Source organism: Aotus nancymaae, unplaced genomic scaffold (genome assembly GCF_030222135.1).
Source record: "Aotus nancymaae isolate 86718 unplaced genomic scaffold, 86718_ANA_hifiasm-v0.15.2.pri h1tg000039l, whole genome shotgun sequence".
Lineage (NCBI taxonomy): Eukaryota > Metazoa > Chordata > Mammalia > Primates > Aotidae > Aotus > Aotus nancymaae.
The window spans coordinates 9,970,736-10,079,842 of NW_026988453.1; the positions used below are offsets into that span (position 1 = coordinate 9,970,736).

Below are 109,107 nucleotides of genomic sequence, written 5' to 3' on the forward strand. Positions count from 1 at the left end.
TGACTTCTTTGGCCCAGCACCCTATAGTGAGGAACCTGATCATTGCTGAATACTTTCATATCCTAATTGAGAATTAGAACTCAAATAAAAGATGACTAGTATGTGTTGAAAAAAAAATCAGTCTGGGTGTGGTGGCTCATACCTGTAATCCCAACACTTTGGGAGGCTGAGGTGGGTGGATCACCTGAGGTCAGGAGTTCGAGATCAGCCCGACCAACATGGGGAAACCTCATCTCTACGAAAAATACAAAAAAGTTAGCTGGATGTGGTGGTACGTGCCTGTAATCCCAGCTACTCGAGAAGCCGAGGCAGGAGAATTGTTTGAACCCAGGAGGCGGAGGTTGCAGTGAGCCAAGATTCCACCATTGCACTCCCACCTGGGGAACAAGAGCAAAATTCTGTCTCAAAAAAAAAAAAAAAAAAATTAGACAGACATTTATCATATGATCCAGCAATTTCACTCAAAGGTATTTACTCAAGAGAAAAGAAGACATATGTCTATTAAAAAACCTTCTTCACAAATGTTTGTAGCAGCTTTATTTGCAATAGCTCAAAACTGGGAATAGCTCAAATGTCCATTAGAAGGAGAATGGGCAAACAAATTGTGGCATAGCCATATAATGGATACTACTAAACATTAGAACGATGTGAACCAGTCATACATGCAACACCATAGATGAATCTCAAAATAATTATGTTCAGTTGAAACCAGACAAAAAAGATCACATACCGTATGATTCTATTTAAATAATATACTAGAAAACCCAAGTTAGCCTATACTTTAACAAAGCAGATTAGTGCTTGCCTGAGCAGGGTTGGAGTGGGGATGTGGGTGAGAGGTGGGAGAGAAGGATTAAAATGGAGTAGGAGACACTGCTGGGGCTACTGAGTATGTTCACAGTTTGACTGAGGTGATAGTTTTATGGGTGTATGGATATGCCAAAGCTTATCAAATTGTACCCTTTTGTTATAATAAAAGCCCATTTAGAAGTTTATTAAAAAAAAGAAGTGAAAATTGTTCCTCTGCTCCAGACCTTACTTTAGGTTTAGAGTTTAGCATTTCTATCTTTTTTTTCTTTTAAGAGATGAGTCTTGCAGTTGCTTGGGCTGGCCTCAAGCTCCTGGGCTCAAGCAATCCTCTTGTCTCAGAGTTGAGCATTTCTTAACATCATCTTAACCCACACTGTTCAATATGATCACCTACCAGCCACAAGTGGCCATCCAAATTTAAATGAATTACAATTAAAATGTAAAACTCAGTCCTTACTTGCAGTAGGCACATTCCAAGAACTCAATAGCCATTTGTGGCTAGTGGCCACCATATTGGACAGTTCAGATTAGAGGTCATTTCTGCCAGCAGAGAAAGTTCTTTTGGATAGCTTTTTCCCGGGCTGTGTAGAGACACAGCACCGTTACAAGCAACTTCAATCTTTCACTGGCCACTTATTGAGCACTTACTTTGGCTGGAAGCTGCCAGGTCCTTTATATGAATTATCTCTAATTCTTACCAGCAAAGACTAAGAGAAGCTTGAATAATATTCCAAGGCTCAGTTACTAACTTTTGCACCTAACATGTAAACCTATGTTTATCTAACCCCAACACCTGAATTCTTAGGTGGGTCTCATATCTCCTTGTGATAGGCCACACGTCTTTCCTTCTATGCTTGTGAAGGATCCTTTCCGTATTCAACCACAAAGTCTTGTATTTATCCCCCCTGAATTTTATCTTGTTGTATTAAGCTTATTGCTCCAGATCCAAAATCCTTTAGGATCCTCATCCTGTCATTGCATATGCTCACTCGCCTTCCCAGCTTCATGTATTTAGTGACTTTGAAAAATACGGCCCCATAAACTTCATCTGAGTGATCGATAAAAATCATTTCTAAGACGAGGAAAGGGATGGAAGCCTGTGGTGGGCTATTAGAAACCCTCCCACTTGAAGTTGACATCAGTTTACCAGTCTGTAACCTTCAAGATACCAGCATGCCAACCCATTCTGTTCTTATCTACAGATTCTGGGGGATATGTGTATTTGGAGCCTAAAGACCTATTAGCACCATCTAGAATCATATATTGATTATAAGTGGCTTCCAGATGCTAGCCAAACAATGTTTGTCTCTAACCAACCTAAGGACCAGAAGGACCAAGCTGTCGGCGCCAGTGTTGATGCCTGTCATTTCTACTCAGCCCCCCTTCTTGCTGTCCTCACCTCTAATGTGGTCGTTTGATTATTTGTTGCTAAAAAACAAACCATCCCGCAATGGTGGCTTCAAACAATAGCAATCATTTATTTGCTCATGAATCTGAAATGTGAGCATGGCTGGGTAAGAACAGCTGGCCTCTACTTTCCTGTGGCATCGGCTGGGCTTACAGAACAGCTGGGGACTGGCACGGCCAGGCTCCTCCAGCACAACTCTGAGAGTCTCACCAGCTTTTCTCATGGCTTCCTGTCGCCCCCTCCCCACCCCGCTTTCAAACTCTGCCCACATTGACCAACATGTGTTTCCCACAATGTGCCATCATTGACCATCTCTAGGCCTCCATCCAGTGTGCCTGTCCTTTTCCATGTATCCTCAAAGACTCAGCCAAGGTGTCACCTGTACCTAGAAGCCTTCCCACACACCTTGGTTTGCATTACTGTCTCTCTGCTGTGTTCCACAGTACGCTTTATTTCCCCTTGTCAAAGCACTTATCCCACTGTAATGGATTATCCTCGTTATTTGTCTGTCTCTCCCATGAGATTATCTGCTCTTCTGGGGATGAAACTGTTGTCATTTTGTATTCCCAGACCATAGCATAGTGTGTAAGATATAGTAAGTGCTCAGTCTGTTGAATCAGTGAGTAATGTGATGATGACAGGTTCTGTAAGCTAAAGTGATGCTATCAAAATACCAGATTAGCAACAGGACCTGGCACCCGTAAAGGGCCTCCGTGAAGCAGGTTCTACTCGACAGAAGATTAAATGAGCTCAAGTCCATAAAGCATTTGGAGCAGTGTCTCACACATAGTAAGCCCCATATAAGCATTAGTTGTTGCTGTTATCATTGTTACTATGCCTGCAGCTTTTAGGTGTAGGGCTGTCTTTGCCAAAGGTTCTTTTTGCTCTCCTATTAGGGTTTTTCTTTCACAGGAACCTTGGATGACCTTGGCACCCTCCCAGAGGCCATTTCCTCCTCCTCTGGGAGTTCCCTGGGAGGAATCCTCTGAAAGAGAAAGTGTGTTCCAGACCAGCAGTGTGTGCCTTTCTCTTCCCAAAAGCTCAGTCCCTGCTCTAGCCTCATCAGCTTCACTCCTGTTGGCTTCCATTGCAGCAGGTGGATGCAGGGACCACCATCTGCCAGGTGCTTCTAAGCTTCTCCAGGCACAGCAGGGTTAATGAAAGGGAGAAGTTCAGGGACAGAGTGCTCTGGTATGTCGCCACGCTGGCATCCACAGCTACCGTCCCCCAGGATGTCCTTTGTGGGAAGGCTGGAAGGAAAGTCACCCACTAAAATGAAAGCTCCTTACACTATGGGAGAGGGTTTGGTCTGCACCTTAATTTGGAGAAGGTGTCCTAGTTCTTCAAGTTCCCACAGGCCCTGTTCTTGCCCTCCCTTTCTGGGGTAGCCGGAAGCTGAAAAGTCCCAGAGTTCTCTCATCACGTTCATGCCTCACCTTGCCTGGAATTTGGAGGAACTTGAGCACGGCAGTTTTATCCTGAACCATGATTAATATTTGCTGCTGGGAAAACTGGAGGTTCTGGGCTAAGCCTGAAATTATTCTAAGTTGGGGGAAAGGGGAGTTTCCAAGATGCCCCTGACAGAATGAGCGGGGCAGGGGCCTGGGTAAGAGGTTTGCACGAAGTGGGGAAGTGGAGAGGGGCGATAGGGAAACACCCCTGGGTAGAAGGGCTGAGAAGCAAGAGAAGTGGGAAGGGCAGCTGTGGGGCCCACGAAGAGCCACAGCTACGGGCAAAGTTGGTGCGAGAATCCTGGAGGAGAATGCTGGAGGCCGGTGGATGATATGGAGGAAAGAATGGAGTTGAGATGTCCTACTTGGGCTTCTCCGCCATGTCTCAGGTTAAACCTCACTTCCTTAAAGAGGCCTCTCCTGATCCTCCTAACCCTCATTCCATTCCGGAGTCAGTCTCTGTGGGTCTGGATCTCAGCTCCTCACTTACAAGCTCGACAACCTTGTCCAGGTGTTTTAACTCTTTTAGCTTGTTTTATCAATTTGTGTTGTGTGGCTAAAGATAGTACCTTCTCACAAGGTTGTAAGGATTAAATAAATGAATATATTGAAAATGCTTAGCACAGAGCCCAGCTCTTGACTGGTGACAGTGATCATGACAACTGTTGAATGGCCTGTCTCTCCTACTACTGTGAGGTCTGTGGTCCGGGACTCTGCTGTCCAGTTTGGTGTCCCCTAAACCTAGTGCAGGGCCTGGCTTGTTGTAGGGGCCCAGTTGAATGAATGTGTAAGTGACCAGGGTGGTCTCAGGTCTTGTTGGGGTTAGGGCCTAGGGTTCTATTTCATAGCATGGATCCTTTTTTTTTTTTCTTTTTCTTTCTTTTTTTTTTTTTTTGTTTGAGATGAAGTCTAGCTCTGTCACCTGGGCTGGAGTGCATGGTGTGATCTTGGCTTACTGCAACCTCCACCTCCCAGGTTCCAGTGATTTTCCTGTCTCAGCCTCCTAAGTAGCTGGGATTACAGGCATGCGCCACCACACATGGCTAATTTTTGTATATTTAGTAGAAATGGGGTTTTGCCATGTTGGCCAGGCTGGTCTTAAACCCCTGACCTCAAGTGATCCACCAGCTTCAGCCTCCCAAAGTGCTGGGATTATATGCGTGAGCCACTGCACCTGGCCTAAACATTTTTTTTCTAGGTGCTCCAACTTATAAAAGACACCAAGATGGCTGGGTGAGGTGACTCATGTCTGTATTCCCAGCACTTTGGGAGACTGAGGTAGGTAGATCACGAAGTCAGGAGATCGAGACCATCCTGGCCAACATGGTAAAACCCTGTCTCTACAAAAAATTAAAAAAAAAAAAAAGCTGGACATGGTGGCATGTGTCTGTAGTCCCAGCTTCTTGGGAGGCTGAGGCAGAATTGCCTGAACCCAGGAGGTGGAGGTTGCAGTGAGCCGAGATAGTGCCACTGCACTCCAGCCTGGGGCTACAGAGTGAGACTCCATCACAAAAAAAAAAAAAAGACACCAAGATTATTCTTGAATAGAATGACTGTGGATGACCATTTTTTCTTTCCTTCTATTTTTTATTCCATTATCTATTTATTTTTGTATTCTCTATAATTTTTTCATACCAGAGCAAGGATTACTTTTCTAACGGCTAAGAAAAGAAAATGTTATTAAACAAACATATCACTTTCCATTGTCTGGAGAGGAGGAGCTGCCACGAAGGAGAAGAACGGGTAAGAAATGCAGGGAATAAATGGTGTGTGATGGGAGGGCTTCTCGGCCTTCCAAGGCCTCCTGGAGGTTTCACAGGCTGTTCCTGCCCAGAGAATCCTCAAAGCTCAAAGCCATCGGGGTGGAGGCCCTGCTTCCCTCCATCTTAAGAAGGATGTGACTGGAGCAAGTTTCAGTTCTAACAGGATCGCCGGGTCTTCAGAGGGAAAGAACGTTCTCAGCCATGAATCTTGTGCCAAGAAATGGTCCTGAGTGTTCCGAGGGGCAGTACTGCTTCCCCTGCTGCTCACCCCAGCACCGTCACTTGATATCAGCAGAGTATTTCTCTCCAGAGGTTCGGGGCCCCCGAGCAGAGGGCAACACTAGCTGCTGCCCCATGGGGAAGGCAGGGAGGAGGCCAGGACTGAGTTAAGAGGCCTAGGTGTGCTGAGTTCTAGCTCTAGCTGAACTTCAGTCATGGAGCCTTAGCCGTCTCATTTGAGGAGAGGAGGATATCTTCCCTATTGATATGGAACATCTTCCATGTTGACATGGAATTCTGAGTGCGCCATAGTATTGTATGTGAAAATGCCCTGGAGAGCATGAAGTGATGGACAGATGCTATTTCTGAATGAGAAGAGTATTGATGAAATAGAGGAAAACATAGACTCTCCTCAGTGAGTTAAGTTTATGTTTCATGCATCTGCAGATTAAAAAACATGTATGGAGCTTCCTCCTTCTTCTAGGAGCTTTCTGTATGTTATACTCTCTGGTCCTCATTTGCCACATGTTATAGATGAGAAAACTGAGGCTAATGGAAGATAGACTTATCTGTTTTGCCCAAGATCACACAGCTATTAAGAGTAGGGCAGAAATTACCACTCCCATTTCTCTGGATGAGGAAACTGAGGCACAGAGAGATTAATTGATTTGTCTGAAGTTATACAGCCAGCAGGTATCAAAGTGAGACCGGAATCCAAGTCTTTTTTTTTTCTTTCGAGATGGAGTTTCGCTCTCATTGCCCAGGCAGGAGTACAGTGGCATGATCTCGGCTCACTGCAACCTCCGCCTCCTGCATTCAGGTGATTATCCTGCCTCAGTCTCCTGGGATTGCAGGCACCCATTCCCACACCCAGCTAAACTTTTGTATTTTTAGTAGAGCCAGGGTTTCACCATGTTGGCCAGGCTGTTCTCGAACTCCTGACCTCAGGTAATCTGCCCACCTCGGCCTCCCAAAGTGCTGGGATTACAGACATGAGCTACCGTGCTTGGACCCTTGAATTCAGGTCTTTTAATGTGACTAATTTAGAGTTCATGGATTCCTGAGAGGTTCTTAGAAAGACATCAGAAGGAAAGTTTGCATATGTGTACATTTTTGGGGGGAGAGGGATTCCATATATTGAACTTCTCAAATATATGAACCAGAAATCTTGGACCTGTAACTCTTTCTGTATTTAAACATTGATCATGCTACAAGGAAAGTTTTAGTGATGGCAAGTTACTCTGGTATTTAAAATGTGCTTAATTGTTACTGTGCTTCAAGGCTGCTAGCCAAAATAATGAATTTGCCTTTGATGCAGCTGACCAACTTGAAGTTTTCTTTCTCCTGGCTTGGTAACCCTTCAATATCTATGAGATATCAAGATCAAAACTTTTTCTTCTGATATCACATTTTGTTTAATCTTCAACCTAGGTGCATACCCTGGAAGGAAAAAGACTATAATTTAACTCTTCAACAATCAGGATTGCCTGTCTCCAACCCCCTCTGAATCTAGTTATGTTGAATATTGGGAGAAAAGCATGTAGACTCTTGGGGGCCTGACCTTTCTAAGTTTTCTCTGGAAAGGCTTCACCGCAGGGGCACAGAAGAATAATGTCTCTACAGTGTGGACCCAGGGTCTCCTTCCCATCAGGAACCCAGCTTAGCAGGCAGGCTGTTCATGTGGAACTTGCCAAAACCCCGTGCAGGTAGATGTGAGAAGACACCAAAGAACCACACGATTGTTCCTGCCTTTGTAAGGTCTCATTCACTCAACAAACATTTATGGAGCACCCAGTAAGCACTACATTTTGAGGATAAAGTGATGAAAAACACAGACAAGATCCCTGCCCTTGTGGAGTCTATATTCAAACCTGAGCTTGACCTTAGTTTCCCAAACTGAGAGGCTGACTTAACAGAGGGGCCATCTGGTCATTAACTGTTACACACCCTCTGCTTGGGTGACATGGTCTCAGCCTCTCTCCACCTTCAAGTCTGACAGGAGAGAGACTTCCTCTAAAGTGAAAGTGAACAAAGCTCAAAATGAGTCCACAAGAGCTGAAGGGAGACCAAGGAGAAGATAATGCAGTGAGGGCAGTGAGATGGGATTCCTAGAGGAATTGCACCTTGCTTTGAGTTTGGGCCCTAAACTACAAATCCTAGCTCACTTCTAAGTAGATGCTGATGGTTGGCTTCTATTTGGCCTGCCATATTGATTGACTTTCACTACTTAGCATGGTGGAGATTTAGTTAACCCACGGCAGAAAACCCTCTGGGAAAGAAAGTCTGAGCTACAACACTAGCTTTCTGAATGGACAAGGTCTGAGGAGCTGGAATGGTAGCAAGGGAGAAGGCAGCTGAGTGGGGTTTCTTCTGGGAAACAATGTGGATGCAAGATGTGGTCCTTGTCCCTGGCCTGCCCTCAGCCCTTTAGTGTTTCAGATGGGTCAGCTCTTGCTCTGGCACCTGCTTTCTGTAACTCTGCAGCAAGCCAGCAGCCTCGAGTCCACCCCCTCCTCTTCCCAGGGCTCTGGGGTGAAGCCCTTCCCAGGAACTCGCTGGCTCCCTGTACCCATGGGAGAAGCTCTTTTCAACTGACATGATTTATTTTAACAGTAAGGGAAAAACCACATCCGATTTCCACAGAATCAGAGTTCCTCCGACACGCCTGGACTTGTCAGCTGGGAAGGATGCTCTCAAGCCAGTATGCCATTTGCCATTCTGCTGTTCTTTTGCTTGGAGGGAAGAGATGCCTGTTTCTGTAGGGAGGAAGTTTGAAGTGAGAGGAGGAGACAAAGATGCTGTGAATGGAAAGAGCTCTGGACTGAGAGTTCAGGGATGTGGCCTCCAGTCCCAACTCCACTGCTACTCAGTTGTCTGGTTTTGGGAAAAACTCTTCTCTCTGGGCCTCAGCTGTTTCCGCATCTGTAAATGACAAGGCTGGGCCAGATGCTCCTTCATGTCTGGTGTAGTGAAGAGCTGAAGTGGGCTGCCGATGACTGCACCCAGCCCTGCCACACCCCACCTGGGTGTCTTTGGGTGCGATACTTGGTAGCTCCAACTCTCATCTTCTTCATCCGAAATCATGGGCACAAAAATAGCACTGACCTCATGGAACAGGCGTGAAGATGAAAAGAGATAGTGCATATAGTGCTTAACATGGACCCTGGGCAGGCAATGTGCTCAGGACTCAGTAGAATCAGTGTGAGTCTACTCTTTAAGTCTATGAATTTTATTAGAGGAACTACTGCTTACCAGGCCTCTGCTTTAATAAAACATGACTGGAGTGACTCCATCCTGAAGTGAGTAGCTAGGCACTCACAAGGCACCATAGGGCTAATGCTTTATGATCTGAAAATAGCCACATTCTAAGCTGACCACCACTTATGGTTACAGAAGATTGATGGCCATACAGGACATCTCCCACCAAGCCTGCAGAATGTCCAGATGTCCCAAGCACAGCCCACTTTACTCAGAGACAGCGTCAATGAGCAGACTTATATGAGCAGATGGCAACAATGAGAAGGTTGGAGGATTAATGGTCACTAGAGCACCAACAGCCCCTACCTTTACTGAGCACATCTGCACATTCCAAGTGTAATCATAGCTCCGTAATTCTCAGAAGCAGAGACACTGCTAAACGACAGGCGTTCTTCCTCCCGCTCTCTGCGCATGCCCTACTCTCTAATGGAGTAGTTTCCTATAAACTCTGTGTGAGATTTAAGAACCCATTCTTAAGGTCTAGATTGGGATCCTCTTTTCTGGCAATATCTTGAGTATGTGACCATGAGAAATGTTAGAAGTTGGAGTGAAAGGTATATAAACATTTGGACCCAATACCATTCTCTGGTTCTTCCAGAGACACAAGGCTACAGGAGAGTAGGAGTCTGCCTTCTCCCAAAGCTGATATCTCCCTGGGCCAATGTGGGTGACGCGTTGCCTAGAAAGAGGTGCTATTATGATATGTTTATGTTGGTGGGATCAGGGAAAGAAATAACAGGTTTGTATGGAGTGTTATGAAATAATTAAATCTTAACCTTCCATTGAGGTAAGATGAAGGAAACAACCATAGCAAAGGAAAGACCGAATATCTTTTTATTCTCTTTATAGAAAATAACATTAAAAAAAGTATTATCATAGAAGAAGGAAAGTTTTCTTCTTCTTAAATTAACTCCTGACAAAAAGTTGTTAGAAATTGGAGTGAAAGGTACATAAACATTTGGACCCAATACTGTTCTCTCGTTCTCCCTGACAAAAAGCTGTCAGGAGTTAATAAATAAAATGTTGTTTGTTTTTTTTTCCTGGATTTTATGATGTTTGTGGTATTTGTTAGCTTTCATGAATTTGTAATTTGTTGTAATTTCTCTTTCTAAATAAACGTTTAGTTTTGTCTCTAATTTTGTACTTCTATTTTTGAATCCAATTTTTTTCCCAGATGGGGTGTCACTATGTTGCCCAGGCTGGAGTGCATTGGTGCAATTATAGCAAACTGCAGTCTTCAACTCCTGACCTCATGCAATCATCCTGCCTCAGCTTCCTGACTACACGTGCACACAGGGACTACAGGTGTGTACTAACACACCCAGCTTTTTTTTTTTTTCGGCTTGAGATGTGATCTCGCTTTGTTGCCCACACTGGTCTCCAACACTTGGCCTCAAGGGATCCTCCCACCTTGGCTTCCCAAAGTGCGGAGATTACAGGTGTGAACCACTGCGCCCACCCTGAATTCAATTTCTTAAAAGGACCCTCCCCACTCAATTGTATGCGCTACAGCAGTTTCCAGATTTAGCAAATACAAATACAAGGCATCCAGTTAACTTGGAATTTCAGGTAGATAAACACTGATACGTTTTCATGTGAAATTCCAAGTTAAATGTGCATCTTGTATCCAGTGGGAATATAAAAAAAGAAAGCAGTGGTCAACTCAACCAGGGTTGAAGTGGGGAGAAGGAGGAGAGTGGGGAGAGGAAAAGAAGAGGAGAGAAGCTTCACAAAGGAAGTCACACCAGAGCCAGGTCTTGAAAGTTAGGTTGGTGTTTGCAAGGTAGAAGAGCCCGGGGAGCTTTCTAGGTAAGATGAGCCTGTGAAGTGTGGGAGCTCTGCAAGAGAGATGAGGCGGAAAACGTAGGCAAGGTCCAGGCTGTGATGGGTCTGGAGGCTGTGGGGAGCAGATTTTTCAAAGGAGAGGCCCCAGGGCTTCATGCTAGGAGTTTTAGACTGGAAAGTTCCAAGACTGGGTTTGTATTTTAGAAAGTACACCTGCCTAGGGAAGAATGGATTGTTCAGGAGAGGAATGGGGAGGCATCAGTTGGGCTCTTTCCATTACCTATCCCTCTATCCCATCTCCACTGAAGCTCTTTCATGACATTTGAGTCCCAGAGCCCATTGACATAAGATGTGTCACCCAGGATCTGAGGCTCTAGATGAACAGGATTGTACTGAGAGCCCTGTGGGCAAAAAAGGAGGAAGAGAAGAAAGTCCAGGCTGAAGTGGCGTAGGTGCTCGCGGTGGATTTGCGTTTCCTTCCCCAGGAGCACAGGAGTGGCCAGTTTGGATTTCCTTAGGTCATCAGCTTCCTGGGTAATGACAAGTCAGAACAGCTTGGGTTGGGAGAGTTACATCACCTCCCCTGCTGAACGGGCTTGAGGTCCCTCGCAAGCTCCTTTCCACTTTACCTGATCCCAGAGTGAAAGGGCGGCATGTGGTTAGAAAGGGCGCTGAGCCAGAGGTGAGGAGATGGAGGTTTGAAAGCAGTCGTGCCGCTTCCTTGCTGTACCAGGGAGGGCTGGTTCACTTCTCTATCTCTTCATTGCTGTAATTGGAACGTTGGACAGGGTTCTTTCCATTACATCTTCTGACCCTCATTTCCAAATATCACAACAAAGGAGAACCAAACCCAATGAAGAATAAAAGAGAGAGAAAAGAAAATAAAAAAAGAAAAATGAGAAACTTTTTTAGGTTTACATTTCCCAATTCTTTTTCTCATCTTTTTTTTTTTGTTTTATTTTCAAAGCTATACACAATTTCACACATATCATTATGCTCGAGATATATTTACCAAGACATTTAAACATCTATATATTCTGTTTTAGAAATTCCTATTAGCTTCCCAAATAAAATATCCATCCATTGTTATCAGTAATATTTCTTTCTTTTACAAATTTGTTCTCTGTCATACTTCTTAGTGTTTTATAGTCCTCATAATGATAGGTTCTTTCTCAAATCTAACCAAAATTACTCATATAGATCTAACGCATTTCATCCAAATCCTGCAATAGGGCCACACATTGCTCAACTCCATGGAGCCTCATTCCCATAAAAGGCAATAGGCATGGTACCCTCTGGAATTATGCAATTTTTACATGCGCTCCAGGACACAGTACTTAGGAATGGCCAGGATCCATTCTTTTATGGGAAGGAAATTGCCCTGGCATCACTATGAAAAATTTATGAAGTTGGAGTGCATGTTGGGTAGGGATAAGGAATTGTAAGGCATGCGAGAGCTGTGTCCAGTACATGTCAAACCAGAGCATTCCACTCTGGCTTGCCAATCTTCCTTCACATTTTCCTGCTTCCCTATTTAACAAGTGGAAAATTGAGCTCTGATATCTCAATGGTGGGTCCATTGGTCCCAAAAGTCCCAATTCTAAGACTAGATGCAACTTTATGTCTGGAGACCAGACTCATAATTTAATTGCAATCCTGGGAAAGATGCCATTCTATCTCAATCTATATTCTTATCTTTGATATTAGGGGTCAGGCAGCAAGGCTTAAGATGAAGAGAATTTATTTCTCATTGTTCCCCCTTTTTCCTGATTTAGGAGCTCTAAAGGGGACTGAACATTGATAACAAATGTCATCATTTTCAAATTGCTTATTATGTGCCAGGCACTGTGCTGAGGACTTACGCATAATCACTTCATCTTCATGCTGTGCCTACATGGTGCATGTGCAGTAGACAGGATCTGTACCATTTTATAGATGAGTAAACAGGCACTGAGATTCAGTGGCTTTCAGAAGGCATTCAGTCTGACAGCCATAGAAAGCAGAGCTGGTCAACCCAACTTCCAGTACCAGCGATTATGATATACTGCATGCTGGAAGCGGAGCTACAAACACATCACTATTTCCCTCTCCCTGCAAGCTTCCTGATATGACATGTTTGCCCTGAAATGAAAGCTGGGTCAGAATATACAGTCTGAGCACAGGGGTGAATGTGGGGCGGGACTGAGCATGGATAGTGTTGCAATCCTCTCACATAGGCAGAGGGGCTCTGGGCCAGGCAGCTCAGGCCCTGCTGGGAAAACAGCACCCACCTCCCTCCATCCGACCCCTCTGGGGAAAACAGGGGTGAGGGTTAGGGGAGATTCCTGAGATCAAGAGCAGCTCTTTGCTCCCTCTCCAAAGGAGCAGAGAGATGTCCATTAGCTCCTAACACAGGCGTCTTCTCCTTTTCCAGGTGCCTGGCATAGAAATACATGATATTTATTAAGGAGTACTTACTATGATAGAGGTCCATTAGCTCATCCAAATCCTCACAGTTTATTTTACCTATTTTATGGTGCTTTAGAAAGACTTTAAGTAGCTTGTCCAGTGTCTATAGACCTAATGCATTTCATCCAGACTCTGTGATAAGGCCACATATTGCTCAACTCCGTGGAATTTTATTCCCATAGAAGGCAATAGGCATGGTACCCTCTCTGAGCCTGGCTGGCCACACCCTCATCTTATTTCCTTAATTGTTTTATTTCTTCTTTAATATATAGATGATTAATCAGTATTATGAAATGCCTCCTTCTTCTGGGTCTTGACATGCAGCTTCTGGAAAAAAAAAAAACCCCATCTCCATGCAAATGAGAATTTTTGCAATTCCATGTCCATACAGAGAAATCCAAGTTAGATCACCTTCCTGAGAGCTGTGGCATGCTACTAAGAAGAGGAGGGGACAAGAGGAGAGGAGAGAGAGGGAGCCAGGATTTAAATCTAGAACTAGATTGTGAAGCACTATAGTGTACCACTTCCCTCAACACTTACCATTTTATTATGTCCAAATGCTGGACCACAAGACATCAAGTCCCTGGGGTTTCTTTCCCTTGCACCTGTCCCATAAAAGGCCCCCCTCCTTCCTGTCCCTTTTCCTTCTCTGCCGTTACCCTGTTGCCCTCTCTGTCTCCCCAGTCTGGCTGCAGGGTTTGTACCAGCCCGATGGGGTCTCATAATTGCACCTCATCCCCAGGTCACTTCATTCGGTTAAAAATAAGCTCCATTTATTCTGGGAGTCTGTGTTTGGGGATGTCAAAAGGGAACTTCCTTCAGCATGAGCGACTCCACTTCGGTTTGGCTTGTTGGCCTAGTGCAGTAACTCAGTCCAAACTAATCACCTCCTAGAAATTTTATTTAATGGGAAGAAACTGTTTATACCCTATCTTTTCATTGCCCCAAACCCTGATCCCTAGAGAGCTTCATGGTAAAGAGTTTATGTAAAAAGATAATTTAGATAGAGAGTCTTCTAGCTCAAGAGTAAGGATTTCAGGTCCTGGCTCTGCCACTGGCTGCTCTTAAACCTCTCTTCTTTCCGGTGTCATTTTCTTTCTCTCTCTGCATTAATCAAGAACGAGAGAAGCCTCCAGGGGACAAGATGAAGGGGAAAGAGATGATGTGCAAAGAAATCCTTGCTTTATGAGGGGGAAAAATGTTCCCCATGAAGTTCAACAAAACAATGCAGGTAAAACAGTTTGCTAGTGCTTGGCACATGGCAGACACTCATAGCCGCCTGAGGCATTGGAGAGCTGGATCATGTTGGAGCCATGAGGTACCTGCACAACCTCATGGGCTGGCTGCTGCAGGGTGTGGCTGCCTGAGAGTGCTTTCCTGAGTTGGCCTAAGTTAAGTCACTTTCCTGAGAGCTATGGCACAGTTGGTAACATGCCATAGAATTGCCAAAAAATTCTCATTTGCATGGAGATAGGGAGTTTATTTTCCTAGAAGCTACATGTCAAGACCCAGAAGAAAGAGGCATTTCATAATAATGATTAATCAGCTATATCTTAAAGAAGAAAGAAAACAATTAAGGAAATAAGATACTAAGAAAACAAGGGGAAAAGCAATCTCCCCAAGGTGGATCCGCCCAGCAAACCTTGACAGCATTTCCTCTTATCCACCTGAATAAAAATGACCAGCCCTTTCCAAATGGCAGAGAGCACTGAGAGGAGAACTGAGGAGCAGCCGGCAAACACCAAGTGAGAGGTGAGGCTCGCGCTGCCCGTCATCAGCGGCTCATATGCACCGCCATCCTAGCCCTCCTCCTTCACGGCCGCAGGGAGGTGACCTGTTACCATTGTGTGTGGCCATGATGCTCCAGATGCTGGGCATTTGGTAGAATGTGACAGGGTACTCTACAGAGGAGGCGAATTTTCTAGGATCTTATTTTCAATGTGAAGAGGTAGAGCGTGGGAAGGAAGGAGGGAAGGAAAGAAAGGGAAGGAATCTAATGTCTTTATCTTTGCTCTTGTGTTCCAAGAACTGTGTTGGGCACTTTATGTGTTATCATTTTTTAATCTTTTGCAGTATGAAATATCTTTTTAAATGTAGTGAGCATCACTGGTTCAGAAATGGGTTCCTGTCTGTCTGGTGTCAGGGAAGCTACCGGGATTGCAGGCTGTGATGCCAGAGGGAAGCAGTGTTGTAAGCGGAGTAGCAGTAGAGAGAGCCGGCTCAGGGACTGGTCCGCCTTCCCTCAAACCCTGGCTTGGGCAGGTTACTTCGCTTTCCTGGTAAAACGAGAATAGAAACAGAGCCCACCTCAAAGGGTGGTTGTGAGCATTAAATGAGAAAATTATGTAGAATACTTGGCACAGTGCCCAGTGCACACGGCACATAGGATAAATGTTACCTGCTACTAATATCTGAATCAGCCAAAATGTCTGGAATTACCTCACCAAGCTAAGGGAGGCATCTTTCTTCTCTACAAAATGCGTGAGGCTCCTGGCCTGGGATGAGCAGGCAATATCCCACTGCTTCTCAGAGTTATCTTGTCAGAAGAAAACCCACACTCTCTTACTTGGCTTTCTAGAAGCACCCCAGTAGCCTTTAGAGGGGACAGAACTCTGGGAGACTCTCCACAAACTTCCCTGGCAATGGGGCCCATCCTTGTTTAGCCAGAAAGAAAGGTTGAAAAAAGAGAAAAGGAGCTCTTTGCCCTAATGCCTGCCATGTGGTGAGGTCTCGACATACACCTGTCTGTTCCCTGGGAGTGATGCCGACTTAAGGAGAGACAAGGCAAAAATGGTTTCCAAACAAGATTTGCTGTTTCCTGGCTTTCCAGAGAAGGAGATGGGAATCCTGAGGAAGGCGTGGGGAGTTGGGGCAGCTGGGGTTCACACTCACACGCATGAGTTACAGCAATCTGAAGATAGCTCTGCAGGCCCCGCAGCTGCCTCCTGTGTCTGATGCCCTCCTCTCCACAGCCACACATGACACACTTACCTTGGCACACACAGCTGGAAATGGGACATCTCAGTGGGCACCACGCAGGGTGCATGGCAGAGGGCTGCTCTAGTCACATGTGTTGTCATAAGACGTGCATTAAGACTAAGCTCTATTTGTAAGCTGGTGCAAATGTGAGGGAAAGCAGAGATAACTCCATAAGCTGTACCATTATACTTTATGCACTTTTCTCTGTGTGCATTCTATGGCACAATATAAAGTGGTTACATGAAGAGGCAGCAAGAAAGACAGAGGCAAGAAGGGTAAGAGAAAGGGAAGAGGTGGGAAACAGCTAGGGTCTGGCCCTGCCTGGGAAGCAGCTAGCTGCAAACACGCTCCCCATACCCTTTGGCTCAGTGGGTGACGGATGGGAAGTTGCCAAGGTGCCCTCTACCATTGGCATCTTCCTCCAGATCCTCACTGTGGCTAATTAGTTATAGAAGATGGCTTGTGCCTCGCTTTCCCATCCTCTCTAGCCTAGCTGGCGTCAAACAAATGATTTTAAGCAGATACACTCTTGAGGTTTATAGTAAAAGCGTGTCACTTATTTCAGGGGCAAACATCAAAAACCAAGTGTGCTTTTATGGTTTTTCACATCTGTTGCCCAATTCCCAGGACATCTTACCAACCCTGCTTTTCCTATTTAATTTATTAAAAACAATGCTTTTCACCCCTGTTGACAAAGTAGGCTGCGTTGAGTCATAGGAGAATTATATGCACACAAGTATGCTCCCTGGGACTTAAGAGAGTGTTGTATCATGCTTTCTGGGGTGGAGGTGGGGGCATGGGGGCGGTGTGGAAGAACCCATATCCAGTTGATTCAAGAAGACCAGAGAAGGAGATGCATGCCTCTGAAACTCCTTAAGGCTGAAGTATTTAGTCTTGTTCTCTTGTATGCCGCCTGGCCTGCCTTCGAGATTGGAGCGGGGTATCAATCAAGGATCTTCTCTTTCATTGCCCTCCACTCTTGGCCGGACAGCAGATTTCCTCCCCTTTCTGCAGGCATGAAGTTACAGTGCGTTTCCCTCTGGCTCCTGGGTATAATGCTGATCTCGTGCTCCGTGGACAGCCGTAGTCTCAGGAGATGTCTGATTTCCACAGACATGCACCATCTAGAAGAGAGTTTCCAAGAAATCAAAAGAGCCATCGTGAGTATGAGCTGGGGTAGAGGTGCGGGTGGTGGGGCATGCCTCCTCTCGCATCTTAGCTTGAAAATGAGTTCCTACTTATTACATTTTGCATCTCAGGAGAACATGGGATACCGATTGCTTATGTCTGTTCTTATGTTTCCCTCCACAGCAAGCTAAGGACACCTTCCCAAATGTCACTATCCTGTCCACTTTGGAGACTCTGCAGAGCATTAAGGTATTGGCCTGTGTCTGCTTTTTCTAGTATTTTTATCTCAGGTCTAAATGGCTCTGGGCTGAGAGAGAAATTCCTATCTTGTTCCCTTCTCTTTTCTACTCTCCAATGTACTCTAAATGCACCAGGCTTCTTCTTTGTCAGCTGATGTGTTAGGGCACGCTAGTGTCCCAGGGACTTGTGACTCCTGGGAGGAATTAAAGAAGTGCCACTTCCTAGAGAGTGATTGAGGGTGTCAAGTGCTCAGAGGGGACAGGATTTCTGTGGGTTAGGAGTAATTTTGGAAGATCCCATGAAGGTAGCTAAGAAAACAAACAGTGAGTTAAAAGCCAAGGAGGTTGTAGGCTAGTGGATAAGAGGGAGGAAGGCATTTGGGCAGCATAAGAGAATAAGACAATGGGTTTAAGATCAGTGAAGGTCGGACAGAGAGGTGAACCGGAGGACATACGAGTGAGTGGTGGGAGATGAGGTGAAAAAATACCTTGGAGTCATTTTATAAAGGTCCCTGGAGCCAGGCTGAGCCTCAGGCTTATAATACAGGCAATAGGCTGGGTTCAGTGGCTCATGTCTGTAATTTCAGCATTTTGGCAGGTTGAGGCGGGCAGGATTGCTTGAGCTCAGGAGCTTGAGACCAGCCTGGGCAACATAGCAAGACCTCATCACTACAAAACAAAACAAAATAAAAAAAATCAGCTGGGCATAGTGGCATGCAACTGTAGTCCCAGATACTTGGGGCACTGAGACGGAAGAACTGCTTGAGCCTGGGAGGTCAAGGCTGCAGTGAGCCATGATCATGCCACTGCACGCCAACCTGGGCGCCAGACTGAGACACCCAAAACGAATAAAAGAATATATGTTAGGGCACACTAGTGTCCCAGGGGCTTGGAACCCCTGGGAGGAATTAAAGAAGTGCCACTTCCTGGAGAGTGATTGGAGGTGCCAAGTGCTCAGAGGGGACAGGATTTCTGTGGCTTTGGGGTAATTTTGGAAGGTTCCATGGAGGTAGAAAAGAATAAAAGAAAATAATAATAGCAATAGAGAGTCACTGAGGTTTTTAAGCCCAAAGTTACATGATCATAAGTTGTTTTAGAAAGACAATCTGATGCTGTTCTTACAATGGACAACATGAGGCAGTCCAACCATCTAGACAGGAGGTGAGGAGAGTATGTTACAGAACAGCTGGCTTACCAGGTGATCATTCCTTTTACAGAAAGGGCCATGAGAGGTACCTTTAAAAGTGAGTTCCTCCAGTCCTGGGAAGCATTCTAGAAAGATCTAGTTTTGGGGGGGTATTTTATATGACAGAGTGTAAGGTATATTTGTATTGAGTTACTTTTTTTCTCAGGTTTCTCTGCATACGTGAGAGAGACACACACACACCCCTTCATAATTCTTCTAAGCAGTGATTTATTTGTGGTGAACATTAAATAAATCACTGCTTAGAAGAATTAGCCACTTAATAAATAACATTCTAGCCACTGTAGACACAGAAGATATGACAGCTGGAAGGGAACCAAAAGACCATTTATTCCAAAACTATTCAACTGAGGACATTGAGACCTCAGGAGGGAGCATGATTAGTTAATAGCAGAGCTAGGAATAGACCCCAAGTAAATGCCCCCACCTTCAGATTCTTTCTCCTCTCAAGGTTGGGAAGTAGCCTATGTGGAATAAGAAAAGGAGTCAATAAGGATTCAGGTCTTTATCATATCCTCCCTTCCCCTCCCCTCCCCTCCCCTTTCCTCCCTCCCCTCCCCTTTCCTCCCTCCCCTCCCTTTCCCTCCCCTCCCCTCCCCTTCCCTCCCTCCCTTCCCTTCCCCTCCCCTCCCCTTCCCTCCCCTTTCCTCCCTCCCCTCCCCTCCCTTTCCCTCCCCTTTCCTCCCTCACCCACCTCCCCTCCCCTCCCCTCCCCTCCCCTGTCCTTCCTCCCCTTCTCTCCCCTCTCCTCCTTCCCCTCCTCTCCCCTCTTCTCTCTTCCTTTCCCCTTCCTTTCTCCTTCATTTCCCTTCCTCTCTCCTTCCCTCCCTTTCTCAGCCCCACCTTCTTGTTTTCAGCAGTGTTCCTTTTTTCTAGTACCACAGTCTTTGATCGTGCAGAGGGGTGTAACATTTTGCCCTTTTGGTTAAAGGAATCAGCAAGAGTGAAGGAGGAGAAGGGTTTTTGTTTTGCCATCTAGGAAAAGCTGCCACTGGGGCCAAGAAGGCTTTGTTTCTTGAATACTAATGAAGATGAATGTGCCGTCCTAAACCACTCCCTGCTTAGACTGAACAGTTAATCTTCTGCAGAGTAATTTACTGGCTCTCAGGGCGAGTGGCTTCTAGTTGGCTAGAAGGAAACTGTCTAGCCAACTTCTCTGGGCTGTGCCTGGGAATTTAGAGACCATTTCTTTGGGACCACTGCACTCTGCAGGCTGCAGACCTACCCAGATATGCCCATTTCTGCAGCTGTCGATCTCCCTTGCAAATCTTAGCCTCTGCAAATCTTAGCCTCATTCCAATGATCCTTCTGGTTTTAAAAGGACAAACTGGCGGAGAGGCCAGCAGTGTGGCCCAGAGTGAGGTGGCCAGAATGAATGCAATGTGATTACCATTGCAGGAATGTGTGCCTAGCGTATGACCGGCATGCAGTAGCCCTTGCGTGTTACCAGACGGTAGACAAAACAGAGAGGCCAACTTCAGCACCTGTAATGTAAGGAAGTCCTTTCCAAGAAAGCCGCTCAGCTATCAGTCCCCTTAAAAAGGAGGCGACTGGTTCCTGCAAAGATTTAAGTGGAAGCTAGTGATGACACGCTAGGGATTCTGTAGAGAGAATGTCTGTGACTGATTCTGGGCCCCATCCTTGGTAAATGTATTTCTTGGCCATACAAAAAAAGGGGCAAACCGGAGTCTCTTCTCGCCATCTTTGTCATAGTAGCTTTCATGGGAATAAGAGAGCATGAACACTCTGAGACCATTACGCATTTTTCCAAAACGACTTTTGATTCTCTCATGTGTTGCTGCCCCTACTCAAATGGACTGCCCTAGTCTCCACCATAATGAGAGAAGAGGCCTCTAGGAGTTTCTCTGATTTGTGTTTGTAGCCCTTAGATGTGTGCTGCGTGACCAAGAATCTCCTGGCATTCTATGTGGACAGGGTGTTCAAGGATCATCAAGAGCCACACCCCAAAATCTTGAGAAAAATCAGCAGCATTGCCAACTCTTTCCTCTACATGCAGAAAACCTTGCGGCAATGTGTGAGTCACTGGATCAGGATTCCAGCATCTGCTCCCCGTCTGCCTCAGGAGAGGCCAGGAAATGCTGGCCCCCATTGACCTCCAGATACGGTGCCTGGAGTCAAAGGAAATTCTCTGCCCACGTCCACAGGGAGAACCGTTGAGAACCTCTCCCAGTGCCCACTGCTTCCCCAGGGCTCCCTGCCCGCTGACAACTCCACAGAGGGTCTCCTCCTACATGGGGTGACCAACTGAGGTCAGCGTATTCCTTAGTAAGAGGCATGCCAAGGACTGCCGTTCTACCATAAGCATACCCCTGGTTTCTCTATTTCTGGCCCTTTGGGGTCTCTATATCAATAAACCTCTGGGTAGTTCCTTGGTATGGCCCATCCCTAAAGGTCACCAGGAAATTCATTGCTATCTATTCAAATCCAACATCGAAACAAAACCAAAGGAAACCAACAAAAACTTAGACCAGGAGAGAACCTGGGTTCTAGCCCCATTCCCGCTCATGATTTCCTGTGAGACTTTGTGCCAAAGGACTTCACCTCTCTGTGCCTCAGATTCTAAAATTGTTAGAAGGCATGATGACTCCTGTCCTACTTGCATTAATATGATAATGAACTCAAATGAATTCACCTAACCAGTTACTTAATTAATAATTGGTTAGAATGTTTATTGAGTGCCTGCCCTGTGGGATGCTGCGCTCAGAGCAGTGATGAGACAGATATGGTACCTGGCTCCCATGTGTGTTCCATATGTGGCTTCCACATGCCAGACTGTGCTGACAGTCTGATGGGCTCTAAATGCAGAAAATCAAAAGCTGTGGGCAAATGCAGGTGACTCTACAGATGAGCTCTACTCTCCTGTGGCTGCTCCCACCTGAGTTTACTCACCTGACTTCACTGTGAGAGGGAAGAGCAATGTCACTCCTCAGGCTGGGAGGTAGGAGTAAGAGAGGGTCAGGGTTGAAATGTCCTCTGATAGGAGCTTCCTCCACTTTATCACAGCAGGAACAGAGGCAGTGTCACTGCAGGCAGGAAGCCACCAATGTCACCAGAGTCATCCATGACAACTATGATCAGGTAAGATCTGGGAATCGAGGTGGGGAAGATGGAAGATGAGAGGCAGATCAGGAGGGTACCAACCCTTCAGCCTCCTCTCCACTCAAATTCATGCGTTCACTCTATAAGCAGTCACGTGGGCAGGCCTCAATTCTCTGTGTCTGTAAAGAGAGTTTTGATCTTACCTCATTTGTGAATGCCCTGGGCTCCCCATCTCCATCATTCTTCCGTCATTTTCTCCTACTCTCATATATCAAGCCTGACCTGTATGATTCTGGGGAAAGCACCCACTGCTTAGGATGGGATGACACAGAAAGAACAAGGATCCCCCATGAATTGTGAGCTGTTACTCATGGAACGTGTTACCTGCATGCTGTCACTGCAAACACTATTTGCCCTCCCGTATTCTGTGTAGTGATCAAGACATGGTCTTCTCATGTTAATGTTAGTGTAAAATGCACATCTTATGTGGATGTAGAGGGAGAAGCAGTGCTTCTCATGAGCATCAGTAGAAGATGTTGTTAAAATGCAGATTCTGGCCAGGTGTTGTGGCTCACGCCTGTAACCCTAGCACTTTGGGAGGCCGAGGTGGGCGGATTGCGAGGTCAAGAGATCGAGACCATCCTGACCAACACGGTGAAACCCTGTCTCTACTGAACATACAAAAAATAGCTGAGTGTGGTGGCGCGTGCCTGTAGTCCCAGTTACTTGGGAGGCTGAGGTGGGAGAATCGCTTGAACCCCGGGGACGGGGGTGGAGCTTGCAGTGAGCCAAGATTGGGCCACTGCACTCCAGCCTGGTGACAGAGCAAGATTCTGTCTCAAAAAAAAAAAAAAAAAAAAAAAAAAATGCAGATTCTGGTTCAGCAGGGCAGGGGTGAGCCTGAGTTTCTGCATTTAGATCACACTGTCAAATGCCAATGCTTTGAACAGCAAAGAGGTAGGGAATCATGGGCTCTGCTTCTTTGTGGAGCTCTGTAGGATAATGTTACAGAAATAGCTAAGAGTTACATGGTTCTTACTATAAGTCAGGTATTCTTCTAGGCACACAAGTATTCACACACATTTGTCCTTCGCAACAGTGCTATGAGTCATTATCTGCATTGGATACATTAAGAAACTGAGGCTCAAGCGGGCAAAGTAACTAAACTAAGTTCACACTGCAACTGCATGGCAGAGGCGGGATTCAATCCCACGCTGGCTGGCTCTACAGGACACGTGAAAAGCATGAACTCAGTCTGCTGAGGAAGGAGAGGGAATAAGGCAGGAGACTTGGGTTCCAGTTTCAGCTCTGTTACTAACTGGCTGTGTGACACGGGGTAGGACACTAGTCCATAGGGGATTTAGTGCTCTGACATGTCACGTGGGGACCCCATGCTCTCCTGACCCACTGTCCAGCACCACAGGGAGGAAGATGTTCTGGGATACAGAAACACTAAAGCAAGCTGATGTGGAGAAGAAAATCAGCAGAAGACCTGGCCAGTAAGGCAGACTTTTTGTTTCCCGTGATAAACAGAGGGGGGAAAATAAGGGGAAAGAATGAAGAATTTTAAAGTTCTATTTATAAGGAGCTGACATGATTTAACTGCTCGTTTGTGGGAAAAAAAAATTGGTTGCCGGTGAGGAAAATAATTTTGAGTCTGTATGTTAAGCAAATATATTTTGTGACTTAAAAAATAATAATAATAAAAAAACCTTGTAGGGACCAGCATATGAAGAAAGTGACTTGAAAACCATTACACAGTCCAGAAAGGTGGATTCTTACACTGATCTCTGATTTCAGCTGGAGGTCCGCTCTGCTGCCATTAAGTCCCTGGGAGAGCTCGATGTCTTTCTAGCCTGGATTGATAAGAATCATGAAGTAACATCCTCAGCTTGATGACAAGGAGCCTGTGTAGTGATCCAGGGATGAACACCCCCTGTGCGGTTTGCTGTGGGAGGCAGCCCAACTTGAAGGGGAAGGAGATGGGGAAGGCACCTATGTTTATCCAAATGAGAAACCTCCCTGCGAATTTGGACTTCTCTTCTCTGGGGCTGGGGAGAACCTGGGTTTGGGCCGATCTTGCCTTGCAGCTGAAAGCCCCATTGGCTGGCTTCAGGCTGTCTGATCCCACTTGAAAATAGCCAAAAAGTCTACTGTGGTATTTATAATAAACTCTATCCGCTGAAAGGGCTTGCAGGCCATGCCGGGAGAAAGGACCGCCCCCTCTCTAATTTATTGTGAAGTCATATAGTCCATGTCTGTGATGTGAGCCGAGTGATATCTTGTAGTGACTGGTTGTACTGACTGGTTTTTCTGAATAAAGTCCATATTTTACCTATGAGTGGAAGTGTCTTTTCATTCAGGGATAGTCAGTCAAGGAATCAGAAATGGAGACGATTAGAAATGAAAAGGGCCTTTAAGAACATAGCAGGGAAGGTGAGACCTAGAGCGGGATAAGAATGTACCCAGGGTCTCAAAGCAAGTTGGTGCAGAAAAGGGTTCCAATCAGTGCTTCTAAATTCTCCGGCCAGCACCCTTTCCTGCACATAAAGATCTGGAAGACAGGGTGGATGCCTATGCCACTGACTTCTCCACATCCCTCCATTTCTGATCTCTCTTTCTCTGTGTCTCTGAGTCTCTCTCCATTTCTCTGATTTTTCTCTCTGTACTTGTCTTTTTCTGTTATTTCTTTTTTTTCTTTTTCTTTCCTTTTTTTTTTTTTTTTTTTTGAGACAGAGTCTAGCTGTGTCATCCAGGCTGGAGTGCAGTGGCATGATCTTGGCTCACTGCAGCCTCCACCTCATGGGTTCAAGTGATTCTCCTGCCTCCACTTCCCAAGTAGCTGGGATTACAGGCTTGCACCACCCTGTCTCGGTGGTTGTTTGTATTTTTAGTAGCAACGGGGTTTCACCATGTTGGCCAGGCTAGTCTTGAACTCCTGACCTCAAATGATCTGCCTGCCTCAGCCTCCCAAAGTGCTGGGATTACAGGCATGAGCCACCATAGCCGGCCTCTGTTATTTCTTTCTTACTACTCTCAGCCTAGCTCTATCTTCCCTGACCCCAACCCACCCTCCAGGGGTGAATGCATTGGGCTGAGGAGAGGATGTTTCTGACAGAGGGATGGTTGTCAGGTGACAAAGCTGAACAAGAAGGACAAGTAAGTAGAGGGGCTATAGGCAGAGGCCGAAAAGGGCAGCAACATCTAGATGGACACTGCATAGATGATTCAGAGCACAAATGCGCATCTTTAATAACAACAGTAACAAGTGACATTTACGGGGCATCCGCCATGTGCCAGGTGCTGAGATAATTACTTTACATGCACTATCCGGGTCAGTATTCATACTGTCACTGGATGGCTGAAGCAAGCTTTTGTTTTTTATTATTTCTGAGAAACAGATTTCATATCACATGCTTTAACAGAAAGAACAGGCCTCTGAAGTCCAACCGACCTGGTTCCAATCCTATGTGACTTTGAACAAAGTACTTAACTTTTCTAAGTCACAGTGTCCTCTACTGTAAAGTGGAGATATTAACATCAGTCTTGACGTGTTACTGTGAGCATCGAGTGAGGTAAAAGGTCTCTCATGACCACAGCAGGGTGGGAAACAGCACGGTGCGGTGTAAAGACTGCCGATTCAGGGGCCACGTTCTGGCTCTAAGGCTTATCCTGCCAGGAGCTGCCCAGGACAGGTCAGTACGTTTCTTTGGTCCTTAGTTGTTGGTAGTGTGGACACTGACCCTTCTCTACTACCCGCTCTATATATGAGTATTTATTTATTTTTGGAGATTTGGTCTCACTCTGTCACCCAGGCTGGAGCATGGTGGCATGATCATAGCTCACTTCAGTCTAAAACTCCTGGGCTCAATCAGTCTTCCCTTCTTGGCCTCCCAAAGTGCTAGGATTACAGGCATGAGCCACCACACTTGGCCTCTATATGATCATTTAAAAGCTGGAGTCATTACGAGAGTTTTGATAGCCCTAATATCTGACACACAACCCTCCTGGCTCTGTTTCCCTCCTGCTCCTTCCCCAGACTCACTCTGACCCAGCCACACTGGTGTGCTCCACGTTTCTCAAACATACCAGGCATGTTCTCACCATACAGCCCTTGCACTTTGCATACATGCACACTCATAAACTGAGGTAGGGTTAAAAAAATAAAACAAGCCCTCCACACATTATGCATTAATGGGGTTCATAGGCTGTTAGGGAGCAGGGTTGTTTGCTGAGGGCCCAACCTTTCCAAAGTGACTTTGGATAGGCATCCACCCTGAGCAGGCTGGGTGATGGCAGGATGATGGCAGTTATAGCATTTCTGATCTTTCATCGCTGCCCTGGGATGTGCTTCCCCCAGACACCTGCATGACTTGCACCTCCACGTCTTTCAGACCTTTACTTCAAAGGTCTCCTATTGGAGGATAGACCCCCCATTTCCACCTTCAGCACACCCTGTACCCCTTTCCTGTTTATCTAGCATCCTCTTTTGTTTATTAGCTGTTTCTCCACTCGAATGTAAGCCTCATGAGTGTAGGGATGGTTTGATTTGTTCACTGCCTGGCACTTAGTAGGTGCTAAATTCACAATTCACTCAGATTATTTATTCAAGAAATGTGAATAACCATAAACATATGCATAGTGCTTCCTATACACCAGCTGATAGTCTAAGAAATATAATTCATGTAATGTAATATAAATATATATACATTTTCATTTAATTCTCACCATGATCCTATTTTAGGGTTTTTAGAATGAAATAAAATGAAAAAGGCCACCTCATTGGTTGTTAGCAGTATAGATAATTAAACCCTAAGAAGGAAACCAGGCACAGAGAGGTTAAGTAACTTACCCTAGGCCACACATTGCATAAATAGAAGAGTTGAACTTCCAGTCCAGGCAGAACATTCCAGAATGAACTATAATGTCCACAACAATGTCCACATGTTGAGTTCATCATGTGCCAGGGACCGAGGTGTGGCTCCTCCTTCACACCTCATGATAGTTCTCTAAGGTAAGATTATAATTATAAAGTGAAGAAGTCTGGAGATTAGTGAGGTTCGACAATACACCTAAGGCCATGCCTCTAGTTGGGGAACTGAGATTCACACTCAGGGTGTCCTACTCCAAAGCCTGAGCTCTCCATGATGGTGGTTTGTGGCTTGTGTGTCTTGCTTATGTGACAAGAAGCCCACAAAAGCCCACCAGTAAAGAAAGTGCTTTACTGGAATAATGATCCGCACCTGCAGGAAATATTGTTATTATCAATGATGGTAGAAGTACTAGTAGGAGAAAAGGAGGAAGAGAATTGAAGAGCTTGCCCTCTCTGAAATGGCTGGCATCTTGCCTGAAACTCTCCTAGGTCTCCTGCCTGCTTCCTTTCCTCGTCTACCTGTCCTTTCTCTTTTATCGGACTTGAAGAATGTGTCCCAATGCTTTCTGAGTTCACAGTAGGTCTGGCATAGTGTTGTGTGTGTGTGTGTGTGTGTGTGTGTGTGTATGTGTGTGTTTTCTTCACAGAGCTGGTGTTTAAGAAATACATGCTAAGAAACCAAGAGTAACGTTGTCTCCCAAACCATACTGAGCCCTCTGTCAGCCCCTAGTAGATAGCCTTACAAAATCTAGAGCTCACTTCCACTGCTAAGGGGTAAGGGGAGGGAACCCATGTCACACTCCAGGGCCATGACAGGCACTTTACTCATAGGACCTCTTTCAAGCCACAGAGGAAGCCAAGGAGGCTGGAGTTCTTATCCCCACAGGGTCAGTGAAGGCATCTTAGGCTCAGGGAGGTGGGGGAGCTTGCCCAAGTCCACATAGCTATGGGATGGCAGATCCAGAAAATGAATCCAGCCCTATCTCCTGGCTTTGGTGCCCTCTCCTCTTGCTGCTGTGGGAGTTCATTTTATCCTGGACAAGACTCTGTAACCTGGGACCTAGGTTACTATGTTGAATGCCATCAATGGAGATAATTAAGCCCAGATGCACAAAAAGGGGCTTGAACTAGCTACCCACGGTCCACTGAAGTTACATAGAAATTTACGGACCAACACAGAGCAAAGGAGCAGAGGCCAACTTTTGAGTGTGTCACGCAATGTTCCTGGACCAGCTGAGGCCTGGGCTCCTCCTGGGGATGCTCTTATCCTCCTTCCATCTTCCAGAGCAAGTTGTTGACAGTCACACATGCTCATACTGCTGAAACTTCATACTGCTTATATTGCTCATACAGATCATACTGCCGAAACCTCATACTGCTGAAAGAGGCACTGAAGAGGTAGGAAACACCATCTTGAGTCACTGATATCACCCCTCCCCCACCCCCAGCAGTGTGGTGCAGAGAGCACTTTTGTGTGCTGGGGAGAGGGAGAGTGCAGCAATTGTGAGACATTGAAATCAGTGCTGTCCTTGTTATAGGAGAAAGCGAAACTGGAACACATTCAGCTGATGCCCATCCACAGAGGGAGATTTAAACCTGCCCTACCAAGAGGGGAATCATTGATCCCATCGGTCAGAACTTGAGTCTCTGCAAGCCTTACCACTGTGGGCTAAAGTGCTCTGGGGTTCTAAATAAACTTGAAATTTAGTCTAGGTCACAAGGACTGCAACTTCTAGTCAAGTTCTAGTGCTGAACTAGGCCCAGAGCCAGCAGACTAGGATGTGAGGGCCCACACTATACTGAAACACCAACCAGAGCAGCTAAAGTAGTGCCAGCATCACCCCTCCATTAACCTCAGGCTGCACAGCTCATGGTTCAAAATAATGAGACTCCTTCTTTACACTTGAGGATTGGAGACAAAGGAGTAGGGAGGACTTTGTCTTATATATTGGATACCAGCTCAGCCACAGCAGAATAGAGACTGGTCAGTCATGAGGCCCCCTTTCCAGGCCTTAGCTCCCACTTGACACTTCTGGGCATCCCCTGGGCCAGAAGGGAACAAGTTGTCTTGAAGGGAAGAACCCAGTTTTGGCAGGATTCATCACCAACTAACCGAAGAACCCTAGGGCCCTGAATAACCAGCAATGATATCCAGGTACTATGTCAAAGGCCTTGGGTGAGACTCTGAGATTGCTGGCTTCAGATGAGACTCAGCACACTCCCAGCTATGGTGGCTATGGGGTGAGACTCCTTCTGCTTGAGAAAGTGGAGGGAAAAGTAAAGGAGACTTTGTTTTGCACCTTAGGTACCAGCTTGACACAATGGGGTACAGGCTCCTGGGGTCCCTGATTCTAGGACTTGGCTCTTAGATGGCATTTCTGGACCTGCTCTGGGGTACAGTGGAGCCCACTGCCCTGAAGGGTGAGTCTCAGGCCTAGCAGCATTCACCACAAGCTGACTAAAAAGCCCTTGGGCCTTAAGGGAACATTGGCAGTACTGTGGCAGTACTCTTTGTGAGCCTGTAGTGGCAGAGGCCATCAGGTGAGGCTCCTCTGCCTTTGGAAAGGGGAGAAAAGAGTGGGAAGGTCTACATCTTGTGATTTGAGTGCCAGCTCAGGTGCAGTACAGTAGAACACCAGGTAGATTCCTGAGGTTTTTGACCCTAGTCCCTGACTCCCAGATAGCACCTCTGGACCTGCCCGGGTCCTGGGGGAACTTGCCACCCTCATGACACAGGCCTGGCTGGCTTTGCTATCTGCTGATTGTAGAGCCCCAGGGCCTTGAGCTAACACAGGAGATAGCTAGGGAATGGTTACAGGAGGCCTTGGGTGAGACCCAGTACTGTGCTGGCTTCAGTACAGTCCTTGGGTTAGTGTCTACAGGGGTGCTTGTGTCACTCCACCCTGAGCTCCACGTGGCTCAAAACAGAGAGAGAGACTCTGGGAGAAAGTAAGGGAAGAAAACAAGAATCTTTGCCTGGTAATCCAGAGAATTCTTCTGGATCTTGTCCAAGACTGTGAAGGTGGCACCTCTACAAGACTGCCAGAACCACAGCATTACTGGCCTCGGGATGACCCCTGAATCAGATAGAGCTTAGATCTTGACACCCACGTCTTTTTGAACATCTGGAAAACCTCTCTAAGAAAGACAGGTACAAATAAGCTCAGACTGTGAGGATTAAATTCTCTGCCAAAAAGATCACATATCTGTTTCTCCAGGATTGTTTGGTCCCTGATGCTTTATTTATTTCACTAGGTGAGTTAATATGGCATGATATATTTAAAATGCTGGAGGAAAACAATTTTACTTTAGAATATCAAATCTGGTGAAAACAGCCTTCAAACATGAAAAAGAAATAAAGACTTTCCAAGATAAACAAAAGTTAAGGGATTTCATTGACACCAGACCTGTCCTGCAAGGAAAATTATCTTGATATTTGTAGGTGTTTATCTGTGTTTAGGCATTTAGGTATTAATTTTAATTGTAAAGTTAATTAATGAATTATAAAATATTATTTGCAAGCCTCCTGGTAACCTCAAACCAAAAAACATACAATGGATACACAAAAAAATAAAAAGCAAGAAACTAAATTATATCACCAGAGAAAATCACTTTCACTAAAAGGAAGACAGGAAGAAAAGAAAGAAGAAAGGGAAGGTCACAAACCAGACAGAACATAAATCACAAAATGGCAGGAGTAAGTTCTTACTTATCAATAATAACATTGAATGTAAATGGACTAAATACTCCAATCTAAAGACATGGAGTGGCTGAATGGATTTTTTTTTAAAAAAGAAAAGACTCAATAATCTACTGCCTACAAGAAACACACTTCACCTATTAAGATGCACTACACATAGAGTGAAAATAAAGGGATGGAGAAAGGTACCCCACGCAAATGAAAACCAAAAAAAGAGCAGGAGGGGCTGTACTTACATCAGACAAAATAGATTTCAAGACAAAAACTACAAGAAGAGACAAAGAAGGTCACTGCATAATGAAAATGGGTCAATTAAGAGGTTATAACAATTTTAAATATATATGCACTCAATACCGGAGCACCCAGATATGTAAAGCAAATAGTAGAGCAAAAGAGAGATAGACCCTAATACAATAAAAACTGGAGATTTCAACACTCCACTTTTAGCACTGAAAAGATCTTCCAGACAGAAAATCCACAAACAAACTTAATCTGCACTAGAGACCAAAATAACCTAATAGATACTTACAGAACATTTTTCCCAACCGCTGCAGAACACACATTCTTTTCCTCAGCACATGGCTCATTCTCAAGGATAGACCATATGTTAGGTCACAAAACAAGTCAAAACACTAAAAAAAATTGAAATATCAAGCATTACCTCTGACCACAATGGAATAAAACTAGAAACTAATAGCAAGAGGAATTTTGGAAATTATACAAATACATGGAAATTAAACAATATGCTCCTGAATAACCAATGGGCAAATAAAGAAGGAAACTGAAAAATTTCTTGAGGCAAATGATAATGGAAACACAAGATGCCAAAACCTATGGGATACAGCAAATGCAGTACTAAGAGGTAGGTTTATAGCTATGAATGCCTACGTGAAAAAAGAAGAGAAATGTCAACTAAACAACCTAACAATGCATCTTAAAGAACTTGAGAAGTAAGAGCAAACCTAATCCAAAATTAGAAGAAGAAAAGAAATAACAAAATCAGAGCAGAAATAAATGAAATGGAAATGAAGAAAACAATACAAGAGATCAATTAAAAAAAAAAGTTGGTTGTTTTGAAAAGCTAAACAAAATGGACAAACCTTTAGCTAGACTAGCTAGGAAAAAGGATTCACATAAATAAAATCAGAGATGAAAAAGGGAGACATTACAACTGATACCACAGAAATTCAAAGGATCATTGGTGGTTATTATGAGCAACTATATGCCAACAAATTCAAAAATCTAGAAGAAATGAAAAAATTTCTGGATACATACAATCTACCAATCCAAAACCTGAACAGACCAATAACAAGTAACAAGATTAAAGCTGGAATAAAGTCTCCCAGGGGGGAAAAAAAAAAAAAAAAAAAAAAAAGCCCAGGACCTGATGGCTTCACTGCTGAATTCTACAGTATTTAAAGAAGAACTAGTACCATTCCTACTCAAACTATTCTGAAAAATAGAGGAGGAAGGGAATATTTCCAAACTCATTCTATGAGGCCAGTATTGCCCTGATACCAAAACCAGACAAAGACCTCAAAAAAAGAAAACTAGAGACCAATATCTCTGATGACTTTTGATGCAAAAATTCTCAACAAAATACTAGAAAACTGAATTTCACAATACATTAAAAAAGTCATTCATCACAACCTAATGGGATTTATCCCTGGCATGCAACGATGTTTCAACATATGCAAATCAATCCATATGATACATCGTATCAACAGAGTGAAGGATAAAAACCATACAATTATTTCAATTGATACTGAAAAAGCATTTGGTAAAATTTAACATCCCTTCATAAAAGTCCCTAAAAAACTGGGTATAGGAGGAACACACTTCAACGTAATAAGAGCCATGTAGGACATAATCACAGTGAGTAACATACTGAATGGGAAAAAACTGAAAGTCTTTCCCCTAAGATCTGGAACACAACAAAGATGTCCACTTTCAACACTGTTATTAAGTGTAGTACTGGAAGTCCTAGCCAGAGCAATCAGACATGAGAAAGAGACAAAGGCATCCAAATTGGAAAAGAAAAAGTCAAATTATTATTGTTTGCAGATGATATAATCTTATATTTGGAAAAACCTAAAGACTCAACTAAAAAAACTATTAGGTCTGATAAACATATTCAGTAAAGTTGCAGGATAGAAAATCAACATACAGAAATCAGTAGCATTTATCTATGCCAACAGTGAACAATCTGAAAAAGGTGTCAAGAAAGTAATCTCATTTACAAATAAAATTAAATAGCTAGGAATTAGCAAAAGAGGTGAAAGGTCTCTATAATGATGACAGTAAAACACTGATAAAAGAAATAGTTGAGGACACCAAAAAATGGAAAGATATTCCATGTTCATGGATTGGAAGAACCAATATTGTTAAAATGTCCATACTATCAAAAGCAATCTACAGATTCAATGCAATCGCTATCAAAATACCAGACATCCTTCATAGAAATAGAAAAACTATCCTAAAATTTATATGGAGTCAGAAAAGACCCTGAATAGTCAAAGCTATACTAAGCAAAAAGAACAAAACTGGAGGAATAATATTATCTGACTTTAAATTATACTTCAGAGCTACAGTAACCAAAACGGCATGGTACTGGCATAAAAACAGACATATAAACCAATTGGACAGAATAGAGAACCCAGAAACAAATCCACACACTTACAGTAAACTCACTTTTGACAAAGGTGCCACAGACATACACTGGGGAAAAGACAGTCTCTTCAATAAATGGTGCTTAGAAAACTGGATATCCATACGCAGAAGAATGAAATGGGACCCCCTATTTCTCACCATATACAAAAATCAAATCAAAATGGATTAAAGACTTAAATCTAAGACCCCAAACCATGAAGCTACTACAAGAAAACACTGGGGAAACTCTCTCAGACATTGACCTGGACAAAAATTTCTTGAGCAATATTTCACAAGCACAGGTAACCAAAGCAAACATAGACAAATGGGATCACAGCAGGTTTTTCTGCACAGTAAAGAACACAATCAACAAAGTGAAAAGACAACCCACAGAATGGGAGGAAATATTTTAAAACTACCCATATGACAAGGAATTAATAACCAGAATAGATAAAGAACTCAAATAACTCTCTAGGAAAAAAATCTAATAACCGATCAAAACATGGGCAAAAGAGTTGAATAGACATTTCATGAAAGAAGGCGTACAAATGACAAACAAGTATATGAAAACGTGCTCAGTATCATCGATCATCAGAGAAATGCAAACCAAAACTACAATGAGGTATCATGTCACCTCAGTTAAAATGCCTTATATCCAAAAGACAGGCAATAATAAGTGCTGGCGAGGATGTGGAGAAAAGGGAACTCTTGTACACTGTTGGTGCCAGTGTAAATTAGTACAACCCTATGGAAAACAGTTTGGAGGTTCCTCACAAAACTAAAAATAGAACTACCATGCAATCCAGCAATTCCATTGCTGGGTATGTACTCAAAAGAATGGAAACATTATATTAAAGAGATAGCTACACTCTCACGTGTGTTGTAGCTCTGTTCACAATAGCCAAGATTTGGAAAATAACCTAAGTGTCTGTGAACAGATGAATGGATAAAAAAAATGTGGCACATATACACAGTGGAGTACTATTCAGCCATAAAAAGAATGAAGTTCAGTCGTTTGCAACAACATGAATGGAACTGGAGATCATTATGTTAAGTGAAATAAGCCAGGCACAGAAAGACAAATATCACATGTTCTCACTTATTTGTGTGATCTAAAAATCCAAACGACTGAACCCATGGAGATAAAGAGTAAAAGGATGGTTACCAGAGGCTGAGGAGAATAGTAGGGGCTTGCGGGGAGAGGGGTGGTTGATGGGTTAAAAAAAGAATGAATGGGACCTGGTGTAGTAATTTGTACATTTTAGAATAACTAGAAGAGTATAACTGGACTGTTTGTAACGTGGGAGATAAATCCTTGAGGGGATGGATGCCCAGTTTTTGATGATGCGATTGTCACACATTGCATGCTTGTATCAAGTCATCGCATGTGCCCCATAAATATATACACCTACTGTGTACTCACGAAAATTAAAAAATTTAAAAAATGATTGTTTTCCTATTTAATGATTCTCAACTTTTTTGATTTTATTTCTCATGTAACGTTGTTTTAGGAGAGTTTTACTTGCACAGTTATTTATTTATTTATTTTTAACTAGCAAGTATGAAGGCAAGAGACTGACCCAGAGCAACTGTACCTTCCACTAAGTCTGCATCTCCAGATGGCTCTCTTACGTGTCCCTGCAACGGCTCTCGCAGTTTCTGCATGGCCAGCCAGGCTCCAGGTAGCCTTCCTGGGTCTCTCTGCTGCTCAGGTACCCCTCCTGCAGGCTGGCCCAGTACTCTGTTCTTCCTCTGTCACAGTACTCATCAGTGTAGGACTCTTCCCTTGACTCTATGCGGACCCCTGCTTTGTTTAGCACTGATTGTCATGCCAAGAACAACCACCCCTGGCACATAAGATGCCCTCAATACCCCCTCTCCCCCCATAAGCAATGCCTGACTAAGGGTGATAGGGCAAAGCAATTATTCCTGGAGGTAGGTCCACAGCAGGGGTCAGAAGATCACATTTGGCCAAGGACTTTGGGAGAGGATAAATTCTTAAAAATTGCTATAGGCTCAAGTCACATGTTTTTTTTTTTTTTTTTTTTTTGAGACGGAGTTTTGCTCTTGTTATCCAGGCTGGAGCGCAATGGTGCGATCTCGGCTCACCACAACCTCCGCCTCCTGGGTTCAGGCAATTCTCCTGCCTCAGCCTCCTGAGTAGCTGGGATTACAGGCACGTGCCACCGTGCCCAGCTAATTTTTTGTATTTTTAGTAGAGACGGAGTTTCACCATTTTGACCAGGATGGTCTTGATCTCTTGACCTCGTGATCCACCCGCCTCGGCCTCCCAAAGTGCTGGGATTACAGGCGTGAGCCACCGCGCCCGGCCCTGTTTGTTTTGTTTCTTAAGTATTAAGCGAGACAAGGCATTTTAGAGTGTTCTCTCTCTTTCTCTTTCTCTCTCTCTCTCTCTCGACGGAGTCTCACTCTGTCACCCAGGCTGGGGTGCAGTGGTATGATCTTGGCTCACTGCAACCTCCACCTCCGAGTTCAAGTGATTCTCCTGCCTCAGCCTCCCGTGTAGTTGGAACTACAGGTGTGCACCACCACACTCGGCTAATTCTTGAATTTTTTTAGTAGAGATGGGGTTTCGTCATGTTGACCAGGTTGGTCTCGAACTCCTGACCTCAGGTGATCTGCCCACCTCGGCCTCCCAAAGTGCTGAGATTACACATGTGAGCCACAACAGCTGGCCTGAGATAGAGCCATTCTCCAGAGCAGCAGCCTCCAACCTTTTTGGCACCAGTGACTGGTTTTGTGGAAGACAATTTTTCCACCAGGTCAGGGTGGGGAGAGCAGCTGGTTTTGAGATGAAACTGTTCCACCTCGGAACATCAGGCATTAGTTAGAGTCTCATAATGAGTGCAACCTAGATCCCTCACATGTGCAGTTCACTGGGGTTCACACCCCTACGAGAATCTAATGCTACCGCCAATCTGACAGGTGGCAGAGTTCAGGCAGTAATGCTTGCTGGCCTGCAACTCACCTCCTACTGTGGCCTGGTTCTTAATAGCCACCAATTGGTACTGGTCCACGGCCTGGGGGTTGGTAACCCCTGCACTAGAGCATTCTAGAGATGTCTATATACTTCGCATTCTGTTACTGAAAGACATTAAATTACTTCAGTTTCAGAGCTCTGCCACAGAACCACCTTCAGTGAAGATTCAAGTGCTGTAAATGAGGCAGGATCCGGGCACCAGGTCCTGTGAAGGAACCATCATGGGAGTGGAAGTGGGTTCAGAATCCAGCTTTCATATCAGGAGATAAGTATGAGTCAGCACACTCCAGTCTGGAGGCCTCTGCTGATCACTTCCCTAGACACTGTAAGGGCACTCTGGGCCTCAATTTCCTTATTTGGAAAATGAAGAGAATAAGCACACATACTTCACGGGGTTGCATGAGAATTAAAGGAACTAGTATTTCATGAAGTACATAGTGCTACCAACAAACAACAAAAGAGCCTGTGGACACTTCTAGTGCATCTCGGCTCACCGCCAGCACGGGCTTAACTTCTCAAGACCTGTAACTACTCTCCCAGGGCAGAAAGCAGTCTTCCTCTTGCTCCTTCCTCTCAGCCTCCGCTCCTGGTTGTGTTCCTTGGGACTCAGAATGGTTTTCCAGTTCTTGACCAGTCAGAGATATCTCAGTATCCATTTCCTATCTCCAGTTTCTGAGTTCTGAGGGCACAGCTACTTTGTAAATGGCTGAACTCAGTATATAAATGTTCGTTGAATGAATGAACGAATGAATGAATACATTCATGAAGCAGAGGCAGAGCCCACTTGGAGGAAGCCTGTGGCTTTGTCGTTGGTTTCAGAACCTCTCAGCCTTCCTCTTATCCTCCACTTGGATCATCTGCCTCTGTTTCATGTCCTTGATTTTTAGCTCCATGGCAAAGGAGTCAGTTTCTGTCTGGCCTTCTTGCCTTTCCTTTCTCTTTCCCCCCTGATTATTGTCCTGTGGTTCATTAACTTCACATCATGAAGCTTGAAGATGAGTGTCTCCCACTCAACTCCTCGGCTGGCCAGAGCTCTGGGTATTAGCAAGATAGCTAATCGGGGTCCTTCCCACCTAGAAGTGGTGCAGTCCCAAGCCTGCAGGCTAGAGGGCATCGCCTGCTCCGATGAGGCCAGTAGCAGCAGAAGCAGCACCTTCTCACTTGGGCCGGAGGTTCCCAGCTTGTTCAAGCCACTGCCCTATGAGTTGGGAGAAAGAACTCAAGGCTTTATCTCTTCTTCCTCACCTCCTCAATGCCTCCAAAATGCTCCTTACACTTAGCTCAAGAAGAGCAATTTGTAAGTCTAGATGAGATGCTCCTGAGGCAGAGTGCAGGTGGGGTCCTTCCGGTACCACTAGGTGGCTAGAAACGGTGTCTAATGTCAAAGTTGTTGGATAAGTAGAGAGCTCAGTCTCTCTGCAGGAAAGCAGTGAACAAAAATGTACTTTGAAAACCAGAAGTTTGAGAACAGCCTGGGAAACATAGAGAGACACCTCGCTATAAAAATAAAAAATTAGCCAGGCATGGTGGTGAATACCTGTAGTCCTAGCTACTAAGGAGGCTAAGATGGGAGGGTTACTTAAACCCAGGGGTTTGAGGTTACAGTGGGCTACGACCACACCATTGCATTCCAGCCTGGATGACAAAGCAAGACCCTGTCTCTGTATGTCTCTCTAAGGAAAAAAAAAAAAGGCTGCTTTGAATTTGAGGTTAGGGAAACACATCAGTAAGCAAGTCAGTTGACCTATTGTGATGTATGACGTTGGCTTAGATTCTCAGATTCTATTGCCAAAGGAAAATAGTCACCGATTCTTAGAATGTCTCAGAGTGTAGTTTCTCAAGTTCATGCTCACAGTTCATTGCAATTCGGCCATTTTTTTCAACTTCCTTTAACACCTACTCTTGAACCCCCAACATCTGTGGGTCACCATCCCTCAGGTACAGGAGGTAGAAGTGCTTTATGGTCTCAGGAATTTTGTTCCAGCTCTTCTTGCCGGAAGGAGTAAGGGTTCTTCTGACCCTGCTACATTCTCCATCCCCAAAGCTCACAAACCCGTTAGTCTATCAAGGCCTTGCTCAAACCAGACTTTCTCCAAGAGATCTTCTCAGATTTCTCCTTGTCCCTCAGAAGGAATCTCAGTGCCTTTCTCCTCCCCTCACCAAAATGCTTATTATGAACATGGAATCTGAATTTTTTTAGGAATGTCCTGATAACAAAAATCCTTCCCATCACCCCGCTTATATCGCCTCATTTTTCTCAGACTCTGTGTCACAACTGGGGAGTTGTGGTCACCATGCCCACAGGTATTACAGCAAGGCTTCTTAACCTTTTGTGTGCCATGGATTCTTTTGGCATGCCAGTGAAGCTTATGAACTCTACTCAGAATAATATTTCTAAAAGCACAAAATAAGACAAATAGGATTATAAAGGAAACTGGTAATAGTAAAATACAGCCATCAAAATGTGGAAATGACAAATAGGTAATACATATATACTTTTTAATTAATGCATTAATGCATGATCTAGAAGTAGGCCTAAAAACTACTGACATTTCTAAGTGGTAATGACTATAAGTGATATTTTGAGATACCTGAAACCACTGTAATGTGACACAAAAATATTTGCGATTTCCATCAGTGACAAAGCCATCGGTACTGCTAATACTATAGTGGTTCGTGTTTGCTGCCTGTCCTTATAACTGAAGAAAATGCTGAATTTCAATTAGGGGTTAGCAAAAAGAAGAGATGCAGTTCTTCCCATCCCTCTTCTCCCAGGTTAAGAAGTCCTGCATTCGAGGGTCTGCTCCCTTCATGACGCTATGAAATCCATGAAGGGAAATCCCCAGAGACAACGTTTTTTCCACTTTGGTGGTCCTTGGGTCAATCCAGCTCAGTGCTCACACATAGGAGACTTTCTGTGCTTGTTTGTGAAATTAAAAGGAAAAGAACTGGCCAGGCATGGTGGCTCACACCTGTAATCCCAGGACTTTGGGAGGCTGAGGCAGGCAAATTGTTTGAGCCTACGAGTTCGAGACCAGTCTGGGCAACATGATCAAACCTTCCTTGTCTCTAATAAAAACAAAAATTGCTTGGCATGGTGGCATGCACCTGTAATCCCAGCTACTTGGGAGGCTGAGGCATGAGAATTGCTTAAACACAGGAGGTGGAGGTTGCATGAGCCGAGATCGTGCCACTACACTCCAGCCTGGATGACAGAGTGAGACTCAGTCTCGAAACATAAATTAATAAAATAAAATAAAAGGAAAGGAAAAAATACCAGTGCATCCCTATTTTCTCAGGTGAAGAAACTGTTAAGTCTTTGTCTGGATTTTTGTTACCAATTCCAGTTCCAGAGGAGGAAATAAATGCCCAGTGTCTCTTGCTCTGCAGGCAGGGGGCAAGAGGAGTTAACCAACTTTGGGGATCCAGCTATCAGAGGAAGTCTCAGGAGAAAGCCTAGAAACAAGTTGAGCTGGTTAAACAGAGCGTGATGAAAAAACGCAGGAACGGGAAGTGACGTCACTCATGCTGGCAGCTTTGAGGACAGGGAACCGAAAATGTCCGCTTTTGATAATCAGCTGCCCCGCCCATCCCACCCTGCTGTCTCCCAGGAAGGTAGCTGGAACTGCTCCCAGCACTACCAGCCCGGGAGTGGCAAGGGCCTTCACCTGGCCACCTTGTGAACTGAGGGTTTTCCTCCAGCAGAACGGAAGGCCCATGTGCTTCCCTGCAAAGTGATGCAACTGGGCAGGAAGCTCAGATGTCAGCCACTGTGACGTCCTAGACAGGGAAATCCCTGAGCTGCAAACTCAGGTCTTGCTTTGGATAAAAAAGGAGTGGCTGGATTTTCTTCTTGGTGTCTAGAAAATTGTTTCCTGCCCAAAAATGGCTTGGTTAGGAAGCTGAGTTTGTTTCCTAAGAAGGGATTCTCCTTCTTTTCCTTCTGCCTGGCTTGCCTTTACAATGCTACTGGCACTGATTATAGTCTGACTTCCAGGTTTGAAACCCCACTTTCTCAGGCTGGCTTGATGTGTCCATGAAATGTACCCCTGGCTTCTCTAACACAGTTGCATCCCCCATCTGTTCCATTTGAGCACTAGCAAGGTGCCAAGCACCTGCTGCCCCTGAAGATCCCATCGTTTATGCACAGTTTTCCCACATCTCTCCCCTACTGTAAGAGTCTTCAGTGGCCCTATGGCCTTAAGGGGGAAAAGTCAAGAATTACAGAATTAAGAAAGCCAAATTGAAAGGGGCTTAATAAATCATTTAATTTATTTTCCCATAATTTACAGATAAGGAACGGAAGTGATTTTTCCCAAGACCACACAATAGGGTGAGGGAAAGCTGGAGCTAGAACTTAAGTTTCTAGGCTCTCAGGTCAAATTCATATTCCTTGGCATGGTATCCTTGGTCATTGATATTACAACCATATTTCCAACTTAATTTTCCATGGCTCCTTCCCATGAAACTGAGCTTTAGCCCAGCCAATCTATTTGCCAGTCCTCAAGTATCTTGTGGGTTTTTCTGTCCTCTCATTTCTATCCTGAATGTCCTTTGTCCAACTTCACCTTCCTCTCTACCCCTCCCCAGCACCTTTGCTCATTTAAATCCTGCCCACCCCTCAAGGCTCACCTCAAGCTCTCCTAAGTGATAGCACCCTCCTTTGTGCTCCTTGGCACTTAACTTTCTGTGTACTCAGTAGTATTGATCTTGGTTCTACAAGCACCCCTCTTATCCCCCAACAAGGCTGTAGGCAGGTAGTGGTTAGAGACCTGCTTGGGCATCTCTGTAATCCTCATAGCATTCAGCACAGTGTCTTGCACAGAGTAGGCATTTAATAAATATTTATTGAAAGAATGGCTTTTAAGATCTATCAGGCACAAGAATGATAAAAATGATCTTATGTATTTATAGGTTTATATAAATATGCACATATACATATATATATATATATACACACACATAACTCCTGCCAACAGTGAGAAATCAATATATTCATTCCATAGTCATCCAGCGTTCACTGAGCACCTACCAGAGCCATTGGGTGTTGAGACCAAGAAGATGAACAAGGAGCTCTCAGGTTCATCAGGTAGAGACATGCAACTAAAAAATTGTAATTGACTGGGATAAATACAAAAAGCTATATACAAGGTAAAGTTAAGGTGAAAAGGTGGGAGGAATCTGTTTCATCTTGGGAAACGGAGGTGGAAAGAGAGATTAGGGTGAAGCAGGAGAAGTTTTGCAGAGGAGATGAGGTAAGTTGGTATCTGTACAGAATGTGATATGAAATGTGGTCAGTGAATTTTAAAAGAATAAAGTCTTCTGAACTGGGCGTGGGATCATAGCTGTAATCCCAACAATTTGGGAAGCTGAGGAGGGTGAATTGTTTGAGCCCAAGAGTTCGGGGCCAGCCTGGGCAACAGGGTGAAACCTCCATCTCTACAAAATATATAAAAAAAATTAGCCAAGCATGGTGGCACTATTGTAGTCTCAACTACTTGGGAGGCTGAGATGGGAGGACCCCTTGAGCCCAGGAGGTGGAAATTGCAGAAATTGCAGTGAGCTGTGATTGCACCACTGCACTCCAGCCTGGGTGACAGACAGGGACCCTGAATTAAAAACAACTAAAAAAAAAAGAATAAAGTATTTTGAGATAGGAAAAGGGGAGACTTGATTATTAAAATAGAATTGGGATTCTGTGTGAATACTAAATTTAATTAATCATTACGGGTAACTTAAAACAATGCAACTGAGTTCTTCTTGGTTAATGAAAAGGAATTGACTGACATGACTGGTTTATACAAACCTAGATTTCCTAAAAATCTTGATTTCGACTATTCTCATCAGACCACATCTTCCAATTTTACTTTAAGCACACTTATGGATGATCATGAGAAATGGTTGACTTGGCACCAATGATGGAAAAATAGGCATGAGCTTAAATATTTTAAGAGCTATCAAGATGAGATGTTTGTACATATGTTCAACATTTACCAAGCATTATAATAACCGGTCATGGTCCTCATTTTCAGGAAACTTTAGGAAGATATCAAAAGATGTTGAAAAGAACATTCTGATCCAAAAGGTAGAAGCAGAAAGAGTCACTGAATATCAGAACAGGAAAAGACCTTATACACTCTTTAATTTGTTTCTCTCATTTTTACAGATTTGTAAACTGAGATCCAGATAGACACAATCATATGCCGAAGTCATTCTGCACACTGTGGCATATTTGGACTCAAATATAAGACTTCAGAATTTTAGATATTACATTTTTAAAGAGTTGGAAAAGAACATGTGATAGTCTACCACCTTGATAATTTCCAAAGCTTTGTCTGTAATTCATCCCAGGTTCTTTGAATTTAATTTTGTCTGGAAGCATGGTCCTACACGATGGACTACACCCAGCCTAAAAAAATTTTCCAGTGTCATTAGGGAGAAAAGACCAAGCTCCATGAAACAGGGCAACAGTAGATGCTTTCATGCCAAAGAAAAATCTGCTATTGGAAGTCAAAGAAGGGAGGGATTGGTGTAGCCCAGAGTAGTTCAGGAATAAAGGATTTAGGTCTCCTCTTTAATGATAACTAGAGGGAAGGAAAGACGGCTATGTTGGAGAGCAATGGTGGGGATAGCAAGGGCCGAGGAAAAACAACAGGAATGAGCCCAGAGTTTGGGGTTGCGGAGAGACTTGGTTAAGGGGAACTGGGTTTAGAGGAGAGGGCAAGAGTATCCCCTGGAATTCTCTTCCAGTTCAGTAATTCAGATCTTCTCTATTCTATCATTTTACCAAGCAGGAAGGTGGAGCCAGAAGGAGGCACATCCTTTATCCACAGCTGTAACCAGTAATCCCCTCAGGCAGAGCTTCTTCCAGGAGGAAGGTGTTGGGGTAATCCGGCCTGCAATTAAGCTGCTATAGCGCTTGAGGAAGTGCAGTGCCACCAGAGAAATTCCAAGAAGTTCCAGCCCTCACCTGCCTGAGCTCACTTCCTTCATGTGACATGTATATATAGATATAAATAATGGGAAGCCTTTCAACTTGAGACAGACTCCTAGGAGACCAGAAGCAGGAGCCCTTCCTGAGCTCAGGTAAGAGAACTTACCCTCTACTGACACTGCTCACATTGTTCTGGGGATCGGCCAACTTCTCCCAATCATTTACCCAGATACCTTCAAGGTCACATCTAAAGGACCCTTTTCCAGGAGGACAAGATCTCTTTAAGGACAAATAATCTTCATGTATCCAGCACAGCATTCAAGGCAGTGGGTGCTCATTAAATGCTCATCAAATTGTTAGTTCAAGACAACTAACATCCATCTCTACTTAAAATGAATTGATCACTTACTCTGTGCTAGGTGTATACATTATAGACTATTTTATTTAAATGTCAAAACAACTTCTGGGTTAAGCTTAATTATCACCATTTTTGGGTTAAGAAAATGAAACTCAGAGGTGAGTTGACTTGTCCAAGATCACATAGAGTTGGGGTGGCCAACTCATTCCAGTTTACCTGTGGCTCTTCCAGTTTTAAAACTGAAATTCCTGTATCTCTGGAACCACCTGTCACCTCCCATCTTGGTCCTGGGTAAATTGGAATGACCCACATAAATGGGAACCAGTAAAGCAAAGATTTATTTGGACCCAGTTCTCTTGTCTCCAAACCCAGCATGCTCTCTGATTCTTTTGGATTTGGTTTGCTTTTTCCCTTTTCTTACATTTGTCAGTCTCTCGAGTGATCACAAATATAAACAATGTCTAGCATATTGCCTGGTACATAGGAAAAATTCAGTAAGTGATCATGATTATCAGTGCTGTGCCAAGCTATGGAGCCAGACATGTATGTATGTATGTATATCTCTATCTATATATGTAAACATGTGTGTGTGTATATATATATGTCTTTATAAATTTTATGTATGTTATTTCTTTCAAAAATATTAAAGTAGTTGAGGAAATTGAAAAATTAAACAGGTTTGTTACAACTCATGACTTTAAGTTTAAATATTTTATTTATACCCCAAACAAAATTTATTATAATTTTACTGTCCTGGTTTTAAGGAAAGGAAACTCATCAATAATATTTTCATCATATGCTTTTGAGAAACAAACTTAACCATTAAGAATGAAACATGAAAACATATGAGTAACAGTATATATTCTCCCTTTTGCTTCAATATGGCTCAGCATGGCACTATCGAATTTTGTCTTTATTTAAAATTGTGATATTTTGTTTGTCACAAACTTTTAAATTCATTTTGATATTACATTAAAATAACTTTTGTCTTGACGACTGAGATTTCTTAGTGCTCCCTTAAATTTTGCGCTCCAAATGAGTGCCTCAATTGTTTTACCCTAACCCTAGCCTACTATCATTTTATCTTAAAACTCAGCAAACACCCTAAACTGTTCTCTTACTGAGGAGCCTCACTCAAGAAGAAATGAATTCCGTCGTTGCCTCTCTTCTCTGACTTTTAGGACCATTTGCTTGGCCTAGGGCCTGAGTTGCAGGGCCAGGAAAATGTACTCTCCAGTCTGCCCAGGAGTGCCTGACTACAGTCCTCCTGCAGAGGGCGCCATGGAGTCCCAGACACTTCAGTGTTAGGTGGAATCGGGCTGATTGCCCATCACGTCTTGCCTTTCCCTGGCAGTAGGCTTGTTATGAAATCATTGACTTTCTATTTGCCTCTAGGGCTTAAGTGAATCTATTATCTTCAAATAACCTATCTGATCTCAGACAAATGCCAAACAAAGCTCAGTTCCCTTGCCCTGTGGGTGACCATAAAATCCAGATTATTTCCCCCCAGATGTTTTTGATGGTGCACCCACAGCTTTTGTGAGATTCTGTTTCTCCCCAGTTCCCCTGTGGATCTGAGGGACCAGAAGGGTGAGCTACATTGGCATTCTGGAAGGGAAGGCTATATGCGTCAATTCCCCAAAACAAGTTTTGACATTTCCCCTGAAATGTCATCCTCTGTCTAGTCACTGCAAGTGCCTGCTGTTCCAGGCCTTACCTGAGGGGTACTGACAGCAGAGCCGGGATGGGGACAGAATAAAGGAGCCACAACCTGTGGCACCAACTTGCACTCAAACCCTGAACTCAGACCTGAAAGCTTCTCTTCACGGGAGGCTCGGCAGTTTTTCTTAGTAAGTTATGTGGCTGAGCCACACTGTCTGAGGCCAGTTAAGGCTGTTTGGTTTTCCCCCAGTGGACACCTGGAGGAGGGGGAAATCAGTAAGTCATGCTCTTTTCTTTGAATTCCTAGCTCCTGTGGTCTGCAGATTTCAGCCATAAGATGAAAGCCTCTGGTCTTGCCTTCAGCCTTCTTTCTGCTGCATTTTATCTCCTCTGGACTCCTTCCACTGGACTGAAGACACTCCATTTGGGAAAGTGTGTGATCGCCACAAACCTTCAGGAAATACGAAATGGATTTTCTGAGATACGGGGCAGTGTGGTACGTAAGCGGGTATCTACCTCTTCTGGACGCCTCTTCTCTCCCCTCCTGGTCTGTTTCTCTTTCCTGGCAGTCCTGGCAGTGTGATCATGAAAAGAGACAGGCTGGAGACTCCTTACTCAGGGGATGTATTCCCAAGAAATATCTGTAGTCCAAATACATAAAATGTTTTGGGAAAGGACACCTCCCAAAACATTTGGTCCTTGGCAGGGTGGGGATGAGAGATCTTGATATTGAAGACCCTGGCAGCAGTCACTGACCCATCCCTGCTTGTTTTGTCTTCTTTTGTTTAGCAAGCCAAAGATGGAAACATTGACGTCAGAATCTTAAGGAGGACTGAGTCCTTACAAGACACAAAGGTATGTGCTTGGCCCAGACAAACGCGGGGAGTAGGTGTGGAGTGGAAGCATCTCCATCACCCTGGTCTTGTCTCTGCTCTCCCCTCTCCCCTCGCCAACACGCCTGCCTTTTTTTGCAGCCTGCAGATCGGTGCTGCCTCCTGCGCCATTTACTAAGACTCTATCTGGACAGAGTATTTAAAAACTACCAGACTCCTGACCATCATACTCTCCGGAAGATCAGCAGCCTCGCCAATTCCTTTCTTACCATCAAGAAGGACCTCCGGCTCTGTGTGAGTGTGGGTCTTGGGTAATAGGATGCATCTTAGCACATAGTTTCAATGGCTTAGCAAGCAAACTCTCGTTCCTACCCCCATTTAATGGATGGAGAAACTGAGTCCAAAATTTCTAATAATCTATGTTGAGACATGTTACTAGGTAATAAGAACCCAGTTTTATTGACTTTTGGGTATATGCTCTAGGCAAAAAGTACTTTGCAAAGTCTTAAGAACTATAAGGTGCTAACTATTTGATATTAATGTTAACTCTGTTATCTTTGAAATTAAACTTTTTCCATAGGTGAGGTATCCTACATTAGTTTATCCTCTGTCTAGGTAGTCAGTTAATAGACCATTGAACTTGACCTCAGAATATGGTCTGAATAGGACCTAGGAATTCAATTCTTTTTTTCCCCCACGGGGGCTCAAAGAGCTCTGGGATAGAACTCCTAGACTGAAGCTAGGGGTTGCGGAGAGGCCAGCTGGAGTACAGGGATGGCAAATGCCTTCAGCACCGCCTGCCTACTTCTAAAAAAGAAGGAATGAGTTCCGTGTTTCAGCTTAAAAGGTGGCTTCCTCTCCTAGCTGATGATGAGCTTAATGATTCCAAATGTAAGGTCTGAAATGACTTTTCTATGGGACTAAGTATTCTCAGGGTTGTGAGTCAAAGAGTAGAATTTCCAACTGCTTCATGTCAATGGTAAGGATAAAACAATCAGAATCTGTAATAAAATCTATTATTCTTTGGGTCCTTTTCAGCATGCCCACACGACATGCCATTGTGGGGAGGGAGCAACGAAGAAATACAGCCAGATTCTGAGTCACTTTGAAGAGGTATATGTAATTTTGGCATCGATTGGGATGGGTGTGTTTTAAGAACTGAGATCATAGGTGGGTGGGATGCACATTCAGGCTGTTAGAAATCCTGTAGCCTTCAGGTTCATAGCCCTCTGAAATCATGAGGACTAGCCCTTGTTTTAACCCAGGGGACACCCATCCAGGCTCTAGAACAGTGCTCTCTCTGGGTTATGCTCTGGAAATGGAAAAAGAATGGCCATGACTCCATCAAGTCACTACAGAGACATCTGCATCTTTTAGCTGCACAAACCAGAGGCAGTAGTTTTTCAACATTCACACACTGTACATACCTTTGAAAACACTCAGAATTTCACACACACCCATGCCATTCAGTTTCTCACCTTCACACCTTCTCATGTCTGCCAGGAAGGCCTGGAGTTCACTCCTCACTGACTAAATCTTACTCATCCTTTAAAGATTCAGCCCGGGCATCACTTTCAGGACGGTGCTGGCTGCTTCTCTCAAAGTTAGATGCCTCCCATATCATCCTGTGGGAACTTCATTGCTTTATTCACCACACTACATTTTAGTTGCCTGTTTTTGCCAATATCCTCATGCAACCATGGATAGGGATTATGCCATTCACCTCTGCATCCCTAGCCATCAGCCAGGTGATTGGCACAATCAGTATCTGTTCAATTGATGTATGCACAGTGGGCAACCCCTACACACACACACACACACACGTTTCTTAAAGAAAACAGCTTGACTGCTTTGATCTCTGTGATTCAAGAGTCTTAGGTTGCAGTTTTGCTTCTGCTACCCCCTTGAACCTCAGTGTCTGTACATAAGACCAGGGTGATGAACTCAGTGATTTCCCTTCCTTGTGTGAGATCTTGAGATTCTATAACTTCCTCAAGTGCTTCATCTTGAAAAGAATGCTCTGCTCACAAGTGTCAGTAGACCTATCCATAAGAGAGAGGATTAACCCTGGAGCAAATGTTGTCTCATGAGTTGCTAACCAGATGGGTATGTGTCTCTTTCAGCTTGAGCCTCAGGCAGCAGTTGTGAAGGCTTTGGGAGAACTAGACATTCTTCTGCAATGGATGGAGGAGACAGACTAGGAGGAGAGTGATGCTGCTGCTAAGAGTGCTCGAGGCCAAGAGCTCCAGTCCTCACTACCTGCAGAGGCATGACCCCAAACCACCATCTCTTTACTGTATTATTAGTGCTGGTCACAGTGTATGTTATTTATTTATTATTTGTTTCCTTCTGTGATTGTCTTTATACATTCCCAGCCTTAATTGAGACCATACTTGTATAAGATTTTTGTAATATCTTTCTACTATTGGATATATTTATTAGTTAATATATTTATTTATTTTTGCTATTTAATGTATTTATTTTTGTACCTGGACATGAGACTTTAAAACAATTCACAGATTATATTTATAGCCTGACTAGAGCAGGTGATATATTTTTATACAGTAAAAAAAAACCTTGTATATTCTAGAAGAGTGGCTGGGAGTTATTCATTTGTATTTAATTAAGGACATATTTGCTCACTGCCAGTGATGAATTGTGGAAGAAGTTTTGATGTGGAATTGCATATCTACCTTACGATTACTGACCATTCCCAGTAGACTCCCCAGCCTTATAACTGTGTATCTTCCAGCCAGGAATCCTGCATGGCCAGCATGTATTTCTACAAATAAAGTTTTCTTTGCATAACATTTGCTTGGAGTTTGAAAATGTTTCAGGAGCAGAGACCATGTTGAGGATAAGTTGAATCTCATTTTGCCCCAAGCCCTCCTTCTCCTTTGAGAAAGAACCTGGACCTTTTTTCTCCTGCAGAATTCATCCCCAGTTCTACCTCCTAATTCACACAGCTCTGACCCCACAACTGCCCCCCACTCAAAGGGACTGTGACAGAGTGAGGGGCTTCAGCCGTCTCTGTGCTCACCTCATTGGCTTGGAGGACTGTCCTTTCTATACCCGTTTTCTTTCTCACCCCATACTCTTGCAACACAAATTACAAGGTGCGTGAGGTTCTATTATAAAGGCCAAAAACACACAGGTACAAAGTATAGGTCTAGAGTTGCCCGGGGAGGAGTATGAGCCCTCTTTTGAGCCCCTTCCATTCTGGATTCTGTCCAGCCTCAGGGTTTAGGTTGTTACCAGATCAAGTCTTTATCTTTGTGTCCAATTATTAAGCCAGTGTTTTCTTTCCGGGCTCCCTTCAGGCTGAGTGTCCCTGGACCCTGAGGAGCCAGAGTTCTGGCCTGGCCTGTTTCCCTCCTTCCCCCACCTCACTCTGAAGTGCACCCCCGGTTTAGTTGCTTAGTTGACTCAGTCTCAGAAACAACAGTCTCAGGCTGATTCCCTGGCTCGTGAAGAGAACCCTCCTTACCGCTTTAATTTCCGCTCCCTGTTCTTAGCCCAGGCCTTGATGTAGTTTCAATGACTTTCACTTTTAATAACTCTCGTTATACAAGTAACAATTGCCAAATAGAAAAAAAAAATTGGAAAAAAAAACAGAGAAATATAAAGAAGAAAATTAAAATCACCCATAATCCCACCACCTGCAGACAACCACTTTTAAACATTTATGCTTATTTTTTCCAGATCTTTTTTGATGGGTTCAAATCATGACTTAGCTCTCATTACCTGAGTGATTTGATGGGGCAAAACTGAACTTTATTTGGACGTAATTTCTTCCTTTGGGGAACAGAGAGGTAATACCTACTTCACAGACTGATGGAAAAGATGGTCTTTTACGTTCCTCTGATTTTTTCCCTTGCTTTTGTAAGTTCATATCCCCCATTGTTGTTGCCCATTTTCTATCAGGTTTTTGCCCCTTATCACCCTTTTTCTATCAGATTCTTCAGTTGCATGTTTCCTGATTCTCTCTGACCAATCTGATAAAAAAACTTGACTTCAACTCTCAAGAAATAGAGTTAAGAGGTCAACTGCATGGAACTCAGTGCTAAAATTAAAATAATCACCTCCAAGAAATGCTACATGGCAAGGCGGAAGCTGGTTTCATCTGCTAAGGATGTAGTGAGTGTCTCGCAGATGGCCCTGAGTTTGACCACAGGGCAGAAGACACAGCTCCTCTATTTGCTTCTTAGGAAGCAGTTTTTTTGTTTTGTTTTTTGTTTTTGTTTTTGTTTAGACAGGCCTTGCTCTATTGCCCATGCTGGTCTTGAACTCCTGGACTCAAGCAGTCCTCTCACCTCAACCTCCCGAGTACCGGGATTAGAAGTGCATACTGCCACACCCAGCCAATTTTTATACTTTTTATAGAGATAGCCTGTTGCCCAGGCTGGTCTTGAACTCCTGAGCTCAAGCGATCCACCCTCCTTGGTCTCCCAAAATGCTGAGATTACTAAGCCACCATGGCCAGCCTTAGGAAGCATTTTTGACTCTTCTGAAAGTCTGGACGATAGGAAGCCTTGGTCCTTTGGGACTCCACGTCCCTGCGTCGCCTCTTGGCCTGTCTATTCCTCTTCTCTGCAGAACCCTCCTCCTCCAAGTCATTTGTCTCTTCTCTCCTTGACTTACCATAGTACTACATGAGGAAATTCAACAACGTTGAAGAATGAGGAATTCAGCAATGGAGACATCAAACTAGACTGGAGGTTAAGGGAAAACTGCATGAAGACAGGACCATTGAGGACAGACACTGAAGAATGGTTTATGACAGTCACTTCTGATTACAATAATTAAAAATGATCATTGTCAATTATTAAGCACTTAGCATGTGCCAGGGCCTGAAGTGGAAACTTCACATATAGTACATTATTTAATCCTTAAAACAACCCTAATCTTACTAAAACAACTAATCTTATTACCAGTTTGCAAATGACAATGTGCTCAGAAATGGTAAGTACTTTGTGCAAGGTTTTATAGTGAATAGAAGTCAGAACCAAGATATGAATGTGGGTGGTCTGACACCACAGCCCTACAAACTTTTCCGCTTTTTTGTCCTTTTTCTGGACAATGTGTTCAGAAGCACAGCAGAAAGGGATAATGAGCTTTGGTTTCCTAGAGACAGAAGTAAAGTTTCTGACTCTGACTCTCAGTATCTTGGAGAAGTGACATCACCACCTTCAGCTTTTCACCCGCAAGGTGGGGATATTACTTACCAGACTGAACGAATATGAGGACTAAATGAGATTGCAATAGCTAATTTGTACCAGTACTTATCATGTAAGTATTCTAAATGTGTTGCAAATATCTGCCCATCTAATTTGCACAAGAGCATGATGAGATAGTTCCATTATTATTTCCATTTTGCAGATGAGGAAATTGAAGATGAGAGGTAAAATATTGTGTTCAAGTTCACTAGCTACCAATGGTGGAGATAAACTATGAATGCAGGTGGGAAGACTGGAGAGTCATGCTTTAAACCACCTCACTTTGCTGGATGGATAGAATGCCCAGTACATAGAAAGCACCTGACCAAGCCAGGTGCAGTGGCTTATGCCTGTAATCCCAGCACTTTGGGAGGGCGAGGCAGGTGGGTCACCTGAGGCCAGGAGTTTGAGACCAGCCTGACCAACATGGAGAAACTCCATCTCTACTAAAAATACAGAATTAGCTGGGTGTAGTGGTGCATGCCTGTAATCCCAGCTACTTGGGAGGCTGAGGCAGGAGAATCACTTGAACCCAGGAAGCAGAGGTTGTGGTGAGCCGAGACTGTACCATTGCACTCCAGCCTGGGCAACAAGAGCAAAACTCTGTCTCAAAAAGAGAAGAAGAAGAAAGAAGAAGGAGAAGGAGAAGCAGAAGGAAACCACCTGACCAATAGCAGTTCTGGCCATTATCAGAGGAAAATGATGAGGCTCCCTGCCAAGCTATAGCACTAACAAATTAACTTTCTGGTGTAACTTATCTCTGTGACATCTGTGTTGAATTTTGTTTTTCTGTAGGTCCAAATCTTGTTTCTTCAACAGCAGAACATAAGTTCCTTTGGAGATGACAAGATAAATATGCTGAATCTCAGGTCGACCTATCAGCTCTGGTTAGTATTAGCAGTTAGACCTTAAATAGGCCACTCCCCCTCTCTGGAGGGAGTATATATTCTGCTGAGAGACTGAATATACAGACAGACAGTGGCCAAGTCATACCTAAAAATAGAACTCTGACCCGCAATCTGCAACAACCAGCCTAGGAAACCAACCCGTTATCTATAGTAACCAGGCTAGGAAGGCAGCCTATCTATGGCTGGCATTCATATTTTCTCTCACTATGTCAGACTCGCAGGAAGTAAGATTATTATCACTAGCAATGAGTCCTGGAAGCAATAGCACCAGTAACAATTGGCCCCAAATGGCAACTTGATTAATAATTGAGAGCTTCCCTAATTTTCATCCCTGCTTCCAACTTAGGATCAGCCAGAGAAAGTAAAAAATATAAACCTTAGTCACATAGGTTGCCCGCTTCTGGTCAGCATGCCTACAGCTTCCCTATGAAAACAGCCTCCAATCAGGGGATACCTGAAGCTTTTCTTTATTCAACTCTAAAGCTTTCCTACTCCTCTGCCTGCCTTGGCATCTCTGCCAAGATACAGGTGATGACGGGTGACTCCCTCATTAGACCAATCTCTGAATCAATAGCCTTTGCCTGTTCTCATTTGGGTGGTTTTCAATTATTTCCACCCTGCATTTGTAAAATGACAGGGTGGGAACAGATGATTCTGGGATCTAGAAACTGGATGTGTTACCACTGTACTGGGGAAGCAGATATAGCTGCTACCACCACTGCCTTCCATTGGCGAAAAGGAGCCTGCATGGTTTCTGTATGACTAGCTTTGGATTTGGAGTTCAGTGAATGCATCTGATTGTGCAGGCTGAGGTGACACCCTGTGCTCTGAATGACAAGGAGGCTGGACAAGCTTCCTCTGACAGGAGACGGGCTCTTTCTCAGGAGGGGCATCCCTAACTTAGGAATGAGGTCCATGCACAGGTGGCCAAAAAGACTGAAACAAGGCTACCGTATCCCTCATCTCCACCATGGCTTGGGGTTGCTCAGATTCCCTATTTGCAAGGATTCAGGTCTTTTCTAACATACTGCACTGTAACTTTGTCTGCCTGTCCTTCTCCACGTGGACGAAGAGCAAATGGACCATTCCCGCACTGGACCCTTGAGTTCCTGGAGGATAGCGCCATTTTGTCTTTTTAGCTTTTTAGCCGGCTACACCCTACCCCATCTCAGCACAGTTTTTTTATTTCTTTTCAAAAAAAAAGATTTTTTTTTTAGAATAGGACATTGCAATAGAAATATGTGTACCATAGTAAACTACATGCATATTCAGGGAGACAATGGAGACAAAGATCTGTAAAGAAAAAATGTGGATGATTTCATAATTGTTTCAAGATAATTATCCTTAGTTACAAGGATCAATAACAAGGGTGATGCCACTTCAAGGTTGTACAGGCAGTTGCTGGGCAGATTTTCTTGCAGATGTATTTTCTTTTTTTGTAAGATTGCAATGACCTTTGTGCCAGATTGCGGTTTCTACAGAATCTTTCGTGATAGTTTTTGTAATTAGGCATTAATGCATGAGAGCTCTCCTTTTTTTCTTTTTCTTTTTTTAAGACAGATTCTGGCTTTGCCATCCAGGCTTGAGTGCAGTGGTGTGTTCTCAGCTCACTGTAACCTCTGCTTCCTGGGTTCAAGTGATCCTCCCACCTCAGCCTCCTGAGTAGCTGGGACTACAGGTGTGTACCACTACTCCTGGCTAATTTTTTGTATTTTTTGTAGAGACAGAGTTTTGCTACGTTTCCCAGCTTGGTCTCAAACTCTGAGCTCAAGTAATCTACCCGCTTTGGCCTCCCAAAGTGCTGGGATTACAAGTGTGAGCCACCACGTCCAGCAACACTCTCTTCATTGCTTTCTCTAGCTCTATTTGTGAAATTTTGCTGTTTTTCAAAAACATATGTGATTCCGTTTTGATTCTGAAAAGTTTCACATTTTCCCCATTTGATCTCAATCCTTCTCCAAAAGCATCACTGTTAAGTCATCCTGTAGTGAGGTTTTGATATTCCTTGGTGCTGGGATAAGCCTGTCCTGGGTTGCTGGTCTGGTCCCATGTTGGACAAAGCGAATGGCGGCAAGAAGGCAGTGTTAAAACCCTTTTAGCCACAATGTGAGCAACAAGAGAGGTTTGAAGGGAGTGGCTCTCAGGCTGAGTATGCCTGGAGTCCATTGCTAAGTTCATTTTTGTGTTTCATAGGCATTTGTTATCATCTCAAGGTGCTGAGCCAGCATTATTCTGTCAGGAATTGCCCCTTTGCAAAATTTAGCAAGTAACAGATGCAAAGTTTAAAAAGAAAAATACCAAGTAAAATTAATAGTGATATGACAATACCAGTTTGCATACGGCTTTGAGCCATGAACCTAAGCTTAAAGGCAACCAATTGAATAAATCAAATGACCACTATCCTGTCAAATGAAAAAGGTGGGCATTAAGAGAGTGAGAGTCTCATTACAATATAGAGTCTTATTCTGACATCTAGAGAAAAGCTGTTAACAATATGAAAAAGACAACTTTTCAGCCAGGCGCAGTGGCTCACGTCTGTAATCCCAGCACTTTGGGAGGCTGAGGCAGGCAGATCACTTGAGGTCAGGAGTTTGAGACCAGCCTGGCCAACATGGTGAAATCCCGTATCTACTAAAAATACAAAAATTAGCCAGGTGTGATAGTGCACGCCTGTAATCCCAGGTACTCAGGAGGCTGAGGCAGGAGAATCACTTGAACCCAGGAGGCAGAGGTTGCAGTGAGCCAAGATTTCCATTGCAACGTCCTATTCTAAAAAAACAAAACTTTTTTTAACTTTAGAAACAGCCATCTATTATTTGGATTAAATGTGTGATTTGTTCTGCAATAGGGAATACACTTTTCAGTTTATAGCCAGTCTTCACATGAGCAGATTCATACCATTGCAATACACAGGAGTTCATAAATAAAATTCTACTCAGGCAGTAACTAGCAAGTTTTTGAGTCAACAAAGTCTCAGTGTTATATAGTTCTCTTCATCAAAGATGAGTCTCTCGGATTTCAGCAATGATTTGACTGGCTCCTTGTAATGCCTTTAGCATATCAGTCACTTCTTTCCTGCGCTGTGCTGTGTCCTCAGATTCAGTCAGAAGATCATCCAATAAGGATGTACAGTGGTGTGATCTCAGCTCACTGCAATCTTCGCCTCCTGGGTTTAAGCAATTCTCCTGCCTCAGCCTCCCAAATAGCTGGGATCAGAGGCCCCTGCCACCACACCCAGCTAATATTTTTCTGTTTTTTTTGTAGAGATGGGGGTTTTACTATGTTGGCCAGGCTGGTCTTGAACTCCTGACCTGCCTGCCTCCCAAAGTGCTGAGATTGCAGGTGTGAGCCCTGCAGCTCTATTTTTTTTGTTGTTGTTTTTTGTTTGTTTGTTTGTTTGAGACGGAGTTTCTCTCTTGTTACCCAGGCTGGAGTGCAATGGCGCGATCTCGGCTCACCGCAACCTCCGCCTCCTGGGTTCAGGCAATTCCCCTGCCTCAGCCTCCTGAGTAGCTGGGATTACAGGCACGCGCCACCATGCCCAGCTAATTTTTTGTATTTGTAGTAGAGACGGGGTTTCACCATGTTGACCAGGATGGTCTCGATCTCTTGACCTCGTGATCCACCCGCCTCAGCCTCCCAAAATGCTGAGATTACAGGCGTGAGCCACCGCGCGCAGCTCTATTTTTAAAGTAAAAGTCTACCACCTCATCCCTAGTCCCGTTTTCTGTTTCTTCTGGTGATTGCTGCCATAATTCTAAGTTAATTACTTTTTCCACTATTTAAGTTATTAACCTTAGCTAGTATCTTTTCAAACTTTCACTCTGAAAAATGAGAACTTTTATTCTAAGCCCAGTTTTCATTTTGTTTTTGTGTTTTGGTTAAGAAAATAAAACAATACTCAAATACAAAAAAAAACCATTATTAATAAGAACTGAATCTAAAAGCAAGATAATGGGAAGTGTTTTTTAAAAATATATCAAATGTAGTTGCTTCTTATTTATAAATGGCTGTTAGCTAATTTTTTCATAAGTTAAAGGCTTTTGACCTTTGCAAGCAAACAGATAATCTACCCTGCTCTGCAAACCGGGCCTTGCTCACAGGAGGCAGTACAATAAATGGCGAAAGAATGACTGAATATAGCCACTCCCTTATTTCACTGAAAGATTGGGAACAGAAAAGGTGTCATTTGCCAGTTCAATTCAACTGTCTGGAGCACAGTGAGTCAATCACTTAACCGGAAGAAGGAAAGACTCAGAGGCCTGGAGGCAGGAAGCCATGAATTGTTAGAGCCCTCACACCTTTCTGTGGACACTCTTAGTCTTAATGTTAGAAGCAGGAGGAAATGTCCATATCATTCCAGAATATGCAGATCATTTTCGAGGGTCCAGAGAGGAAAAGTGATTTGCCAAAGGTTACACAGTGACTTGTGACCAAATTGGCATTAAAATTCAATTCCTGGCTGGGCATGGTGGCGCATGCCTGTAATTCCAGCACTTTGGGAGGACGAAGCAGGTGAATTGCTCGAGTCAGGAGTTCGAGACCAGTTTGGGCAATGTAATGAGACCTTGCCTCTACAAAAAAATATTTAAAAATTAGGTGAGAGGATTTCTTGAGCCCAGGAGATCAAGGCTATAATTAGCCATGATCTTGCACTGCATTCCCTACTGGGCAACAGAGTGAGCCTCAGGAAGGAAAAAAAAAAAAAAATCAAAATCAGGTTCCTGTACTTCCAGTACCAGTAAACCTCAGTTCAATTCAAGAAGATCTAAATGTTATCCAGATTACAAATGAAGGACATATTTATTTGTAGATGACATGATTGTCTAGGTAGAAATATCCAATGGAATTCACAGAAAGCAAGTAACCAGGTGCAATGGCTCATGCTTGTAGTCCCAGGACTTTGGGAGACTGAGGCAGGAGAATAACTTGAGCCCAGGAGTTCGAGACCAACCTGGGAGATAAAGTAAGGCACTATCTTTACAAAAAATTAGCCAGGTATGGTGGCAAGCATCTGTGGTCCCAGCTAGATGGGAGGCTGAGGTGGGAGGATCACTTGGGCCCAGGAGGCCAAGGGTGCAGTGTGGCGTGTTCCTATCATTGCACTCCAGCTTTGGTGACAGAGCAAGACCCAGTCTCAACAACAAAAGCAACTAGAACTAATAAAAAAAGTTTAGTGAAGTTTCAGAATACAAGATTAATATACAAAATCTAATCATATTTCCATACACCAGCAACATACTATTGGAACTTGAAATTAAAAAAAAATCCTAATTAGCATAGCATAAAGAAATGAAAATACTTGGGGATAAATTAGGGACAGCAGTTTCAAAAGATCTCTACTGAAAACTGCAAACCATTGCTGGGAGAAACTAAAGATGATCTAAATAATAAATATATACCATATTCATGGGTTAAAAGATTCAACATTATTAGGATGTTCTCTCCAAATTGATCCATAGACTTAAGGCATTCACAATCAAAATTCCAGTGGCTTTGTTTTAGGTAAATTTTATTAACTGATTTTCAAATTAATGTAAAATGAAACATTTAAAATGGCCAGAATAACTTTTCAAAAGAACAAAATTGGAGGATTAATATTATCTGATTTCAAATTTATATAAAGCTATGGCAATTCAGACAGTATAGTATTGATGTAAAGATAGAAGATAGACAAATAGATCAACGGAACAAAACAGAAAGTGGTTTTTTTTTTTTGAGATGGAGTCTCACTCTGTTACCCAGGCTGGAGTGCAGTGGCATGATCTCAGCTCACTGCAACCTCCACCTCCCAGGTTCAAGCCATTCTCCTGCCACAGCCTCCCAAGTAGCTGAGACTACAGGTGCATGCCACCACACCTGGCTAATTTTTAATCTTTTTTAGTAGAGACAGGGATTCACCATGTTGGCCAGGTATGGTCTCAAACTCCTGACCTCAGACGATCTGCCCCCATCAACCTCCCAAAGTGCTGGGATTACAGACATAAGCTACAGCACCTGGCCAGAAAGTCTTGAAAAGACCCAAGTATATATGGACAATTGATTTTCAACAAAGTACAAAGGCAATTTGGTTAAGATAAAGTAATCTTTTAAAGAGATAGTACTATAGTAGTTGGATATCCAAACAGCAAAAAAATAAAAACAAACAAAAAAGCAAAACAACAACAGCAACAACAAAAACCCTTGGATTTATCCCTCACTTCATAATTAAAACTTAACTAAAAATGGACCCTGGATCTAAACGTACAACTATACAACTTCTCAAAGAAAACCTTTGTGACTTTGGATTAGTCAAAGCTTCCTTAGACATGATAGCAAAAGCACAATCTGTAACAGAACAAATTGATAAGTTGTACTCCATCAAAGTTAACAATTTCTGTTCTTCAAAAGACATGTAAGAAAATGAAAGATAATACGTAGTCAGGGAGAAAATATTCATAAATCCTGCATGTGATAAAGAAGTTACGTCCAGAAAACATAAAGAATACTCAGAACTCAATTACAGGAAAACAATGCAATTTTCTAAATGAGCAAAAGATTTGGACACCAAAGGAGATAAACAAATATCCTCCCCCTGCTCCTGCCAAAATACACAGGAAAAGATGTTCAACATCATTTGTCAGTACATAAATGCAAATTAAAGCCACAATAAGATAGCATACCTGTTAGAATGGCTAAAATGAAAAAGAATGACTGCACTAAGTGTTGGAGAGTTTGTGGAAGAAATAAAACTGTCTTATACCGCTGACGATAAGAATGTAAAACGGCACAACCACTTTGGAAAACAGTTCCGTGGCTTCTTAAAAAGCTATACGACCCAACCATTCCACTTCAACATATTCATCCAAGAGAAAAGAGAGAATATGTTTATACAAAGACTTATAATGAATGTTCATGTCAGCTTTATTTTTAGTAGTTAAAAATTTGAAACAATCTTGATGTCATTGACAGGCTAATAGATAAACAAATTGCTGTAGATATGTGCATTGTCTTGATGGTGGTGAAGGTTTTACAGGTGTATACATATGTCAAAACTTATCAAACTGTGTATTTTAAATTGTGTAGTTTACTGCATACTAACTATTGCTCAGTAAAGCTGTGAAAAATTCAATTCAAGATAATTTCTTTTCTAGGCATTGTGGATATTAGAAATGCATAAAGAGAGTGTGTGGGAGGGCAGTCACTGTCCAGCAATATGAGGCCTGATGTGATTGAGGCGAGACATTCATGCAGGGAGGCCAAGGAAGACTTTCTGAAAAATGGATCCTTGGATTGGACTTTTAAGTCCAATTTGATGTCAACGAGTGGCATGGGAAGACAGGGACCTCGAACTCCTGCTAGCCCAAGGAAGTGGCTCAATCCTGAACTAATGTCAATATTCTCTATCACATTTATAGCATATAGTAATTCAAAATACTTTTATTTAAGTTATTTAATTTGCTTCTTTGTGTACCACCTCCTATGAAAGTGATTGAGAGAGGCTTATATGGACACACGCAATACAACAAAAGTTAAGGAAAATAAGATGAAATACTTGGAATACAGACAATATAACAATACTGAGTTAAGATCATTCCACAAAGGATATATGATAAGGTTCTGAATCATAAGTTGGTAGAAGGATTAAAATTTGGCTCTGAATTTTCTAAAGGATGGAACAAAGAGAGAAGCATGATCATTGAAAGACATACCAAGCATTTTTTTTTTTTTTACCAATAACTTGGAAAAAGGAAAGAAAAAAAGAACGACTTACCAAGCACTTTGTCGAGGTTTTCTCATTCAATCCACACATACCCTGAACAGTGGGCCTGTCTTTCCTATCCATGGCAGAGATCAGTGATTCCTGGAACTGTTATGCAGGTGGTTAATATGTGGAAGTAGCTCCCTCTTTGTCTTACATAAAGGAGGGAACTGCTGCTGGTCTTTAAATGAATCTTTTCACTGAGAAGGATTCAGAAAGAATCTGAAAAATTATTTTCAGAGACAGAAAACCAGCTTTGGGGCCGGGTGCTGTGGATTATGCCTGTAATTCCAACACTTTGGGAGGCCAAGGTGGACACATCACATAAGGCCAGGAGTCTGAGACAAGTCTGACGAACATGGAGAAACCCCATCTCTACCAAAAATACAAAATTTAGCCAGGTGTGGTCATGGACCCCTGTAATCCCAGCTACTTGGGAGGATGAGTCAGGAGAATCTCTTGAACCTGGGAGGTGGAGGTTGCAGTGAGCAAAGATTATGCCGCTGCATTCCAGCCGGGGCAACAGAGTAAGACTATCTCGAAAAAAAAAAAGGAGAAAGAAAGAAAGAAAGAAAAAGAAAGAAAGGAAGGAAGGAAGGAAGGAAGGAAAAGAAAACCAGCTTTGGATCATCTCAATCTATGATTAGATCAAGATGATGTGGAAATACTAATCCCCTAGCTTTCTTCCAGAAGCAAATGTAAATCCACCTCAGAGGAAAATAATATTATTCCAATATGAAAAAATCTGAAAGTATTAGAGAGGTAACAAGATAGGCATAACTATAGGGCCAAGGTTTGGGAGATGAAAACTCACAGGAGTGAGCCAGTGTTGGGGGCTGTTTTTCCTCTAGGGATGTAATCTAAATTCACAAAAATTAATGCAAGTTTGTGAATGAAGGTTTTTTTCTCAGAGCCTGCTAAAGAAGTCTCTGCTAACCTCCTTTCCAGGCTTGGGTTGGGATATCAAAGTGCCACAACCCAGAGTGAAACTGCCTTTGCAAAAATTATGACAGTGAGAGAAATCTGATAGAAAAATTATACAGTGAAATAAATCTGACATAATTGACTCAATCTTTTTTCTAAACTTCAAGCTGCCCTTGTTGATTCCTGGACATAATCCAAGCTAAGTATGGGAGGAATTTAGTTTACAGTTTTAACTTTAAAACAAATATGGTAATATCCACTTCCTGAAACTAACTTGCTCCTTGCTCAGGGACTGAAACTACCTGTGTAAAACTAAAATTAGCAATAAGGTTAGAATTATAGTTCAGGAATTATGTAGCCAGAGGTCACAAAATTTGTAACCTCCCCAATTGCTTTTATAGGTAACATCACTGTTATCAAACCTAAGATTGATAGTTGAGGTATTTTTCAGACCCTGCATTTTGACAGACCAGCTGATGGTCCACCTGAACCAGTAACCCATACCAAGAAACTTGCCATCTGGTCTTGTGACCCCCACCCACAAACTCAATCAGTGTAAGAAGGCAACTTTGATCACCTTTGATTTAATCCCTGACCCAACCAATCAGCATTCTCCATTCCCTAGACCACTGCCTGCCAAATTATCCTTGAAAAGCCCTAGCCTCTGAGTTTTTGAGGAGGCTGATTTGAATAATAATTACTCCCATCCATTTGCTTGGCTAGCTAGCCCTGTGATTATTAAACTCTTTCTCTGCTGTAATATCACTGTCTTGGTAAATTGGCTTTATCTGTGCAGTAGACAAGAAGAACCCATCTGGTGGTAACAGGAGGAATGGTAATTCATAAATAGACTAATTATACCAGGGACAGAAAACCAGCTTTGGATCATCTCAGTCTATGATTAGAACAAGGTAATATGGGATTACTAATCCCCTAACTTCCTTCCAGAAGCAAATGTAAATCCATCTCAGATGAAGATAATATTATTTCTAGTTTAAAAGTACTTTTATAATTTTTTCGTATGCAATATCTGGAGCTCAAAGACAAATAACAATGTATGAGAAGGCAAAATAATGTGATACGAAATAATGAAAAAAAGTTATTATTCAAAGAAAAAAAACAATAGAAATAGATACACAGGGAGTGCAGATAATAGAGTTATCAGATGTAGGCTTTACAGTAACTGTGAAAAATATATGCAAGGAAATAAAAAGCAAGACTATTTCAACAGAGAACTGGGAGCTATAAAAAAAACTTATTTGAAATTCTAGAACTGAAAAGATAATACGAATTTAGAATTCAATGGATAAAACTTGACAGAGATTAAATATAAAGACAGAAAATATCCAGAAAAACAGAGAGGTAAAGAAATGGAAAATAAAGAAAATCATATTAAAAAAATAGAACACAGTGAAGAAGTCTATATACATGTAGTTGAATTCCCTGAAAAAGAGGCAAGAGACAGTGTGGGGCAGAAACCATATTTCTAGAGATAATAACGGGGTATTTTAAAAAGCTGATAAAAGGTATAAGACCACAGATTTTAAAAACTTCACAACCCCAGTCAATCAAAGTACAAGGAAAACACATCTAGGCACATCGTAGTAAAACTGCAGAAAATTAAAGACAAAAATATAATTTTAGAAACAATCAGAATAAAAGAAAAACTACTTTCAAATGACTAAGATTAGCAACTGTCTTCTCAACAAAAACCGTGAAACCCATGACATAAGGAAATAATATATTTGAATGGCTGGGAGGAAGAAAACAACTAAAAAGAAAACAAGTACTCTCAATCTAAAGTTCTACAACCAGAGGAGATATGCTTCATAAATGACAGTGAATACAGATTTAATGTACTCTCTATTAAAATCTCAACTGCCTTTTTTTTTCCCCCCCACAGTTGTAATAGCGGTACCAATGACTTTGCCACTGATGGAAATCACAAATATTTTTGATCTGTATTAGTCAGAGTTCTCCAGAGAAACAGAACCAGCAGTTTATATGGATTATAGAGGCTGAGATGTCTTGAGATTCGCAGCTGGAAAGCTGGAGACCCAGGGAGGCCAATGGCATAGTTCTAGTTTAAGTATAGAGGCCTGAGAACCAGGAGGGCCAATTTTATAAGTTCCAGTTTGAGCACAAGAGAGAACAAAGAGAGAAGCACGATCATTACAGAATGTACCAAGTATTCTTTACCAAAAGCTTGGAAAAGGAACAGAAAAAAAGGACAACAACTTGCCAAGCACTTTGTCTAGGTTCTCTCATTCAATCCTCACATACGCTGAACAGTGGGCCTGTCTTTCCTACCCAAGGCAGAGATCAGTGAATTATGGCCCAATAAGGCTATTATTAAAAAATGAAGATGAAATACTTTCAGATCATCAAACATTAGGGGAAAGTAGAAATACTTGTTTAATACACAATGATTTTAGAACACAATGATTTGGCTTGTTAGAAAATGATTGTATTCCCATCACTTTCATTACTATTGTTAATCAAAAAAGAGCTTGCTCAATGAATTTGGTCCTGAAGCTTTCATGTCATATTCGCTTATGACTTGTTTTGGTATTAGACTCCTGTTATCATTTTAAAGCAATTTTATAGTCTCCTGAAACAGACTGGTAAAAACTGGGATTAACTACAGTATATTTCATTGTTTCTGTATGGGTTATTATTATGAACACTTTATCAGGTAGTTGTCTTTTAAAAATCATATAGCTAAAGGGTGAAAAGTCGCTTGCAGTTGTCTGGCCTCTCTGATCCAAGCTCTTTTTTGTTAGGGAAAAGTATTGAGTGTAGCACAGTAATACATAAAAATAAAATTAGCAATTGTTCACAATAGCTACCTCTTTCATTTTTATTTTTTTCTTCAATATTAAAAAAAACAATAGACAGGGGGATCTCTCTATGTTGCCCAGGTTGGTGTCAAACTCTTAGGCTCAAGGGATCTGCCTGCCTTGGCCTGCCCAAAGTGCAGGTATGAGCCACTGCTCCCAGTCAATAGTAGCTTACTCTTTCTAGTGCTTACTGATGTATCCAGCTCTCTTCTTCGCGCTTTGTATTTTCTCATTTAACTCTCATAAATACTTATGTAGTAGGTGGTATTGTTATTTTCACTTCACAGATGAGGAAACCGAATCAAAGAGGAATCAAGTAATGTATTCAATTATTTTAATAATTATTCAAGGTCACATAGCTAGTAAGTTGCAGAGCCAAGAATACAAACACACGGTGTGACTCCATAGTCTGCAGGTTTTCCAGCACACTGTACTGCCTCGCAAGTATTTATAGCTGGAGTCAGAAATCTGGGATGAATTCTAGGTAGTTCCATTTTCTAGTTCTATGAGCTTAGGCAAACTATCAAATTTCTCTTTGCCTTAGTTTTATAATCATAAAACAGAGATAATGATATCTGGTCTGTCTTACAGGGTTTTTGTGGGTATCAAATTGTAGAAGTACTTTGTAAAGCATTACACGACCAACTGGCTCACTGGACTGAGCTGAGATTCTCCTGCTCCCTGTCTCAAAGAAACGCAGCCAGTAGAGCCATCACCACTTCCTCTACAAGTATTCATTTGCCGCCATTGAATTACAGTGAGACTGAAGAACTTTCTGGGGAAAAAGCTTGAACTCTGTTCACACTTGGGATTCAACACTCACAGACATGGCTGATAGATCAGAGCATATAGAATCCAGATGACAGGGGGTTGGTTAATGGCAATCCCTACCCCTTGAAGATGATTCACCCTGAGAAAGAAAGGAGTGTGACATGGTGGGCTGTGCTCAGGAGAGGAACCATTGTCACTGATATTGATGAATTCCAGTCCCGTATTACCAGAAACTCCTTCAAACCAACCACTGTGGAGGTCTGTGGGCACCCTGGGGCCAAGAAGGGCTCAGAGTGTACATTGAGAAAGCAGCTTCACTGAACTCTTCGACACTTTGGACTCAGTCTCCCTGTTAGGGTGAATGTGACCTTGCAACATTTTTTGGCAGGAGCAAATTAGCACTGAGAGGCTGCTGAGGAGAACCCTCTTCTCACCACCAGTGGAGGCATACATGGAGCTTGCAACAGCTGGTTCAGCCAGCCTTGAAAACACAGACTGCTTCATGGGCTTAAAAGAAATGTCCCTTTGGGAATTCTCAAAACACTCTAGGGACAGACTCTGTAAGAGCCTGCTATGTTTATATGAGCAGATGGAACAACAGAACTTCAAGATTTTTTATTTATAATTTTTATTCACAGGCTGTGGAAATGTGAACATTCAGGTTATGCCGTTCCAAATTATTTTTATTATTTTATTGTGGGAAACAGAATTCAGTCAACCAGGATCAAGCAACAAAATCCGCCTCCTTGTGGGATCATCTCTCTGGGCTGGGAAGAAGGATGGTGACTCTTCAAGGCAGGGATCACTCCACGAAGGAAAATACCCTCTCTTCATTTTTACAAGTAACACATTTTCCAAGAGGATATTTTTTGGAAGTTGAAGGTGGAGTTTAAATGGAAAGCCCCACACCCTGTTGCTGGAAGCAACTTCTCCTCTTCATCCTTTCTTTGACTTTTGATGCTTTCCTGGATCTGATTATTTAGTGTGGGCAAAGGCTAGAGATGAGAAACCAAAAGATAAGATTTCAGTGTAAGAACCCAAGTCATTTTGCATTTTAAGTACCATATGTAAGCTTTTTCAGGGACACAGACTCTAGTTGCTCTTATTCTGGAGCAAGCTTAGACCTGCCAGGCCTTAGCCTGCCTTTCTTTGCCAGTTTTAAAATCCATGTAGTATGTGAGTGTGTGTGCTGTGAGGCTTGGTGTGTATGAGTATGTGTGTGCACATGTGTGTGTGGGGGGTGGGGGTGGGGGGCTGTTGGTTCATCCTGAACTTTTTACTGGCATCTTAGGCTTCTGCAGATAGAAGGTCCTATACATCAGGGGTCCCAAACTCCTGGGGCACAGACCAGTATCCATCTGTGGCCTGTTAGAAACCAGTCTGCACAAGAGGTGAGTGGTGAGTGAGTGAGTGGAGCTTCATCTGTATTTACAGCCACTCCCCGTCCCTTGCACTTCCACCTGAGCTCTGCCTCCTGTCATCTCAGTGGCTGCATTAGATTCTCATAGGAGCACAAACCCTATTGTGAACTGTGCATGGGAGGGATCTAGGTTGCATGCTCCTCATGAGAATCTAATGCCTAGTGATCTGTCACTGCCTCCCATCACCTCCAGATGAGGCTGTCTAGTTGCAGAAAAACAAGCTCAGGGCTCCCAGTGATTCTACATTATGGTGATTCGTACAATCATTTCACTGTATATTACAATGTAATAATTATAGAAATAAAATGCCCTATAAATGCAACGTGCTTGAATCATCCTGAAACCTAACCTCCCAACCCCCGTTTGTGGAAAAATTGTCTTCCATGAAATGGTCCTCGTTGCCAAAAAGGTTAAGGACTGCTGCTCTACATCACTCCTACCAGGAACAAAAGACACTTTTCTGCAGGTAAGCTTTCAGTCTTCCATCCATCATCCCTTCCAGAGCTTTCTTCCCATTATGTGACCCCTAAATGGACTGAGCAGCCAATTGCTAAATCCCAAAGTGGTCAGCATCATGCTATAACCTGACCTCATCCTGTTGAATGCATCATTAACTCCGTGTTTAAGGAGAAAGCAAGGCTTTCCATTAAAGAAGGAATTTGAGAATCTCTGTGACTTATAATGAGTTGATTGATAGCATATAGAATCACAATTTTACCTATAGCAGAGTCTAAATTCACTGAGCTTTCTAGAGCTTTATCTGTATAGCAGTCTAAATTCATTTGCTAATAGCAAAGTCTAAATTCATTCTAAACACTTTTAAAATGTTTATTCTGAACACTTTAAAAGTGTTTAGAATCCTTCTCCCTTCTAACATCCCCTCTGCATTAGGTTAGGCTAAGAGATTCTGTATAATACATAGTAGTAATCATACTACTCGACTCACACCAATACTTTCCACCACCAAAAGCAAACAATACCTTAATGTTGCTCAGCAGCGTATTACGACAAAAGTTATTTCTCACTTATTTCACATATGGAATAGATGTTAGTATGGGGACTGTCCTCATCATGGATACTCAGGGGCAGGCTGCAGGAAATGCTACCATCCCGTAATGATTATAGCATCCTATAATGCCGCCATCTCCACATGGCCGGGGATGAGAGAGCGGACAACTGTGTGCTGGCTCTTAATGTTTCCTCCAAGCACGACGCGTGTTTCTTTCACTTAGAGTTCATTGGTCTAAACAGCCACATGGGACAGTGAAGTGCAATTTTTCTGTGTTCCCAGAAGTGGAAGACTATAAATGCGAGGGAATGACTGCAATGTCTATCATACTTTTAAGTGGATATCCAGCCTCGAATAGCTTCAGGTTTAAAAGTATTCCTGAGGTGATATTAACCCACCAAATGCAGCTTTCAAATCATCCTGAACACTTCTCACATCGAGTATCTTACTCACTATTTGTTCATTCAACAAGCTGCTACAGTGTGCTGAGCCGTGTGGGCAAAAGAGAGGCACATAAGATCTGTTCCTTTGCCCTCCCGTGATCTTAGCCCAGGATAGAAAGAGAGAGAGAAGACTAAGTGCCACAAAAGAAGTTCAGATTGCTACACTGGTTACAGGTGACAGAAATTCCCTGTAGCTTTTGGGAATGGCTTCAAGGAATTGGCCTTGAAGTACTGCTAAAAAATTTAATGTAAGTCGCAATCTCTCTTTCTAAATTGGTATGTGTAGAATTATTTTATTCCTTTTTTGCAAATACGAAATAGCTTAAAGATGAATGTAAAAGCCTGCCAAGCCTGTAATCTTATTCCTTCAAAAAGGTATGTGTGTGTGCATTACACATATGTACACACACACATATCCATATATATCATTATGTATACATACATGCATATATGTATACATATACATACATGTACATGTAATCTGCTTTTGATAGTCAACAACATATTCCGTGTTTCTATGCTAAGGCGATAAAGGGTGGCTAGTGTTTGGCTGGTGGCAAGAACATTTCAGATCCAGTTGAACAGAGGAATGGAGGTGAAGATGAACCGCTCAGTTTGTCTGGCACCATGGTGTGTGGAAATGTGAAAGAGAGAAGGCTGGGAAGGTGAATGGATTGAATGTGCACTGCCAGGTTGGGGAATTTCAACAATTTTCAGTGGGCAACAGTGAAACTAAAGATTTATTTAAATTTACAATAATTTTTCTAAAAGCCTTGCATTTTGTATAAAACTTGGAAAATACAGATAAGCTCTAGAGAAGGAAAACTCCGATGATCTCACCACTCAAAGATAATCTTGTTAACATCTCAGCATTTATATTTCGAAATCATTTTTGACACTTGTGCCCATTTTATCTTTTACAAAAGTGGGATCCTACTGCATATGCCATCTGTAACCTGATTTTTTTAAATCTAAAATTTTATAAAAGTTTTTTAAAGAATATAAATATAAATTATTTTGAGTGGTGGAATAGTATTCTATTACCTGACTTTTACCCATAGGAATAACCAATTAAGGATAACACAAAAGGAAAAAGCAATTTAAGTATCTTCCTCCTTAAGTACATTTGCTTTACCAGGTTTTGAAATTAAAAATTGATTCATGAACATTTAATGAATACTAATTTCACTAAGATATACATTCTGTAAACCCCTCCAACCCACACAGCACATCCAGTTAACTGGATGGGTGGGAGGGGTTTGCAAAAGTAGAACAAAAACGCAATGGGTGGTGAGGAAAGGAGGGAGGAACTTCCCTTGTCAGAAACCAAAAATGATTTGGGGGCTGAGGAATAGTATGATCAGATGTGTGCATTTGGAAGAATCTCCTAAATGAGGGAGAGGAATTTTAAAGAGGAATGAGACTGGAAGAGAGTCTGTAAGATGGACAAGATAGGGATCATTTTCCTTCTTGGACAGAATGAGGCAGGTGGCACAGAGAAAGTAAGGGGCCTGTTCAAAGTAGCAGGATACGGCTGCTCTAGGGATGAGACTATGATATTCTCATCATCAGACCCAGAACTCTGTCCTGTGCTGGCCTCATCGCAGAATACAGAATCTGTAATTCCCTGGTTTTCTATGTCCAGATGCGTGGTCATGGCATGACTTTGTGGGATTTTACTCTTACACTGGGAGCATGTGCAAAGCGGATTGGTGTTTAATAATGCCATTAGATGCAGGCCATGTCTCACAGTCTGTGGCCATTGCCTGAACAAAATGAGAAATATTTGGCAAAGCTCTCTGGGCAAATAGCCTGCAAGACAATTTGACCTTGTACATCATTAGATTTGTGAACCAGTCCAATTACATAGTAGTAATTATACTACTCGACTCACACGAATACTGTCCACCACCAAAAGTGTGAGCTTTTTTTCTCACACTAATCAATTCTCCAATTCTTGGTGGACGCCAAATGGATGGCTACAACTCAATTCAAGTCTGACACTATTTACCACACTATCTGACACAGATAGCATCTGATCCTACGGGTTAAGGGTTCAGTCTCACAAGACTGCTCCCATTTCAGACACCAACCACACATCCCAGTTATCACCTGTGCTTCTGACCAAACAGCTATAAACCGGAGGTTCCTGTGACACTGTCTTCTGGTTTGATCATATGCTAGAATGGCTCACAGAACTAAGGAAAATAAGTTACTTCTTAGATTACCAGTTTATTATAAAAGGATACAACTCAGGAACACCTAGAGGGAAGAGATGCATTGGGCAAGGTATGGGGAAAGGGGCACAGAACCTCCATGGACCTGCATGTGTTCTCTGGGGCACCCCCTCCCAGGACCTGCACTTGTTCAACCCAGAAGCTCTTCAAATCTCTTCCTTTGGGGTTTTTGTGGAGACTTCATTACATAGGCATGACATTAAATCATGGGCCATTGATCATCGACTCAGTCTCCCTCCTCTTCCTGGAGGTGGGACAGGGTGGGGGTGGGGCTGGTGGAGTGAGTAGGACTGAAAGCTCCAGTCCTCTCATCTCAAGGTTAGTTCCTTGGCAAACAGCCTCCATCCCTAGGCTATCCAGGAACCCCCAGCTGTCAGTCATGCATTAGCATAAAAAAGACACTATCATGGCTGAGATTCCAAGGGTTTTAAAAGTTGCCAAGAAAGGGAGAGGGTTAGGTCACACCAGTTAAATAAAATTCACTATTACAAATGCTTACTAAGCTCCTGCCTTGTGCCAGGTTTTGAGGGGAATTCTGAGATGGATAAAACGCAGTTCTGGTGCCCAGGGAGTTCACAGCCTGGTGAAGAAGACACAACCAGGGTGCAGGGAAGGATCACCTGGGTGCCATCAAAGAAGAGCCAGCAGCAGTCCTGGGAGCACAGGAGAGGGGAGATTAGCACTGTCCAGGAATCTGAAAACCTCCTTGTAGGTGTAGAGAATGGATTTGGATAAGAGGAAAGGGAGGGTCCTATTTTAAGAGTACAGTAGTCCTCTCTATCTGTGTTTTCACATCTTCTGATTTCAATTACTGACGTCAACAGTGGTTTGAAAATAATTACATGAAAAATTCCAGAAATAAACAGTTCATAAATTTAAATTGCATACTGCTTTAAGTAGCGTGATAAAGTCTTGTGCCATTCCAGCTCTGCCCTGCCTGGGACGTGAGTCCTCCCTTTGTCCAGCACATCTGACTGTCACAGTACAGCAGTACTTATGTTTAAATCATCCTTATTTTACTTAGTAAAGGCCCCACAGCACAAGAGTAGTGATACTGGCATATTGTTATAATTGTTCTATTTTATTATCAGTTATTCTTGTTAATCTCTTTCTATGTTTAAACTTCATCATAGATATGTATGTATAGGAAAAAACATCGGATGCATGGGGTTTGGCACTATCTGCAGTTTCAGGCATTTGCTGGGCATGATCCACTCCTCGATGGTCTTAGAACGTGTCTCCCATGGATAAGGGGGTCTACTGTTTGACTCTGACGAATGCCTGAGAATGGGATGTTATTTCATTCATGTCAGAACCCTTTTCCTGTCTTCCATTCTTTCTTCCTTTTTTTTTTTTTTTTTTTTAATGAATGGGAGGTTCTTACGTTGCCCAGGTTGGCCTCGAACATGTAGCCTTGCCTCCTCAAGCACCAGGACAACTGGCCTGAGCTACTGTGGCTCCCTCTTTCTTCCTTTTAAACATATTCTCCTTCAGAAAATAGCAAAACAAAACAAAAAAACGAAACCCTGGAAATATAAGAGGCAGGAGGCAGGGTGACACAGGGGAAATGAATCACAATCCTTTACTTGGATCTACTCAGAAGACTCTGTAACTACCATTTCCCCAACACGTACCATGCCATATATTTATCTGAATACTCATGTCCTTGTGACTCAAAGTTGATGCTCTACAGGCTGTTGGAGGTACAGGATCCTGACTCTTGGGAGGCAGTCGCCGTTCAGAACTGGCCTTCTCTTGTGGTTCTTTTTTCTGCAATTGTACAGAAGGCTTGGCTTAGAAAGTTGAGACCCTGGCCCTTCTTCTCCCCTCCCTATTCCCATCTGCATCCCTGTGGGATCAGTAGCACCCTAGGTCCCCTTGGGAGCCCTGAAGTTGTATTTAAATAGCTTGTTCCCATTGACTTCCATGAATTATTACATGAAAGAACAATCAGTGGTTCTCTCTTCTAGCAGCTTCCAGAACCACCTTCTCTTTGGTCCTGTCTAGTAACTATGTGGACGCCTAATGTGGAAGCTACCAGTGTCTCCAGCAAGCACCCCTCCCAGCTTTATTTTTACTGGTGAATTCCTAGTCAGGCTTCAAACTTCAGACCAAATGTCACTTCCACTGGGAAGCCTTCCCACACTGTGTCAGCGCTGAGGGAGGTTCTGCCTCACCTTGGTGTTGCCGCAGGCTTCATACTAATGGCACCTGTCTTAGTTGGCTTTTGGTTGCTTATAACAGAATACCTGAAATTCGGTAATTTATAAAGAAAAGGAGCGTATTTCTTACAGTTATGCAGGCTGGGAAGACCAAGGGCAAGAAGCCACATCTGATGAGGGCTTTCTTGTTGGCAGAGACTCTGCAGAGTCCCAAGGTGGCACAGGGCATCATATGGAGAGGGGGCTGAGTGTAATAGCTCAGCTTTGCATTCTTCTTCTGATAAAGCCACCAGTTCCATTCCCATGATAACCCATTAATCCATGAATAGATTAGTCCATTTGTAAGGGCAGAACCCTCATGACCCAATCACCTCTTAAAGGCCTCATCTCTCAATACTGCCACACTGAGGATTAAGTTTCAACATGAGTTTTGGAAGAAATGTTCAAACCATAGCAGAACTCATGGCACAGTGTAGCCTTTTATCTGTCTGCAAGTGTATCTCCACTCTACTGAGTCATTAAAGCACAAGGACTGTGTCCTAATTTATTTTAAAATAGCGTTTAAAATATATAATTTACATACCATAGAAGTTATCTGTTTAAAGTGTACAGATCGATTTTTTGTGAATAGAGACAGAGAGTTGTGCAACCATCACCATAATCTAATTTTAAAACATTTTGTTACTCTTCAAAGAAACACTGTATTGCTTAGTAGTCACTCCCTTTCCTCCCACCTGCCCTATCCTTAACTCCCAGCCCTGGACAGCCATTCATCTATATTCTGCCTCTATAAATTTGCCTTTTCTGGACATTTACATAAATGTTTTCATAGTAATTTATTTTTTTGTACAGCTTATTCTGCCATTCAGTAGGTGCTTAGGAAATGTTTGTTCAGTGAATGAAGGAATGTACCAAAGATTGAGAAGCTGCTCAGAAGTGTGGCACGAGGGAAAGAATACCAGACAAAAAGCCAGAAGACCTGCACTCTAGTCCTGGTTATGCCATTATTTATGTGACCTAGGGGGAAATCACTTGACCTTTCTGACTCTCAGCTTTCTAGTCTGTAAAGGAGGGATAATGATAATCTGTCCTCCTTATTTCAAAAGTTGACAGTAAGTGTCAAGTGAAAAAAAAAATCACTTGGAAATATTTTGTATAGCTCTAAGCATGCTGTATAGATGTAAGAATAATTTATGTTTGTGTTTACTCTCATCCCCTGAAATGGCTATAAAAATAAATCACTTATTACACCAATGGCACAGGGGAGAAGGAAGAACGACAAATGCCAGTTTAAGGGGATGTCTGCTCCTGGAATGACTGCAGTTAACTCAGGGAAAAGAGCTAACAAACGCTCTGGTTATCCCAAATCCATTACCACATGCATTTCCCAGCCAAATGGGGAGATAAAGATCTGTTTTCAAATGAAAATTTAACTCAATTCACTGGAAGAAAAATGACGATATAGCTTCCTCTTATCTTTTTGCTCTCAGGAAATTCTAATTAATATGTGAATTAATTCTGTTTTGCAGGGCCTTTGCATCCATCGGAAAGAGGGGAGGTTCAGGTTTAAGAGTGACCTCTTTATTGCCTCACACAGAAGTGGAAGTGGAGAAGGAACTCTGGCCCATGGTGGCTCAGTCTCTTTCTCTCCCGTTAGGTTTAAAGGACTTTGTAGGGGGTATGGAATGTGAGTAGATTTATTTCTCAAATGTGAAATTCAGGCTCTGCAGAGAGATATACAGGACAGAGACGGCATGAGATTATTGGAATAAAACCTCTGAATCTAATGAGTATTTTGGAGAAAAGAACAACAGCCTTGTGTGTGAAGATTTACCTTTAGATATGCTTTTCTTCTACCCATTATTTCTGTAAACTCCCCAAGTTCCATCCTTTCATAGAGGTTAGTAGAGCCGCTGACCTTGGTCCTGTCCAGGAGAGAGTTTGGATAAAAATACATGAATCTGGACAAGAGGACTAGCCCCACTTCCTTCAACCTCTTAAAGTCTGAGACTTGGGGCTTCCCCAGAGGTGGGCCAGTGAGCCAGGTCTCCCCACCGTTCCCACCTGGTGGCCTCTGGTCACTGCCTTCCAACTTGCCATCTTGTTTTCCCCACTCCCCTGGTCATCTGATCAGTCTACTGCCTCCCTTCCCAGTAAAGGTTATGTTCTTCTCTTTCTCTGTTCCTATTCCAGCTATTTCCCCCAGAGCCATTGCTTCCTTCTGATCCAGGGTTGCTTACCTTCAGCACTACTGCCCTTAGGTCATATAATTCATTGTAATGAGGAGCTGTCCTCTGCCCTATAGGTTGTTTAGCAGCATTCCCAGCCATTCCACTAGATACCAATAGCACCTCCCAGTTCTGACAACCAAAAGTGTCTCCAGGCATTGCCCAGTGTCCCCTGAGCATGAAGTCACCTCACTGAGATCCCCTAAACCAGTCCTTCCTCCCATCACTTGGAGCTCTTCTTGATTAAGCATTTACCGCGGGGAAGACACTAAGTCTTCATGTGTTTTATGCTGACGCTTCTCAGAATTTAACATACATAAGCATCACCTTGGAAGGTTCTTAAATGGCATATTCTAATTTAGTCATTTTTTGGAAGGGCTTGAGATTCTACTTTATTTTTATTTAGTTAGTTTTTTGAGACAGGGTCTTGCTCTGTCTCCCAGGGCAGAATGCAGCGGCAAGATCATGGCTCACTGCAGCCTCAACCCCACCAGGCTCAAATGATCCTCCTGCCTCATCCTCCCAAGTAGCTGGGACCACAGGTATGTGCCATCACAACCAGCTAATTTTTACATATTTTTGTAGATGGGGTCTATGCCATGTTGCCTAGGCTGACCTCAAACTTCTGGGCTCAAGCAGTCCTCCCACCTTGGCCTCCCAAAATGCTGGGATTACAGACGTGAGCCACTGTGCCCAGCCCAAGCTTCTACATTTCTAACAAGGTCCCAGATAATGCTATTACTGCTGGCTCATGGACCACACCTGGCGATCAGAGCTGCAGGTCATCACATCCTCATGGTCTTATGAGGACTCTATTTCACAAGTGAGGAAGCTGAGACTCAAAGGGTTCATATGTGGCTCAATCACAGTTTGAACCCAGGTCTGCCTGCCTCCAAAGCTTGTGCAACTAGATTCTCAGTTGATGTTGGGCAAATGTCCCTAGGTTCTCTCCTTGCGCTTCCTTCTCAGGGAATGATGCTCTGATAAGCTCATCGGAGGCTGAGGCCCAGGCACGTGTTTGCCCAAACTATTCATGTTGTATGATTCCTTCTCAGACAGAGTGAGCTACTCATGATCCCAGGTGTATCCTGCGGTCAGCCAAGGTGTATCCATGACCTCATGCCTCTGTTCCAGCCTGCCCTGTAACAGCTCATCCCGCGTGCCTGCCCTCCCCGCCTATCTGCAGATGGTAGTTTACAATTGCAGCTGCCCCGGGGGCTCATTTTCCCTCTCAGCTTCCTGCCTTAGCTGTCTCCTGCCTCCCACTCACCTATTACTCCAGCACTTTCACCTGGTCTTTTTTCTGTCTCATCACTGCCTCTTGACATCTTTATCTCATGGTAGTTAGTTGGGGGTTCTTGGTAATGCCCTAAATCCTCACAGGGGAAAAGAGAGTGTGCTGTGGGGCTGTGCCTGGTTCTGGAGGGTAAGACTCAGGCCCTCCAGGAACAAAGGATTCCTGCTGGTGGCAGGTATAGCCGAGCAGGCTGCTGGCCAAGGATTGCATAGGAGTATTTTGTTTGCTTAAGAAAATAAACAACACAGAGTAGGAGATGGAGGGAGGGGGTGCTGGTGCCAGAGAGATTGGGAAGAGTCTGCCACAGGCCTGTTCTGTTCACTCTCTTCTTTTCTTTGATCTCCACTGAGCTGCAGGAGGTTGTCCCGTCCCCCACGTCACATCCCTACTTCCGTTTCTCATGCCTGGACCCAGGTTGGGCAAACTCTTCCTGTAAAGAACCAGCTAGGAAACATTTTAGGCTCTGCGTGCCATATGGTCTCAGTCACAACTACTCATCTCTGCCTCTGTAGCACAAAAGCAATTAGCGACAATATGTCAACAAACGGGCTTGGCTGTGACCCAGGAAACTGAAACCTGAAAATACTGGCTTTCTTTTGTTTTTTACCCCCAATCATTACAAAATGTAAAAACTTCTCTTAGGTTGCAAGGTGAAGCCGTCCTCAGCTTAGCAGTGGCAGGATGTGGCTTGTAACCTGCAGTTGGCCGATCCCTGATTCCCAAATGTATTCCTCAGGGATGTGGGCAAATGCTTATGGGAAATACTGGATGAAACAGGATTAAGAAGCATCAGACATTTCCAGGACGGGCTAGCACATGCCAGGGCTCTCTAACTGACCTCATTAGGACTCATTTGTTCCATGGAGGATCTTGCAAGGCAAGAATTCCTCAAGCCTCGAGTCTGAGGACTGTGCTTTGGGAAACATCGCTCTGCTCAGTGCCCTCACTGGGCATGCGGTGGAGTCTAGAGCTGAGTGCCTTGCTAGCTGGAGACGGGGCCAGAGCTCTTGACTGCACTGGTACTCTTGGCATATCACACTCTGTGTCCCCTGAGTGGTTCAGAGCCACACAGGCCAAGACTAGCCCACCAGAGCACCAGGGCTCCCAGCTTGCTGGGCTTGTCCATGTATACACGTCCTTATTCTTCCTGGTTTCCAGAACCTAAGGCGAGGCATATTTTGGTTGAGTGATTTAGCCTTGGGAACCATGGGTAGCTGCATGTCAGGAAACACTTCTAAACTTCCTGGCCCTGATGGGTTAAAGGAGAGGTCCTTACAGGTTATCCTTTGCTGTGGACTACTGTCCCAGCATGAACAGGGCATAATAATGAATTATTTTGAATTACTTTTGATAATAATTCGATGAATTATTTTTGATGCATAATTTTGAATTATTTTGACAGTAAGGAGACTCGTGTGTGCTGCACAGTAATAATGCATTTACATGTGTACAGAGTTTACCAATCACCTCTGTGTTGATTTTGCGTTTGTTTCTTACCCTTGCCCTTGGGGGGAGGTGGGACAGATTTCTAAGAAATTTATACATGCAGAGATTGCAGCTCAGGGAAGCTAATAGACTTGCCCCTGCCCACACAGCCAGTGGCAGAGCCTGAACTCAGACCCAGGTCTCATCTCACCTCAGGGGCTGCTTTCCCGATCACCCTATTGTCTTAAAGTGAAGGGTGACTAGGCAATTAAGTAATACTCTAGGAAAGCATGACAAATTTCCCTTTCTCCACCTCCCTCTTTCTCCTCCACCCCTGCCCCCTCAGCCCCCATATATATGCCCAAATCTCCACAAACCTTGCTTGCCTGCAAATTTTTACTTCTGAAACAACTTCCGTGGCTGGGACAGGAACCTTTTACCCATAGCTACGTCTCTGATTGGTGAATGGTGAGCGTGCCTGTCTAACTTTTCTCTTCTGCAGAAAGAACCAGTCCCCTCCAGACAGCCAGCCCTCAAGCATCACTTACAGGACCAGAGGTGAGCATGGGGGATTCTTGGGTACTTTTCTTTGAAGCACTAGACTTCTGCTTTATTTGTGAATGGGAGTTGAGGCCGGGATGGCAGAAGTCAACTTTTTCAGTGTTGATGTAGGGACAAGACATGACTGTGATGAGGAGCTGCTTTCGCCAATTTGACACCAGGAAGAATTGAGGCTGCTTGGGAGGAAGACCGGGAGGAACATGAGGCTGAGAGATGAATTTTCAATAGAGGCTGCAAAGCCTGTGGAGTTTAGCTGGGCGTGGTGGCTCATGCCCGTAATCCCAGCACTTTGGGAGGCCAAGGCAGGCAGATCACTTAAGGTCAGGAGTTTGAGACCAGCCTGGTCAACATGGTGAAACCCCGTCTCTACAAAAATATTAGCTGGGCATGTGTTTTCAAGATTTTCAGATACAAAAATCCCAGATACTCAGGAGACTGAGGCATGAGAATCACTTGAACCTGGTAGACAGAGGTTACAGTGAGCCGAGATCACGCCTCTGCACTTCAGCTTGGATGACAGGGTGAGACCCTGTCTGAAAAAAAGAGCCTGTGGAGTCTGAAAGAACAGAATGAGAAGACATTGAGGGAGATGCTGAAGCACAGCCCCTGCCCCTCGTGACCCCTAACCCAGGGTCGCTGCCTCCCTAGCCCGAGTGCTGGCAGAACTGGGTCTTCTTTGTTCTTCCTCCCAGGCTAGGGGTGGGAGGCAGTGCCTTCAGGTGTCAGACCAGCGCCTGAAGTAAGAAAGGTTCTGAAATGGTTGTGGAACGAAGTACAAAAGAAAGGGAGAGAGTGGGAAAGGGAGGGAGCAAGGGAGGAAGGGAGGGAGGGAGGAAGGAAGAGAGGGAGGGAGGAAGGGAGGGAGGAAGGGAGGAAGGGAGGGAGGGAGGGAGGAAGGAAGGGAGGGAGGAAGGGAGGAAGGGATGAAGGGAGGAAGGGAGGAAGGGAGGGAGGAAGGGAGGAAGGGAGGGAGCAAGGGAGGAAGGGAGGGAGGGAGGAAGGGAGGGAGGGAGGGAGGAAGGGAGGGAGGAAGGGAGGGAGGGAGGGAGGAAGGGAGGGAGGAAGGGAGGGAGGAAGGAAGAGAGGGAGGGAGGAAGGGAGGGAGGGAGGAAGGAAGGGAGGGAGGAAGGGAGGAAGGGATGAAGGGAGGAAGGAAGGGAGGAAGGGAGGGAGGAAGGGAGGGAGGAAGGAAGGAAGGGAGGAAGGGAGGAAGGGAGGAAGGGAGGGAGGGAGGGAGGAAGGGAGGGAGGAAGGAAGGAAGGGAAGGAGGAAGGGAGGAAGGGAGGGAGGGAGGATGGGAGGGAGGAAGGAAGGAAGGAAGGGAGGGAGGAAGGGAGGGAGGAAGAAAGGAAGGGAGGAAGGGAGGAAGGGAGGGAGGGAGGATGGAAGGAAAGAAGGAAGGAAGGGAGGAAGGGAGGGAGGAAGGAAGGAAGGGAGGAGGTGAGGGAGGAAGGAAGAGAGGAAGGGAGGAAGGGAGGAAGGGAGGAAGTGAGGGAGGAAGGAAGAGAGGAAGGGAGGAAGGGAGGAAGGGAGGAAGAAAGGAAGGGAGGAAGGGAGGGAGGAAGGGAGGGAGGAAGGAAGGAAGGGAGGAAGGGAGGGAGGAAGGAAGAGAGGAAGGGAGGAAGGGAGGGAGGAAGAAAGGAAGGAAGGGAGGGAGGAAGGGAGGGAGGAAGGGAGGGAGGAAGGGAGGGAGGAAGGGAGGGAGGGAGGAAGGGAGGAAGGAAGGGAGGAAGGAAGGAAGGAAGGAAGGAAAGAAGGAAGGAAGGGAGAGAGAGAGGGAGGGAGGGAAGAAGAGAGGGAGGGAAAGGGCAAAGGGCAAAGAAGGCAGGTGGAAAGAAATTCTCCGCATCAGTTATAATAAATACATAACGGCGTTAGGTTCCCCAGCTTGGAGGCTCTTCACACAGTGCTTCCCAACTGGCACTTCAGAGGAAGGCTTTAGAGATGACTCATCTGGAAATCTGATACCTCTCTCTTATTTGGTTACTTAAAAAGTGAATTCTTAAACTCAAGAGTTAGTGGTTAGTGGAGGTGGCAGAGTGTGTGTGTGATCCTGTCCTGCCCTCTGTGCCTCTCCCTGGAACCAGGATTAATCTCATACTCCCTTGTGATGAGAAGTGAGGGACAGTCGTCTCCTGGGGAGGAGAAAAAGACTTGCCTTCCTATGTGTGCCTGGTGACTTAAGGGCAGAACTTATATAAGCACACATCTAGTTCAACTCTTTGTTTTCCTGGGTTTGGACTCCCCAAATGTGGCACATTAGAACCTCCCATTTCTCCACTCTTCTTGGTCAATTCTGACTCACAGGTTTGAGGCAAGAGAGAACTGTGATGGAGGAGGAGGAGGTGCAGGGCGTGTGGGTGTGGATGGGCAAGGTGGGAAAGCGTAGGTGGAGAGATGGCAAGGCCAGCGGCCTTAAGCTGGAGGGGCAGAAAGACCCCTGCCTCGCCCCAGTGCACCCTTGGCCACCGGTTTGCAATAGTCTCAATTTTCCCATTCAAAAGCCCCAGGGATTGGCCTGGGCAGACCCTCAGAGCATTTTTCCAGGGCATATCACTCTGGGTCAGAGGGCCTGCCTCAGTAGCTGCCTCCCTTTCTTTCAGCAGACCCTCCTGCCCCCCTTTGCTGGTGATGGCCTCTCGAATGCAGATGGCTACGCTCACTTGCTTGAGTCTCCTGCTTCTCTGGAGCCAGATGCCAGGGGCCCAGGGCCAAAAATTCCAATTTGGGCCCTGCCAAGTGAAGGGGGTTGTTCCCCAGAAACTGTGGGAAGCCTTCTGGGCTGTGAAGGACACTATGGTGAGTCAAGTGCTGTTCTGGACCCAGCCATGGGGTTCCGGGGGGCAGTGAGTCAGGGGGCAGAGGGAAGATGCTATTTTATGATTCTGGAGCCCTTCGCAGCTTGCTGATCAGTTTCCCATATAATAACTCTGTGAGGCCAGACGGCACCACAAGCCCCATTTATACATGAGGAAACTGGGGCTCAGAAAAAAATGTGACCAGTCTCTGGTGACACAAACAGAGCCCAAGGGAAACCATGAAGACAGCTAGATTCATCCAGGCTTTGTCCTGAATGGAGTCATTGGCTCTAAATCTGAGAACCAGAATGAATGGCTGGGCTGCGGAGGAAGCTCCGAGGTGAGAGGCAGCTCTGGGGTACAGGCTGTCTTCCCTCACACCCCGCTTCCTCACCATGTGGTCCTGAAAGCAGATAGGCTTATTTCCTCCCATCTCAAATGACCAGAGGCATCAAACAGCTTCCTTGCTGAATCTGTGTTCAGGCTCTAAGAATTAAGAAGAAATCCCGGGACTCCATTTGCTTCTTGGGGGCCAAGCTTAGTCATTTTCATGGCTGCAACTTTGTCTCCCCTCACCACAAGCCTGTTCAGCACAGCCTTTCCTGGGTCCTCCTTTGGTCCCTCTGGCCTTTGAGATCTCACAGACTGGATAGATTTAGGGGTCTAGGGAAGCAGCACGTATTTACAGCGCTGGTTTCTATGCAGACCCCTAACCTGGAAATATCTTTTCTTTCTGTTTGCAAAGCAGGCTCAAGATAACATCACGAGTGTCCGGCTGCTGCGGCAGGAAGTTCTGCAGAACGTCTCGGTAATCTCACCTTGGGGATACCACCCTCTGTGGTTCTGTTCTACTGTGGGTGGGAATGCAAGGATTTCTTAGGGGAGGCTGATGAAAGCCCTTCACTTCTTCCCTGGACTGACCCTACATAGGATAGGGCCAGGCTGTGAGCCAGGGAAGTCAGTGTCTGGGTTGTGGTATGCGTATGCGGTGGTACTCGGAGCAGGTGAGGTGGAGGCTTGTAAACATCTTTCTCCATTAAGCCAGAGAATTACATATTTCTCTTTTACTTGTGTAGGCCCCATGGACATCTAGTCAGGTTCATGTCCCCTCTTCCATCTTCATCCTTTTCTCTAAGTCCATTTTCCTGGGTCCTCCCTTGGTCCCTATGGCCTTTGATATCTCCCGGACTGAAAGATTTAGGGGTCTAGGGAAGCAGCACGTATTTGCAGAGTTGGTTTCTATGCTGACCCCTAACATGGTGACATCTTTTCCTTCTGTGTGCAAAGCAATCTCATGATTAAAGATAATATCTAGCAAAAGGTTTCATCCTTTCTTTCACCATGGTCAGGGAGACTATGTTATCATGGATGGGTCATCGTATCACGCATCTAGTGGGTACAAACCTACTGAGCGCTGAGCCCTGAAAGATGTGGCGCTTCAGGAGCTTGAGAGGGCTGGAGTGCAATTGCTGTGTCCAATGATACTAGTTTCACCTGATTTCTTCTGTTCTTAGTCAACTCTCTACCACCAAGTCCAAGTTCAAGTGCTTTTCAGGGTCCATCACATCCCCATAGCTGTTAAAGAAGCCACGTGGCAGAGAAGAAAGATAATATTAACCAGACAGGCAGTCAGGAGTCCGGGGAGCTCGGCTGTGTCTGCGACTGGTTTACTATGTGACCTAGGGCAAGTCATTTCTCTCCCTGGGTCCTGGTTCCTCCTGTCAAACAAAGATGCTGCTTTCCACGGCCCCTGAAAGGCTCCTACAGATCTAAGGTTCATCATCACCTCCTAGAAGATCCCTATCTCTGCTGTGCTTATCTTGTCTTGGGTGGCATGTGGGTCATTCCTCTAGGGGCCAGGGTGGGCAGAGGCCTTGGCTCAGCAGTGACCCAAACCTTCCCCAGGCTGCTGAGAGCTGTTACCTTGTCCACACCCTGCTGGAGTTCTACTTGAAAACTGTTTTCAAAAACTACCACAATAGAACAGTTGAAGTCAGGACTCTGAAGTCGTTCTCCACTCTGGCCAACAACTTCGTTCTCATCGTGTCACAACTGCAACCCAGTGTGAGTATCACAGGCTCTGGATACTGGCAGTTCTGGGTTCCAGTCTAGGTCTCCTTCCAATCCACCGGGTGACCCTCTGCAAAGTCCTCCACCTCCCTGGGCTTCAGTTTGTTATCTGTAAAATGGGGATGACCACTCCTGTCTGGCAGGATTGCTGTGAGAATTAAAGGAGGCAGCCCCCGTCACAAGGTGGGAGTCTGGTATTGGACACCTTGGGGATGCAGGATTCAGCCCTGGCCTCTCAGGCTTTGGGAACCCCTGTGGCACTGCCAGGAAAAGTGAGAGGGAGCTTGTATCTGCTCCTACCTAAAACTTGGCACAATTTCTTTTTCCATGTTACACAGCAGGAAAATGAGATGTTTGCCATCAGAGACAGTGCACACAGGCGGTTTCTGCTATTCCGGAGAGCATTTAAACAGGTAAGGCCAAGAGCTGAGAGCTTCTCCATCCAGCAGAATAGACTAGGCTGAACTGTCACATGAGGGCGCCTTAGAGACCCAGTGCAGAATGTAATGCAGGGGACGCCATCAGCTTTGCCCCAAAGCCCCTGACTTAGCAGGAGCACAGGTATATTTGCAGAAGTATCATAAACTAAGTGATCTTTTTTTCTTCCAGTTTTCAAGTCAAAGTGCTTTTATATTTCCTCCCTATAAGATGATTTTACTAGAGGAACTTTGCCTGTGTTTTGTGGGTACTTGAGCTGGGCAACTGAAGTCAGAAGAGAGGGAGAAAGAAGGCAGAAACCCCACCCCCACCCCATAGACATCTGCAGTATTTTTCATGATGCTCAAATTGTCTAGTTGTGAAAAACAATTATGGGAAATTATACTGGCTTTTCCAAAATTATGACAATAAAACCCACATTTCATCCCCGGCCCCCCTCAAAGCACAAATGATTTTGATCACTTTTTGAGGAAGAGATGCATCCGCCTATAAATAAATGCTGAAGAACAATCATATCTGATGGAGAGGGGCCAACTGGGCTCACTTCACCTGCGCCGTGGACTCAGGTGCTGGGCCACATCCACCCCATACTGGAGTTTGTGGTTCCTGTTATTCGGGGCACCATATGCTTTCCCCTTGTTCTTTGCCCACGATTACTCACTGTCCTGTTTGTCCTCACCCATGAAGCAGACAAACACATGTAGATGGAGGAAAAGTGACAGGCAGGTGAGCTCATCAGAGGTCACCCAAAAGTGACCCTCCCATGGATTGGAGTCAGGTCTGTTTCAGGCATGGCAGGTTGGAAGAAAGACTATTCTCATAGCTAACATGGCTGACCTTCAACCCCCCTTCCCCTTTAGTTGGACATGGAAGCAGCTCTGACCAAAGCCCTTGGGGAAGTGGATGTTCTTCTGACCTGGATGCAGAAATTCTACAAGTTTTGAATGTCTAGACCAGGACTCCCTTCCACCTCCACCAGACCATTCCCTGTGTCATTTCAAACAGACTCCCTTCCTATGCTGTTCGCTGGACACTTGACACCCTTGGCCATGGGTCCCATTTTTGGCCCAGGAATATTATCAAAGAAGTCATTCTTTAAGCAGCCCCAGCGAGAGTCAGGGAAGGTGCCTCTGGATGCTGTGGAGTCTACAGAGAAGATTCCTGTATTTATTACAACTCTATTTAATTAATGTCAGTATTTCAACTGATGTTCTATTTATTTGTGAGACTGTAAGTTCCATGAAGACAGCAGAATATTGTGTCCCATGCTCCTCCTTTACCCCTCACAATCCTTGCCACAGTGTGGGGCAGTGGAGGGGTGCTCACTAAGTACTTAATAAACTGTTTTATTTTTTTTTCCTGTCTTTGGATTATTGAAAAACAGAGAGGGATGCTGGGATGTAAAACTGAACTTTAGAGAATGGAAATCACACTGTCTTCTGATATCTGCAGGGACAGAGCATTGGCGGGCATGGGGGTGTGGGGAAGAGGCATCAATTTGAAAAGTAAATGATAAAAGATAAAACGTGGATTAAAGTGCCCAGCACAAAGCAGATGCTCACTAACATTTCATTTCCCACCCACACTCAACAGCTTATCCCATCATCCCTTTCCCTCGGTGCCCTCCTTTTTTTTTTTTTTAATCCTAGTCATTCTTCCCTAATCTGCCACTTGAGTGTCAAGCTGACCTGCTGATGATGACATTGCACCTGGATGTACTGTCCAATCTGTGATGACACTCCCTGCTAATAAAAGGCAACACAACTCGAATCTGGCAGCCTTTCTTTTCTATTTCTGGATGAATGCCCAGCAAGACTGTGTTGTATAGCCAGAAAAGGCCTTCTTCCCAAAAGCAAGGCTGGGCACCTAGCCTCAAGCTCTGGTTGAACTTTGTGGTCGGTATCAATCTGAAGATGTAACTTCTGACTATGACCTTGTTCCAAAAACTTAGACAAAAAGTATATGTAGGAGGTGGGATATCTCTTCTTCCATGACATAAGTGCTACTGCAGAGCCCTGGCCACCCAGGAACTCCTGACTGCTTTCCTTCCTCACCTTGCTATATGTTGTCTGGAACTGGCAAAGAAACGAGGAACATTTGTGAAAGCTGAGAAATATAATAGTTTTGAATGACTAAAACAGACCAAAGTTAAGTGCACAAATATCAGCATCAGGCTATGGAAGAAAGATAGAGATGACAAAGACTTTTTTTATATGCAAATCTCACTAACAAGCTCAGTTCTGAAAATTTAGAATACATCATCACACCAAGATAAATTGCCCTTAGCATATAACTTGAGATAAGTAGATGTTCACTAGCAGGTGCTAACTTTTGGATCAGGGCAAAGCCATTTCTGGGAGTGTTTTCATACTAGACCCCTGCCTAGTCCATGGGGCTGAGGCTTATCCACATAACTCAGAAAAAGAGACTTATATTTGTGTAAGACCCAAACCTGGGAAGGATGCCTGAGAATAGCTCTGCCTCTGCCCCAGCCTGATGCCATGTGATCTAGAGCCTAGGCAGCAACAACCCTGTGGTCAAAGACATTGAAGAAATGCTCTGCAAATCCCACAGCCTGTTAGATGGCTTAAAAAGGAAGCAAGTAGCATTGGGACAACAGCTCTGCATACCTAGACCTTACCTGTCGACTACAGGGAGCTGCCAAGGTGTGCAAGAGGACCTGGGGGCAGAGCCATGCTCAGAGCACAGATAGAAGGGGATGGGATTTGAGATGGGGCATGAGAAGTGATGATGGCTCTGAGAACACATGAAGCAGGTATTGGATATCAGCAGACAGACGAGACTCCCTGGCACCACAGTCTGGGCCTGGGGTCAGGGGACAGCTGGGGAGTTGTCAGGCAGGAACATTGATGTAGTCGTTTGAATCACTGTCCTTCATCTTGGTGGCAGGCTGGAAGTAGAGGCTCACATATTCACAGCTGGTCTTCAGAGATGGGGTATGGAGCCAGGGAGATTCAGACACCTGGGGACAATGAAAGAAGCATCACTGGATCCGGGTAGGGTGATTTTAATATCTCCCCAGGTGGATTTTTGTAGCGGACAATGGGGCATGGGCATGGCTGCTGAGTTCCAGAAGGCAAAGACACAGAGGCGGCTCAGCTCCATCAAGTGGGGTAACCCTGGGGATTTTCACACTGGTGCCTCGCCTGAGGCAACTGGAAATCACTGAGACATAACGTAGGCAGGAAATACCTTAAATGGGGCTCAGAGTAAAATTATGTGGCTAAGTATGGGCCTGAAAGAGATCCAGCTGCCACAGGAGTATCCCCTGGGGGATTGCTGTGACTTGTGGAATAAATATGTATCTTCTTAGGGAGTTATTCAGAAGTAGGGTGAGTCACCCTCTGCACCATTGTAAGGCTCAGAGATGCTGTGATGTGGCATTGTGACAGTGCCTTCCAGGAAGGGGATGGGTGGTGACGGGGTAAGATGGCAGCCCACAAGGCACACTGGTGCTCCTCTTCCCAAGAAGGAAACTTCAGGATCATCCACCTTGAGGATGGTCAGTTCTCAGAAGACAGGACTGTGCCAAAGAAGAAGGCCACGAAGGGGATGGTTATGTATTTAAACACAAGCTCTGAGAACTAGATGACCAGCAGCCTGAACACTGTAGGCATTCCATAAGTACTCATTGAAAGAAACTTTTATATATTTTGTACTTTATTAAAGAGGGAAGCAGCAGCAGCTTGCTTTGAAAAGATGTCTTCCATCAGTCAAGGAAATAAGAAGCCACAAAACAGAAAAGAAATAAAAAGAGAAGATGGAAAAGAGAAGTAACAATGAGAGTAAAGAAAACTAAGAAAGAAAATTAGACAGTCCTGGTATAAATGTCAGTGAGGATGAAACTCAGTCAAGTAATCAATGAAAGATAGCTAATAAGCACACGTGGGTAGCACTCCCCTTGATGTAAGACCAGTCAAGAAAGACCTGGATCCCAGAACAGCTCAAGATGTCAACCTAAAGCAAATTAACCAGTACATAACAATAGGAGAAATTATGCACGAAGTTGAAGATGACACAGAGAAAAGAGAAATATCAAGATGCGTATCTTTTTCACTATCTTCGATTATGTTTTAACTAATTCTCTTTGATAAAGTTTTAGATTTGTTAAAAAAATAAAAATTTATCTTTCACTGCTTGTTATAGTTAATCATTTGAGATTAACTTATTTGGCTTAAGAAATGGAAATACTCCCCGTGGAGACTATAATAATGAGTCATTAAGCACAGGCACCTTGTTATAAATTTGTTTCATCAAGTTTTTGCCCCTAACAGTGGGAATGAGAGTTTGAAGTAGAGAGGCAGGGTCAGCTTGGAGCAAGGTGCCGGCCCAGGTGAGGGTCTATGTGGTTACAGGGCAATTTCAGAGAAAAGGGCTGCTGGAAAGACGGAGTGGACAGACAGTGTTGTACCTCTGCCACGCAGGTGCGAACCTTCTCTAGCAGGGGCGGGGAAGGGCCAGCCAGAGAAGCCAGAGGGGACTGCGCAGAACTGCCTCTTGTTGCTGGGTACCACTCTTCCCTTTTTAGCCAGGCCCACGATTGATTAGCTGGGGATGACATTTCTCAGCCTCCCTTGAAGGGAGGGTCACTTCCCTTCAAGGGAAAGTTAAGTTTCAGCCTGTAGGATGCAAGTGGAAATGGTGGGAAACGTCAGGGTCATGGGCTTAAGAAGCAGCATTCTCTTCCTCCCTCCTGTGAGCTGGGATGTGCACGCGGTCCTGGTGCCTGAGTACTGACCAAGAAGCAGGCAAGACTCCAAAGGACCGTACAGCAAACAGGCGGAGGGAATTTCAGTCCCGAGATGACCTCTTGGCTCACGGGCTCAGGCCACCTCTTCCTGTCCCTGTGCCTCTGAGCCTTTACTTGAGGAGAGGGAAGTAGGCTTCCACTGCATGAGCCTTGTCTTTTGGAGTCGGCTGCATTAACTTAATCTACACTCAAAACAGGGATTTTCTCTTCCCAGATGGCTGCCGAAGACGGCGGAGGTGCAGGTCCTCAATGGTCGAGGCCATCTCCTGGGCCGCCTGGCGGCCATCATGTCTAAGCAGGTACTGCTGGGCTGGAATTCCAGGTGGTGGTCGTGCGCTGCGAGGGCATCAACATTTCTGGCAATTTCTACAGAAACAAGTTGAAGTACCGGCTTTCCTTTGCAAGCGGATGAACACCAACTCTTCCGGAGGTCCCCACTACTTCCGGAGGTCCCCACCACTTCCGGGCCCCCACCACTTCCGGGCCCCCACCACTTCCGGCCCCCACCACTTCCGGGCCGCCAGAGGCATCTTCCGGCGGACCATGCGAGGCATGCTGCACCGCGGGGCAAAGTGAGGCTAGGCTGCCTGGAAACGCCCCAACGTGTTTGACAGCATCCCACCACCCTACGGCAAGAAAAAGCGGGCAGTGGTTCTTGCCCTCAAGGCCGTGTGTCTGAAGCCTACAAGAAAGTTTGCCTATCCGGGGCACCTGGCTCACGAGGTTGGCTGGAAACACCAGGCAGTGACAGCCACCGTGGAGGAGAAGAGGAAAGAGAAGGCCAAGATTCCCTACCAGAAGAAGAAACAGCTCATGAGACTACGGAAACAGGCCGAGAAGAACGTGGAGGAGAAAACTGACAGATACACAGAGGTCCTCAAGACCCACGGACTCCTGGTCTGAGCCTGGTAAAGACAATTCCTCATGCTCGGCCTGGCCTGCCCTTCCTCCATCCTCACCCTGGAATGTGCGGGACCCAGGGGCAGCAGCAGTCCAGGTGCCACAGGCAGCCTGGGACATAGGAAGCTGAGAGCAAGGAAAGGGTCTTAGTCACTGCCTTCTGAGATTACTTGAAAGCACTCGGAGAATTGTGCAGGTGTAATTATTTATGACCAATAGGAAGAGCAGGCAGTTACTCTTAGCAAAAGGGAGTAGGAAGACTAATTGGAGGGGCCCTACCTCGTGAGTGGGGCATCTGTTTAACTTTCCACCTGGTCCTATACTGTACTCTGCAGCTGTTAGAATGTGCAAGCGCTTGAGGACAGCGTAAGCTTGCTGCTGTACAAAGGGTATTTATAGGAGCACAGAGTGGGACGATGGGCAACCAAGGGGTTACAGGCATTGCCCGTGCTCCTCACCTGTATTTTGCAATCAGAATCAAATAAATCACTTTTAAAGAAAAAAAAAAAAAAAAAACTAGAAATTTTTACCACACTCTTTAAAATTTTTTAAAATTCTGGGTTCTGCCTGTTTTGGACACTGTAGGCTACTTTAGAGAATAAAAAGCTTTCTCATCTCAATTCTTAAAGATGAATGAAGGCTTTCTACCCAACCATCCATCAGTGGCCATGAATGGAAACTAGTTCCCTCCGTCCACTCTGGATTTAAAGCTGAATCCTCCTCACTCAAGGTGTTGAATCCTGTCTACATCTCCCATAAGTCATCCTCTAGACCAGGCCTAACCGCCTCCAGTGAAGGGTAAATTAACTCCTCTCACCTTCGAGAGCTTACCAGAAAGTTCTCGCGCACAGGAAGGTGAAACTATGTAGCTTCCACCTCCCTAGGACCTCCTAGAAATCGAATCTCCTCCACCAGAAAGCCTTTCACGCAACTGTGGAACTGTCACCTATCATTCCCTGCTAAGCCAGCGGCATTCAGCACGCAGGTATCCCTTGAGAACTGCTTGGCTAGAAGCCATTGAACCAGGTCTACACAGTTCCGGTATTCAACCTCCTGACACCGAAGAAGGAGAAAACTGAAACAACTTGTTCCTCGGCTCAGGGCCCAGGAGCTGCTGGGAAACCCGCTTTCTAGATCACTGCGGCAGCGCAGGGAGCTGCATTCGGGTCCCGCCCAGGGCTGGGGCTGCCCAGTCGGGCCGCGGCTGCCAATCAGGGCCGGAGCGGAGCTTACCTGCAGCAGGGCGGGGGACAACGGCGCCCCAGAGCCTGGAACGGGGGTCTCCCCATTGCCTAGGGAACACGAGGGCAGGGTGAGGCGGTGGCCCAGGCTCCAGCCCCACCCTCCAACTACAGTCCCCCGCCGCCCCATCCCCCCCCACCCACCCCCGCCTCGCCCCTCGACCCCCGCCTCCCAGTCTCATCCCCCCGACCCCCGACCCGCCCCGACCTCTCCCCCAGCCCCCCGGCCTCACCCCTCCCGCCCCTTTCCCCAGCCCTAACCCTCCAGCCCCACCCTGCGGGAAGCCCTGGGACCTAGGAGGGCTCCCCGCCGCGCCCGGCTTTCTCGGAGACAGCGCACTCTTTCCGCTCCTCCCCGTGGCGCTCCCGGCTGCTCACCTGCAGCGTCCGTCCCACGAGCGCGCCGCGGGCAGGCGCTGTAGATGTTTTGGGAGCGCCTTTGCTGCGACCCGCGGGGCGGCTGGGAGCTCTCCAGGGCGCGCATCCTCACGGCCAGTCGACGGGCCCGCCTGGAGAGGGCTTCCCCGCAAAGCCGCAGGAAGAGGAAGGAAAATGGCATCAGAGGCCCGTGCCACTCTCCCCAAATGAAAGGCTGCCTCCTCCCCAGGGCTTGGCAGTGTCTGAGCTGGAGATGTTCCAAGCGTGCAAAATGTACGAGGCACCGCCTTGCCCTGCGCAGAAGACCAAAGGGCCCAGGCCACCCTCCTCCTCAGACCAGTGACCCCCACTTCCCTGCACCCCAGGCTGCTCATTGAAAGCTCCCTGAGTTTCCCCTGGACGTTCAAAAGGGGGTTCTGAACGCTCTGGGCTCTTTGGGCAGTTCAGCCTTCCCTACCCAAGCCCCCAGCCCAGCCGCTCACCTTTCCTCTTTTGAACAACCCTTTTCACCATCAGCCCCAGAAGTGCCAGCAGGAAAAGGCCCAGGACGGTCGGGATGAGGACGTGAAATCCTTGGCCTTCCCTCCCAGACTGTGAGCTATAGTCCAATGCTCTGGGGTGAGAAGGAAAGGGAGAGAGGGAGGAAGAGATTATTAAAGGAGGTAGGTTGAGGGCGCGCTCCTGTGTGGACATTTTCGGAGAGGACTTACAGGTTTGTCCCTTTGTTAACAGAATCCACTCCACCCCTGGCTCAAAAAGACTTGCCTATGAAGCCACGCAACTCGAATTCAAATTCAGATTCTGTCTTTTACTGCCTGTGTGATCTTGAACGAGTCTCCTAACCTCTCTGAGCCTTCTCTCTCCATAAATGGGTATAGTAAAATGTATTTCGCAGAACTGCTATAAGGATGAGATGAGTGGATGTAAAGAATTTAACACACCTTCCGATGTTTCGCACCTCAGTTTCTTCACGAGATTATTGCAAATATTGACTGGGTTAGTTCCTCATGATGGTGGGGAAAGGATGTTTTTCTCATAGTGCTCCTTCTGCCTGGAAGTTCTCCCTTCAGTTTTCTCTGCATATTGAAATCTTTCTTCTCTTAAAGGGACACTGTGTAAGTCCTATTTTCTTCCTAATTACAGTAAGCCAGAATCATTTGTGTGTGTGCGCGCTTTGGGTTTCTAATTCCTGTGTTCATGACTGTTTCAGACTTTATCACAGTCAGACTTATGTTAGTAAGACCTGGATGTTGCACAGTGTCATCTTTTCACATCCTCAGAACATAGCACAATGCCTGCCACATAGTAGAGAGTAAGAAAATGCTGGTTGGAGTTGATGTATTCTCTACTAATAGGTTAGGAATCAGGAGTCCTGGTTCTATTGAACTAGAAATCAGGAGTCCTGATTCTGTTTGAAACCACTTGGCTCTCATGGCCCCAGTTTCTCCTACCCATAGAACCCAAATGATTTTGGAGGTCTTCTCCACCTTTGTCTTTGCTTATGGAAAAACAATTTTAATTATTATAGGTTTTTTTTTTTTTTTTCCTTCAGAGTCTGCTATAATGCTTCCCCCTAGTGGTATATTGCAGTACTACCCTGGACTGAACCCCAGCCTTTAAACTGGAGCTGTCCAATAGATATGTGAGTCACAAAGTCACATATGTAATTTTAAATTTCCTAGTAGACACATTAAACAGTAAAAGGAAACGAGTGAAAGCAATTTTAATATTACTAGTTTAATAGTTAATTTTATTTTTATTCTCATTAGTTATTCCCCATCAAAATAGATTTGAATGATCATAGTGACGAAGAGTTGGGTCTCCCTTCTTTCTACAGGATCAATGCTGGGCCATTGACAAGTGTATTCTTGTTAAAGGAACTAATGAGTTAATGAGCTATACTCATAGGTGGTATATTTCACAGTGGCCTAGAGACAAGGCCAAGGAGGGTCTCTAATAGTGGGCATTGCAGTGGATCTCCTAATTCTAGCCTAACTCCAGACCCTGGACAGTGGTCTCTTACCTCTGCCTGTGCAGCCTGGTGTGGTGGTTGTAGCTGGCCGTCCGAGGTTTGAGCAGCACCCCCCGAGCTGAGATCTCTGAGGCTGTAGTGGATGGCAGGAGGGTTGGGGGCTTGTCAGCTACTACTGAAGATGCTCTGGACACTCGAGGATGGTGGGTGATTTGGGTGGTGGGGGAGAGGTGGTGGACTGGAGGGACCTTGGTCCTTTGAGCTGGTGTGGTAACTGGAGAAGGTAGCAGGAAAAAGTGATATTCCTTTTATACACTATGTTCTCCAACAGGATTAGGTCACCACCTCTTCCCACAACGTACCCTTCGCTTCTGTGCAGGCTACTGTTGTTCTTGCATCCTCATGGGCTAAAATGCCTTCTTAACATGCCATCTAGACCTAGTCAATTCCAAGTATACTTGCTTAAAATACCATTTCTTCCAGGAAGCCTTCCCTGACTTCCCAGGTAGAAGAGCTTGCCCACCTCTGAGCAGGGGGAAAACCTTTTTTGTAGTCCTTTTCCCACTCTGCCTCGTGCTGTACTTGTGTGCTAATCTATTCTCCCCCATCTCACCCCTATCAGTCACAACCTTGGCTATATAATCTGTTCAGTTACACCATCCCTCTTGGCTCTCAGCAGGGTCACCTAGTGTAATAATGTTCAATTAATGTGTCCACCTCACAGGCATATGGGATAATATGATGGAAATATTGCATGTCAAAATGCATTTAAAACTGGACGATGATATTGAAATGTAAAGGTATCATTAGTATGAACATCCTTAATCTTTTAGTTGCAAAATAGAGCTAAAATCATTAGATGCCAGCAGGTAGAAGACAGCCCTGCGGGAAGCACGAGACATGCTGATCTCCAGCTGGGAAATGTCTGCCCAGTCTTTTTTCTGCAGTCATTCATAAAAGAGCTAGATTTTGTGAGTGGAGCACAAACGTCATTGTTTGTGGTGCCACCTGGTGGTAATATGTAAGTTCTGCAGCTAAGACCATGTGTCCTGGCTGTCCGACAGGCTTGAAGGATATGGACAGCAGATCTCAAGGAGGTAGGTACCCTCTCTAAAGGCAGGGAATATACACCTAAGAGTTAGCTCAACTCTGTCAGCCACTCTATGAATTTAACATAGACCCCTTACTCCATTTTCACACTGCCACAGTATCTCCCCCCGCCACTCCTATCCTCGCTACGGTGAACTGACCTCTGGGTATGGCTTTGGAAGAACTGGCACGTGCAGGCATCTGGAACAAATGGGGCAGATGAAACCAATTTGGAGTCTCAGGCGCTGGCTGCTCTTTCCATAATGGCTCGTATTCTATTGGAGGGAAGAGGAATATTTTCGTGGTCTCTAGGGGGAGACTGAGGCTTGGGGAAGGGCTGGTTGGCGTAAGCTGAAGCTAATATAGTCAAAGTGGATGACAGTGAGGGGATGAGGGCAGGGTCCACAGAAAGGAGCAGAAGAAGAGTTGGGTTTGGGGCTTCCCTAGAGGAAATACTGGTTCCCCCAGCCCAGTCAACTTTCCTGCAAAATCGGCAGAGGTCTTCTAGGCTGTTGAATCAGTGCTGGGTATGTGTGGGGAACTCAGTGGAGGAAAGGAGAAAGGCCAGATTCCAGAGAAATAAAGGATCAGGTCATAGAGTGATAAGATTGGCCTGTAAATGTGGCTTGATAAATTAGTGTCTTTATTTCTCGTGGAATGTTATGTAGGATAGTTATTTCCTTTTGCTCCCAATTTCCTCCATCTCAGAGCCTCTCCTCAATCTCAAGCCCTCACTGCCCCCATGCCCTGGGTAAGATGGAAAATAGAAAGAGAGCATTTATCTTGTTCCTTTCATCCACGATGGGCAGAAAATTCTGTGGACCATGAAGTTAATTGACTTTGCGGTTTCATATGGATCTCACTCATTATGTGGCTTATATGGCAACAGTGTAAGAGTCTGGGGACTGTTACAGTTAGATGGCTGTCCCGATCTTCCCTAGCGGAAACATTTTCTGGGTAGGCTGAGCCTCCAATCAGCAGAGGAACCTACCACTGTGGACATTCAGGGTGACTTTCTGGGTCTTTCCTCCGTCTGTGTTTATGCCCGCTCCACAGGCGTAGACGCCGCTGTCACTTTCGGTCAGTTCTGTTACCTTCACTAGGAACAGATTCCTGTGTGGGTGTTGCGTCAGAGTGACTCGGCCCTTGTATTCATTCTTGATGAAGTTGTTGGTGGATATCACGGTAGCACATGCTCTAGATTCAGCCATCTCCCGGCACAGATATATCCTCACACGCGTTTCAGGAAGTGGGCACGTGATGGTAACTGATCCGCCCAGCTCCCCCTCTACCTTTACTTCTGGGAGGATCCTCAGAGCCCCTGATACTGCAGGGAGAGGAGATTAATGCAGAGGGAGCCCCATCTCTAGCTATATTCCAGCCCCATACACTTCCCAGCTCCAGCCCTCTCTCCAACCCTAGCCCAGGCCCCAGCCCAACCTAACATTCAACACCAGATCCAGCCCTGTCCCCGTTATTAGCTCGGCCTCAGCCTGTCCTTAGCCACAGCCCAATTCTCATTTCTTTTTTCTTTTCTTTTCTTTTCTTCCCTCCCTCCCTCCCTCTCTCCCTCCTCCTCCTCTTTCTTTCTTTCTTCTTTCTTTCTTTCTCTTTCTTTCCTTCCTTCTTTCTTTTTTGTCTTGCTCTGTCACCCAGGCTGGAGAGCGGTGGTGTGATCATGATTCACTATACCCTCAATCTTCTGGGCTCAAGCAATCCTACCATCTCAGCCTCCCAAGTAGCTGGGACTACAGGTGCATGCCACCATGCCTGGCTAACTTTTGTCTTTGTTGTAGAGATGGGGTTTTCACTATGTTGACCAAGCTGGTCTCAAACTCCTGGCCTCAAGTGATCTGCCTGCCGTGGCCTCCCAAAATGCTGGGGTTGAGCCACCGTGCCCTGCCCTTATTCTCATTTCTACCCTTAGTCTCAACTTCAACCTCTTTCCATCCCCAATGCTATCCACAACCTTAGGCCAGCTCTATGTTCACCCCTATCCCTATGCCTGAGCCTTACCTTAAGTTAACCCCGAGCTTCAGCCTCACCACCAAACCCAAACCCATAAGGACCCACACACCAAACACTTGAGATGATCATCAAAACTATACCACCCACTCCAAGGAGACATAATATGCATCAGGTGACCTCAAACAACATACAGCCTCCATGTGACCTCAGCGCGGTGCTGGGAGCATGGTGCGGGTATGTCGCAACAGGTTTTCCTTTCCAGTTTTGTTTTGCTTAGGTGCATCCATCCAGCCATGCATCCACAGCTCTCTTTATTAAATCATTCAACAAGGATTTATCAAATGCCTGTCCTGTGACAGCAAGCCAGCTGGCATCCCTCCCTCAGGCACGAATCATTTAGTGAGTTATACCAATCGACACCCACTGAGAAGTATAATACATCCCATAACAGATCGCACAGGGTTCCCTGGAAGGAGCGAACCTGGGCACCTGATCTAGGCTGTTGCAGGGGCTGGCGTGGGCAGAGGAAGGCTTTCTGGAATAAGCAATGTCCGAGTTGTGACCTGAAGGAATGGGTATAGAAGGCAGCTGAGAGCGTGAAGTGCTCACGATGGAGGCAGGGGACATAGGAAGGAAGTGAGGGTGTGTATGGGTGTGTGTGCAGGTGTGCATAGGTGCTCACACACTGTATGTGTGCTGGGGAGGGATAAAAGATGTGGTTCATGAGTCCCTGACACCATAAAGCTCATGCTTTGAGTGACAGAGGTCAGGTCTAATGCACTTGAGCCAGCTACAGAAGAGGTTAACGTAAGGCCATGTCGATTAATTGCCAACTAAGTGGATCCTCAGAAATGTCTGCATATTTCTGGGAGAAAGTTCATAGGGTAAAGTGTGTGTGTGGTGAAGTGGGGCTGGAAGGCTGAAGTGAAGGAGGAGAAGAGAGTCTTCCAGACAGCCAGAACGGTCCCTCAAAAGGCCAGGATGTGAGAGACAGAACATAGCATGTTAATGGGCAGAGAGAAATTTGCAGACTTACTGACATTTGTCCACAGGGCACACATTAAGAAGAACACTAGGGAGTTTAGACAAACAAGAGTCAGGGAAAGCTTAGGAAAGAAGTCGGGCTTGAGGCTTTGGGATGAAGACATTCTGGACAAAGGGAAGAATTCTGACAATGGTAAAGGGATAAAAACAATCATGGGAGCAGAAAAGGGGGTCGGGGAGGGTGGGCGGGCTGCAGAGGGAGGACGTACAGGAGCATGTTGAGATCTAAAAGTGTAGCTGATGCGAGCATGGTAGGGACAGGTAGATGGACCAGCAAGAGCTCTGACATAGAAACCCTCACATGAAAAACCCAGCACTGCTTTAAACCCACTGGAAATTGAGTCATGAGGTAGCCTCACAACTAGACACTGCAATGGGAAGGTGACCTGTCACAAAGTGCCAATTAACAGACGAAGACCCAATCCAAGGAAGGTCTGGAGCAATCACCTTGTGCATCCAGACAGCCCCCACCTGTGTGGGAAGCTGAGCGCCGAGGGTGGAAGCACGCGGAAGTGTTTGAGATTAACCCAGCCAGGAAGGGGGTGTTAATTCCACTTTCCCAAGAGCAAGATGGTACAAAATGGGCAGGGGGAAGATAGCAGAGATGGAGTCTTCACCTATGTAGCAACCTCCAGCAGCCTCAGGGGCCCAGGGCTGAGCTTTTGGTAAATCCCTGGTCTGCCCGTTCAACTCCTTGTTGTGCAGACCCCGGATGGATGAAGCACAAGGAAAGCTGCTGGCTGTGCTGAGCTCTGGTCCACGAGGAAGCAGTAACTGGCGATGTACAAGTGACCAGACCCCAGGAAAAAGTAACTAGTTCTCAAGTTCATGGTAGCTTCTAACCTATTCCCAAGTCTTAGAAAAGCAGACTTTTAAAACAGAAAAGATAGATATAAGCTACTGGTTTAGACATCTAAAACGGCACAGTGTGCCTGAGACTCATCTGAGGAGAATGGCCATGATGCCCATGACCTGGTCCTGTGCTTAGGAATGGCGATTACATCTGTCTAGGGCATGGTCTAGAAATATGTTTTTAAACAAGTGTCCCAGGTGCCCTTGCATTGCTACAATCCTGGGCTATATAGCTACATTTACAAACGATTCTGGGGAAGAAAGGGAGGGATGGGAAAAGGCATTGAAAGGAACGAACCTGTTCAATAGTAATATTTATGAGTGGCTGCTAAGTAAGTGACATTAATCTCTAAATTGGTGACTTGATTTTCAGTGGTCATGATAGGGAAGAGGGAGATATGGGGCTTAAAGAATCACTCTCAATATATAAGTGGACGTAGATACATGATTGGAAAATGGGGAAAAAACTGTAATTTTTGTCATACAAAATAAAGTCAAGGTCCACAAGGCCTTGGTGGCTGGGGAGCTCTGAAGAGAGACTCTGGTGCCCACTTAGCAGTGATTTTCCAGGTGGAGGTGCAGATGAGGACCTGGTCAACTCAAATCAGAGCAGATCTCAGGAAGAGGAGAGATGGCCTCTGATTTTTATGTTTATCAAAAGAGGCATGGATTTTTTTTAAGGATGAGAAACATCCCTCCCACTCAGCTTCTTGTTTCTGAATATGGTAACCTGAGTGTGTCCAGACTTGCTGTATGTCACAGTGAATGAAGTGTCCATCTCCTTTCAAAGGCCAACCCCTCCACCTGTATCCTGAGTCCATCATTCTCACCTGTTGTAGAACTTCTTGTCTGCAATGATCTCGTTTCTTTCTCTGGCTATTGGAGAAAAATGGCCTTCTCTTCTAGCATTGCCATAGCTGTTGCCCGTCTTTTCTTCTTTTTTTTAAGACAGGGTCTTTCTCTGTCACCCAGGCTGGAGTGCAGTGGTGCGGTCTTGGCTCACTGCAGCCTCTACCTCCTGGGCTCAATTGAGCTTCCCACTTCAGCCTCCTGAGTAGCTGGGATTATAGACATGCAACACCACACCTGGCTAATTTTTTTTTTTTTTGGTAGAGATGGGCTTTCACTATGTTTCCCAGGCTGGTCTTGAATCCCAGGATCAAATGATCCACCCACCTCATCCTCCTAAAGTGTCAGGATTACAGGCATGAGCCACCGTGACTGGCTTTGCCCATCTTTAAAAACCCCTCAGTTGACCTTTGCCTCCCCTTCACCTGCCAACACATCTCTCTATTCTCTTTCTAAACCAGTCATCAAATTTGCCAAATCAGATTCTCTTCCAGACCTCCTAATTTCTCTTCAGTCCACTCCTATCAGAATTTCGTGTCCAGTGTTCCACTGAAACTGCTCTTGTCAAGTCACTGAAGTTCTCCTGTTGTCACATGCAGTTGTCAACTGCTCTTGTCAAGTCGCTGAAGTTCTCCTGTTGTCACACACAGTGGTCATTTCTTTGTCTTCATTTCCCCTCACCCTCTCAGCAGCAGTTGACAGAAGGAGCCAGCCCATCTGGAAACACACCCTTGCCGTGGCTTCCCCACTGCACACCCTCAGTGGTGGCTCCCTGTCAGCCTCCCGTTTTACCCTCCTTCTCTCCCACCTCTCCATGCTGGGCTGGCCCAGGGTCAGTTCCTTGAACTTGTTCTTTTCTCTGTCCTTCCTCCCTTTCTTCCTTCACTTACTCATTGACTCCCATGGTTTCTAAGGACAATGCTATAGATTTCACCAAAATGTGATCTCCAGTCTTACCTCTGAGCTCCAGACTTGCCTCTGACATCTCCCCTCAGACCGTACTTGAATGTGTGATATATGCGAAACTTAATGACAGCTGAAAAAGAATTGATTTCTCTTCCAAAATCTGTTCCTTCACATAATTTTCCAAAGACCTCATCATCCACCCAGCTGTTGAAGCCTAGAACTCATCCTCATGTCAAAGAATCAAGAATAAATTTTAATTGTGTGTGTATGCATGCATGGACACGTCTGTGTGTATGCTAGGACCCAGCATCAAATGTACATATTATTATTATTATTATTGTTATGGTCAAGGTGAAAGGGGTTGAAAGCTCACACTGCGTGACACTGCCTTTCTTTATTATAGAATTCCACACAAGGCTCTGGGCAATGTGATCTACGTTTGTGCCTCATGCACTGGACCTTTGGGAGGCCCACCCCAGCATTTGCAGGACCTGGGGTAGGAGTACAAATTAAGGCCCAGATACTATATATCTGAATATTTTTAAGTTATAAATCAAGCTAATGAACGGTTAAATAAAATTTGCTTTATTTCCCTAGCTCAACAAATGCACACCCTCCTTGGGTATCCACTCTACCCCGTGGTCATGCAGGGAAAACAACCCTAACCTTCCTGCCCCCAGCCTCTGCCCATCTTCCTTCTCTTTTCATCCTTTGCTCCTGCCCACATCACAAGGATCCTGGTATATACGTAGTAGATACCCCAGCTTGCAAGTACAGTCTTCACTCATCTTCTTTCCAAATAGCTACCTGTGGCCACCTTTTATATGCCAGGGGAACTAAGAACCTTGAAAAAAGATTTGATGAAATGCTAACAAGAATAAACAGCTTAGAGAGGAATATAAATGAATTGATGGAGCTGGAAACACAACACGAGAACTTCATAAAGCATACACAAGTTTCAATAGCTGAACTGACTAAGCAGAAGACAGGATATTAGAGATTCAAGATGAACTCAATGAAATAAAACAAGAAGGCAAGATTAGAGAAAAAAGAGTAAAAAGAAATGAACAATGCCTCTAAGAAATATGGGATTATGTGAAAAGATCTAATCTACATTTCATAGGTGTACCTGAATGTGATGGAGGGAATGAATCCAAGTTGAAAAACACTCTTCAGGATATTATCCAGGAAAACTTCCCCAACCTAGCAAGGCAGGCCAATATTCAAGTCCAGGAAATACAGAGAACACCACAAAGATATTCCTCAAGAAGAGCAACCCCAAGGCACATAATCGTCAGATTCACCAGGGTTGAAATGGAGGAAAAAATGCTAAGGGCAGCCAGAAAGAAAGGTTGGGTTACCTACAAAGGGAAGCCCATCAGACTCACAGCAGATCTCTTGGCAGAAACCCTACAAGCCAGAATAGAGTGGGGGCCAATATTCAACATCCTTAAAGAAAAGAATTTTCAGCCTAGAATTTTATATCCAGCCAAACTAAGCTTCATAAATGAAGGAGAAAGAAAATCCTTTATGGACAAGCAATTGCTCAGAGATTTCATCACCACCAGGCTTGCTTTACAAGAGTTCCTGAAAGAAGCACTAAACATAGAAAGGAACAACCAGTACCAGCCACTCCAAAAACATACCAAATGGTAAAGAGCATTGACACAATGAAGAATCTGTATCAATTAACGGGCAAAACAACTAGCTAGCATCAAAATAGCAGGATCAAATTCACACATAACAATATACCTTAAATGTAAATGGCTAAATGCCACAATCAAAAGACACAGACTGGAAAATTGGATAAAAAGTCAAAACCCATCAGTGTGTTGTATCCAGGAAACTCATCTCACATGTAAGGATACACATAGGCTCAAAATAAAGGGATGGAGGAAGATTTACCAAGCAAATGGAGAGCAAAAAAAAGCAGGAGTTGCAATCCTAGTCTCTGATAAAATAGACTTTAAACCAACAAAGATCAAAAGAGACAAAGAAGGGCATTACATAATGGTAAAAGGATCAATGCAACAAGAAGAGCTAATGATCCTAAATATATACACACCCAATACAGGAGCACCCAGATACATAAAGCAAGTTCTTAATGACCTACAAAGAGACTTAGACTCCCATACAATAATAGTGGGAGACTTTAACACTCCACTGTCAATATTAGACAGGTCAACGAGACAGAAAATTAACAAGGATATCCAGGGCTTGAACTCAGACCTGGACCATTTACAGAACTCTCCACCCCAAATCCACAGAATATACATTCTTCTCAGCACCACATCACACTTACTCTAAAATTGACCACATAATTGGAAGTAAATCACTCCTCAGCAAATGCAAAAAATGGAAATCATAACAAACAGTCTCTCAGACCACAGTGCAATCAAATTAGAACTCAGAATTCAGAAACTAACTCAGAACCACACAACTTCATGGAAAATGAACAACTGGCTCTTGAATGTTGACTGCATAAACAATGAAATGAAGACAGAAATAAAGATGTTCTTTGAAACTAACAAGAATGAAGACACAACATACCAGAATCTCTGGGACACATTTAAAGCAGTGTCTAGAGGAAAATTTATAGCGATAAATGCTCACATGAGAAGCAAGTAAAGATCTAAAATTAACACCCTATCATCAATATTGAAAGAACTAGAGGAGCAAGATCAAAAACAACTCAAAAGCTAGCAGAAGACAAGAAATAACTAAGATCAGAGCAGAACTGAAGGAGATAGAGACACACACACAAAAAAACCCTTCAAAAAATCAATAAATCCAGGAGCTGGTTTTTTGAAAAGATCAACAGAATAGACAGACCACTAGCCAGATTAATAAAAAAGAAAGAATAATCAAATAGAGGCAATAAAAATGATAAAGGGGATATCACCACAGATTCCACAGAAATACAAACCACCATCAGAGATTACTACAAACAACTCTATGCACATAAACCAGTAAACCTGGAAGAAATGGATAAATTCCTGGACACTTACATCCTCCCAAGCCTAAACCAGGAAGTCAAAACCCTGAATAGACCAATAACAAGGGCTGAAGTTGAGGCAGCAATTAATAGCCTACCAACCAACAAAAGCCCAGGTCCAGATGGGTTCACAGACAAATTCTACCTGACATACAAAGAGGAGCTGGTACCATTCCTTCTGAAACTATTCCAAACGATCTAAAAAGAGGGAATCCTTCCCAAATCATTTTATGAGACCAACATCATTCTGATACCAAAACCCGGCAGAGACTCAACAAGAAAAGAAAACTTCAGGCCGATATCCATGATGAACATAGATGCAAAAATATTCAATAAAACACTGGCAAACCGATTGCAACAGCACATCAAAAAGCTTACCCATCATGATCAAGTAGGCTTCATCCTGAGGATGCAAGGCTGGTTCAACATACACAAGTCTATAAAGGTAATCCACCACATAAACGGAATCAAAGACAAAAACCAGATGATTTCTCAATAGATGCAGAGAAGGCCTTCGACAAAAGTCAACAGCCCTTTATGCTAAAAACTCTCAATAAACTATGTGTCAATAGAATGTATCTCAAAATAATAAAAGCTATTTACTACAAACCCACAGCCAATATCATACTGAATGGGCAAAAACTGGAAGCATTCCCTTTGAAATCTGGCACTAGACAAGGATGCCCTCTCTCACCACTCTTATTCAATATAGTATTGGAAATTCTAAGAGCAATCAGGCAAGAAAAAGAAATAAAGGTATTCAATTAGGAAAGGAGGAAGTCAAATTGTCTCTATTTGCAGATGACATGATTGTATATTTAGAAGACCCCGTCATCTCAGCCTAAAATCTCCTGATTCTGATAAGCAACTTCAGCAAAGTCTCAGGATACAAAATCAATGTGCAAAAATCACAAGCGTTCCTATACACCAATAACAATCTTAAAGAGAGCCAAATCAAGAGCTACAAAGAGAATAGAATACCTAGGAATACAACTAACAAAGGATGTAAAGAACCTCTTCAAGGAGAACTACAAACCACTGCTCAAGGAAATAAGAGAGGACACAAACAGATGGAGAAACATTCCATGCTCATGGTTAGGAAGAATAAGTATTGTGAAAATGGCCATACTGCCCAAAGTAATTTATAGATTCTACACTATCCCCGTCAAGCTACCAATGACCTTCTTCACAGAACTGGGAAAAACCACCTTAAACTTCATATGGAACCAAAAGAGAGCCCACATAGCCAAGTCAATTCTAAGCAAAAAGAACAAAGCTGGAGGCAGCACGCTACCTGACTTCAAACTATACTACAAGGCTACAGCAATCAAAACAGCATGGTACTGGTACAAAAACAGAGATATAGACCAACGGAACAGAACACAGGCCTCGGAGACAACACCACACATCTACAACCATCTGATCTTTGACAAACCTGACAAAAAAAAAGCAATGGGGAAAGGATTCCCTGTTTAATAAATGGTGTTGGGAAAACTGACTAGTCATGTGCAGAAAGCAGAAACTGGACCCCTTCCTGACGCCTTACACTAAAATTAACTCCAGATGGATTAAAGACTTAAACATAAGACGTAACACCATAAAAACCCTAGAAGAAAACCTAGACAAAACCATTCAGGACATAGGCATAGGCAAGGACTTCATGACTAAAACACCAAAAGCGTTGACAACAAAAGCCAAAATAGATAAATGGGATCTAATTAAACTCCAGAGCTTCTGTACAGCAAAAGAAACAATCATTAGAGTGAACCAGCAGCCAACAGAATGGGAAAAATCTTTTGCAATCTACCCATCTGACAAAGGGCTAATATCCAGAATTTACAAAGAACTAAAACAGATTTACAGGAAAACAAACAAACAAACCCGTTCAAAAATGGTGAAGGATATGAACAGACACTTTTCAAAAGAAGACATATATGAGGCCAACAAACGTATGAGAAAATGCTCATCATCACTGGTCATTAGAGAAATGCAAATCAAAACTACATTGAGATACCATCTCACGCCAGTTAGAATGGTGATCATTAAAAAGTCTGGAGACAACAGATGCTGGAGAGGATGTGGAGAAATAGAAACACTTTTACACTGTTGGTGGGAGTGTAAATTAGTTCAACCATTATGGAAGACAGTGTGGTGATTCCTCAAGGACCTAGAAATAGAAATTCCATTTGACCCAGCAATCCCATTACTGGGTATATATCCAAAGGATTATAAATCGTTCTATCATAAGGACACATGCACATGAATGTTCATTTCAGCACTGTTTACAATAGCAAAGACTTGGAACCAACCCAAATGCCCATCGATGATAGACTGGACAGGGAAAATGTGGCACATATACACCATGGAATACTATGCAGCTATAAAAAACAATGAGTTTGTGTCCTTTTTAGGGACATGGATTAACCTGGAAACCATCATTCTCAGCAAACTGACACAAGAACAGAAAATCAAACACCGCATGTTTTCACTCATAGGTGGGTGTTGAACAATGAGAATACATGGGCATGGGGGGAGCACTACACACTGAAGTTTGTTGCGGAGGACTAGGGGAGGGACAGCGGCGGGTAGGGAGTTGGGGAGGGATAACATGGGGAGAAATGCCAGATATAGGTGATGGGGAGGAAGGCAGCAAACCACATTGCCATGCATGTACCTATGCAACAATCCTGCATGTACCCCAGAACCTAAATTGCAATTAAGTATATATAAATAAAAAAATTTAAAAAAACATAATTCAAAATGTAAGTCTGGTATTTACTATTTCATTTCAGATAAGAAAGATTAAATACAGTTTTATTTTTAATCTCCCAAGGTTATAACCCATAATATTAAGACTATGTTAGCCTTAAGTCTTATTGAAATGTTTGTTGTAGGAAATTGTGTTGGCTCACTAAAGTTATACATTTTATTTGTCATAGGAAATTGAATTTACTCACCAACCTTTTGATAATTAACCCATGACTATGACTTCATTGATTTTACTAAAATTGACCTCATCTATGTTTAAACTCTGTAAATTCTCTTTAGCTAGGAAACTATCTTTAACTCTTAGTTTAGATTTTTCTTCTTACTGATTGTATAGTTAAAATAAAATGCCAGATCTCATATTTTTACACTTCCAAAAAAAATTTTAAAAAGTCAAGTTTAGGAAAATTAATCTGGAGCTACATGCAGCCCGAGTTAGAAGAAGTGGGAAAGACAGTTAAGAGGGGATTGTGTGTTCTTTTCCTGTCCATTTCCTCTATTGCCTTCCTAGTATCAATTGCTGCTGCTGCTTATCCCAGTAGATATGGATCTAGAAACTGCATGATTTGGCCATTGATTGGATCAAGATCTGAAAGTGGATAAATGGGAAGAGGTGGTTAATAGCCATTCTGGCATTTCGTGGCTGATGATCAGAGATACCTCAGACAGGTGGAATAGCTGGTTTGGATGGTAATCAATAAGGAGTTTGAGGTAAAGTTAGGCAGGTTACATTTCAAATCTCAGTGGGATATTGAAGTAGGGGTTGCCCAGGAGACAGCTGTAAATTGAGATATGGAATTCAGGAAATAGATTAGAGCTACTGAATGGATTACAGAGTTTTCATTTAGGATTGAAAGCTGGAAACTGAGGACTGAGAAAGATCTACAGAAAGAATGTAGAGGTAAGAAGAAAGAAGTATGGAGGCACTTGCTTCAGGATCCCATATTAATAGGCTAAGATGTTTAGGAGAGATGACACCTTCAGCTCTTAAGAGTTAACACCTGGCTGGGCAGAGCGGGGCACACCTGTAATCCCAGAACTTTGTGAAACTGAGCCAGGAGGATCACTTAAGTCCACAAGTTCAAGACCATCCTGGGCAACACAGCAAGACCCCATCTGTACAAAATAATTAAAAATTATCTGAGCATGGTGGAGTGCAACTGTCGTCCTAGTTACTAGAGAGTCTGGGGTGGAAGGATCACTTGAGCCCAGGAGTTCGAGACTGCAGTGAGCCCTGATCTCACCACTGCACTCCGGCCTGGATGATAGAATTAACAGGAGAGTGTCTGGAGTGGAGAAAGGGGCATTAGCAGGGAGTGAGGAGGGCGCCCAACACCTAACGTGGCCTCCATTCTTGTCCTGCCCTACGTGTTGGTTTGCAAGTGAATCCATCCAGAAACATCAGAGCTGGAGCTGCCAGGCAACTCTTCTACTTGTGACCGACTCAAACCTCATTCAGAGGTGTGAAGTGTTCCCCCATAGTACTCACCTGGCAGGAAGTAAAGTAACCAAAGCCAGGGGTCCATTGTTCCTTCTAGAGCACAAGATCCATCCAAGAGCTCCTAGAGAGGGGACAGAGACACGCTGCTTTCTCGGGAACCCTTCACGATCTGAAGTGTGAAAGAGATTTCTAGCCCTCAACGAGGAACAAGCCTTGATGATGAGGAAATGACAAGCTTGTTTGCTAACTAGTCTTAGGCTAAAAAGAGAGCGCTGACAAACCACAGCGGAAGTCAGGAGCTAAGAAAACATGTTGTGTTGAAGAAGAAAGGGTCACCCGGTTTAGGAGGCATCTAGGAAGTTCCTCCAGACTGTTAGCAGTGACCAGGCCTGACACTCCTTTGCCTCGGCGCTTTTTCTCAGCAGGGCCTCCCATGCTTTATGTATACTCATTGGCTTCTGAGCTGGGGTCATTTACTTTCATTCTGCCTTCAGGATAAAAGAGTCTCCTCACTGATTTTCCCACCTGAGAAGGGCTATGTAGTCAGAAGTGTGGGCCTGGAGTCAGAAGACGCTGGCTGTAGTCCTTACCAGTCACCAGTTCACTCATCTTTACAGACGTTTTTGAGCACCTGCTATGGGGGTAAACTACGGACTTTGAGGAATCCATTACTTTTCTCTGAGCCTGAAGTTTTTCAGCTAGGAAATAAACGAAGCTGGGACTAGATGATCCCTGGCATTTCCTCCTGCAGGACGTAGTTCCTGGGGCCTTCACTGTAGCTCCGCAGCAGCTCAGCCATCCCTCACCCTTCATCTCCCCCAACGGTCCCCACAAGGTGCTGCCCTGTGGCAAGGGCTCAGGCCTCCATCCAGTGACCGAGGCAGTGCCAGGACTGGGGTGTGACAGGTCATGCAGCCACTCTGCCTGAAGTCACAGCTGCCTGGTCGAGCCTCCCTTCAGGACCCGGAGGGCCCAAGGGTAAGGTCCATTGACGGAGGCCACAGGACATCTTGGGAAGAGTTTTGGATCCAACTCAGAAGACCTCAGGTCTTGTCCTGGCTTGGTACTTCCAAGCTTTGCGTAAATTTTCCTAGGTCTCGGTTTCCTCCTTGATAAAATAGGGATGGCCCCTGCCCTGCCCACCTCACATGGCTTTTGTGAGGCCCAGCAGAACTCGCAGGCATGGAAGTGCTTTGAGAAGCCTCTGCTGTGAGCTGCGCAGGCATATTACTTATGAGAGCATCCCCAGGGCTCTGTTCCTAGAAGTTTCATCCCCGGAGGTCAGTTCCCAGGGCCCCAACCCCAGGTGCAAGGGCCTCTTGTGCCCCTGGAGGATCCGGGCTATTCTCATGCTGGTTCTGGGAGGGTGTGACTGACAGAGCTGGGCTCCACAGTGGTCGTGTAAGCTACTCCTTGCTCGCCCCCACACACCGGATTTGTCACATGCTCTCCAAAACAACAACATCGGCAGTGGAGGTTGAATGTGAGGCTCAGAGCAGGTGCAGAGGAAGTGTGTGCGTGGGCAGGCAGCCTGCCCTGCCCCATCCCTGTCTGAGTCTCCCTTGGCCCAGAGCAGCTGTGACTGTGATGTCCTCCAGCCCTGAAATGGGCCAAGATGGCAGAGGGCAGCCTCAGGCCTCTGCTTGGTGCCAGAGCTCCCAGCTAGGATCAGCCCCACCCTTCCATATGTGGCAGGCTCTTCCCAATGCCCCAGAGCTGTCACGCAGCTGGATTCCACCATGCGCTGGGCTTGAGGCCTGGGACTGTCTTGGAGAGACAGAGAAGAGTATGAGTCAATGAACGTGATGTGTGTGGGCAAGAGTGTGTGAATATGAATATATGTGTGAATGTGTGAGTGGGTGATGTGGGTTGTATGGCTCTGATGTTTGAGCACATGAAATATGTGTGGTGTGTGACTGTGAGGTGTGGTGTGTGACTGTGAGGTGTGGTGTGTGAGGGTGTAATGTGCATTGATGTGTGTGTGGTGTGTGGCTATAGTGTCAGTGTGTGTAGTCAGTGTGTGAACATGTGTGCGGCTAAGAGTGTGTGATGTGTGTAGTGTGTGAATGAGTGTTGTGTGGCTATGAGTGTGTGTGATGTGTAGTGTGTCTGTGTGAATGTATGATGTGTGGCTGTGCATGTATGATGTGTGAAGTGTGTGTGCACATGTGTGGTGTGTGCCTGTGAGTGTGCATGTGCCCTGTGTATAATATGTGAGTGTGTGAATGTATGGTGTGTGGCTGATTGTGTGCTGTGTGTAGTGAATGTGAATGTGTGGTGTGTGGCTATGAGTGCGTGCTGGGTATAGTATGTGAGTGTGAATGTGTGGTGTGTGGCTATCAGTGTTTGTGCTGTGTGTAGTGTGTGAGTGTGTGAATTTGAGATATCAGCCAAAACTTGAACTTTAGAATATTCATGTCCCTGTATCTAGGACAAAGATTTTTGGCTCTAGTGTGGCTATGAGTGTGTGCTGTGTGTCGGATGTGAGTGTCAATGTGTGGCGGGTGGCGATGTATGTGATTGTGAATATGTGGAGTGTGGTTATGAGTGAGTGTGTGCTATGTGTAGTGTGAGTGTGTGGTGTGTGCTTATAAGTGTGTGTGAACGTGTAGTGTATGGCTATGAGTGTGTGAGTGTGAATGTGGTGTGTGGCTGCATGTGTGCTCTGTGTAGTACATATGTGTGTGAATGTGTGGTGTGTGGCTATGAGTGTGTGTGTGCTCTGTGGAGTGTGTGAGTGTGTGGTGTGTGCTTGTGTGTGGTTTGTGACTGTGTGTGCTCTGTAGAGTGTGTGCGTGGTGTGTGGCTGTGTGTGTTCTCTGTGGAATGTGTAGTATGGTTATGTGCGTGTGAATGTGTGGTGTGTGGTTATGAGTGTGTGAGTATGAGAGTGTTGTGGGCTGTGTCTGTGCTCTGTGGAGTGTATGAGCGTGTGGCATGTGGTTATGAGTGTGTGAGTGTGAGACTGTGTTGTGTGTGTGCTCTGTAGAGTGTGAGTGTGGTGTGTGGTTATGAGTGTGTGAGAGTATGTTGTGGGCTGTGTCTGGGCTCTGTGGAGTGTGTGTGTGGTTATGAATGTGTGAGTGTGAATGTGTTGTGGGCTGTGTGTGTGCTCTGTGGAGTGTGTGTGGTGTGTGGTTATGAGTGTGTATGAGTGTTGTGGGCTGTGTGTGTGCTCTGTGGAGTGTGTGTGGTTATGTGTGTGAGTGTGTGTTGTGGGCTGTGTGTGCTCTGTGGAGTGTGTGTGTGTGGTGTGTGGTTATGAGTGTGTATGAATGTTGTGGGCTGTGTGTGTGCTCTGTGGAGTGTGTGTGGTGTGTGGTTATGAGTGTGTATGAGTGTTGTGGGCTGTGTCTGGGCTCTGTGGAGTGTGAGTGTGTGTGCATGTCTGCGAGCCGGGTTTGGCTGTGCTGAGTCTGGGCCTGCCAGGCAGGGCAGAAGGTGTGTGGAATGCAAGTGGGTAGGAGAGCTTTTCGCGTCACGTGTGGCCCAAGTGAAACCCTGAAAACATCCCATTAGGTTGTTGAGACTAAGACTTAGGGGTCTGAGGGCTGCTGGGCAGGAGGTGAAATTTTGGAGTTTGAGGGGATCAAAACTCCCAGAACTGGGCCTATCCTGTCTGTATCTTCAGCTGTTACCCCTGGAGCATGGGGGTTGGGGCCCAAGGGAAGACTGATGGCTGGT

The 109,107-nt window shown here is 44.5% G+C and overlaps 4 protein-coding genes and 1 pseudogene across 6 annotated transcripts; 4 read left to right on the forward strand and 1 right to left on the reverse strand.

Annotated features, from left to right (window-relative positions):
• Nucleotides 1-17,137: 17,137 nt before the first annotated feature.
• IL19 (interleukin 19) lies at nucleotides 17,138-23,648 on the forward strand. Its single transcript, XM_021677337.1, has 5 exons — nucleotides 17,138-17,281; nucleotides 17,433-17,498; nucleotides 20,575-20,727; nucleotides 21,717-21,791; nucleotides 23,553-23,648. The coding sequence occupies exons 1-5, from the start codon at nucleotides 17,138-17,140 to the stop codon at nucleotides 23,646-23,648; spliced, it is 534 nt and encodes a 177-aa protein (XP_021533012.1).
• Nucleotides 23,649-45,266: 21,618 nt separating this feature from the next.
• IL20 (interleukin 20) lies at nucleotides 45,267-47,963 on the forward strand. Of its 2 annotated transcripts, XM_012459199.2 has the most exons (5): nucleotides 45,267-45,425; nucleotides 45,719-45,784; nucleotides 45,904-46,056; nucleotides 46,801-46,875; nucleotides 47,886-47,963. In XM_012459199.2, exons 1-5 carry the CDS (start codon nucleotides 45,267-45,269, stop codon nucleotides 47,961-47,963), a joined length of 531 nt encoding a protein of 176 aa, XP_012314622.1. The 2 variants fall into 2 exon arrangements, with proteins under 2 accessions (XP_012314622.1, XP_012314624.1); XM_012459201.1 differs by lacking the exon at nucleotides 46,801-46,875.
• Nucleotides 47,964-79,275: 31,312 nt separating this feature from the next.
• Nucleotides 79,276-83,195, forward strand: IL24 (interleukin 24). Its single transcript, XM_064360203.1, has 6 exons — nucleotides 79,276-79,301; nucleotides 79,552-79,744; nucleotides 80,489-80,551; nucleotides 81,649-81,807; nucleotides 82,152-82,226; nucleotides 83,112-83,195. The coding sequence occupies exons 1-6, from the start codon at nucleotides 79,276-79,278 to the stop codon at nucleotides 83,193-83,195; spliced, it is 600 nt and encodes a 199-aa protein (XP_064216273.1).
• Nucleotides 83,196-83,413: 218 nt separating this feature from the next.
• Nucleotides 83,414-105,663, reverse strand: FCMR (Fc mu receptor). Of its 2 annotated transcripts, XM_012459288.3 has the most exons (9): nucleotides 105,472-105,663; nucleotides 98,273-98,351; nucleotides 93,594-93,929; nucleotides 92,764-92,877; nucleotides 91,565-91,787; nucleotides 90,024-90,154; nucleotides 89,542-89,682; nucleotides 89,156-89,214; nucleotides 83,414-85,234 (listed from the first exon to the last, which is right to left on the reverse strand). In XM_012459288.3, exons 2-9 carry the CDS (start codon nucleotides 98,298-98,300, stop codon nucleotides 85,106-85,108), a joined length of 1,161 nt encoding a protein of 386 aa, XP_012314711.1. In that variant the 5' UTR covers nucleotides 98,301-98,351; nucleotides 105,472-105,663; the 3' UTR covers nucleotides 83,414-85,105. The 2 variants fall into 2 exon arrangements, with proteins under 2 accessions (XP_012314711.1, XP_012314710.1); XM_012459287.3 differs by lacking the exon at nucleotides 98,273-98,351 and having other exon boundaries at nucleotides 105,472-105,661.
• Nucleotides 85,702-87,925, forward strand: LOC105721896 (large ribosomal subunit protein uL13-like; annotated as a pseudogene).
• Nucleotides 105,664-109,107: the final 3,444 nt, after the last annotated feature.

Coding starts and splice junctions, on each gene's coding strand:
- IL19 (XM_021677337.1), top strand. CDS start 17,138: ATGAAGTTACAGTGCGTTTCCCTCTGGCTCCTGGGTATAATGCTGATC. Junction 17,499..20,574: donor AGACTCTGCAGAGCATTAAG/GTATTGGCCTGT, acceptor TTGTGTTTGTAG/CCCTTAGATGTGTGCTGCGT. Junction 20,728..21,716: donor AGAAAACCTTGCGGCAATGT/GTGAGTCACTGG, acceptor ACTTTATCACAG/CAGGAACAGAGGCAGTGTCA.
- IL20 (XM_012459199.2), top strand. CDS start 45,267: ATGAAAGCCTCTGGTCTTGCCTTCAGCCTTCTTTCTGCTGCATTTTAT. Junction 46,057..46,800: donor AGAAGGACCTCCGGCTCTGT/GTGAGTGTGGGT, acceptor GGTCCTTTTCAG/CATGCCCACACGACATGCCA. Junction 46,876..47,885: donor TTCTGAGTCACTTTGAAGAG/GTATATGTAATT, acceptor TGTCTCTTTCAG/CTTGAGCCTCAGGCAGCAGT.
- FCMR (XM_012459287.3), bottom strand. CDS start 105,508: ATGGACCCCTGGCTTTGGTTACTTTACTTCCTGCCAG. Junction 92,878..93,593: donor CACCCTGAATGTCCACAGTG/GTAGGTTCCTCT, acceptor TCCCTCCAATAG/AATACGAGCCATTATGGAAA. Junction 89,215..89,541: donor TCGTGGGACGGACGCTGCAG/GTGAGCAGCCGG, acceptor CGTGTTCCCTAG/GCAATGGGGAGACCCCCGTT.
- IL24 (XM_064360203.1), top strand. CDS start 79,276: ATGGAGGAGGAGGAGGTGCAGGGCGT. Junction 80,552..81,648: donor AAGTTCTGCAGAACGTCTCG/GTAATCTCACCT, acceptor AACCTTCCCCAG/GCTGCTGAGAGCTGTTACCT. Junction 82,227..83,111: donor TCCGGAGAGCATTTAAACAG/GTAAGGCCAAGA, acceptor CTTCCCCTTTAG/TTGGACATGGAAGCAGCTCT.